The sequence below is a fragment of the Rosa chinensis genome, chromosome 7 (genome assembly GCF_002994745.2).
Source record: "Rosa chinensis cultivar Old Blush chromosome 7, RchiOBHm-V2, whole genome shotgun sequence".
NCBI lineage: Eukaryota > Viridiplantae > Streptophyta > Magnoliopsida > Rosales > Rosaceae > Rosa > Rosa chinensis.
In genome coordinates, this window is record NC_037094.1 from 67,766,150 (window position 1) to 67,907,871 (window position 141,722).

Sequence of the window (141,722 nt, forward strand, 5' to 3'; positions counted from 1 at the left end):
GGTTCAATTTGGTGTTTCGATTTTGAATCAAGTATTCATTTCCTTTTGATTTAATTGCAGGAGGAAAGCTGCCTATGACATGGTACCCAGACGAGTATCTTAGAAATTTGGAAATGACAGACATGGGGATGAGGTCAAGGCCATCAAAAGGGTACCCTGGAAGAACTTACAGATTCTACAAAGGGCCAATAGTATACCCATTTGGACATGGATTGGGTTACACTAAATTTGTACAAACCGTAGCGAGCGCCCCCACTGTAGTTGCAATTGTTCTTGATGGTCACCATACTGAGACTAGCACTAGTGCCGGTAACGGTACTTCATTCGCAACTGCCGGGAAGGCAATTCGCGTGACACATGCGAAATGCAGCAAGCTTTCGCTCGTTGTCGATGTGGATGTGAGAAATGTGGGCAACAGAGACGGGTCTCACACTTTGCTAGTGTACTCGAGCCCTCCAGCCGCTGCCGGACACTGGGTCCCACACAAACAATTGGTTGCCTTTGAGAAAGTACATGTCCTGGCAAGGACTCAACAGCGAGTCCGATTCAACATTCATGTGTGCAAGCACCTTAGTGTGGTGGACAGGTCTGGGATTCGAAGAATTCCAATGGGACGGCACGACCTCCACATTGGTGATCATGTCGTCCACTCTTTCTCCGTCCAAGCCTCTTCACTGGGGTTGGGAATCATCAAATCCTGATTTAGTTTAAATTCTTCAAGGACTAATTCACAGTAATATTAGAGTGAATCAATCGTCAACTTGAATAAAGGGAATCAAAAGTCAAGATATATAGGAAGAAATTACTTGCAAGATCCGTCCAAGTCTCGGATTGCAAATTAAGGAAGGACATGTCTCCGGATGTCATTGTAGAAGCTATTTCAGGTCTTAATTCTTTTGCTTTTGTTGATGAACATCATCAAGTTGCATTGCAATAAATTGGTTACGTACTGATGCAAATGTACGTACATACTTTGAAAATTAATTCATACCAAGAGGCAGTTTCTGATAAAAAAAAATTGATACCAAGAGATGTTTGAAAACAGCCCCCATGTTCACTAACAACAATCATAAGAAAGAAAGAGCGTTTGTAAATAAAAACAGGATAGCATCTTGGGGATTGTAGCCTTTGTTAATCACCAATATCAATTGTCATTGCCCCGTCAAAGCGCATGCGAAACATAAAAAATTTAAAAAGAGGCATTTCGATGGTTCAAGATCGAGCGTAGTCATTGAGTCTTGTTCGTCTGTCAAAACTTTCAAAGAGAGATATGAGGTTGAGTGAAAGCCAGTGTACGTCGTACTTACAGTAAAAGCTAGCTAGCTAGCTAAGAAGTAAGAATGTCCTACGTACGAGTGTGAGAACGAGTGTACTATTACTGAACAATGACAAACCTCATACGCTCATAGTACGTGTATGATGGTTTTCTAAAAATTTTGCCTAAATTTCTCGAGTAATTGGTGGCTCCAAACCTATATCACGAGTTATTTTATGTCTATATAGAAAGGTATTGACTGTGTCTTTTGAGTTCCAGACGAGACAGGAGCCCATGCATGGACAAACATGAATATGCGACATTGGGTCCTTCTATCTTGTAGGTAACTGGAAACTGAATCTACTCGAAAGCTCAATTAGACAAGTCATGCATCAAGTGTTTCAATCCTCACCTTTGTCACTACATCTTCAAGGTTTTTCTCTATCACTACAAACTCACAGTTCAACGTACAACTTGCTCACAAACGACATCACCTTCTCCTTTATCGTCCGGATAGGACAATGCAACAACCCTAGCATTAGCATTAGACAGGCAGCCATATAAGGAAGTTTTGATCGATGATATGGGGTAATTCATCATCGATCTAATGTTACAGATCGAGATAAACTTAGAACATTAACATGCATAGATGGGTTAATTAGCTAGCTCCGGATACCTTGCTATACCTAAACGTTTGTCCCTTGCTTGTCAGTTATCACGTTTTGTCCTTGATCCTTACATGGTCGATATATATCAAGGGTTGACGCAGGAGAAACACTGATCGATAAAGAGATAGATTCAATGATTAAGGCATGTTTTGTTCTCTATATTTTGGTGATATTTGTGTATCCGAACTGGGCAATTGTGACCCAAATAAGAAATGCCAAAGCTACATCATGATCGATGTGCCCACTGATCCATTTTCATGATGTGCATCACAAATACAGACATAGAAACACAGAGAAATGATGGCTGCATGCAGTAATGGCTGTAATGCAGCATGGTATTGGGTATGGCTCTCACTTTCACATTTCTATATCCTCAACAAATTTATCAAGTGGCCTTTATAGCATCATTAATTTCAAGAACCGTACCAGATCGAGCATCTATGTTATCCACAAAGCTAGCTAAGTATGACAATTGACAACAGCACCGGAACATGGATACAAATACATACAACTTCATTTGTCATGAGCTATTATACATCAGTGTACTATTGTCCCTATCTGCCTCGCTCGTTTTGTTGTACAGGTTATTTGGGGCTTCCCAATCATTTTTGTTTTCTTTAGTCTTTCTTCAATGCTTATAAATTGGGGAGTAAAATAATTTTGGTCGCTATGTTTTTTTATTTTCTATCTATAAGAGTTGGATTTTATGTATCTGACCACACGATCTTTAGTTTATTAAAAAAAAAAACACTTTAATGTAGTAATGAGAGAAAAATTAATAAGTTTCAAAATAAACAAGAAATTAGGTGTGATTAGTTTCTCCATATATACAAATTTATTGTGGCGTACGTAGATAGACAAAATATTAAAATTTCTATACAAAATACTCAACAAACAAATTTACATCGTATTTCTTAAATGCAATTATGTTCTTTGCATATTTTTCGAGAAGGTAACCAGTTAGTGGATGCTTTGGCAAATTATAGTTCAACTTCTACTTAGTGTGGTGGGACATGCCTCCCTCCTTTATTCATGCTCAATGTAATAGGGACTGTTTAGGTCTGCCGCAATTTCGTTTGCGGTAGCTAGATTTGGTTTTGGTTTCAGGAGGTTTGGTTTCTATCCCCTCCTCTTGTATTATTTTCTTTTCTTTCAATAAATTCTAGTGGTTAAGGGGCTTCCTGCCTCTCTTAGCTCCTAGTTTCAGCCAAAAAAAAAAAACCATAGTGCAAAAAAATAAATGACAAACCGCTAAACTTAAGCAATAATTGATCATGGAGAAACAGAGCTGAAATACAACTCATCGGAAACTAATATTACGAGTAAATCATCCATGTCCGCACAGTGGGAGAATTTTTTGAAACGAGACTAGTAGGTGACCACTTACAAGAATGACACTTTGTGTGTTTAGAGCGCCCACTACCTAGAATCCAGGTCCTGGGTTCAAGTCACTATGAGGGTAGGAGTGAAATCATTTGATCATTTAAAAAAAAAAAATTTAAAAAAAATAATAATAAATGTGTGCATCAACGTTTCTTACAAGAATGTCATATTAATTTGTATAATTGATCACCCTGCATCACGTGCCAGTTTAGAGGACAAGAAGGATCGAGTTTATCGATCTGGAAAGCATTTCTGCTCTTTTTTTAATTTTATCAATGTTTAGAGAACTGACTTTTGTAAAGGCAGCGGGGTGCATATATATATGGGTTCAACAAAAGAAATTCCAAAGAGAACGTAGTGATCGATCTCATGGATGACGCAGTCGGATTGATAACTAGGTTTACCAGCAATAAACCTAACAAAAGGGTTCTGGAGTCCATCAGAGATAAAAGAGAAATTTCTCTATTTTATTGATTAAAAGTTGAAAGATAGGTTCTGCAGCCGCTTGGGTAAAAGTTTAAATAAGAGAAAAGTAACCCTAGAGCGACTAACAATGAAATCCTAAAGCCGATGGGTAAAAACGAAAATAACCCAAAAATAACTAGGAAAACCAAAACGGGGAAAATAGAAAAATGCAGTTTGAGGCCCTAAACGACCTCGAAAGCCCAAAAAAGGCCACAGCTCATGGCTAGGCAATGAGTCTTGTTTTTGGCGCAATTCCCTTTCCGGAAAGGTAAGGCACGTCCCAATCAGACACCGAGCTGTTTCGTGTCTACTAGTCACTTTTCGTTTTCCTCCTTTAGCACGATCCCACTGTTCTTCGAATTGGGCTGCCATCCGTTCTGCATCAATGGAGCTAGCTAGCTAGCTAGCTAAGTTTTATTGCAATTCATATATATATATATATATATATATATATATATATATATATATATATATATACATACTGGACATATATGATATATGAGAAGTGACTCAAGAAATAAAGCTGCCTATATTCCACTTCGATCATATATACCCAGCAACTAGTGTTCTGCTTTTACACATGCATGTTTATTCCCGGCCCGCCAATTATTGGAGTAAGCTTAGCTAGACAGCTTTAAGCTTTCATCTTTATTTTGGATCAGATTCAAATAAAGATGTAACTTGAACTTAAATTTTGTTGGTCTTTTGCTTGCTCCGCGATCGACCCCGAAGAAGATATAAATTAACAAAAACATGCTCATTACTTTGCCACTTGGTACGTTATCACGAGTTGACTTTTCTTCCAAGTCATTCCATGGTGTTAAACTAGGATGGATGAAATGTCAGTTAGACATGGATTAATTGTCAAAGTGTATGACTTTGGCTACCTGACTATACACTTGAGTTGGATCGTTAGGTATCATTTTGCCGTCACTTAATTGAAAATGAAAAGGTAACCTCTCACATCTCAATTTCTCATGCTTTATTAAAATAACAAGCTAATTAACTTAATCAAGATTAATAAAAACGTTTATGGCTCTCAAAATGTTGAGCATGATTATGCAATAATATAAAAACAAGCACCTAAATTTAAATTTGAATATGTGAATGTGTTGATATTTAAAGTTAACAAACAAAATTCAAAGAAAATAGCACGCGCAGTTATGCGTGAAACTAAATAATGAATTTGGTTGAAATTATATTTTCCTTTTCTTAATTATCAGATTTACTACATGGCATGGTTAAGGCCTCGTTAGCAAAATAGCAAACTACAAATAAGTATGAATGTATATATGTATATGTTATTCCAAAGGAACAAGTACAATTAACCATATGTTTCTATTGGAAATATGGAATTAATAGTTTAGTTGACTGGCATTGTCTTTGGGTTACGGCCTAAGTGCAAGTTTGACAAATTAAGCAGTGTTTTCACATTCTAAACAAACTAAATCTGGTTTAATTGTAAAACAAAAATCAACTAACAAGTGTGCAAACAATCAGTGCTTATAGTCATTTGAAAGCAGGTATATTATTTGTGCTTATAGTCGTTTGAAGGAAAATATATTATTAGTATTATAAAGTATTGTCCTACTTGCAAGCTAAATTTGAATTTGAGTAATTAAGTATTTATATTTTTGGCAGGCATGCATCACATTGTTGAGGGATCTATCCAGACAGTTGAATACCGGTTTAATTCATGAATGAAGTTTTGAAAATAAACTTGTCTATTCTTGTGCCTGATATTTTACAATACGAGACTTGTCAACTACTAGCTGTTGTTTCAAGTGTGTATAAGCTTGCGACAATTCAAATGTGGGTTGTTATTTTGGGGTTTAATTTGGGTTTTGAACGTGGGTTTACACTTTACAGGATTAAGATGACAATTATTTTCCCACTTTTTCTTTCATCAAAATGTATAAAGCAACGTCAAGATTCAAAACCACCCCAAATAGGCTGGCGTTGTTGGCCATTTCATCGATTAAAAAGAACCATGCCATATTAAGTAATTGAATTCCACCAGATGGATCAATTCAATTGAATTGGATGCACGTCTTTGCACATGGCCGGAGCACATGGAATTTGATCGACACGTGCGCCCCTCTGAGCTGAGCTAGCTTTCTGCAGACTCTGCACAAAGCCACAGACACTTGCAGCTTGGGGAAGAAGACTCGCATCGCATTGGCCTATGAATAAGAATGAATCAAACCCAGATTATAAATTAATAGCAGCTAGCCATTACTTAATTCTTAATGCCGTCAAATTGAGCAAAGTGCAAACATCAAAATGCATATATTATGAATAAGAGAGATCAGAGCCAAACCCAATACCTTATCTAATTAAAGACCAAAGTGGAGGAGTGGAGAAGGAGATGGAGAGCTAGCTAGCTTTTTTATAAGAATAATTAAGATAGATAATTCAGAGAATATTTAGGACTTCACGTCACATATTGCCCCCTTGGACACAAACATGTCTTTGAAAATGGGGAGGAGGATCGAGCTAGCTAATGTTTAATTAACTACATTTTTTTAATTAACATTCACCTTTTCAATTCTAAGATTAATCAAAAGAGATCGAGATGATGATCAACCCCTCTCCCTTGCATGATGCATGTATAGTTAGTTTCATGACATAGGCTGATTCTCTTCTCCCTTTTTTTTATATTTTTAAATAAAGTTCCAGCTTGTTAATTATATTCTAGACACACCTCACACTTATGCCCACTAAAAAAATGAATGAGAATCCTTCATATGATCAATTTCACCCTGTTATTTGGATTTGGAGTTCGATTTTTTTATTTCTTTTCTGTTGAGTTAAATAACATGAAAATGGAATTTGATCTTAGTCTAATACCCAACAAATAAATAATGGCTAGTCCTCAACTTTTAATCTGATTAATGAATATGCACATTCTGATAAGAAAAAAAAGAAAAGAAAACGATAATTGACTGCATTATTTTGTGAAAATATTTATATTTCTCAAATAATGGTGTTCTCAAAATTGTTCACTAAATTAAAACAGGGGGAAAAAACATGTTGTTTATGTGTGACAGTAGTATAACCTATTGTTTTCACCATTTGAAATCTTACATAGTGATGTTCAAATTATTCGCATGCATACATATATACATAGGGCTCTTCTAGTGAGGGTTCTCTTTTTTTTTTTTGCTATTTTGAGGGATTGATTATTTGACCAAATTTTCAATCACTTATCAATATCTCTACCGTTCAGTTGTTAGGTCTATATAAATATACCAATTCTACAAATTTTCAGTTAAATTACTAATCGTTAAGACATTCAAAACTGTGATTTATAATTATAAATATGAACGGTTCAAGTTTGAAAAAATTTGGTTCGTCTATTTATTTAATCTAGTTCGATATCTTAACGGTTTGCTTGAGTAATCTATTTATGAAGTTCAAAGAAGTAAATGGACGAGATGCCGATATATAATCGAAGAGTGGATCCTACATAGAATTTCTTAAATTGACAAAAAAAAATGAATCCCTTAGTGGAAGGGTCATATATATGTGTGCGCGCTCGCGCGTGTGTGTATATATATATATATTACTAGGGAACAATGATATCTCCAACATAATAGCTAAATTTGATTTTTAGCTATATATAACTATTTTTTATTTTTGAAGCAAAATTCAACTCCAATAGGCTAGCTAAGTTAAATTTAACTTTAGCTATATTTACCTAGTGAATCATACATAGCTAAAGCAAAAGTTATATTTTTATCTTCTCTTTTGTCCACATATCAGTTTACGATTTGATAAAACATAATATATCATTTACAAATAGCTACAATTACTAGAGCAACATTGTAAAACAAGTAGCTATATTTCACAATTTTAACTAAATTTAATTAAAAAATAACTTCTACCGTTTACCTATTAGAGATGCTGTTGGTGAGCTGTGACTTGTTGGTAAATTATAATTCCAACATTGTAAAGGTCATGGGTTCGATTCTCATTGACATATATGTAAGGGTAGGGTGGGCTAAGGGTTTAAAAAAATAAAAATAAAAAAAAATAAAAACCTATTGGAGATGCTTACTAGCTAATTACTCTAGCTCTTGTGGTTCATAATGCGTCTATCCCCCTAATTATACGTGCGTGCAAATAGTGACCTACATACGTATATACAGACATGCGATACAACAAAGGGATATATATCAGGCTATGCCAACAAATCATTAGCACCTAGCTAGGGTTATGTAAATTGTACGTACTTCTTATCATGAGCAGTACGTTATTGTCTTTACATGCAACGCAGGCTAGCTTGCTTCCGTAAACATGCAAGATGACTCCCCTGTCCGGTCCTAGCTGTTTATATAGAGAGACAGCTCCATCAATTGCATGCGTTTAGAAATGGCCGGATTAGGGCCCATAATCTACATGCCCTGTTTTTTTCTTCCATTGGATAAATGAATGTGCTCGGTTAATTTGCTCAACAACCTTCTTACCTTCATGCAAAGAAGAAGCATGTATTCGACGCTTCAGAGTACACCCTGCCTTATCACATGGAGCCACACATCCTTTAATCCTTATATATATATATATAGAAGCTAGCTAGCTAGCTATCTATAGGTTGCTACTACTTATGTATCTCTCTCTTCTGTTTCCTCCCAAGGCTGTAGAGCGAGAGAGATACAAGTACTAATAATTGAATTGAAATCTATTGTGAGCCAAAGATGTGGGCATGTATGTAGCACAAAAGGTTCGTTCATGAATCCGACATGGAGGAGCCACCTAAGAAATACATAAATAAACATGTTTTTAATTTAGAGCTTTCTATTAATCTTTAATCTAGGGATATCTTCTAATAACTGAAATTGAAATATATGGCGAGAGTGAAAGAGGCCGGAGTCGAATGATCCCACAAGGTGGAGCGCCAATTATTCTCTTTCAGGTTTTACTTGACTCTATACTATAACGGTATAACCTAGAAATTAAAACTTTATTTGTTTGTTTGACAAATCAAAATTGCTGCCTTCTTTCAGTGTATATGTTAACCATTCGAAATAACTAACCTTACAATTAATACAAAAATTATGTACACAACGTTGTCAGCTCATAACATATCATTGCTGCCATTGCCATCTAGCTAGCTAGCTCGATTGAATATTAATTATTGGTCGCGATTATAATTATATCTACCTAGAAATTGGGACGTCGGGGATGGATGCTCGATCAAAAATTCAAATAATAAGGGTCCCTCCCAAAAGTCTTGCTCATTACAACCTGGAACTCTTAGCTGGAGTATGTTGTTGCAGGCTGCAGCTACTATTATTTGTATATGTGGAAGAGATGGATATATAGAAAAACATGCAGAGACTAATTGCATGCATGATATATAGCTACATGAGTCCAAGCGGTCCCAAACCCATGGGAAGTTGGGAACAAGAACAAGAACAAGAACAACAATAACAAACTTATATGAGGCTAATATTATTGTACGTAGGGCCTTCCTCGATCAATTCCACATTTCCACCCTCTCCTCTATCCGCATATCCATCGATCACGTACAACAAATGAACAAATATATTAGTTGGTATTTCACCCCATACTGTTCCATTCTTCCATCCACCTCCGATATTTCTCTCACTATAATATAAAATTTTGCTAATTAGATGGAACCCTAATTTTAGGGCACTGTAGATTATACTTATGTTCTAACGTAATAACGGGGTAGTTATATGCATTGATGATTGCATCAATTTAAGAGACTTTATGGCTGCAGAAAGCTGGGAGCAGCAGGATGAATTATTATATGAAATCTAATTAGCTTTCATAAATTCAAAACAGCTTGGTTGTTTATATATGATGCAAGTTTGGGAGGGGGAACGAAACATGTGCAACAATTAAATCATTGATCCTGCAAAGCACGACACAACACAACATATAGTACAATGACTAGACACAGTCGCATAAATACAATTACATTAATGTTTCCAAATATATACTCAAGGCTTAAGCAAGCCAACCATTCCTGGCTAGGGTATCCTATATAATTGGGGATCCAGGAGTACTCCAAGGCATTGTTCACCATGCATCCAGCTCAGCAGGACTCGCTGATCTTGGATATTGGAGATTAGTCCTTGTTAAGTAGACTCTCCAGGTAATACGTGGGGATAGGTCTGTGGTTTAAAATAGTTTTAAGTATAACAATCATGTCACGTGACAAGCCCGTCACACAAATTAGAATTCAGAGTTATGAAATTTATAACACTCTATATTTTTTGTGTATGAAAATATGAAAAATACTTCTACTATCGTTGAATTGCACACGTGGCGAGATACTATTGTGCAATTTAATCAACGTATTAGTTAGTAGTCGGCCTTACTGAATTCCTTCTCGAATCAGAACGTCTTCAGTTGGGCAGCCTCGGCATATGGCAATAACGTGGCAGCCAAAGGAATCAAAAAAAATGAAAACAAAAAAAATGAATGAGTGAGAGAGAGAAAGAGGGGGGCAGCGGAAAGGGAAAGATGAAGAGACTTTTAAGACAAACCCATCTGGCAATCTATCCATATTCATGTGCGTTCATTCATTGCCTCACTTCAATACTTTCAATTGTCAATATACGACTCAATGTATAATGCAGTGGAATATTGATTTGTCAAATACTCAAATGGGTTTTGGGGTGAACCAACAGTATAATTAAAAAGCGAAGCAGAGCAAAGGCTTCCCATCCAAATTCCAAACCCAAAAAAAGAAAAGAAAAGAGGAAAAGAAAAGAGAGGAAAGCCGGCATGCTGCATGATTCTTGTGGCTTACAAGGGAAGAGTCACTTTCTTCCTCCCTGTCTATACAAATTCTCTCAGCTAGATGCTTATCACCATCCCAAATCCAATATTACTAATTTCTCCTTCCTCATTCTCTTTATTTACTACCTAATATCTTTTCCTGGACTCTGCCTCAATCATTTCCCATCCAAATCAGGGAAAAAGGAATTTATTCTTCAACACATATCAAATGCTATTGGTGCCCATTTTTTTGATAAATTTATTATAATTAATAAAGTTAAGTAAATTGTTGCATGTCTGCACTAGATGGTGATGCAAACAGTCTCTTTTGCAGTTGCACGGTGTGCCAACACCGTAAGATGCGAGTTGTTGGGGTGTCCCTTACTTGACTTTTGTAACCAACCAAGCTTGTGGACGAGGAAAGCACCGACCTTATCACAAGGTTTTTTTTATTGGTTTTACGGAGTAAGGCCTTTCGGCGTGATCTCTGGCGTCGCGAGTATCGATATCTAACGTTGTAGGTTAGGTAGAGCAATCACCGAGAAGTAGAGAAACATTGGGTTTGCTAAAGCGGTCATTAACTTCTCTAAGTTCAATCGTAGTTGACATTTGTTCCAGATAGACTTTGATATCTAAATAGATGCTAAATTTGTGTGTTGATTTGCCACATAACCTCCTATTTATACAGGCTCTTGCTGTTCCTTGTGAGTGAAGGATTATTAAACATATTCCTCTTCGATCTTGTTCGTAGTTGAATAAGGACTCGTTTTTCTTACCAACTTAGGCTTATGAGAAGCCCAACCTAATAATAATAATAATAAAATTATTTTAGACCGTAGATATTGGCTAAGTGAACTGAATACTCTTAAGTCTCCAGCTAAAATTAATTTTGGACTCAAATAGATGCTACTGAATAAAAGAACATCTCGTAATGGTAATAAATGAAAAAAAAAATGGCCTAAGCTATAACTCATTGTTGTTTAGCTTTCTACTTATAGCAACTTGCAAAGCAAAATCCGTATCATTATTTTTTGAGGGATTATAATTGCCCATCTCCCCCAACTCTTAAAATTTGCCTTTAACCTCAAAATCTCATTAATGAGTTAATTGCTTAGCCGATTTTAGGCAATGCCATAACACTTTTTGTTCGCTAAAGAGAATCTCACACATACTACACCTCTAGTATAGTTTTTATCATTTGTTGAATAATTTAAGCAGTTATTAAGCATGAGGAATAAACGTATTATATGTTAATATAAACTTACTTAACATCTCTATCCTTATATAACCAATGGCCATTAGGGTAGCTATTAGGAAATAAAGAAAAGAAATTTGGGTTACATGTCATATTTTTTTTCTATAGGATGGAGCAGATAATATATTAGATTAACAGCTCATGTAGCACTAGACAGCTAGCATTACGTTACATTTAATCCAAGTCTATTATCCTTCTATAGAATTGGTTATAAAACCATAGTATCAGCAATGAAACAGACAATCATTAATTTATGTGACATTCAAGAAAGAATATCAATAGGGAATTAGAAAATGACATTTAACAAACCTGATTCATACACAGAGTAAAATTAGTTGAATAGGCCGTATTTTGAGCCACTAAATCTGAATGCCAAAGTCAATCATATATATATATATATATATATATTATCAATGAAACATCTATAATCATATTTTAATAATTGAATTAAAATTCAAGATCATAATAAATACATAGGTAAATTTACTGAAAACTTGTTAGAGAAATGTTAAGATGCGGTGAATGATCGATCAAATCAGATATTTTGATAATTGGATAGAAATTCAGAACACTGAAATACACTTGTACTAACACAAATAAAATGCTGGATAACATTACAAACACTTTTGAGTCATTAATAAAAAAATTGACGATAGATATCAAGAGATAAAATAAGTGCACTTTTGTGTAGAAGAATTTTCGTGAATAAAAAGAGAATTATTATTATTATTTACTGGAGTTGTGGTGTTAAATTTTGTTGGTGAAAGTAGATTTAGTATGGAGAGTGCCGGTAGTTGAACCCAAGGACCCGTGAAGGTTGACCGGGTATATGCAGTGAGAATGATAAGGTGACCGGGTAGAGGCGGTGGAGTGCCTTGGTGATGGAGCCCTAGAGTGATAGGGCAGCATGGCCTAGGTGCCTATCAGACAGAGGGAGTGCCTGAATGACTTGAGAGAGAATCTATCCGCTACCCTCCTCCTCGAAAAATCTAGTTCTACTTCTAGTGAGAGAGAGAGAGAGTGTGTGTGATGAGTGTGTGTGGTGGTGGTGCCAGCTATTTTGTTCAAGGATCAAAGCTTACCTTCTTTTCTAATTAATCCAAGGTCAAAGCTGGCAATTTCGGCCCTTTTGTTTTTGTTTTTGTTTTTGGAGAGCTTTGTTCTCTCCACCACCAGACCACCTTATTATTATTCACTCTTCAAATCAAAACCCCATTTTAAATACAATTCTCCATTAATATCTATTCCCTCCCCCCATATCCCTCTTTTTTCTTCCTCCCATATATATACATTTCTTCTCATTCCTTATTATCCCATTGTTTCAGAGTGAGGAGGGAAAGAGAGGAAGAGCATAGGAATTATGTGTATGCTTTGAAAGGGAGGAAAGGATCCATCCACGGACAGAAAGAGGAGGCTCTTGATTGTGAATGGTTAACTCCTCCTCCTCCTCCTTTTCAACTAGAATACCACAAGAACAAGAACAACAACAACAACAACAAGAGCAATGGCTGCTGCTACTTCTCCTTGTCTCTCTTCTAATGACAAGAAGCACTGGTGGCTTAGCACTAGAAAGGTAACTTATTGATTGCCATCTTACAATATATATTCCCAAACAATCAATCTCTTTCTACATTATCCATTAATCTCTTCCTACGTTCATTCTAACATTCAAATCTATTGCGCAGATTGTGGACAAGTATATCAGAGACGCGAGAAGCCTGATTGCCAGTCACGAACACAGCGAGATCGCCTCCGCCGTGGGACTACTAGACGCGGCCCTCGCAATCTCACCCCGGCTCGAACAAGCCCTCGAACTCAAAGCCAGGTCTCTGCTCTTTCTCGGCCGATTCAAAGACGTGGCCGATATGCTCCAGGACTACATTCCCAGCCTCAAAATCGGAATCGAAGACTCCTCCGGCTCATCCGACTCTTCGTCGTCTCAGAATCTATCGAGGGAGCGAGTCAAGCTTCTCTCGGCCAACAGCACCAACTCCTCCTCCGACTCGCCATGTCAGGATCCCTCCTTCAAGTGCTTCTCTATCTCCGACTTGAAGAAGAAAGTCATGGCAGGCCTCTCCAAAAATTGCGACAAGGAAGGGCAATGGAGGTAAAATTCCTCTGTTCCATTGGTATTGGTTTTTGCAAATTTGCTTTGCGTGTTTCTTTTTTAAACATAATAATTTTCTGGGTTCAACTTTTTATGACTATTATTAATGTCTGAGATCAGACGCCACAGGTGTAAGTTAATGGGGGGGAGAGGTTGGTGTTCTTCACCTTTGAGTAAATGCAGTGCCACCTATATTCTTTCCAAACTTAATTTTTACTTTTCTCACAGCCAAACAAAAAGATTGCTTGTTTTCTGTAATTACATCACTTTTCTTTCGACAATTATGGTAGATGCTTTTTACTGCTGAAATTGCTTCACTGTTTTTTTTTGCCCTTTTTCTTTCGGAGAGAAATTATTAATTCGACTTGGAAAACATTGGATCCCATTTGTTTTTATACCAACTCTGACTAACAAATTGTCATAGCCAGCTAAAAAATTTGAATATGATGTATATAATATTGGCGTTCAAATGTTATACAATCACTATGTATTTCCAGAAGGTCTTCACCCTGATTTGCTTGCACTGTACACTAGCTTGCCCTATTTTCGATTACTAGTTTTCCAACAAAACAGAAGTATTAATGGTGATATTGCAAATTGACACAGGTACTTGGTTCTGGGGCAGGCGTGCTGCCATTTGGGACTAATGGAGGATGCCATGGCCCTCCTTCAAACCGGCAAACGCCTCGCTGCTGCCGCATTCCGCCGCGAGAGCACGTCCTTATCCGACGACAGTTTCTCCTTCCCCAATTTTTTCAACAGCACATCCTCGTCCTCCACCAACAATGCACCCTCAACGCCCCCGCAGACCTTGACCGAGACTGAAACCGTGACCCACCTCCTCAGCCACATCAAGCAGCTCCTCCGCCGCAGAACTGCAGCCCTCGCTGCCCTTGAAGTTGGTGCATACTCCGAGTCCATCCGCCACTTCAGCAAAATCCTCGACGGCCGGCGAGGTGCACCCCAGGGATTCCTGGCCGAGTGCTACATGCAGCGCGCCTCAGCGTACCGGGCTACTGGTCGGATAGCGGAGGCCATTGCGGACTGCAATCGGACTTTGGCTCTTGACCCCAGTTGTATACAAGCATTAGACACAAGAGCTGCTCTTCTCGAAAAAATCAGGTGTTTGCCGGATTGCTTGCATGATCTAGAGCACTTGAAGCTTTTGTACAATTCAATTTTGAGGGACCGCAAGCTTCCCGGTCCGGCATGGAAAAGACACAACAATGTCAGGTACAGAGAAATTCCGGGGAAATTATGTGTTCTGACGACGAAGATACAAGAACTGAAACAGAGGGTGGCTTCTGGAGAGACAGGAAATGTGGATTACTATGCTTTGATCGGTTTAAGAAGAGGGTGTTCAAGGTCCGAGTTAGACAAAGCTTATTTGTTGCTGTGTTTGAGGCACAAGCCTGATAAGGCCACTGTTTTCATTGATCGGTGTGAGTTAGCTGATGATCGCGATATTGATTCTGTTAGAGATAGAGCAAAGCTATCTGCATTGTTGCTGTACAGATTGCTCCAGAAAGGTTATTCTAGTTTGAGCACCACCATTATGGACGAAGAGGCTTCTGAGAAACAGAGAAAGAAGGCTGCAGCTGCACTTCAAGCAGCTCAAGCTCAAGCACAGGCTCATGCTCAGGCCGCACAGGCTGCTGCAGCGGCGGCAATTCAAATCCAACAGACCCAAGAAGCCATGATTGAATTCGAATCTGCTTCCTCAAATTCGAATTCGAATAGTAATAGGATGGTTCATTCATCGGAAGCGAAAGCGTTCCAAGGGGTGTTTTGCAGAGACATTGCGGTGGTTGGGAATTTGCTGTCCCAAGTAGGGTTTAACCGCCCAATTACAGTCAAGTATGAGGCATTGAGCTGCTGATCATCAGCTGATGCTGCCAAAATTAGAAACGTTGGAGCTTCACCGGCGGGGCAATGAGTCTTATCTATGCTTCATTTTGTACAAAGAAAAAAGAAAATTTGAAGACGTTGCCGGGAAATTTTGTCACTCTCTCCCATTTGCTTATCTACTATTACTACTACTAGTGTTAAATCTACTATTTTACTACCGTACATAATTTTCTACTTTCGGGATTATGGCTCTAGCTTAAAATTCATTCGATGCCTTGTGTTTTCCTTTATATCTTCATTCCTACTGAATTAATTTGAAGTAATAATAATGGAAAGAGAAAATCTTATGAATGGTACCCTAAATAAGACTCGCTCTAAATTCAAGTTCTAAAACATGAACTTTGGTACATGAGGTTTTAAAACCGACTTAGTAAACATATGGCGTCATCTCAGTTGTTGTATTTTAAGGGATAATTTGGTTTCCTCAAATTTTTTACTGTGAGCACTCAGCTCTCTCTCTCTCTCTCTCTCTCTCTCTCTCTCTCTCTCTCTCTCTCTCTCTCTCTCTCTCTCTCTCTCTCTCTCTCTCTCACCTCTTTGCACAACTACCTTACAACTGACCGCCGGCCAATCAGTCTGCAATCATCACCCATCACCTACACTTCGAATCCAAATACTACAATTCCAATCAAAACAACGCAAACAATTCCGATCAAAACAACTACCGATAAAAAAAAAACCCAAAAGCACTGCAAAATGGACTTGCGATTCTTCATAATTGGGTTCGGATTTCAATTGTGTTTCTTTGGATTTCGAGAGTTTGATTTCAGAATTGGATTTCTGGAGTTGGATTTCATAATTGCCTGGGATGAGGACAATGCTTCTGTGGGAGGAGGATGATGACGGTGATGGTTCCGCGTGGTCTATGGCCTCTTGAACCCGTACTTCCTGTCATTAGCAGCGGCAGACACAGTGGAGAGGTCATCAGAGGTCATTGCTAGGGTTTTGGGTAGCAGAGTCGGTGAGCGACGTTGAGAGAGAGAGAGAAGAAACCTGTTGATAAATGAAAAACTCATTATGCCCTTCATTATGTGCGTAATGGTATGCGGATTAACAAAGTCATTAAAGTCGTGTAAGAATATTGGGTTGGACTTCATATTTGATATACTAAAATTTAAATTTTAAAACATGATGTACTGAAATTTAGAGTGGGTCTTACTTTGGATACCATTCTTGAAATTTTCTCTAATGAAAATGGTGCTGGGTGGGCACTAAGCCACAAATGAAATGTCACTGTTATAGGCTTATAGCAACTGCAGTGGCATGTTTAATTATAACAGTGACGTTGTAGAGAGTGATGGGAAGAAGTGAGATAAATACAAGATGATGCCATGTCTTATTATGTGGTGCCTGGGCAGTGGCATTTATAGTTTTTCGCTGCTTTGCTCTTGGCTTGTTGCTGATATTTCCATGGATGGAGCTGTGTGGACTGGTCCCTGACATTCCCACTAATTAAGACTGAAGAATTTGTTTACTAGTTCACCTTCAAATAATAATACAGAAGAGAAGTAGTGTATTGAATGGTGAGCCAGGCAGAAAGAAAACGTGGCCGGAAGTGGAAACGAGGACAAAGCTCATCTCATCTCATCTCATCTCATCTCATCTCATCGGAAAAAGGTTTTGTCAGTCTTCCACTTTTTTGTGTATTATTTATCTTGGCCGATAATTAAAAAGGGTGAGGCAGTCAGGCCAGTAAGGAGAGGGTAAAGTCTAATCTAATCAAGGAGGTGCAACATTTCAACACACAAAACAATAAAAACAAAGGGCTTATCATTCAGACACTTTGAGATGTCAATTCACTTTGGCACCCATCATTACTTCTCCTCCTCCAACTCAACAGTATTCTGGGTCTCTGTGTCTCGTAATAAGATTCCGTACGGGTACTCTGACCCTGACCCTCTTTTGTTTCTTGCTTCACCTTCTTTCTTTTGTTGCACCCAAACCCAAACCTCGCTCCTCCCATGTGACTCATATTTTGTGCACATTACAATCCCGCAAAATTTCTGATAAATCAATGAGCGGGAAAAAATGAAGCTTCAAAAATAAAATAAAACTAAAATTTCCATTCAATTGAAGTATTGAACTCATTCCTTATGTCGACGATCATGTCTTGTGTACATCAAGAACCGTTAAGAGGGTGGTTGGAAATGAATGAGCTGAACAACAACCCAAGCCAAAATCCAACTGCCTCGCCATTGATCGATTAATTACAACAACAAAACCCTAGTTGGAGTTGGAGGCTTGAATTGAATTCCATTTCCCTGTAAGGACCCGCCTGTCTCTAACGACTTGCCGGCATTCTCTGCCACAATTAAAAGGTTACATTATTATGGCTCCTTCGATCTATCTATTCCCAGTCGTTTTTTTCTTTGCCAGAACAAGTAATATTAACAACATACATAAATATAAGCTAGGCATCCTAGGCTCATCATAAAAATTATTTTATGCACCGACAGTGTAAATGATCAAATACTTTGATTTCAACCCTTGATATTTATAATTAAATTTTTATTAATAACCTAAGAGTGTATTTAATATAATCTAACCATCCATTTATATCGGTACAAGTGCACGTTGATTCACTGAATCTTCCCCCGGTTCATCATCCTTCTACTGAATTGCCTTGGCTCATCATCCTTCTACTTAATTACTACTCCTTGCCGCTTGGTATTTAATGATTATTAATTCATGTAATCTACCAAGTATCCGCCAACTCTCTCAATTCAATTCTTATTGTGCATGGCAGCGTAAGACGTACAAGACATATGAATACTAATTAAGGCAGGGCTTTTAACGATGACCATTAAAATAAGGACTTTATGAGTACTTTCTAATCAACAGTTGTGAGACTCACTTTTCGATTATAGCAAATCAACCATTATATTAAACTAATTTGGTTCGTTCATTGATCTAGATTGATATTTTTTTTAAAGAAGAAATGATGCGGTTGCTATCAAGCCTTGATTAATGAAAAATACAAGGGGGAACATTGAGCCTAAAACCCTGATTACAATAAGCATCTAAAGAACATTCTAAAATGATATCAGAAGTTTTTACAAAATACATGTATTCTAACAAGCACCAATTAGCAAAGAGTGCTTTATGGGCTACTCTATTTGCTTTAACATAGCGGTGGTATAACAGAAAGATAACTCAATTACCACAAAGCATATATAATTACCAGTATTACAGCTTTCTTACTATGTTACCAACAGAGAACAAATCCGATGACACTTAGTTTTAGCTTGCCAATAAGAGGTTGCAACCATTTAACCATGGATCATCTCCTTACTAGCCCAGACAACGCACTTAGAGTGCACACACATGCATTTATCCTAACTAACCCTACAAGGCATGTCGGGACTTAATTATTACACTAAATCAAATAAAAGTGATATCAAACATAAAAAGAACAGCCCAGGCTTGGCTCAAAAAGAGGGCACTAACCTAAGAAACAATCCAAGAAGCAAGAAGATTGCAGATCGCCAGCCAAGCTTGGCCTAACCCCACCACCCGCGACGCCTCACAACTACCTTTGCAGGACCGCGGTCATCATCGACCGCCATGCCCGTTGGGCCTTGGAGTAGCACTACCCTTTCCATCCAATCCCTTCCTCAGATCAGACTCATGGGATCCAACCCAGACCAAATCAATCCGATCAAATCCAAGCCACGCTGCCATGAGCTTGTTACCACCAGGCAGTCTCCGTTCATGTGACAGCCAACCAGTCTGCCAATCAAGCTAGTGAGGAAAGAACCGAGGCCAGACGACAGCCGCAATCTCATTCTCCCTCAAATCAAACACTATTACCGCAATCCCTCGATCAGACTTATCGCCTGCATATCAGGGACTCTAGTGTCACAACAGATCCAGACTAAGTTGAAAGAGACCCATCTAGCAATAGCGCAGTAAGGAATCGTCGTTGGACCGGAAGAGAAGTTTTTATTTTTTTTTCCTCAGACGCGTGCAAGCGCGTTCCCTGAAACGCTTTGGATATGTGGATTCTAGTTTGATATCATAACGAGTAGTAATTTAGAAGAAAATGTTCCTAAGTGATCTACTTATACATACCTAACGGTTGATTACTGAAATGTAATCAACAAATAAATCTCACAAATGTTGATTAAAAAGTTTCTATGTAGTCCTCATTTTAAAGGTCCTCATTAGAATCCCTCCCTACTAATAAATATATACATACCAGATAATCGATTATTATTTATATATAATGAGCTAATTAATAAATCCTTTTTACATGGAGAAAACATTATTCAACATTACAATATTAACTAGAGTGAGTTATATACTTGTACTTGTATGTAAATTAATGAGAAAAATTTAGTCACCGTCCAAGCTTGCTTCGGAGGTTGCGGCGGTTTGGCTAGAACAAAATTAGCCGAACAAAATTCCAGAAGAAGAAGAAGAAGAAGAAGAAGTAATGAAAAGAAAAAAAAATGAATTAATAAAAACAAAAGGGTAAATTAGTCATTTAACTTTCTTTTTGTCTCCAGGGCTTGTCACTTCATCAAGTTGACGGCACCATCAAAGATTTTGGACGGAAGTATTACGTTGATGTCAAAATTGGTCTTTAGGTATCACATTGATACTTTTGAGAGTTCGGGTATCAAATTGGCCTTAACAGCATAGTTTGGGGACGGTGACTGAATTTTTCTCTAAATTAATTGATCTGATTGCTTTAACACTTTGATCAAATCATTAATTTGATTCACTTCTATAATTAAAGGGGCGCTGTCCAATACCATTTTAAGTAGGAGTTAAATTGTTCCTTTACTTTCCTTGCAAGTCATGAATTAATGTTGATATGATATTGAGATGAACCCTTTATCCCAATGAATCGGTATTGTCTTTTTTGGTCAACTCTTTGTGTCTATTCTTCCAAACTACTTATATATGCCGAATTAAGCCGCATATTTTATAGCATGTATCTATATATATTGATCGTATTTATTCAGGATTAGTTCTAGCTGAAAAAAAAAAATGGCAACAATTTAAAGGTTTAGCCAATTGGTTGCTATAATTACTGTTTCAGTTTTATCGATGTAACAGAGTGTGTTAATTTTACAAATTAATTGAGCAAATAGTATTGCGGTCTTAGCTAATTTTTGCGAGTTGGCCTGAAAGAAACAGATCCATAAAATTCAGTTTCATAAGAGCCTGTTATTCTTTGAATTTTTTTTTTAATCGATCGTTTTATATATAACAAGAGCCTTAAGTTGGTCGCTTGAAGAAACATCAAACTGACTTGATGATGATCGATCCTAAATAGCTATTATATCATATTCACATTCATGTGAGTTATCCAATTATACATCGATAATGCAAACTGCATCCATCATGAATAATCATATTTCACTCGGATAAAACAAGTTTATCTTATGACATTTCGATAATTGCCACTGGTTGTTGGTTTTACAAAAGTAGTAGCTAGGACATCATCTCCGGCCAGATCGAGGAGGACCACTTGGAGTTGCTAATGAATTGATTATCTATTATGAGAATTCTTTGGCGCTGTAATTGCGGTCTTAATTACTTTGATCGATCTTAATCTTGCATGCTTTTTGTCTCCCATATTCCCTAACAAAGTATAGTCAAGGTAAATTGGAGGTTAACTTTTTGCACATAAAAGTGGTTGGTAATACTTGCCATATATAGGAAAGGTGAAGGGTTGTTCATCAAATGTTGTAATTATGACAACGCACTTGCACAGTTAATGCAGTGCTGCTTAATGCTTTGCTCTGTGGCTGTCTCAAAGTCCACTTATTTTGGTTGATATGTATGCAGGGATGTATATATACAAATCATTATTTGTTCTGTTTGAGTTTGATCTGAAATTTAGTAGGTGCTTGGCCAGAGCTGGAATTGTATTGTATTGTAAGTTGTAACATATATATTAGGGTATTAGTGCGTGACTATTGACGTACAACTACTCATTGTTTACTACTTTACTTCTATATTCTATAAGGGAAAATGACAATGAAAAACAGTATGATATAACTAAGCAGAGACTAATTAGAGAGATAAATGTGTATACATCGGCTATTGCTATTGGTGTGGGGGAAGTGGGATTAAAACATGCTTCGAGCTCGATCGCATATCTATGATCTATGTCTATCTATCGCTGATATGATCGAGGTCAGATTATAATTTACTTGTCAAGTCTGACCTTGCAAATTAATTAGTTCATGTTAGCGACTAGCTAGCTACCTAGCCTGAGAAGAAACAATGCATTATTATTGTTTTCAGTTCCAATTTAATTAACATTAGGTGGAACCTCGTTCCCTAATTTTAATGTTTATATGTAGTTACTTGCGGCGAAAGAAAAGGTGGCTGGGCTTGCATTGCTTCTCAGGAAGGCATATGCACTAAAAAAGGTTGTGGCTGGGCTGCTCTCTCCGCCTTTTTATCACTTTTATTCTATTTCCTATTTTCCCTTCCCCGGTATCCTTTCCCTGCCAGAGACTTTAAGCAAGCATTTCCTCCAATTCCATAATCCATTATTATTCATATATACTTTTCATCAATTATAATCGTTCCACCAATCAGTGCACCACAGCAGGAAGGAACTTGATCCTTAGGCCCCAATAGAACAAGACTTGCGCCTGAACTGATATGAAAAAGATAAACAAGTAAGAGCATCTCCAACCATTTAGTCAAAAGCCAAAGTCATATACAAAATATGACTCCCCTAATGTAATCATTATTCATTCAATTTTTGCATCTCTAACCATTTTTAGTCAAAAGTCAAAGTCATTTAATAAATTAATCATTTTCGAGAATTAATTAACTACAATTGCAGCACATGCAGCAGGGCACACTATTTTTTCTGCCAAAAAAATTTGGTTTTCGTTCTACAAACTTGAGTCAAAATGACTCCGCTCAAGAGTCAAAATAGCTAAAACAAGAGCATAGTTGGAGATCCCTCTATCAAAAAACCAAAGTCCAAATAACTTATAACTAAATGGTTGGAGATGCTCTAAATAGAAGAAATGGAATTACAAGAATTAGTGTATAAAGACGAGGGTGGGGGTGTGAGAATAAAGACGTGATATATGTTTGAATGTTGGGGACATACATATGTTGAAAAGAGGGTGGGTGGACGATGATCAGATTACTCCGTCGTGGCCAGATATAATGAGATGGTGTCATGTCAGTGGCTGGCGCGCTACCATGTGCTTCTTAATTATCATCCTCCATTCATCCATCATATTTGTGCCTCCTAAGTCCTACCTCTCTTTCTTTTTTTTCCATCTCTACTTCACTACATGCTAATTTCAGCTTCATCTCAACCATTCATGCCTTGTTGTGGTGCTGCTTGCTCTGCTTGTTCACATCACCCCGTCCGATTATTATTCCGGTGTGAAAGCACAAAACAAGAGTACAAACGTTTCAGATGAAATAGACCAGTACTAAGTAGGCTCAAAGGCAAGTCTTGACCCTTATTATTATTATTATTATTATTATCTTTTTTTTTGCGGAAAAACTATTAATTGAGTTGGAAGCTTTTAGGGCAACCACAATTTATTTGTCAAACAACAAGGCATTTAAGGCCTCTCTTGGAACCAGATTGGTCTAAAAAGCACTAGCACTAAGATCATGTCTTAAATTAGCTATGGCGTCAGCTACAAAATTTGCCTCCCTAAAAATATGTCTAAAAGTCCCTAAAAAAAAGAAAAAAAAAGTCTAAAAGTAATGGCTGAGAAAGATGCAGCAAGAGTTTTGATATCCTGAATAATCTTGAGTAGTCTCCATGGTGGTTTCATGGTTCCATTGACAACATCGATTACTAATTTTGAGTCGCTTTTGACCTCAATCATGTTGTAGCCTCTTTCTCAAGCAATAGTAGGACTGTCTCTGAGTGCAATAGCTTCTGCCACTGGAATTGTTGTGTTTCCAGAATTTCTTGCAACATCATAGATAGGTTTTCCATCACAGTCTGGAATAGCGAAGCCAACTGAGTTCCTGTTTACCGAACCATCAAAGTTAATTATAACAAGTTGGCCTAATTTTGTATAGTTGTGCTAATAATAAGCAGCGATAACTTTTAGTTTATAGATTAAGCTGCTGTTGAGTAACTAAAATTTTTAAGATAAAACATCTATCCATGTTTAACTTATTTGTTAAGCAATTTTTGACATAATTAAAGTTCTCCCAAATAAGAGCTTAGTGATAACTTTTTAGAGTATTAAAGTAACCCCAATGCCTCTTGATGTGCATGATCAAAACCAAAGGGTTCCATCCGTCATATACTCATATTTGACAAAGGCCGAATGCTTTTCACTCCAAGTGAGGCCTAATGTAGAACCCAAACAAAAACAGCCCAAGATAAAGCTATATATAAAAGACCAAACATAACCAGATGTGTTTGAAGTTAGAATTTGGTAAATATGTCAATCTTTAAGCCAGCACATTTTATGATTTTATGTGACAGTAGCATTTCTTAAGCTATACTTTAAGACAGGCCTAAAATCACGTGAAAGTATAGCCAAATCAACGGGACTACCCCCGCTAGCTAGTGGCAACTATAGAAAGAAAGAAATCGATTCCCGAATATGTGCAGAAGTGGTGGCATGATGATGACTGGGAGGGAAAACCGTGCCATCTTCTTTTTAGTGGAAATTATTCTATGCACCGTTGGCGTAAATGACCCAACACTTATAAGATGATCTCAACTTTGATATTTATAATTAATATTTTTATTAACAACCTAAGAGTGTATTTAATATAATCTAACTATCCATTTATATTGGTGCAAGTACACATCGGTGCACTGAATCCTCCCCATTCTTTTCAGAGTGAAAAAGCTCTTGTTGATTGCCATCTTGGCAAGCGCAGTATGTAAACCTTATGCTGCATAAAATGACTAAACAAAGCTACAAGTGAGCGATCTAGACGGCTTTAGCAAAACACATACACTACTACTAGTTATGGCCACTGGCCCTCTGGAATGAAACCTGAACCAAGAGCTGCCCCGTCCAATATACTAGTCAAGTCGTTTCATCAATCTCCGAAAAAATAAAAATACACTCTAGGTGAGTTGCTATATTTACGCTATAGCATGCAAAATTAACAATTCCAAAAGTCCTATTGTATTGAAATCCATCTCATCAAAACACTCCTACAATAAATAACGAGAATTTAACCTAGCTAAAGGAACTATTTTGAGTTCTAATTTGGTGAAAATGATAGCCAACCTGAAGAAAAAAGTAGGAGCAGTATTTGAAGTTCATGTACTAAGAGCTCATTAATGCACAAAAAAGACCAAAACTCTGGGCAAATATGTGAGTAATGACATAAATACAATTCCTATCAATAGAACTGCAATGACGCTAATACAATATTAATGAAGGAAAAAGATGGAAAACAAGCCACTTATAGTGAATGCAGTACAAAGGAGTCAAGGATACTGCCCTTCCCATGTTCCTACATGACGCATAATGCAATTCTGTACAAACATATAAACTCAACATACAATAAATTACACCTTGGGGACAATCACTTGCTCTTACCCTTTTTCCTTTTCTTAGAGGGATTACTGGCGTTTTTGCTTTGGCTACTACACTTTGGACAGAACCAGTCACCCTCTGGAACATCTTCAAGTGGCGGACTGCAGCAGTCAATATGAGTGCCAATCCCACAGCCAACAGAGCCACTTTCGTTGCCACATATCAGCATCACCTCTCCTCTGTCACAAGACCTGCAAACCACGCAGGGTATATCACTGTTACCAGAATCATCCATAGGTGTATATGTACGGTTCTCCTCCTCTTCCTCCACCACAACCAAAACCTCTTCTGCCTTGTTTTGCAGACGGCTAAATGACTTTTCTGCCCAAGCATGAGTATTGTATAGCACATGTCTCTCAAGGGGGTATCCAGGTTTGCACACGTACTCGACCAAGTAATCAGCTACAACACAGGGTATCTCATGTTTTAAAAACTCCTGTACCCACATATCCACACGCGGCATGCCTGGGCTAACAATGGCAAAGTCGACTCCCGAGTTAAGGAAGCGGGTGTAAGGAGGACAAGTTGCTAATATTGTCCCATCACCAGCCTTCACCACGCGCTTCAGAGTATCCTGTTTGTGTTCCAAGAAGATGATCTCAGATGACAAATGCATGCTCCAGTTAACAATGGCTTATCATGAATAACCAGAAGAAAACCTAATTTACAGTAGCTTTGATAAACTGCAAACAACAATGCTCCCGACCAAATGAAAAAGAAATTTTGATGATAATATCTATTCTGTTTATAAATTTGATGCAGAAAAATGCAGACATGAAGTTTGAGAACCCACCAGACGTGGTGCAATGCAGTCACCATATATAATAATGCGCATTCCATGAAAGGCACCATGACCTGTTCTCTCTCTCAAGAGCCGCCACTTTCTTGGAGCCTCTAAATTGATTGTGCCATCTTCACTTAGGCCACTCTTGTACCATTCATAAGGTTCCTCAGCCACAAATTTTCCTGCCTGATTACTAGCTGCCAAATAATCACTTTTAAGAATCCACCTGCACCAAAGGTATAATATATGAAGCATCTATTTGATGAAGCAGTTTAAATAAAGCTATAGAAATTCAATTAAGTGACACCACACTTCTCAAAATAAGCCTTCAGTATTGCGGTCACAAACCTTCCAGATGCTGCAGCAGCAAAAAACTTTTCTATCCTGCGAATTGGTCCTGGAATGATGAAATGTGTTGCCTGGTAAGACCAGTTATGTGAATCACGGCAGCACCTTCCCTTCAAGCGCTTGATAATTTGCTGAAACTCCTTTCTTTCGAACTGATGTCCACTCAAAATAAACCATTCAGGTTGAGTTTTAACTCTGTCTGAAGCCTTCACCTCTTGCATTGAAGAATTCCGACTGATCTTCGCCAACTTTTGATTGATCTCCATTGGAGTATAATTACATTTAACATGTGACTTTTCTGCCTGCTCTTTTGCCTTGCTTATATTTTGATCTCCACAAGCAATTGGCCTGTTTTCCTTCAGTTCAGACGAGTCCACTGGCTTACTTTTGGGTTCACTGCAGCACTTAGATTTGCCTACTGGACATGCAAGTCCTTCCTCTTCCATCTCTGTCTCCTCAGTGTTCTCAGTCTCAGTGGCGGCAGGAGAAGTCTTCAACTTGGTTCTGCCCAAAGGACACTTTTTCCCATAGTTCTTCTTTCCTTTAGCACCATCTCCTTTCGAGGTTGTTTCAACCAGCATAGAAACTGACTCTCCTTGTTCATTTCCTTTTATCTTTTCCACTGAGGCCATTAAATCACCATGGACACAGGGCTTGGAGTGATTTAATATATCCTCAGAGACACCTTTCTCTGAGTTCATTTTATCAGTGACGGCAGGAACAGTCTTCAACTTAGTTTTACCCAAAGGACCCTTTTTCCCACTGTTCTTCTTTCCTATAACACCAACTCCTTTTGAGGTTGATTCAACCAGCACAGAAATTGATTCTCCTTGTTCATTTTCTTGCATATTTCCCATCGAGGCCATTCCATCACCATGGACACAGGGATCGGAGTGATTTAATAAATCCTCAGAGACACCTTTCCGTGAGTTCATTTTATCAGTGACGGCAGGAACAGTCTTCAACTTAGTTTTACCCAAACGACGCTTTCTCCCACTGTTCTTCTTCCCTTTATCACCAACTCCATTTGAGGTTGATTCAACCAGCACAGAAACTGTCTCTGCTTGTTCATTTTCTTGCATATTTTCCCCTGAGGCCATTGCATCACCTTGAACACGGGGATTGGAGTAATTTGACATATGCTGCACCCCTTCTGATTTCTCTGTCATTTTTGCTTCAAGTATACTCTCTAATTCATGTTGATCTTCTTCTGCAGGAGCCTCAGTTTCATCATCCAGAGAGTCGATTTTACTCTCAGAAACATTTCCAGATGTAGTAACATCTTTAACCTCTGCCATCTTCAGTGCTTTTACACTAACATCTGGAGAAAGCAGATCAGGCTTTAAGGCAGTGGGGGGTTTCTCCTGATCTGCTGCATTGGTATCAACAGTGGCAACATTTAAGGAGGCATCTTCATCCAAGTAAACAGAAAACTTGAGGTTTGCTGAAGTTAACTTCGGCCTAGAACCTAGAGTCTTCTTGGAGAGCATCTTCTTCCTATCTGATTTTGTCGAGTCATCAGTTCCACCTTTATGCAGGTCCAAGTTAGCAAGGTCGTTGGAATTATTAATCACCGACAGTTCGTTTCTTGGAGATGAACCCTGAACATCTTGTTGCTGATTTTGTGGTTCCAATGTTTCGCTCACTGTAGTTGTAGATTCTTCCATTGCCAAATCTCCAATGCCAGGCTTGCTGGATAAGGGGGACTTTCTTAACCTCTGAAATGTGGATAGAGGTGTTTTCTTGTTGACATTGCCATCATGGCCGATCTCTGAGATCAGAGTCGTGGAGGAAGGCACGTCACATGTCAATGACTTCTTGGTTAAAGTAGATGATTTTGTTGGTGACACAACAGCACCTGAGGTTTCTGCAGCATTCAAACACGTCGTAGTCTTATGCAGAGATTTTTCATCACATCTGTTAATACAATGACTAGTAGTCTTATATGAACGATCAATCAAAGATGCTGGTATTTCTTTGGGGGATGTATCACATGTTGGACTTCTCACAATGCTTGACTTTGCATCATAACTTGTCTTCTGTAATTTGGGGCTTGCATAAGAATGATCTGGTGTCCATTTTTGTGGCAATATACCAGTTGACTCTTCTTCATTGTGTACATGATTTCCTTTCACGAGAGCTTCCACACAATTAGAGTCAATTTTTTCATTTTCTTCCGCCCTGAAGGGAGAAGAGGCAAAATCATCATTGACACTTAACTTGCGAATAGGCGCTTTAGACGACCTACTTCCATAGCTTGATTTATCTCCCAAGTATAATGGAAGTGTGGATTTCCATGGTGATTGCCTGGAGTAGCTTAGTTTCCTATCAGAATGAGGGGGTGACCTTTCAGCAGATCCAAATGTAGATGCCATGTCATCTTTCTTCTTAGAATCTGGAGTTGTGTGATGGAGGTCATTATGCTCACCAAGTGGAGCATCTTTAAATTTACATGCATCCTGAGGGCTAGGTACCTTGGAAACGTGAACGTCAAAAAATCTTGAAGCTTGATCAAATTCATCTTCATTCCGAGAAATAGATTTCTCAACAGAATTTTGGGGAACCATAGTCACCTCTCCTTCTGACTTCGGAATTCGAAAAGGAACTGGAGAACCAGCCTGTATATTGTGGCAACTCTTATTCATGCTTCTCCCAACAGATTGCTTTATAAAGGTGTCTTCAGCCTCATCTTCAGAATCCCTAGCCTCAGCCTCCATTATCTCCAACTCATAGCCACTGTTGATAGAGAATAAAAGCTCAGGACAACTCATAGCCATAGTTACAGATAACAATTTTACTTACTAAGATTCCATGCACAGCCATCTCACCTCTGGTTATATTTATCTTCCTGAAGAAGAACCCAATCCCTTAAGCTGCAAAAATGCAACAAGGAGATTATATGGCAATTTTTCTTCTTATTGAAACATTCTTAGAATTCAAAACATTAGAGAATTACCAAGACATGAACTTACCAATCTTCCAACCAGCGATGATTGACAATCTTAATCTGAGGGAGTTGTTTGGCAAGTTTATACTTGTCCCCTAAAGATGTAAACAAGTTTCAGTTTTTTACATTTGAAGAAACTGTAATTAAAAGAATAATATGAAGCATAGAGTCGGAAAAGAAAAAGAGAAACAAACAGCTACAGAATGCCATCTACTTGATCACTACAGACCATACTTATCCTTATATTATCAGTGCTCAATTCCATGTAATTATGAATAAGAACCACAGGGAAGAAACCATACCTTCAAATTTGTAGCAAATGAGATGAGTGACTTTGCTTGCCACCAATGGTTTAGAAAACTGAGCACCCATTAAACCAACCATTGTCTGACAAAGAAAACAGAATCAAAACGTAAACCGGCTGCATTTATGTTGCAACTATCCAAAAGGGCTAAAACCAGAAGCATACCATAATGTCATCTCTATCTTGTCCATGATATCCAGTCAAGCACATCAGTAAATTCTTGGCACCAGGAATACCATTCAAATGCTTGAGAGGCCTGTATATAATCTGCACAAATCAAAAGAGTACACAAATCCTCAATGTAGGCTCCGAGGTTTAAAATTTTTTTTGGACATTGCTTAGTTTCTAACCACAAAAATTATAGGGAAACAACGATGAGAAAAGATGGGATGGGAAACTCACAGCAGCGGCATCAAGGGGCATTCCAACATCAAAACTATGGTGAACCCACAAAGCCGTGACAACCGTTTTGCCGTCGTTTCGAGCAGCAACACATACAGGATGATCCTATACACAATGGTGTAGAGTTGAGTGATTGCAATTTTAAGCTTGAGACGCAATTTCATAATGGGAAAGTGGAAGAAGTCTCACATAGGTAATCCTATCCACAATGAGGTGAGTGCAGTTTGGGGAATAGAGACCGACATCAGATCCACCGCAATCTAGCAGCTTAGATCGAACCTACGCCATTCAATTAACACTAAAAGTAAATACACAGAAAATTTGATGCTTCTCATAGATAGAAATCAGGAAGAGGATTGATTACCTGGCGTTCGTTCATGGGGTCGAAACCCAAGAGAACGAAACGGACGCCCAGAAACGTTTTGGGCGGCGGAGCACGGCTCTCCATCATCGGAGGAGGACGAGGGTTTTGAGTCTGAGAGCGCGCGTGTGTGTATCGCCTTAAAGACTCAAACTTGCTGTGGAAGACTGATTCAGAAAAATTGAGAATTTCTTTCTTTTTTAATTGATTAGGGTTTTACTGAAAGAGGGAGGGAAATTAATTTTTTTCGTTTTTTGATTTTGGTGCAGTGGCGGGAGATCAGGATTGCAACACGTGGATCATGTTAGTGGACAGGTGTGTCGCTTACCCGGCCCATAAACCCGAGCAATCACCTACCGTTGGATTAGTTGGTAAATCCAATGGGCGAGAACGGGCCCACCATCGGAGACTAACGTGAAGAGTGAGTAGGTGAAGTTGATCCCACTGCTTAAAATCTCTAAAATTTTTGGGAATTGGAATCTGCAGAGAGACAAATTTGAGGTTGAGGTATGGGTTGGCTGACTCGATTTCTAGCGGCCGTGGCTTTCTTAGCCATCGGAGTGATTTTCTCGCCGGAGACCTTCGGATCCAAATCGGACGGTCCGAAGTCGCCGGCACTCTCCACCTACCTGAAGCTGGCTCATCTGCTCAGCTTCTCCACCGCGTTCGGCGCCGCTCTCTGGGTCACTTTCATCGGCGGCATCATCATGTTCAAGTATGTTTTGTTTTCTTCCAATTTCTTTCTTCAATTTTTGATGAAATTCAGAATCGGATTTGAAAATTGTGATAAACTGTATTGAAAATCAGGAATCTTCCGAGGCATCAGTTCGGTAATCTGCAGAGCAAGATGTTTCCAGCTTATTTCAGCCTGGTGGGGATTTGCTGTGCCATATCGGTTGCTTCGTTTGGGTATTTGCATCCGTGGAACTCTTCCACTGCAGCAGACAAGTACCAGCTCGGCTTTTTGCTTTCTTCCTTGGCCTTCAATCTCACCAATTTGTTCGTCTTCACGCCCATGACTATTGAGGTGACTAACTCACTTGTGCTTTGTTCTAAACTTCATTTACTCTTAGTCTTTATGAAATTACAGTTTTATAGTAGCTACCGAGTTCTTTATTCTTACTTTCTGAGCAACACAATCTGTGACCATGTGGATGACTCAATTTATGGCTGCTTTAGACAATTGAATTGTTTGATTTATACTGATGCCATTGTTTTGGTTCAATTCTGAAACTAGACCACTGCTCTCGTTTGAATAGTTTCGGCTCTTGTTTTGTGCATATCTTTCTTTGCATTCACTTATTTTCTGTCTGTGTTAATGTATGCCATGGTGGTCTGTTGATTGTTATTGTCTTGCAGATGATGAAGCAGAGGCATAAGGTAGAGAGGGAAGAGAACATTGGGGAAGAAGTTGGATGGTCCAAAAATGTGCAAGTTGCAAAGGTGAACCCGAAACTAGCAGCCATGAATAAGAAGTTCGGGATGATTCACGGGTTATCATCCCTTGCCAATATTATGGCCTTTGGCAGCCTTGCCATGCACTCATGGTACTTGGCAGGTAAACTTAATCTGTAGTTCGTGAATAAACCCAAGTTCCCCTTTATTTGGGGATTGGAGGAAGGGAAATGTTCTGTGCTCTAGTTGAGCTATGGATTTGATCCATGACCTAATGTCTTATTCTCTGCTTGAATGTTACATGTACACGAATACAATTATCTCATGCTTGTCTAGGAATCATAATTTCATAAGACTTGATCATCGGAAGTATGAGTTCTAATGAAGATGATTTACTTCCGTTTTTCTTCTCTTGCATATTTCATTCTAAAATTTCTCTTGTTCTAGTAGGCATTGGTTGTTTGTGCAATGTGAATGTATACTGTTAAGATTTCAAGTGTTGTTCTATTTGACTAATGGCTGCAAAAGACTCGATTTCAGTAATGGATTGAAGGCTGGGAGAAGTGTTGTTCTTTCCGTTGCTTGCTAGTTTAGTCTAGTACTGGATGTTGCCGAAGGTTTGATTGCACTTGCTTACTCGGTCACTTTTGTCCTCTTAAATTTTAATGTGGTATCTGGCCTGAAAACAAACCCCCGCCCCCCTTAGTAATGTTGTATTGAGTCTGACTGTACTGTTACAAAATATCATTGCACCTCAGGAGACCAGCAATACAACCGAGAGATGGGTTGTTATGCATTGTCATAACTGGGCTGGGCATTTGAACGAAAGAAAGGGCCTCTTCCAGGTCGGAGCATCGCCAACTTTTAATAATATTAAAGCTTCTAATGGGTTTATGCAGATAATCTATCTATATTTTGATATAACTATCATTATAGCCGCCAGCAACGGTGAAAATACATCAGGTTCACGTAGGGCTGGATTCGGTTGAAAGCCGACCAACAAATCCTTCAACTGGCTACCGACCGACATTGGTCGGTTTTCCAAAATCTGAAACCGCAGCCGTACTGTCGCCATCGGTTACCGAGAAATCGGTATACTGAGATTTCGGCTTGCTTCGGCTGGAGTTTCAGTTTAACGATGTCAGCGAGAATTTGGAGAAAATAGCCTGATTTGAGTCGAATGCAAATGTGATGAAGGAGGATGTAGATCTGATGATGTGGATTTGATGATACAGATGAATGAGATGATGGATAACTGGAGAAAATGGAAGAAGATGAATGAAAGACAAGAAAGATGAGGGCGATGAAAGCACTTGATGGAAGAGGAGGAGGAAGAAAGGCCTAGTTGATGAAAGAGGAGGAAGAGAAAAGAACTGAAGAAATTAAAAAATGGTTCTCCGATGAGGATGAACTGATGAGTCGAAGAAGACGGCTAGAAAAGGAAGAGAGAGAGAGAGATAAAAAGTAGAAGAGGGTTCAGTGGTGTTTTGTTTTAATTCTACCGCCTAACATATAAATATAAAACTTTGCATATAATATATTGAGAGCTGCTCGCGATCCAGTGGTTGGGAGCAAGGCTCTTGTGTAAGGGGTAAGGGGTTCGAACCCTACCTCTTACCAAGTTCGGTATGTTTTTGCATATTATGCGGTAAAATCCGGCTGGTTCGGTCCGCTCGGCCCAAAATGCTAGCCCTAGGGTTCACGGCTTGAATCATGTCTCTAGACCAAGCAAAACAAAAAGCCTAACACGGCTTATTCATACTACTGAACTTGTTTATTCAAAACGAGCCTACAATTAGAAAAGCAACCTAATATTTAGAAAGTTGAAACTCAATTTTTCAGGCTGCACATTAAACGAAAAGCTACACACACTAGGGTGTTTAGTGCATGGAACGGGACAAAGCCCACTAGACCTATAGAAATAAATTAGAAAACTAAAAGAGGAAGTTGCCCAAGGCCTAAAGGAAAGCTAGCCCAAAAGTTGGCTTGGCCCTTGCCTTAATGTGCAGCTTCATTGAAGACACCTCAACAGCCACCATCGCTATCGCTGCCACAGAATGAGGAACAACACCACCCACCGCCACTCCACCTCCAGCGACCTTGATAAACTTGTGGACCAAAACCCCAGTGCCCCAATCTGCCACTGTTCTCCATGATACTGTTGTCAGCCGCCGCCATCTGGCAACACAACCCACGTCACATGACTATGGTTCTTGAACCAATGCTCACAACGTCAATCGCCTCAGCGCTGTAGCAAGACCAAACCTGACACTGACCACCACCACTATCTTGCCTCCAAGAAAAGCCGCCTTAAGAACCGAAAGCAAGCCCTAGAACCACCACCTTTCTGACAACAGCACCACTACATCAGCGCCACCAAGATCGGCGTTGGCGCGGGCCACCAAGATTTCCTAAATTTTCTTCATTTCACTAGCTTGCAACAGCTGCATACATCTAACTTTTTACCTAAGTTAATTAGGGTTTTTGAAGTATAGCTTGCAGTATTTCATTTCGGGGAAGAACATGCGCATATATAAAAGGACGACAGACCAGTATGCATGCATTTATTATATATATAGTAGACATCATGTAGCTAATTATGTGCAGTTAATTATGGTGCTTTCCGAACAATTTTCCAGAAACACGCATCCAATTCATTTAATAATTATAGTGCTTTTGAGAATCATAGCATGCATGTATTGCAGTTTCATTTTTGATTTTCCAAACCTCCATATTGAAATTGTTCTCAATCATAACATGCATGTGTGTGTGTGTGTGAAATTAAATACACATAGAGTATAGTATATAATTTGCGGGCTTACGGGCCGGGCTTCAAACCCCTAAATCAAGTCCGGCCCTCAACACCAATGGGTTGGGCTTTGCTAGCCTAGATGCAAGCTGGGTGGGTATTTCCATCGGCTCATTGATCTGCAGGCCAAATGATGACCCCTACCTGACACCGTGCCACTAGTGTCATTTGAACTGCCTTCTTTCCCTCTTGAGATCTGTAGTTGAGGTTTATGTCGATTAGCTTTGAGGAAGGACTAATTTGGGCATTTTATGCTCCCGTTTCCGTCGTAGACAACCCAGTTAGATCTCCATTTTCAAGCTTTTCAGGCGAAGCTAACATATGTATTTTGAAGCTCTCATTGTCTTCTTTCCAACCCTACAACTCTTACTCATTGAATCAACTTGAGGCGGGAAAAATCGATCGATTGAAGCTTCGGGCTGCCCAAGCTTTCGAGGTAAATCGTGCCTCTTTTGTTCATATTTGAACTTTGCTATAGTTATAGATGTTGTTGTGTTTGTGATAACGAACATTTTGGCATAGATATTGACCCCCGATTTGGGTTCGTGAAGGGGTGGCGCATGGGGCCTCCTCTGGTCTTCTATGTTACCTTGTTAGGTAGAGCTTTACGTTACGAACATGTGGATATGATCTTTGTTGCCTTTGGTGAAAATTTCGTGAGCTGTGGCTAGGGCTCCTTTCTGTCTTATCGGCCAGGGCTTGATAATTTTGGGCCTGGGCTCATTGGTGTGGGATTGGGGTACAATTTTAGTAAAATATAGTTTTGTTAAAATTCCTTCTCTTTTGGGAAGGAATTGGTAGGCTCCCAGAGTTGAGGAATGTCGCCAGGGATACCCACAGTGCCTTTGCTATTTTATTCTCTCTTAGGTAGTGTAGGGTATTTTCTGGATGTGCTTTATTTCCTAGTTTAAAAAGGTTAAATTTCTTAGGTAGCATCTCTATATGATAGTTTTTACGACCAAATCGTTATGTGTAATTTCACTGAACTTTAATTTAGTTGACAATTCCTCATAAAAAGAAACATATGATATAAACTGTTATTAAACAGGAATTAAGGGGTAAATATAACCCAATAAAAATTATGTGGTTTGCAGTTGCCAGTGGTCTAATCTTAATTAGGTATCAAAAATTAAATAAAAATGGCACACTAACATCAAAGAATGATTTATTGTAGAATAGAAAATATTTGTCCCGACAGCCAAAACCTCATAAATAAAGAAAGTACTTGGGTCCATACTTTCATATCAGTATGGACTTGTGTGTTCATTTGTAATCATTTAGCAATCTAAATTTATAATTTAACCGTTAACAACTTCGATTAATCATTAAAGATCATCTCTATAAAAAATCGACATAAACACAAAGTATTTATCCATTTGATTGCATCAAATAAATGAACAGTTTTAGTTAAAGTTAACGATCCATGAAACTATTCTTTCGTATCTTTCATGAGTCATGAGATAATTAGCTTTGAGTTTTTATCATCACTGAGGTCAAAACTTTCTTGCACCAGACAAAATGATACCCAACTTTCAAAAGTGATCAAAATGATACCTAAAGTTTTAAAAACAAATCAACTTGATACCTCGGTTTATTTTTTGTAACTTCTTTGTTACATGACTTAAATCAAATGCAAAATCAAGCCCAAAAATTAAAGTGATTTGTAGTCAAAGGGCCATCAACCATCTATAACCCAATCTTCTTCTTCTATAGAATAAAAAAATCTTTCATTCAATTTCAATTCTACCATCGATCGTAGAAACAAATAAAGCTCGGATGTTTCCCAACTTCTAAAGAAACAAAGAAAAATGGGAAGAGCGAGAGAGGTAGAGATAGAAGAAGAAGAGAATTAACAAAGTAAAATAAAAAATAATTGAAAAACAGTTTTTTGTGTAAAATATTATTATAACCCCACAAATCACCGCACTACACGTGATCAATTTTAACAAAAAGTTACAAAAAATTAAACCGAGGTATCAAGTTGATTTGTTTTTAAAAATTTAGGTATCATTTTGATCACTTTTGAAAGTTGGGTATCATTTTTGTCTGGTGTAAGAAAGTTTTGACCCTAGTGTTGATAAAAACTCATTAGCTTTTTGATTGCCTAATCTTTTGTTCATCGTCATGCCACAGATTTAAACTTGTAACGTAAGAGTATCAAATACAACTTGTCCCAAGCCAGACATGAAATGACAGTGATATTTTGTTTGTCCATGCTCTCTATACGAAGCTCAGCTAAGCTGAACTTTAGGAGGATCGAGTCTGCCCGGTTCCGTGTTGGATGGATAGGCATTAGGCTTTTGGCCTTTTCCGGCATTACAAGTAGAACAAACCAACAAGCTCCGCCCAGCCATTTTGGACCGGCGACACCTATTTTGTCTCCTTTCCCTTCTTTCTGGAATCTGCCTCGATTTGTTTTTCTGGAATCTGCCTCGATTTGTTTTCTCGCCCTCAATTTGGACATCTGAAACACCACGTGCTCGATTCATCAACCCTGGTTATGATTTATGCTTCAGTAAATGTTTAGAAAGAAGATTAAAACATGTCATTGAAATTTAGCTTATACATGATAACACGAGTAACTCATTTGCTAGAATGATGTTTTTGTCTGTGGCTGGATGCATTTTATGCACGACTAGCATTTTATGCATGACTTGATTATTGAAACACCGATTGATGCGGGCGATATTGATGTTAATGGTGGGCACGCAACGCTTCACTTTCAAATCTTTTTCCATCTTGACGATTCTTCCACATTTTGATAACCCAACACGGGGACCAAATTCACTACAACTAGGTACTCATATTTCATGCCAAAACAAGGAAAAATAGGTGATTAAAACAAGTTCGCTGAACTCACGTGATCTTGAGTGCAAGTAATATTTTCCTTTGATACTTGTATTGTGGCCCTTTACATATCATTTCTACATTTACCAAATCTTAGGAATGAAACCCTGAATCCTTTTGATACTAACCTTTTCTTTTCCTTCTTTAGGAAAAAAAGAAGAAAAAGGAATGAATAAAGAATGGTCTAATTGTCCTGCCAGCAATGTGCCACCACCGGTCCAACCATGTACCAAAAACAAACAGAAACACGGTTCATTTATGCACCAACCTTGTACTGATCAGCGGAAACCAATCACACTATATGCCCCCAAGAGTATGAGTCGTGCTGGTACCAAAAGCACCACAAACAGATGCATGTGCTGTGATGCAACCAGTCTACTGAACCGTTTCAAGGACTCTTTCCCACTTTGTAACACGCCAGAAAAATTTACCTGGTACTGGCCCTGCTTCATTGTTGCAAAAGGCCTTCCCACAATCATTCCTACATCCACACCCCGGGATGACACGAGGGGCCACCAAACCTTGCGCCTCTGCTGTCTTCTGGCCTTCCTAATATGGTTAAGCTCTTGTCGAATCACCCCACGAACACATTTTAAGTAAGAGTTCATGTCATGATCTCTTTGAATGCATCCTTCTGAACCATATGCAGACCGTTCACTTAAGATTTCAAGTGGATGTGGAGAGTTTAAGAATACCAACTTTGCTGCACGCAGCTGCTTCTCTGCATCATTGACATCTGGTAGAGCACCGCGTAGAACATATAAACCGCTGCCTGAAGGCAGAAGATGATGGTTTGGGGAGAATTTCTCATCTGGTTGAAGAATCAACAGCTCCCCCATTGGACAATACAGTAGCTTCTGTTACAGAAAGATAAAATTTGGTTAAGATAAACCAAAACTAAGGGAACAAATGATATAGAATATAATTCAGTGTTTCATAATCTCAGACTGATGCTTTTTCTCAAAAGCTAAAAGGTTTACCTGGTTATTAAGGCAGGGATGATTCCGGAAGTTCCCACTTAAAGCTTTGAGAAGCTCTGCCACATGATTAGGATAGTTGCAAGAGAATGCCCGGGGTACAATGTCTCTGTGCAATGTAATTGCCTGGATATGACTCTGTGGTAATCCAAGTTTGCGAAGCAGTTGATCACCTCCACACATGATGGTTGGTGAACCAAAAGTTATAACAGGAAGTAATGAAGAAACTGGCACTTCACCCCGTATAAGCAGCATGAGGTTTATTAGTAGTGCTAAGCTTCCCCCTAATGAGTGCCCAGTAAAACGGAAGGTTGCTTTATCACCATGAGATTTGAGGTGTGCATGAACTTCAGGCAACACCTGTCCATAAATCCCTTTTGCAGCCTCATATATGCCTCTATGCACAAGCACATCCAGTCCCTAGAAAATAACAAATGCATAACATTTAGTACTCGCTAAATAGCATTCATCCATCTATTAACTACTAAGTGCCAACACCTATCAATCATGTCTAACAATCTGAATCAATACAAGTATACAACACTAGAAAAAATGGAAGAAATTATGAACAGAGAATTGCGAGAGATATTGTATAATGTACCTCGAATTGAATGGGCTCGAAAAGTAGATTTGCTTGCCAGGATGCCAGAGATTCAGACCCCTGAAAATGAAAATGCGTAGGTTGAATATATAAAAGCTACCAAATGTTAAGAAATAATATGCACAGATAGTTTTTTCACTGATCATTGGCTAAATGCAAAGACAAGCTATCTGAAATTAAACCACTCTGTTTCCACATTATTTTGAGTGTGAATAGAAAGAAAGCGCTCGACCTTTGAGGGATTAATTATAAATATTTGTATAAAGAGAACAAGTCTTATTACCTGAATGACCAAGAATCTGGTGGCACTTTGATCATCATCACATATGAACCAGTCGCACGGGGATGAATGTGTTGAGTTTAAATCATCTGCAACAGCCTGCTTTACTTCTTCCTTTGCAGCAACCACAGAAGTTACTGAGTCCGTGGTTGCCATCAAAGAAGCCATGTCTGAGTTCATCATATTAACAGCGCTGCCTCTTCCTCTGCTTTCTTCTGTTGAATCTTGATCAGTCTCATCCTTTGAGGATTTGAATGGAAGTATGCTCCTTGTATGGGAATGCAAATAGGAAGCTGCAGAGGCAGCAATATGATAAGCAGCAGAGGGACTTATTCTGTATCCATTGTTCTTCTGCTCCTTCCCTTCCTCGTCTTCTTCCATGTCTTCCTTTAGGGTGCTTTCAGTTTCTTCAACTGCAGCCGACTCTTGATGTTTCTCAATTTTAGCAGCAAGTTCCTTCTTTTCTATTGAAGAAGTAACAAACCGCAGAGCATGACCTCTCAAGAGATTTTGTGGCTGAATGTAAAGTAAATCCAGTTTAGTTTTTGTATATGTAACTTGAAAATCAAATGATAAACTGGATATAGGAGATAGTTTACAACATAAAGCCGGATGATATACAAAAAATAATATTATATCATAGGATGACACCAATGCAATACAGAATAACTAATACCATCAAGTCAGGAAGGAATGAAACCATACCAAACTGAAAATCAACAGAAGACTAAACAATCCCTAACAGCTATATACAACTCATGTCTATTAAACTATATATATTCATGATCAAATTCATAATTTACCACCCATTCCAGAGATCAGACTAGAAACTTTATGAATACCGAATATGATTTCCCAAAAAGAAGAGCAAGATTGAAAAGTTGTTAGAGATACTGAATCCAAGAACAGAACTTTACAAAGATGAAAACTCCAAGCTGGAAACAAAGAAAGAAAGAAAGAGGTATTTGACCAATTGGTCGGGAAATCAAATCCCAAACGGCGGCTTTGATCACAGAAAAGCAAAACACTTTCGATATTCCTACGGGTTTCCTCACCAAAGAACATCCACATTATAACAAATGAAATGAAAGCAGTAAAGTAATTATGCAAATTGGGGATCGAAATGAAATGAGTTGTGCGTACCTGGATTTTGGGAATGGAGTAAGCCAAGCTCCCCAAATACGACATCTGAGCATATAACCTGGCTTCCGCCAAGGAAACCTTCCGAAGCAATCTGGAAAACGAATCTCTATCAAACTCTTCCTGCTGCTGCTGTTGTTGTTGATCGTCTTGTTGTTCAATTCTACAACCATCACAATCGTCGTCATTTTCGTCATCATCACCATTTCTGTTATCGTTGGGCGCGGCTTCATTTTCCTCACGCAGCTCTGCCTTGCCCTGTTGATCTGCTCCTCCTCCTCCTCCCCAGAGAGACCTGACGTGCAAAATCTTTAAAACCCAGTTGCCGCTTTGGGTTTGGGTTGGGGTAAGGCAGTCGTCCTCCTCCTCCTCCTGGGCCAAGGGAACGGCGTCGTCGAGAGGCAACCCATTGTGCGCAGGAGCGGCTCCTCTTCCGGCGCCGGGCCAGAGAGATTTCAAAGGGTACTTGAAGGAGAACCTCTTGTGATTGTTGTCCACGGTGGACCTCCCCAGCGCGCTCACCTGAGACGGGTTCGTACGCACGTCGATCGGCAGGGCAGCTGTAATTGTCGGAGCTATTCCGGGTATCCCCGTTGTGGTTTTCAAACAAAAATTATCCATCTTCGTTCGAATTGCGTTGGATTCTGTGCTTCTTCTTAATATAGGAGGAGTAGGAAGGCGGAGGGGGGATTTTGGTTTAGGGAGTACAAAATAAGTAAACAGCCTAGCAGACCATAAAAATATGTGAAGGCGTTGTTAACCTACAAATACAAGAATGCCAGTCTCTGTTTCTAACTTTCTATTCTGGTGGTCCGGTTACTCTGGTACAGGTACAAGAAGCAGACGAAGAAGAAGAAGTTACTGGGAAAGAGAGACCGTGTTGTGTTTTAAACTTATATAGAGAGGAGAACTGAAGAAGAAGAAGAAGGCGGAGGAAGAAAGTGGGTTGGGGACTTGGGGTGGCCTAGCGGCACATGCTCTCCACGCCTTTTTCTAGTTTGCGACTTTGTCCCCCAAAACTGCTCACCAACTTCAAGAAATCACGCTCTTTTAAACCTTCTCATTTTTTTTTTTTTTATAGAAACAAAAATGAAAATATCTCATTACCCCTTTAATTCACCAAAGAAAAAACACACGTCTTCTCCAGAGCCTCAAAACGGCGTCGTTTGCATCGCGTACGTGCCTATGTATCAAGTGTGTGTGATCTGTGTATTTTTTGCACGATGATGAAGTGCGTCGCAAATCACATGGGTGTCGGGTACCCAATTTGAAAGGCGTCTCTACCCAAAATCATACGGAAGCGCGTGGTGGGGCCCAGAACTCTCTCTCTCTCTCTCGCTGTCTCTCAAAGTTTTGCTACACGCGCCACGTCATAGGATGGGCATCGGGAGTCAGCTGATGATCCATCGACCTGGCCAAATCCAAATAGTAATATCCAATCTGGAAGGTGGTGACGTGTCCCTAAAGCTCTTCTTAATGTACGTGTCTTGTACGTAGTCTAATTAGAATATATACATGCCTACCGTACTCGCCCTCTATTTTACATACTCGCTTCTCTAATTTAACACGTCTCATGATCTGTCCTTTTATTTCCTTGATGCTCAACTTGAGATTCCATGCAATAATAATAATAAAAAAAAGGGTTTAAGGAGTAGATTTTAAAATTAAAATCTTTCGTTTTGAATGACAATATTAATTGTACCAAAATTTGCTACAACATTGGCCGTGAATTGTACTTTTCTGAATATCGTCTTCGATCAATATTATTTTACCGTGGATATGTAATTATTTAGCTTCTCGGACGTCGGCCCTCGATCGACATGAGGCAGGACCGGTTGAGGTTGGGAATAATTGGGAGGCCTAGATAGGTTTGGTTGTAAACTTGAAGACTAGCAGTTGGTTGGGAGGGGAGGGTTAGCCAAACTATATCGGGTGATTTGTCTATGGCAATTAAACTGCTGTCTTTATAGCTGGTACATAAAACTGCCGTCTTTATAGCCTTATATATAGGTAGGAAATTCCTCGATCAATCTAATGTGGAGGAGGGGGTCCCTAGCTAAAGGCAGGTGGAAGTTGGACCAAAGCGTTGAATAGAATCTAGAAATTATTTACTTAAATTTGTTGTTCTTGATAAATCGAGTTGGGTGGGGTGGGGGTGGGGTGATGGCTTGCAATTATTAGGCGGGTAATGGTTTCTGGGTGCTCGATCTCAACGGTGATGCTGCTGCAAATCTAATTGAGTAATCAACATGCATGCAAGTTAATTGACGTGAAATTGACAGAAACCAACAATTAATGAAGCCTCTTAACAGGGAACTCCAGCGCTCGGTCTCGTTCTGTGATCTACAGTCGACTGCATGTATTATGTATATGGATAAATGGATTCTTAACTTTGAAAGTCGGCTCTATCGCTCAGGTTCTTTTGTCATTGATTAACTGCTAAATGAACCCATGACATCAATGCTCTATTTTTTTTAAATCAGAACTAGTTAAAACTTTCGAAATTTGGCATTTCAGTGTTACTTCAGTTCAATCTCAATTTTGATTAGATTCAACTGCATTGATTTTAACCAAGTGACTCCCTGTATCCTAACAAAAATGTTTAATTACTTCCTCAATAGTATTTTACATGTGTGGAACTTATCCAAATAAAGTTAATTTCCAGCTATTAGAATATGAATGTAAAAATATTAAGCCAATCGATCGAGAGTGAATTCTCTTAAAAACCCTAGCGTCGCCTTCTTTGGTTGTTTTTAGGAAGGATCCCGTCGCCTCCACATCCATGTTCGTCTCAACGATTGTGTCATGCGGCAAATTGGTTCAATCCTCATTGTGAGGAATGGTGGGTTGCACGTTGCTTGACAGCGATGGTAGGTTGGCTCAGCTTCGTGGCCAATTCTATTTTTTGGGGTGGAAATTCATATCAGAATGGGTCGGGATTAGCTGACATTCGATAGCTGTGTTGAGATTGCTCTATTCTTGACTGTTGGCGGGGATGTCGAGCGGTGGCGACTTTGCGCGCGGTCGACGCGCTATCGATCGTTGGTGTACATCGGCGATATGTTGTCAGGCTGGCTCCAGTCTTACCCAGGCTTGCTACGTACGGTTGCCGAATTTGCAGAGGACGTTGGAGATGATGGTGGTTCGACACTGCATCTGGGTGCCCTGGTCTTTGGCCTCCAGATCAGTGTGGTTGAGCCGTCTACAATTGCCAGATTTGCAAAGATGTTGAAGATGATGGTGACGGGACTCTCTGTCTGGGTGTCCAGATTGATCAGTGTGGTGGGACGTCTTTGGGCCCAAATCCGACCCCAGTTGTTGCGCTGGATTTCTTCAGGAATCTGGATTTGGGACCTGGGAGATCTGTTGCCTAATTTTTGTTTAAACTTTGCTACTTTTACTATTTTAGGTGTGCTGCTATTATTTTTGGGTAAATTGATCTTTTCTACACTCTATGAAGAGTCTTAATACCCAATCACGCTGTACTACAATTGCGACACTTGGTGGGCGGTATGTTATAGGCTGGGACAAATTTAGTCTTAGTGGTCTGCCAATCTCTTGCATACCCGTATTACAAATAGGGCTGTCAATGGGTCGTGTCGGGTTGGGTTCGTGTCGGGTCAAGGTATATGTCGTGTCACAAGAGACAAACCCAAACCCAACCCATTTATTAATCGTGTCGAAAATTTAAACCCAAACCCAACCTATTTATTAAACGGGTTACCCGTTTCCAACCCGCTTAACCCATTTAATAAATAGGTCGTGTCGTGTTGGACAAAATGACCCATTTAAGGGTTAACACTGCTACCCATTTAACTAAAAACATGCATAAATTGATTAAATTCACTAAAAATTTCATAAGACGAAGAATATAAATAATTATATATAATTCATAACTAATTAAATCTAATAATGATGAAACAAAATATTTCAAATTGTCCAATCCTAAGATCAAATATTCCCAACGTCCAAAATTTCAAGAAGAAGTATAGCATAATCGGGTTATACGGGTTCACTTCGTGTTGGCGGGTTGACCCGTGGCCGACCCGTTTATTAAATGGGTCATGATGGGTTGACCCGCCGCCGACCCGCTTTTTAATCGTGCGGGTTCAACCCGCTTTATTTCGTGCGGGTTTCGAGTCGTGTTATCGGGTCGTGTCGAAATTGACAGCCCTAATTACAAAGTTTGATAATTTGATTTACAAATCTCAAAGTCGTGACAATGATACTATTATTAGTAATTATTTTGAGGAGGCTAAGATTTTACATTAAGTTATTGCTAGGTTTTCTATATGTGTTTCCGAGCAGTATTCTATTGTATAAAGACAAATTGTAAGTGTGGTACACCTTTTGATTTGTTCTCATTTAGCTTTAGGCTTGACCCTAATTTGGCCCTAGTATGCTCCTAATTTTACCTGGTCTGTTATCTTGAGCGATTTCTATCACTAGTCTCAATCAATTTTTCCTTTCAAAAAAATAAAGTTAATATTCAAAATTTTAGTTTGAGCCGGAAAATATTCCCAAAAGGAAAAGAGATTTTTTAAGGAAGCAGTTAACACATTAAATTAAATTTTGATTACAATCCAAAAAGAATTAAAAATAACAACTGAAAAGTAAACACCAATAGAGAAGTAAAGTTGAGTTGGACTAAAGGATGATGGTACCAGCTTATGATAGGTGATTCTGATATATTACAATTAGTAAATTTTTGGTTCCAGATCGGAAGGTCACTTGATAATTCTTGATAGTTCAAATCATATTTGCTTAAGATCTAATTGAGAATTTTTTTTTTCTGAAAGGGGTTAGGAACACAGCCTAGCTGGAAAGTGAAGCCCCGCGCCCGGTTTCATTTATTATATTAATATTAAAATTTTGCATCGGGGGGGGGGGGGGGGACATAAAGCCTAAACTCTGAGCTACAGTAGAACTATTACAAATAATTCTCGTAGAGTACATCCATATTTTTATTTTATTTTATTTTTTCTGAAAGGGGTTAGGAACCCAGCCTAGCTGGGAGGACGCCCGGTTTCATTTATTATATTAATATTAAAATTTTGCATCCCGGGGGGGGGGGGGCATAAAACCTTAACTTTGAGCTACAGTAGAACTATTACAAGTAATTCTCGTAGAGTACATCCTGAATAATAGCATGAGTCTCATCTAACCAAACATCATCAATAAAAGATAAACTAACAAGGTGTGCAACACCATTTGCTTCACGGTAAATATGTCGAATTTCCACAGTAATTAAGTACTCCTTACAATCATCAAAAACCCGACTTACCTCCGAGAAATTAATAATAGAAAGACCATAGTCACTTTCAAGTGAATAATATAAATTAGTTATATTTATACAACATCTATATATGTTTTGATTGAGTTTTAGAAACACATTGAAAATAATCGAAAGAGTTAATTAGTTTTTAAGTCCAAAAACCATGATCTATTTTGAATGTAATACGAACGAAATTTTTTGTTAATGGCGGTCCAGTGACTAGGCATTCACATCAGCTTACTTTTCTATATTAGCATGATGAGTCAACTTCTACTTTTCTACATACCGAATTTATCCATAACAATATTACTCAAAACAATCAATAATTTATGAGTTGTTTTAGGGAAACGATATTTGAGAGAGAATTGCTGTGTGTTCTCATTGATAATAGGAGCCTCTTTATATAGAGGATTACAATGCATAGAATATGAATTGTACAAGGAAATGTAATCATACAATGAATGAATATCTCTAAGATATTCTCCGAGATTCTCTCTAATTAAAACCCTATTACCACTGGGTCAAGTAACCTAGAGTTTGGGCCAGACACACAAATAGGGATTTACTTGAACATGAGTCAATTAATTGAGAGTTAATGTTGTTTTTCAATTAATTTGGTATTCATAAAAAGCATACCAATTATAATATGTCATCAGCACAACAAAACCCTTAATTGATGCATAGTCATTAAAAAAATTATAACTTAATTAAAATGATCATACCTTACCATCATTTTTGTACACCCTATAGCTTGTCTCTTTTCTTCTCCTTTATTCTCATCACTTTCTTCTTGTTTTTACACCTTCATTATAGAATTGTCATGTTGTTCAACTTCATTGTACAGTCAAATAGATATTTCAGATGGGTATTCATAAGAAGGTTTTGATCCATCTAAAGAGGTAATATTCTACATTTAGCATATATATTTTCCACATTAAGATAAATCGTACAAATGAGAGAAATTTTGGAAAAGGAGCACTATGCGGTTGGTATCCAACAGCAAAAAACCCTAGATTCTATGAAAAATATACTGAAGGACAAGAAAATGCCTACAGTAAAACCAAAGAAAGCTAATGGATTTAAAAAAAGACTCATCAAGACGGTAAAGACTTATCAAGATCGTTGACGGCTGTTGCTTTGCCAAAAAGCAAACCTACTCCAACTGGAGTAATAAATGTCTTCAACTATGAACTTCAAATGTTTGATACTCCTGTGTTCAAAACTGGCAGGAGACTTGCTTACCACCAGAAGGCAATCTTAGATAACATCTTATTTGCCTTTCAAGAAAGAAACAATGGTATAATGTTCCCAGCTCTGTTTGCTTTAGCAGAAGAGCTCCATGAAAATGGCAGGCCACAGTTTGAATAAATTCATACATAGCAAAGTGCTAATAGAAATAAAAAAAATTCATTTCCTTGAAGATCCAGAAAGTGCTAGAGTTCCTATCATAGCATTAATAGAATCAGACTAGTTCGAGTTCCATAATATGATAGGAAGTCATAATTCTGAGGCACGTATTCCTCCAACTCTCTTCATTTTTGTAGGACCTTATGTTGGAAGATATCTAGTCAATGTTCAGAGTGAACATCCTCAAGAACACAAGCTCTGGCTTGTTGAAAATAGTTTTGTCCATAATCTATTGACTAAAACAAATGATGATCTCAAGGGACTACCCCCTATCATTGTCAACACAGTCAAAAATGTCAGAAAAAATGACTGTATGCTGAGACTGAAGTTCAGATCTACTCCACCATAATGGATAAAGAAGACAAATGGTGAAGTCGAATACATTTCTCCATATCATTATGTGAGAATTATTCAAATGAGATATCTTCAGCCCGCCTGTGTTGGATACAATGGCTAGCCTAATTCAAGCATTCCATGGATGAAGGCCATGTCTCTGGAATATATCAAGAAAACCATCTCTGAAGATACAAAGAATACCTTCCTGGCAGCAAGAGAAAAGACAATTATCACTGCTTACGATCATCTTGAAGTCGTCAGTAATGACCTTTTCTTATCTCTCACAAAAAAGGAGATAGATTCAACACTGACATGCTTACAGTGGGTTGAAAAGCTTGAAACAGACAACCACTACAAGATGTATGTTGATACAAATGTCGAAGATAATGCAACAACTACTTGCATGGCCTAGGCAGATAACAACTCGTTTGTGCTTGGCCATAACTCAGAAACATATGAGAACATGTGAAGCAGCAGGTGTAGAAAGCATCGAAAGTACTTTTGGACTTTTCCCAAAAGTTACTTTTGCTTTTCAAAAAGACAGGTGAAAAACATTTCACCTAAAGAAATCTGCTTTTCCCCGTCCGACCTCCACCAGCAGGAGCACTGAAGAAAGCAGGAAATCACAGAGTTATTCTGTTCAATTTTATGTTTTGAATTTCAGTTTGAGTTCCGTTCCCTATAAAAGGAGCTTTAGGTTTCAGTGTAAGGCATTCGAAAAAGAAGACATGATCAAAAAAATTTCATATTAGTTCTAGATTAGAAAATTGAGAAGAACCATATTCTCTCAAGAAGTAAGAAAGCCATAAGTAGCAGTGTGCTCTTTCCTTCCTGTCTAGTGTGAAGTAGTGTGCTTTCATTACAAGTAAGTATATGTAATCATTCTTATGGATAGCTAAAAAGCTGTTTACCTGAGAATGAGGCTCTGAATTTTAGTATGTAAATTATGTTTGAATAAATACTTTCAGATTGCTCATCCACCTTGTCAATTATGTTTTAAATTTTAATTTGATATTTTAAAATGTTTATAAAAGTTTCTGCCTTATTCTTGTACTATTTTTAGGTTTAGACTTTCTTTTTCCTAAGAAAAAATGGACTCAGCTTAAGATCAAAGCAAGCAGCAGTGATTCCCCCTGTTAAAGTAACCATTAGGCAGGGAGCCATTAGGTGAAAATTGGGCATGTTGAAGGCTAGTTTTGTTTTTCTCAAAAGTATGAACACTTTTTCTAAGGAAAAGCAAAGTTTAGACCTAAAAGTCAGCATAAGACATATTAGGCACTAGTTTAAGAAAATACTACCCCTATAGGTCTTTTCCCCTAAGATTTGTGTAAATGGGCACAATACAAACTTGTTGGTGCAAGTGGGCACAATACATGTGATTTCTGGGTAAACAGGAATTAACCCTAATAATAATTCTTTCTCTAACGTTTAATTGACAAAAGCACCCTCATTCCCCGGATAGAACGATCCCTACATATTATATACTAACTATTGTCAACATTGTTAATTTTGTGCACTCAATCCTAGCGTGTCATGTACTGATGAACTTTGTAAGTAGTGGCATAGGTTTCTTTTCTTACTTAGTGGTGATTCAGTTTCTGAAATGGGTAAATGTCAAGTGAACCTTTACATATGATTTCTTTTCTATATTTGGAATGTGAGAGCTAAGCTGTTTGATATTCTGTTTTTTAGTTTTGATAAGCCAGTATTGTGAAAGTTGTGCTTTGCATTTTCTAGTTATGTTTGGCAAACCTAGATTGGAAATTGTCTCGGTGAAAGGAAAAGAATGAGGATCTACCAATCAACTAGGACTTTTGCTAATAAGGATTTATTGTTTGAATCAGACTCATTATGTTCTTATATATGCCAAACACATCATGAAGACTGATTTAGTAGATGGATCAAATAATTCCTAAAGAAGTGAATTCTCAATAAGAAACAAAGAGCAAGTATATGAAAGAAGGGTTTAATCACTAGAGGCATGCATCATAGAATACTAGGACTACAACAAAAAAATCTTTATAAAATGTACTACTAGCTATCTAAAAAGAAGAAGCTGCTGAGGGCTTCGTAATTGTCAAATATCAACAGATAACCAGATCAAAAGAAATTGTGAGGCTCTAATGAGGACCTTATTTTCATGAGTACTTTTAAATCAACGGTTGGATGACATGTGAGTTGTATAATAAATATTTCAACTTAAAATGAGACAATTTATTTAACCGTTGAGACGTTGATTTGAAAATCTTCATTTTAAAATTCTCTATTCTAAATCCCTGGCGGGGGATGAGTAGTAACACCCCAAGTGGTTTGACCATTTTGGCCCTTGGGCTGGGCTTTGACTGTTTTGCCCCTGGATGCTTATAATTTGGCAGTGTGCAAGTTTCTCGTAGTTCGGGTTCATCTGTTTTGTTTTGCTTTCCTGCTTTGGTGCAGAATCGACAATCGATTGAAGGCCAGTTTTCCTTCGACCTCTCCAATCTCTGACTGTTTGGTCTCTTCAAGGGAGGAAGAAGCCGTGAAGAAATCAAGTAATTGATTGTTGGTAAATACTTCCAATACTCAGGTAAGCTATTTCAATTTCCTGGTATTGATACAAAATTGAATCTTTAATTTCCCAACTGGCCTATAAAAATCTGATGGTTTCTGAAGTAGTTTGGTGGTGGTTTTTGAAATTCAATGTTGAATTGATGTGTGTATACATATATGGATTTAGTCATGATTATATAGAATTGCATTTTCTCTCTGCTTTCTGTTTTGTCATGAAGAGATTTATATTGTCAATTGTAAATCTAGGATGGTCTGGGTCGTTTGGGTTTTCTAGATAGCTAAATTAAGTCTGTTGTCTTTATAATTACAAAATTTGACAAACTAAATGGAATAGGTAGATAATTCGGTTGTTTACTTGATCTGTGCACAAAGGGTAGATAATTTTGGAGCTTCTGGGAATTGAAAGAGGAAGAACACAGTATTAAAACAAATTGATAGAGGTATGGAGCTGTGTTTTTGTTTGCGTTTTACAACTGGGTAATTGGTGCATGATAGGCATTGTGTTTCTTATTCTTCTGTCTGGTTTTGTTAAATGTTGGGGGTAGAGAGCTAGGTTGCTTCTGATCGGTGGTGTACTTATCATTTGACATACCTCTACAGAAGCTACATAGGTTGGTTAGTATCATTTGCCATCCTAGATTTTCTCTCTTTTTTTTTTTTTCAAGTTTTTGGTACTGTTTCTGTAAGATCCAATATATTCTGTCAAATGTACATTGTAGGTTTCAATTCCCATACATTTCTTCTGCAACAGATCTTTAATTTGTGTAATGGTGTAGTATGTAAGGTGCCCTTTTGTTTCTTTGGATAATTTCCATTGATAACAGGGGTCATGGATAGATTATTTGGTTTGTGTACTGGTCTTTTCTAATACTGGATAAGTTTTCTGATGATTACTGGGGACTTGAAAGTGAGAAGTGACCCAAAAGTATCTTATGTTTTTCAGAGACCTCTATTAATTTCTATGTGCTGGGTTGAAATTGACGCAAAAATCAACCACCCCTAATAAACAAGTGCAAAGTTTACATATATAATGAAACAGAGAGATGTCTTCTTTCAATTGGTTGATGAGGCAGAAAAGAAAAAAGAAGAAAGAAATAGGAAAAATTAAAGGAAAGACATATAATATTCTTCCAGAATATGTTTTTTTTTCTTTCTCTAGGAACTGTTTGCCATAAACCATTAGCACCCTGGCTGCTGTAATTAATTCAGTAGCCTAACTCCCAAAAGTCATAGGTAAAACCTGCACTTTCTCTATTACCTTTTTTTTTTAATAGAGATCTTGTCCTCACTAAAACCTCTCCCAAAAAAAAAATATTTGTGTATATATAAGCCGCCCAAGGGTAAAGGTTCTGGACTATAGGAAAGGAATGGGATTTAAAAATTGGATGAAATGTATCATTTTATAGGCTCGTGTAGCGAAGAGGGTGATGAATAGCATAAAAGCAGAGAAGAGCAAAGACGGCATCGCATAAAATGGGTATAAAAATCAGTGTATTTGAAATCAAATCGCACATCAAAACTTTCCTTTCATCGTCGCTGCTTGCTTGCTGTCGTCATCGTCGATGCAAGTCTCCTTATTCTCCTGCATTGCATCTGTCAAACCAAACCCTAATTAAGCCTGTAAGCGCTCCCAATCTCCTTTTTATGAATATAGCTCACTACTTCAGCTCTCGGTAAGGAGCAATCTGTGTTTCTCTTGAGGTTGAATATGTCTACTCATTTTCTGCCTTTAATTTGTATTTTCTTTGATAATTTAATTGAACTCTTCCCAAAAAATAAAAGAAACTTTGGTTGTTATTGAATAATTAGATAATGTGAGGCACATATTCTATTATTGTTCAGAGGTGAAAGAAGATGAGCAAGTCTTCTGCAGGGGAAGGTTCATCCTCAAAAGCGAAAGCTGGACCCTCACAGACGGCAGAAACTTCATTTAAGCGCAAGCGTGGAGTCTTCCAAAAAGAATGTTAGTTTTCCCCTTTATGCTGCCCTCATGTTACAACCATTTCAGCCTTTTTCATTCGGTTGAATTACATATTTGCCTGTAATTTTCTTATGGATTTTGGTTAAATCTTTTGTGCATCTTACAGTGCAGCACATGATGTATGGTTTTGGAGATGATCCCAATGTATGTAGCTTTTATGTAAAACACAGAAATTTTAGTCTGTTCTCAGCTTGCCATTTTACTTTTTTAATAAACTGATCGAGTACTTCTCTGTTGCTGGCAGCCTCTTCCAGAGAGTGTGGCTCTCATGGAGGACATTGTGGTTGAATATATTACAGATCTGGTAACTATACTTGAGCTAGTTGATATATATTACATTATTACTATATTAGGCTAAATATGGTAAGGTCGGTTTTGTTGTTTTAAACCCAACTATGAAACTTTCTGCAGTTACATAAAGCCCAAGATACTGGATCAAATAGGGGAAAGCTATCAGTGGAGGATTTTCTCTACCTAATCCGCAAGGTATCTTCAGTGCTGTATATATCCTAAATCATGAGAAGTTTTTATCCAACTTGTATTTTACAATCTGGATTTAGAAATGATTTTTTTTTTATGTCAACTAGTTCAGTAGGATATATACAATCGTCGGCTTGGAACTCCTTATAAGAAAAAAGTACTCTAATTGGAATATACCATGCTCTGAATGTCTAAGATGTAAATAAGGGATTTATTATCCCCTAAATGTAATGGTTAAAATAGTACAGGCTAATAGTATGTCTCTAATATCAAATGTTGGATTGTCCGAAGACTTTAGAGTTTAGAGCCAGTTTCTTCCTGATCTCTTGATACAAGTGCTTGAATTCTCTCCTATGTTAATGATCATTGACCTAAACATAGTATTTGGTTTAGGATACTCTTAAGCAGTTACACTTCTATAACATGTTACCTGTTTTAAGTCTGGTATCAATCTTGCTAGTTATCTTCTTCCCAGATAGAAGAAAAAGACTAACACAACTACTTCTTCAGGATTCTCCAAAACTTAACCGCTGTAAAGAATTGCTGTCTATGAATGAAGAGCTAAAGCAAGCAAGGAAGGCTTTTGAGACAGATGAAGAGAACCTGCGGAAAGCTTTTGAGGCGGATGATGATAAACTGGGATCAACAGAATAATATTTTTTGGGGCATCTGTTTAACTTTCCTACAGATTAGTATCTTCTTTACGCCTATGATTTTGCTGTACATCGTATGTTTGGTTAAACAAATCTGACTATGATGCCTAAAATTAATTCCATACTTACACACAGTTGGTTTGATCCCTACCGCACTATGTTGCTGAAACTTGGTCCTTTACTTTATATGTCGGGCATTTTAACGTCCCAAGGAAAATGGCCAAAGTTCCCCCTATTGAATTAGACTGAATATGATGATGCTTCAAGAGTGTTGGCCTCTTTTATGAGGAGACACAAAAATGCATGCGAACACTGAACATATAAATCATTATGTTATTATAAGTGCCAAACAGAGAAGACGGATTTGTTGGTGGATCAAATAATTTCACTTCTTTAGGATTCTCAATAAGAAACAAAGAGTAAGTATACGAAAGATGGGTTTAATCACCAAAGGCATACATCATAGAATACTAGGACTACAACAAAAAGATCTTTATAAAATGTACTACTTGCTATCTAAAAAAAAGAAGCTGCTGAGGGCTTCTTAATTTCTTTTGAACTTTTCTGTACTGGCCTCATCATGTTACAAATTTGAACCAACAAAAATGTATCCCTTATCTAACCAAGAACAGCTTTGATCTTTCTCTTCTGCTCTTCCGTTAGTGAAGTGGGGAATAGAACCTCAAATGTGACGTATAAGTCTCCTTTCTTTGAGTGGAAGTGCAAAGGCATCCCTTCCCCTTTGAATTTTCTGACTTCCTTGGGCTTTGTAATTTTCTGCGTTGTTACGAATGTAATGTTAATTATAGCCTTCCGTTGTATATAACCAAAAAAAAAAAAAAATTGCCATGATATATTGAACATATAGCAAGTATAAAACCTTTGAGCTGATGTCCACCAAATGATCATCAAGGTGTTTAATGGTCTTCTCAAAGCCAACCAGAGCTTGAACCTATATACAAAGATCAAGGTCCTTGTGTTAATGGAACTTATTTGATTGACGATAACAATAACAAAACAGAAATGAGAACATTAACTTAACAACCAAAATTTAGTGGCATCTATGTCATACCAGTGTGATAGTGATGGTTGTATGCAAGTCATTGCCTTCCCTTCTGAACTGGTCATGAGGTGCCGTGCGGATACGAAACTGTACAAACAATGTAGTACTTATTGTCAAAATGTGGTTCATGGATATCACAACTTACTAAACCAAGGTGGTAAAGTCAAAGCACTGACTTTTAAATCTCCAGGTTCTCCATCAATTATGGGTTCACCATCCTCATAGAAGACCACCTCCTGCAACAAAGATTAAGCAAATAAAGTTACTACCTAAAAAAAAGAAGCATATATTTCAGTAATTATGGAATGATACTTTTAAGTCTTAAATTAAGCATCAGCAGAATCAAATCACCAACATGTACATGAAACCGAACTGAATAAATGGAAACATAGGATTTGATTTTCACTGTAAATGCACAAGGAAGAAGTATTCGTTGTTAACTGATATAACCAAGTTCCAAATCTTGGAAGAAAATATGAAGAATGAAAGCTTACTTGTCCATCTTGCATCCCTTTCTCAATATCAACAGTGATGAAATATCCCTCCCTTTCATATTTAACATTGTTACATTGTTCGCAGACCTGAAAGAGCATAATAGAGTATTCATTAAGTTTAATATAGTAGCATAATCGGTAAAAGTAAGTCACAGACAAAATAAACAAACTGTTCCATGCAGAAGAGGGGGCATGCTTGTGAAAACTCTTTACCAAGAATGGAAGAACGACTTCTTTATTCAGCTAAATATATGGTCATTCTCTCCAAAATTTTTATTTTTATGTTTTTTTATTTTAATTTTAAAAATCATATAGTGAAGGAAGAAATGTTTGTTTGAGCATATACCTGTTCTGTCATCTGTTGGAACATTCCCGGACCGATTTGCCTGTGATAGACTTCGTTTCTACAGTTACAACGTCTCTTTCCTGGTGCTGGCTTTATAACGCTCTTCTCCCTCCAAACCTGACAAAGCCCACATAAGAAGTCATGCATAAATTAAAAGATCAGACCATCAGCAAACTTAGTTTCTCCTTTTATGTTATAAGAATAGACGACAGAGATAAACAGTAACCAGATCCCCCACCCTACACACACACACACACACACACACAGATTCCATGTTGAAAGAAGCAACCAATACTGTGTACAGCTTCAGTAATTCCAAGCATGACGTGTTCAGACAAGGCTTTTACACAGGCTTACAAGCTTGGCTCTTTTTTAGCTAGAATTAGCTTATGGGCCATGATTTGGACACTTCAAATGTAGCAAGTAAACATATTTCCAAATTGCAGGTGAATGATTTCATGTCAAATTGTATTACAATGCTTAGTATGGAATTCAGAAAGCCATACGGTACATAGCCAGAGAAGACAGTTACCTGCAATGAACCTCCCATATAGAGGTCTTCCAATGATGCATCCAATTCAACGACTACATCATCGCCCTTGACGATTTTATCTTCCTCTTCAGCAGAGCGTCCACCACCAAAGAAACTAGAATAAACCTTGAAGTTTTAGATATCGCCCTCAAAACCACATAATTTGTAAGCTAGATTACAGCGAGCAGCAACCTCACTTTTTGAAGTGTTTAATTAAAGACACAAATAGTCAATAAACAATATAAAAATGTACTATTTTCAGTTCCGGTTGCTGCTAACCCTTACATATGAGCAATTAATAAACAGAACAGAAAAGCAAAGTAATAGTAAGCAAAAAAAGTGGTTATTAAATTGCATTAGAGAAGAGGAAACATACTCGGCGAAGATGTCATTGATGTTCATTCCCATGCCTCCACCACCTCTTCCTCCACCGGCGGCGTGCTGTTTGAGACCGTCTTCTCCATACCTATCGTAAATGCTCCTCTTCTCGCTGTCGGAAAGCACCTCGTAGGCTATGAATGAGAAGAGGAAAGAAGACGATGAATTAATAATGATACAGAATCAACATGGTAACACAATATATTCGATGAAGGCAGATGAGCATATACCATTGTTAATGTCTGCGAATCGTTGATTGGCCTCCTCATTGCCCTGGTTCTTATCGGGATGGTACTTCAGGGCGAGCTTTCTGTAGGCCCTCTTGATCTGCTCGTCGGAGGCTCCCTTGGGCACCTGCAGTATCTCGTAATAGCTCTTCCCTGCAATGGCCGTGAGAGCGTGGCACAGAGCGCACAACAGAAGCAGCAGCAACGCCTTCCGTATTTGCTTCGCCATTGCAGGACCAGGATTTGATTGATCCAAATCCAAATCCAAATGCAAATCAAGCTTCCTTCGATCTCCCCCACTCAAAACTCCAACTTGGATCCTCGCTCCAATTTAACACTTTGGTTGGAAACTCTCTCTCTCTGGCTGGCTCAACTGGGCGTGGAGGAGGAGTTGAGTTCGTTATGGAATTCAGGACTGACTCTCTCACTTTGTCAAGGGGAAGGGAATTCCCCCATCTGCACTTCGAAACGTGTTTTCCTCCAAATTGGCCAATCACCGTAAGCCTGTGGCTGTTCCCTCCAATGGTTCTCTGCCACGTCTTTCTCGCTTTTCCTTTATGCGTTTACCTCCAACCGGAGACTTGACTGCAGGTCAATATTGGGCCGGGTTGACCGACTGTGGGCTAAGCCCCACTAGCCCATAAACTCAATATCACGCAGGCCTGTGAATCTTGACACTCTTTTTAAAAAGTACTGAACCCTAGCCACCCGACGCCGGGAACGACAACAACGGCAGGTATGTATGTCTAGAATCTCCGATAAACCAATTGTTAGGATCATAGTGTTTGTTAGTTCATTCCTCGAATTTGCGTAAATTTCCTACTTTCTGAAAACTATACAGATCAAATACAAGAAAGGTTCGTGAGTGAATTGCTGTCGTGGTCAATAGATGGAAGCTCAATTTTTTCGGTTTCTAAAGATCGTGGGAGTGGGGTACAAAGCAAGAGCAGAAGCTCAGGGGAGGCTGCTGTATCTGAAATTAGGCTACAGTCATGAGGTTGAACTCACAGTCCCTCCTGCGGTTCGTGTATTCTGCTTCAAGAACAATGTGGTTTGCTGCACCGGAATTGATAAGAACAGGGTGCACCAGTTTGCTGCCGCCGTTCGCAGCTGTAAGCCACCTGAAGTTTACAAAGGCAAGGGCATTATGTACATTGATGAAGTCATCAAGAAGAAACAAGGAAAGAAGTCCAAGTGATCATTCAGTCTATCTCAAACCCAATCCCAACTATCTCTGCTTCTGAGTTCAATCAGACATTCCTCCGGTGCTTGGGATTTGGTTGGTTTTTTTCTTTCTTACTTGCTTGCTACTAAATAAACATCGAGCAAGCATCACTCTCCCCCTTCTGCTTCAGCTGCGTTTCATATGGATGACCTGGGAGGAGGTTGTTCTAGGGGATTTAGCTTCTTGTGTTTGTTTATGTAATCGAAAAAACAAGCATTGAGAAAGTTTTTGCTTGTCTTGAGTCTTGAACTTTATCATGTTGCCATTGAATAGGCCAAAGTCAATAATAACGAGATTGTTCTGTATTATATCCCTTACCATCTCAGCCACAATCTATGAATCCATTCCATTACATGTGTCACAGGTTTAATGCAATTCTAATTCTGACACTATAGTTGAAAGGATGTTCAAATTAGAGATCGAGGCCTGAAAAATTTAACACTTGTGATTGTGCTTACTGCTTAGTGGATGCCCAATTTTTTCTTCCTTTGCTGGTGTGATGTGTCTCTTCAATCCTTGGTGCTTGTAATGCTGCAGTTCACAAAATCACAAGTTGTGTCGGATACAAATGACATGTATAAGTTGAACAGTTGAACTTATCAAGTTACTGAAGCGATCTAGTTTTGCTGACAGATCCATTTTGATAGAGGAAAGAAGAAGAAAATATCTTTCTTTTGGGCATGCCTGCCACTTCAAACAATGAGTGTTCTAATCCCATCAGTTCTCCATGGCATGTTTGATACTTCACCAGCTTCTTTTTTGCCCAATACTACACCAGTTCAAAACAAAACAAAAAATTGGCACTATTTCTCCACTTTAGATTAACAAGCCAAGGAGATTGTTTGCAAAGTAATTGAGCATCAAGGATCCGGTAATAATCATCCAACATCAAAGTTCGCAATATGAGCTTATCAGAAAAAGAAGGTTCACAAAATAAGAAAGATCAGCCACAAGTCCATTCATCAATAAGCTACCACAATCAAAATGAGACTGAATGGATTTTAGACATCTACAAATCGATTAAACACAAGATGAAAATGAGAGAACTGTCATAACAAACTACTCATTTTCTTAGCGAAAGATGCCCCAAGGCCTCAGTGGTCCAGAACAGAAAGTTTCATTTTCTTAGGTTCTTTAGCAATACGAGATCCATTGTCATTACCTTTCACTATGACATCAGTTACCGATTGCATTTTTTTTTCTTTTTTGAATTCTGCATATAGTTTTCCAATGCAAGAACCTTCTTATCTTCATTCCTTTTTTCCTCTTTTTGCGACTACTCTCAGATCGTTGTTTTTGCCTATTGACATGGGGGTTGCATGATTCTAAAGTCTTATACTCCAGTAACTTTGATTATCTCTTTGCTCAACCGCCATATCAGTACGGACCTCCGGCTGCTTTTCCATAAGCTCTATCCTTTCCAAAGATGTTCGAAAGCTTAATAAAGAATGGATATCATTTATTTCTTCAACCCTTTGCAGATTACCAGCAATAATAAAGATGAATTCATTGACCTGTACATACGAATAAAAACTTATTCAATTTACCTGCACATTCATCCATGCCAGTAGGGGTGAGTCTGTGTGTCTATGAATGTGGAATCATTAGCAAACCATACAAAGATTGGTGCCTACTTCAAATGCATATTAGAACCGCACTGAAAGCATTAAGATATAGAAAACCACAAACATTTATATGAGATCAAAATTAAGGCAGCAGGAAGTTTATGTTGAGGGTTCCATTGCCAATTAAGAGAATCCAGAAATGTTTCCATTTTGGCTGAAACAAATGGCACGGAAGATCCCACTTGAATCTAAATTTTGTTCTACACATCATAATACATCAGTCCCAGGTTTTCTTCTGTATTTTGAGGGGTAAGAAAATTCAGTAGCATAAATTTTGAGGAGTTTCCGACTGAATTGAAACAGATAGAGCAAATTATAAAACCTTCCAGCACACAATAATAGCCTTCTAAGCCATAAAATCAATATTCTTGGCAAATAAATCCAATAAAACTACTAAAACAACATAAGACCCAATCCATAAGCACAGAAATAAACGAGCCTCAAGTTTTGTGGAGTGCTATGCTGGAAGTTGTTACCATGATTTCAAGCATCCTTACAGTAGAAGGTTCAAACCGAAACTTTTCTATTTTCAAGACTGCATAGTGTTCATTTAGGACAAGTTCTCCAGTTGCCAAAAATAGCACACACAATTTTATTTAACACAATGTTACCCCAGCCCATCTAATGCTATGCAAATGAGGTAGAACTCTGAGAAAACAATACATGTTGATTAGTTTTCAGATTTTGAACTTCAAAATGATACGAGTCTCACATTTGAGCCATTCCTGAAACGATGACTCATTATGTGTAAAGACAGACACACATACATAAACACCCAATTACTTCAACACAAACTGGAAACTCCAGTTTACTGCATATATACTTGGATGATTGTCTAGTGTTCACTGAGAAAATGACTCAAGTCACTCAACACACTAACAAATGTAGAATTACTGAAAACAGGCATTAGTCAAGCACATAGATCCGAGAGGCAATGTCTTGGACCAACCAATCAAATCCCTTAAGCAGCCCCTCACCCGTGTATGCACTGCAGCCAACAATATTCCAGTGTCGAGTTTTATCCATAGCCTCCAAGTTCAAAACCTAGACAAGTAAAATATAAACTATATTAGATACTCATGATTGGAAGAATAAACATTCACATTGATATCTGCGTATAAATTGGTTTCAACCAGATGCATATAAATTGGTTTCAGATGGAAAATAATCTCGAAAGGTTTCAAACAATAGTGCTGCATATAAACTCCATAGAAATGATGAGTGACCCTATTGCATGTTATTTTCATTAACAGTGAATACAACAATCTAAAGAACAGAGGCAGAAAAGAATGAAGCTGTTTCTGGGTGACTGATAATCAAGGCATACAAAAGCCGAGAAACATTCTAACAAACAACTACATTCACCAATCAATACAAGCTGGCCTAGAGCCTTACCTTGGCAATTTCTTGTGGAGTAAGGGCACCTTTTATGTCCTGCTTATTTGCTAGTATCAGTAAGGACGATCCTGATAGCCTCTGTCATATGAGCAAAACAAGTCAGCATCGTAGAACAATTCACGATGAATAAACAATTTCATAGAGACCCCTTCACAACATGCACAAATATGAGGCATTGATGAACTCATAAGAAACATTAGTAGAAGGATAAGAAAGAAAAAAAGGATCGAAATGTGAGACTAGGTAAAGCAGCTGAGAAACATTATGGTGTTTAGTTAAGTAGTGAGCGAAAAACCAGATTGCATTTACCTCTTCCTTCAAAAGATTATCAAGCTCCATTTTGCAGTCATCTAATCTTCTAAGATCAGAACTGTCAACTACCCATACGAGACCATCAGTTTGTTCAAAATAGTTTCTCCAATAAGATCGTATTGTTTTTTGACCCCCCACATCCCATATGTTAAGTGTATACCTGTCAAAATCAAACAAAAAGCATTTCAATCGACCATACCATGGTAACGGAATACTGCATTTGAACAACAGATAGAAAGAAGAAGAAGAAGAAGGAGGAAAGGTTACTTCTGGTAAGTGAGGGTCTTGATGTTGAAGCCCAGGGTGGGACTGACGACGCTGGTGTCCTCCCCATTAATCCTCAGCACAATCGTAGTTTTTCCCGAATTGTCAAGCCCGCTGCATCATCAACAAAAATCAAATAAATCTGGCAGCCCAGCCATTTGAATTCTCTATAAACAAGGTAAGGTAACACTTACACCATGAGTATACGTATTTCTTTCTCCTTCCTTTTAATTTTTCGAATAATGCTGAGAAGACCCATTTCAGATCGATCGAGCTTCTGGATATATGCCAATTCCGACTCTACACTGTCAGCCTTTCGTTTCAGTAGGGCGCAGATGTTGGCCTTAGTCACTCCTTGGCGTTAACGTTTGTTTTGACTTTTTGAAAACAAAAGTTCTAAGGGAACAAAAAAACCCTGAGCTGTCCCCGACTCCCCGATGCTTGAACGAATATGGTTCCGATTTCAACAACCTGAGCTCTCCCCGATACGACCGATCGCTTCATACAAACTCAAGCTTCTCTTCGAACTCAATATCATCTCACGTGCACGCCATGTGATTCGGTAACTCGGTTTTTACTGACTGTTCCTGCAGATATTTCGGGTTTTGGGCCAGAACATCCAAACAGACAGTTGGCCCGCTGTAAGCCCGCCACTGCTTACAGCTTACCCAATAAAATTGGTTGGGGTCTCGCCGTCTCGAAAGGGATTTATGTCTCCTACCAATCTAATATTCACAAATCTTCTTTTCTTAACCTCAGACATGACACTTTTTGGTAGTTTGTCTGTTTGTGCATATTTGAATTCATGCAGAGACTTATATTATTATTCGGGATATTTTTTTTTTTTTTTTGAGATGAATTTATTTGGGATATCATCTTGAGGTTTATTGTAAATTGGAGTTTAGATATTATGTTCTCTCCATTGTATTCAACAGTTTTATCAATCAAGACTTAAGGGCAACCGCACCAGCACCAACCCTTATTGAAATATTAAATGAAACAAATACGCATGTAGCTAAAGCAAGAGAATATATTGTCTAATTTCAACTTATGTAGCATAACACAATCTCCTGGCGTTCTTCGAAAACTAAATCCTCCTAATTAACCATTCAATATAAATAAAGTACTCAACAACAGTTGATTCCATACTGAAAAATTCATCTAAAAAGTATTAGGACTCTAAATTGACACGACAACTTGAGTTCATATTGAGTTTGAGTTGTTTTTAGCAAGTTTGAACTATTAAATGAAACAAACCAAATTTAGGCTCTAATATATTCGGTTTATAAAGCTTATGAGTTATTTCTCGTATTAATTCACGAGATAGCTCGAATTAAGCTCGAGTTCGGCTAAGCTCGTCGAAAATTGGCTTGTTTGCTCAAGCTTTTATGAAATAGCCAAATCTTAATCTTCTCTTTTTAAATTTTTTTTTATCAGATAAACAATTCAAATGCTATAACTAGTATTTCGTGAGTAGAACTCACAACCTCTCACTTACGAAGGAGAGAGTATGTCATTAGACCAAATGGTACTGGGCTAGGGGTCAACATGGGCCGGGCTAGGGCCGGCCCTACCCTAAATTTTAGGGCTTAGGGTCGGGCCGGGCCGGGCCTAGTCAAAGTCAACAAAATTTAGGGCCGGGTAGGGTAGGACCGGGGCTTAAATATGCTAACCCTTACCCGCCCTAAAGGCCCGAGCCACTAGGGCAGAAAGGGCCGGGTCGGGCCGGCCTTCCGAATAGGGCCAAATAGGGCCGAAATTTGTTTAACAAAAAGAAATATATTACTTTTATTTTTTATCTCAAAATGTGGCTCAATGATTATATAGGTAGTACAAGATTCATTATTTTTTGTTGATCATATTTAATATAAATATATATATTGGAATTAACTTATAAGTTATAACATTTATAAATATTGGTTAAGATGGTTATATTCAATCAACTATCTCTCTAAATCTCCCAAAATTAATTGTTGTTTAACAAAAGAAACAAAAATTAAAGAAAATAAAGCTTAGGAAATCAATTACAAAAAATAGATAAGTTGTATGTTATAGACTAAAAAGAAACATATTTAAAAAATAGAAAAAATAGAAAATTATTAGGGCTTAATTGGGCGGGCTTAAAGGGCTCAAACGGGCCGGGCCGTAGGGTAGGGCCGACCCACCCTAATGCAAGGGCCGGATAGGGCTTCGGCCCTAAGGGCCGGGCGGGCTTAGGGCCAAAGGGCTAAATGATGAGGCCTATACTGGGCTTAATCTTCTCTTTTTATAATTATCATTAATCAAATATTTATTTATTTTACTGCTGCAAAATTAATGAGTAAGGTATTGTAAAATTTATTCGAGTAGAAATCTTGTAAAACAAAAGTTGTTGCATGAATTATTAAGACAGACTAGTAGGGCCCACCCACTATGTGTGTGGAGAGAAGTTAAAGATAGTGAAAAAACTTCTCGTATAATTACAACATTTTTTTTTATTCTTTTGTTTTTTATTTTGCAATTTACCATATTATCCTTATTGATTAATTATATTTCATAGTTTTTGTAATTTATAAAGGTTAAATCGGTAAAAAAATTCAATTTTGGAGAGCAAGCTCTCTTCTCTTAATAATAACTAGTCATTCTCCACACATGCTCTGCATGTACAAGTATATTATTATTATTATTATTTTTTTTTTGTAAAAAAAAAAAGAAAACGGTCATTGTAGAAAAAAGATAATGGGAGGGAAAAGTGGGTTGTGGTTTTTTTTTTTTTGTGAATAAAAATATATTTTATAAATGTCATAATAGTCCTTGTGATTTAATTAATTATCAAAGTTTATTAATCTTCTAAGGTCATTTCTGTTAATTTTTTTTTATTTTAGCTAACAAACTCTTTTATCTTAATAATAGTATAGATATAGATACGATAAATAAAAATATTAGAACTTAGGCAAAGTTTAAAAACCTAGAAATTACAAAGAAACGTCGGAAACTCTAAGATAATAAGATTGCAGGTGGTTATAAGTAAATCCAACCAAGGTTAAGCTTAAACTCGTCAAGAAGACAAACCAAGCTCAAGTTTTGATAAAAGTTTGCAAACCGAGCTCAAACACGTGCCACTCATTATCTCGACAAAAGTCAAGCCAACTCCAGACACCTGATACCTAGTTTAGCTCGACTCGTTTTTATCCAAAAAAAGAAAAAAGATTAGCTCCACTCGTTTATAGCCTACTGATAAGGAGCTGCGTATACACATGTCGATTCCTTAATCTCCCAACTGAAGATTTTGCGATATTTGTTAGAGCATATGTGACAGATTATAGTAAATGAGGATATTAGATTCGATTAGTTCATAATTTCTCTTATTCAATTTTATTATGAACTAGAAAGAAACACGACATCCTAGTATTAATTATTGAGCTGCATCGGGTCCTCTTGTTTCTGCTTACATGACAATCTAAGAATCTAAGAATCTAAGATGCGCGTACGCTCGGTCATGTCATTGGCGATGGATATTGACAACACGTATGTGTTGTTGCATGCATGCTGAGTTGCTGAGCCTGCAGGGTCGGATGAAAGCAACAAACCAACTAATTAATTAACTACAAGTCCATTGTTAGATCGAACTAATTACTTTAATTATTCTTAAGCATGTTCACCTTTTTGTTTTATATAAGAAAATTAACAAAGGCCGGCCGTTAGAAAATGTGTTGCGTCGCTGTCAAATCTCGAACCGCTAAAACCCCAAATCCTACATAGTTAACTAAGTTCGTTACTTGCTAAGTACATGTGTGTGAATGCATACATACTACGTACGTACAGATTAGCAGCTAGCTGGGCAGCTTACTTTATAATCTTAGGAATTATTAGGACTAGGCCTAACTGTGTTGTACTTTTGTAAATGCGCAATGAAACTGGTCAAAAATCATGGTATCCAACAAATATGCATCTATTGGAGTATTGTACGTAGCTAGAGACTCTATTTAGTTTCTAGAGGCTAGACAGTAGAGTCTTCCTCAATCACTGCTCGGAAAAATTGAAAAACCTTTGTCTATATATATGTGTGTGTGTGTATATATATATATATCAATTTGATCGAGAATTCAGACTTAAAGCAATTTTTCCTTTTGTACCTTTAATCTAAATTTAAGTTTGCTGATCAAAGTTTTCTAGATCAATCTCTGTTACTAATGACTTGGAGATCGAATGCACCACTGTTACTTTCCATATCATTTTTCCTCAAAAAAAAAAAAAAAAATATGAAGAGCATGGCCGGATTGTATTCATAGTACGTTCACACGAGACATGCATGCAGTTTCTCCCGCTTTTGTTCATGTAAAGTTTAAACCATTGAATGAAGTGATATTTTATCGATTTTTCGGATTATTTCCGATGACCTAATTATAAATTCAAACATATTAAAACACAGATTTGTATGAAAGAAAAATCCATATGTCGTATTAGGAAGCTTGTACATGACCTTCGTTTCGGTGCTCAATGTAATCCACTTCATGCTCTTACAATAATTGAGGTAATTAAATTAGCTTACTCCTATTTTTGGTTGGGTTAAGATTAATTCATATGGTGCTTGAAAAAGTGACTCCAACCTTGGTGGTTATGGGGCTGTTTTTGGTGACTATAGAGAGAATTTTCTTAATTGGTGTTTTTTCTTCAAATCTAAACATCTAATGAAATCCTCCGTTGTGATAAAGTAATCTGGGGTTCACATCCAAAACCAATTGGCAATGGATGGAGTAGCCCAAACCCTTATAAACTCATAGGCAAGGTCCCATTTTTCCCATGTGGGATGTATATATTCTCAACACGGCCCCGCATGTGTGGCGAATTTTCAAGCCATACACGTGGACAACTTTTGGGTGACGTGGAGCCCGGGTGGCCGTTAGGCATGCACACGTGGGTAACCCGCTTTGATACCATGATAAAGTAATCTGGGGTTCACATCCAAAACCAATTGGCAATGGATGGAGTAGCCCAAACCCTTATAAACTCATAGGCAAGGTCCCATTTTTCCCATGTGGGATGTATATATTCTCAACACGTTGTTCTTAATTTTCTTCGCTCTCTTAATTTAGTGTCATGGCAGCTTAGAATAGAGTGGATGGATTGTTTGCACTGCATTTCTCAGATGCATTTACGATCCTCACATATCTTTAGGAAGGTAACAAAGTTGCTGACATCTTAGCAAATCATGGTACCACGTTAATAAGCATAGTTTGGTGGGATTTGACTCATCTGTTCATTGTTTCGGCTTGCAATAGCGACCGTTTATATTTTCCTCAATTTTATTTTCATTAGATAGTTTTCTTTAATGTATGATGTATTCTATTATGAAGGATCTAGCTTTGTCCCCCTCTTATTACATGCAATTTTTTTTTTTTTTTAATAAAATGAGACTGTAAGAAGGTTTTTTTGCCTCTCTTATCCCTCTTTTTGAGCAAAGAAAAAAAAATGGAGCTTCCTAGCTAAGGCGCAGAGTTTGCGTTACATTTGGCAACTGCATGGGCATCAGCGGTCACAAATAGGTGATATAGCTAGATCACTCGTAGATTTGAAAAGAAGGACTTTCTACACAGTTTATTAATTCGTGTTCTAGCTAGCTAATTATTAATTGTTTAGCACATAAAAGTAATTAAGTTCGTAGTACTACAGTATAGGCCGCTAGGGTACTTACGGGTACTTACTTGTCTAGCGGTAGATGAGATAATAAAGTCAAAAATAGATTGATGAACTAATTAATGAGATTTTGGCGGGAACCGAGCTAATGCATTGACCTGGAGGGTGGAGGTGGAGGTGGAGGTGGAGGTGGTGATCGAGCTAAGAAGAGCGAGAAGGAAGGGAGGCGCATTACGTAGATTTATGGATGGATCATGGGTCAACGTGGGAGATGCAAAGCCCCATCACGAGCCTCTCGACAACGGAGAGGCCACGACTCTGGTATTCACTGCGTAGAAGTCGTGGCACAATCTCACACCACACCTCAACACTATCTCTATCAAAAGCCCCACTCGTATTTATGTCATCTGTGTCCTTCTCGATAGATCGTGTCTTTCTTTCTTTCTTTGTAAATCACGTACTTTTATGCACCTATTTAGGTAGCCTGTCCTCACTCTAAAGTATACATATACATACTGCTCATCTTAGTGAGTATATCTATAGCTGCTCTAGCTCAGTCGTCATGTACCAGCTAGCTGGCCTAGCCTAGCCTAACCTGCCTAGCTCTTCTAACTTAATTGCTGCCGCAGCGTGCGCTTCTATGTTATAAATTATATCATAAAATTTGATCAAGCAGCTGCTTCCCGGCCTAGCTCTCCTGGATTCCTTGCTTAGCATTTACTGGCATTGCTGGGCTCTATATATAATCAGTCTTGCATTATATAGAAGGTGACTAGTTTGATCTGCTGTAATATATAACAGTAGTGATCCGTAGAGACAGAAATGGGGAGGGCTCCGTGCTGCGAGAAAGTTGGGCTGAAGAAGGGGAGATGGACGGCAGAGGAGGATCAAACCTTAATCAACTACATCCATGCTAATGGGGAAGGCTCCTGGAGATCATTGCCCAAGAATGCAGGTAGGTACCTTAATCACCTACATATATATACTCACAGTATATATTTGTAACTAAGCTCATTATTTAGTGTTAAATGTCTGATCAATCAGCTGTTCAGTTTAAATTAAGGCTCGCTTACATTGGCTTAAATATTAATAATTTTTAAAATTACTATAGATCGAGGTAGTTTTTCAGCAGCAGCTACCTGATCATCATATAAATATCTCCTGTTAATTAACAGCTAATAACGTGAATGTGTTGTATATATACTGAAGGGTTACTGCGGTGTGGGAAGAGTTGCAGACTGAGATGGATAAACTATCTGAGAACTGACTTAAAGAGGGGAAATATTACTCCTCAAGAGGAAGATATTATCATCAAATTGCATGCTTCTCTGGGAAATAGGTATGTTCATATACATGTGTGGGTGTGTGCATTTCTTGTACTACTAGCTGCTAGCACGTACATACTGTTCTCACTGGCTCGCTATTACCTTCTTAGCCGGGCCTGCTGTGTTTTTAACCTTTCCCTTGCCTTGCTTGCAAGATTTTTTATTTATATGCATCAATATTTGTCCATCAATAGTAATTTAGAAAAAAATTTATGATACATACTCGTATCTCATACATACATTTATAAATATGACAATAAATTTGTTGTCAAAGTAGTAATGTTGAGTCATATTTTGTGTAATCTTAGTTCTAATAATGGTAATTATACCACCTACGACCTTGTTATAAGTTCTTGAACAAATATGTTGTCAATGTTATAATTTTTGTTTAATTATATGTAAATAGTGTAAATAAATATGGTAACTTTGTTCTCAATATTGTAATTTTAATTCAAATAATTATAATTTTTATTTAAATATATATAAAATGAGTGTATGATAAACATCACAGTACTATAATTTGTCTCGTCATCTAGTATACCAGAAACAGCACTAATAATCAATTATTATAGAAGATGGTGCGGGTCTGTACGTTTTTATGTCAATATCGGCAATATTTGTAATTTGCTTTTGTTTGTTAGTTGTTACATATTCTTGGGAATGGACCTACTTCAATCAATTTAAGGTCGGTCATCTATTCGGTGAAAAGCTATGTATGATGGATTCTTTTACTTACCTTACCTACTGAATCATCCTTGCTTTGTCGTACTCCTACTGATTAGTTATTGCTATGACAAAGACGTTAAGACTAAACGTACATACATGCGAGTAACATCCTAGTTCGCCCCCTAGTTCACCAGAAATACTTTTTGCGTCGATCAGACTATTAGTGTATAGCTTATGTAATTATATGCATCATTAACCTTTTACTGTCAATTACGTACTTGCAGGTGGTCTTTGATAGCTAGTCAATTACCAGGAAGAACAGACAATGAGATAAAGAACTACTGGAACTCGCACTTGAGTCGAAAAATCGACACTTTCAGGAGACCTCTTAATATGATGCATATGGCTACAGCAGCGGCAGCTAGTAGCAGTAGTGGCAGCAGCACCGCAGCAGATGTTCAAATGAATATGGCGATGAAATTAGGGTCTCCAACATCCAAACGAAGAGGAAGAGGGGGTAGAACCAGTCGCTGGGCCATGAAGAAGAACAAAATTTCGTACGCTTCTACTGCCATCAACCACCATTTAGATTGTACTCATAAAGATGATGGATCGGCAACGGTGACAAGCTCGTCATCAATTAATATGTGTCCCCCTCCACCTCCTTCAGCAGCAGCAGTTGCAGCTGGCATTGGACAAAAAGAAACACAAAATTTAGGCGGAGGAGGACCATCTGATTGCTCAGAAGGCAAAATTGATGGCGGTGGGGAGGTCGCTTTCAATGACTTGATGATGGACGCCGTCAACGAAACAATATTGGATCCAGCTGGGGCTCTGACTTTAAGTGGTGAAAGACAAAGCGATGATGATGATATCATGGGCGTCATTAGGGATGAGGATACCGGCAAACTTTTATGTGGTCCAAATAAAGTGATGACTACTTGTACTGCAGCGGCAAGTCCTGAGGAGGAGCATCAGCTCGATCAGATTAGTGCTACTAATTTGAGTTCATCATCACACTCAAATTCAAAATCAAGTTATTATGGAGAAACAGAAGCAGCTGCATTTGATGGGGAGGACTGGTATAATTCATGCTCTAATTACTCAGCAGGCTCAGCAGCTGCTACTTGTAATTTTAATCAGCAGAAGCAGCAGCTTGATGGAATGAATGGAACATTGGATGATGAAATGAGATGGAATTGGGAGAGTGATATCCATATGCACGACTACTTATGGAATATTGATCAGAAAGACGATGAGAATATACTCTCTTGGTTATGGGAGCATCAGGCTGCAGAGGATCATCATGATGACCAGAACAATAAATCGAGATCAGACGCCACGGTCGACGATGAACATGTCCCAGCTGACAAGCATAATGCTATTCTTGCTTGGCTTCTATCATGAGTTACGTTCAGTTAATTTTCTACCTACCCTTTGGATCCATCGATCTTTGTTTCTTTAGTTTTCTTGCTTCCTAGTTTTTTTAATAAGTTCTTGCTTCCTAGTTATCATATAAAACAGCATAAGCTTATAAGGTAGCTAGCTAGCTAGTTTTCTTTTTTCTTTCTTGAGGTTGCGGAAATCATCAGAAAGATCAAGCAAGACAGTTCGTAAACTAGGCTCATAAAAAGTTGTACCATAAATCAATTGATTAGTTTTGCTGCTTCAAACTTTCAGTATTATTCTGTATTAGCTCTAGCTTTATGTAAACTAAGGGACGGCTAGCTTTTCCCTTCCGGGGCCCAACTGTGTAAGGACATCACCAGTCATGAATGTTTAATTTATATGCATGCTATGTGTACCTTTCAGCTTTAATGGATTGAAAAAAAGTCCACATCTTTTTGTTTTCTAGAAGAGAGAAACGTAAGCTATAAAAAGGAAATTACCACACACAAAAGATATTTTGATCACATTTGTGAAGATATAAAACCTTCTCATAAACCTTTCAAAAAAAAAAAATCTCATAAATGGCAGAATGAAAGAAATCAAATTTGTAATCTCTAGTACCAACATTATTTTGTTATTGGTACAATATCAAAACAAAAAAGTCATATCAAATGCAAAAGTATGAAGATTGTAATTGTGATTGCTGATTACGATGTTAGAAAGAAAAAAAAACGTGAATTATTACAATCCTATATTGCATACACCATACAGTCATATTATATACATAAATATTGAGATTGTCTTTATGATCACAGAACGAAAAAGACGTGAACTGTTACAATCCTATGTTACAAGTCATATCACATACAGAAGTCTAAAAATTGTTATTATGATTGTTGATTACGAAATTAAAATGCAAAAGCGTGAACTATTACAATCATATGTTACACGTACACGCCGTACTGTCATATCACATATAGAAATTTGAAAATTATTATTATGATTGTTGATTACGAAATTAGAAAGAAGTATATATACGTGAATTATTAGTGTCTTATGGTACTTATATACACACGACCGTCGACCGGTATGATTCGACCCAAATTAACAAAGAGTGAACCGTGAAATAGAAGACATCTATTTGAGCGTCGAGGTACGTACGTAGAACATGCACATGTAGGTTCATTAAAAGTACTTCAAAGTCGACTAAAAGACGTTCCACCTCCGCGACGGTTAATTCCAGAGAAACCTAATTGACTGCGACTGCAGACTTTGCAGATATGCCGTCAATGTCATGTCTAAAGCTCGTGGCGGGACGCATCTATCAATCAGGACCATTCAAGAATGGCCGGCCGAGGCAGCGGTGGACCAATAACTCTTCACTACGTACCCACTTTTGAAGAACTTGGACACTTCCTCTGGTGCTGTCCTCAGGAGCCAAATTTACCGGACGGTTTACATTGATCGTTCGGTCAACAACGATCCATCCATGCAGCGCAATTAGAAGCCAGTAATTAATTATTTTGAGCTCATATATGTATATACGTTCCCAGATCTTCTACCATTCATTACCTCCATGTACGTACATGTGAAGTCAATATAAATTGTGTTTTAATGCAATTCATTTATTTCTTCTCAAAAAAAAAAAAGTATATGTGAAGTCAATGGTGTGCAGTGTAGAATGTATTATCTTCTTTTGTTGAACTTACACTACCCAGAAGTATAAGCAAGAAGAAGCACACAGCTGTGCACATTGTCGTTGTCCAAGTTAAAAATGAAAAGTAATTGTGATTCTTTGTGTTCAATATGGGAGGAAGAAAAGTTATCTAGTGTTCATGTTCAAGGTTGATGCCGTAAAGAAGTTGCAAAACATGAATGGAGATCGTGATGATTGATTAGTAGTTAATGCATGGTGAGATAATATTGTTGATAATGTCGGGTGCTTAATACGTTCCATTGTACCAATAACAAGATAACCAAGCATCAATACAAATGAGATAGAGCTACTGGTTATGTAACAATGGCCTCAGGTACGTGCTAAGCAAAAATTTAAAGATAATCAATCAAGTTATAAACGAAGGGAGAGACAAGAATCAGAAGATCGTGGAGGAGAGCCGTCAACAGGCTCATAGTTTTATCACTACTACAAAAAGTTAATCAGACAACGGTGGATTTCTGTTGTCTGATGAAGAAGTCCACCGTTGTCTAAGTCAGTATTGTGTGATTGAAACATCACACAACGGTGATTCCACTATTGTCTGATAATAGTTAGCTCAACAGAATAGTTATTTTCTGTTGTGTGAATTCTGCGCAGGCATGTGCTGCTATGGCATGCGCGGGGATGCGTCGAGCCATTCAGACAACATAAGATAATTTCTGCTGTCGTCTGAGATTCATAACACACAACAGCCATAACTCTTTCTTTGTTGTTTGAGATTCATAACACACAACAGCTATGATTGATTATTTGTTGTTTGAGATCAATAACACACAACAGCTATAATTCTCTCTTTGTTGTCTGAGACACATAACACACAACAGCTATAACTCATTAATTGTTGTCTGAGATTCATAACACACAACAGCTATAACTCATTCTTTGTTGTCTGAGATAAGTAACAGACAACCAAAATGAAATTATCTCCCTTGTCTGTTATTGCACTCAGACAACAGAGACAATTTTATTTCTGTTGTGTGTTCTCAATCTCACACAACATAATTTTGTTTCTTTTGTTGTTGGTTGTTAGTTTACACAACAACTACATTTGGTTAGCTGTGGTGTGAATATTGTAATCAAATTAGCTAACAGCCAATGATTGTTGTAGGAGAAGCCTTAATTTTGAACTCTTTTGTAGTCATACAACACATTGTTTTGTATTGTGTTGTATGACTGAATATTGGATAGTAATTACCACAAAAACAGTGCTCTAATCCATATCATTCAATTACCATTTTTCAAACATCCATACATTCAAGTAACTAGATAATGTACCAAATAAGAAATCATTCCTAGCTAGCTACACTTGAATCAAAAGCTGATATAAAATCATTCCTAGATATCATTCCAACTGCTGTTCCATTGACAATTACTTTGACACCTGATTTGCAACTGCTAGCTCCTCAATATCAGCCTCTTCATTTTTTGCATCATTTTCTGCTATAAGATGCCAAAATAACATGGAATAAGCCACTTTGATACATCAAACAAACTTCAATTGATTCACCATATACAATTTTATAAGCATTGAAACAAACTTCAATTGATTCACTGTATTCTTGTTACAAAATCGAAATCACAAATCAAGACATAAAAAAAAGTGAGGAAACCAGCAAGCAGTTTTAGGTACCTTCCATCCATGCCGATGATCCTGATGGTATTCTTCCGCTTGCCAAAGGCAACAATATGCTGTAAACCTTCCTGCAAGTGAAATTTGGCCACTGACCATTTTGAGCTGAAATACCTTGGGAGCACATCTGCAAAAGATCATATCATTATAAACAAGAACCGAACATGTAAACTCTTAACAAGTTTGCAAATTTCATGTCAATTTTCATGATAGTTTCTAGATTAAGACGATATACTAATTGGATCTTTCTATGCATATTATTATGCATAAGAAGCAGCTGAAACAAGAAGCAGGTGAACCAAATTGTGTTCATCCATTGATACTTAAATAGATTAGTGACAAAAGAGAAGAAGAGCAGGAACTTCGAATTCCATGTTCTTCTTATGAACCCACAACACAAGTACTCAATTACATTGAAGCAAAACTTTATAATCCATAAGCTAGAGACCTAAACTTCCAGGGCCCTTATTTGTTATCATTCTGTTTCAATGAAAGCATGAAACTTTTGAAATTTTCAAAGAGCACCAAGACGAAAGCATATACCTTGACATTTTCAGGGAACTCCGCAACCTTATACGAATCAGCTGAGACTCCGTCAACCACATACTGGAAAACAACACTTGTAAATTCAAACCACCATGAATAAACTTACAGATGCAATTTTTTAAACTTACAGATGCAATTTTTTAATTAAATGTTGAAAAATAAAAGGCATTGCATCAAATCACATAAACATCAATTCCTTTGACACAATGAGGGAAACAAAATACGAGAACTTAGCTGTTCTTAATTTTATAGTCACAAGCGTCGCTCTTGTTAGCTCAAAACCCTTTTCTGTGACGCACTGAGAAAACAAAATGGATCAACCAAGATAACATTGGAATGCATTGTTGTAATTAAAGCAGAGTGTGCATTGAAAAATAAACTTTAAGAATGTAAAAAGATAGAGCTTTAGATTTGGAACTTAGAGCCCAAATAAGTATGTGACCTCTCATGAATCATTACCTACTAGCACCAGGTCCTTCCTCTACTAGCGTCATACAAAACTTAAGTCTCTAATTCTTATTGCTTTTCCCGTAATATCCTTCCCCTTTTAAGACAACAGGTGATGCCATCTCTCCTACAAGCCTCTACTATCCCTCCCATAATGCAACTGCAAAAAGTAAAAAACCCCTTAAAAGAAAAGTACACCAACCTAGCCCAATTAAGTTACCCTAAAAGATCACTAATAGTGCTTGAATTCTAAATTTTATAGACAACATAATGGAAGAAAAGGACAAACAGAAAAACCCAAATACAAGAAGTTATCGGCATTATCAAATGCTAGAATTAAATAACAAAGTACTTAAGGGTGAAAGAGCATTATTTTTCCATCTACTTTTTTTTTCCGATATCGTTTATATTTTTAAATTCATGCAACCAAATCGAACTCAGCACTTATGAACTACATGATACCTAATACTTAATTACCCAAAAGACCACTCAACAATACAAAAGCTACCATGCACAGATCATATGGGATACATCATACATGGATATAGTAAATCTCAATAAAATCAGGATATTGTACGTCAAGAATATGTCAACAAGAAGTATAAACTATGAAAATTATACCCCAACACCACTGACCAATTTACAATTAGCTCACCTGCACAGAATTATTCACCCGCACCAGTTCACTGCATGAAAGGAAACACACAAGAAAATGTCTCAGCCTTAAGAGTCTGTCAGATATGTGCTGTGTCTGGATTTCATAGATTTTAAGCACAAAACAATAAAATAAAGGCTCACAATCATCAGATCACTTCACTGCATGGTCTCTTTACTGTCACTTTAGACCACATACAATCTGACCGTAATGAAATGAAGGAAACTAAATGATTCCATTGGAGAGGTAATGCTCAAAGTTGGTTTTCGTGCCAATTGCCTTTGAGTCAAACATCATCTCTTATCCCCATAACTAGAATGGGATGGAGTGTGTCTGAGTGTATTCATGAATAAATTTTCCCAGCCAAGATAGGAAGGTTACTTCAAATTTAAAATAATGCCTATAAGCCTTGATGGATTATCTTAATGTCCACTTTACCAAATGTCATATGAAATTCATATACTGAGTCCTAACATGAATATATGAGATATCATGCAACCAATGTTGTACCACAACACTGAACAGAGAAATCCTACCAATCAAAGAGGAAACTAGCTTTAGAAATCTTAAACGTTCCGTCGTCAACAAATAGACACAGTAAATGGGAACATGGAACTCACCATCCTTTTGCTGACGTAAGGCTATATCTTGATTGGCATCTCAGATTGATTTTCAACCTTAACTAAATTATGTTTCTCCAACTCAAATTCTTTTCTAGTACATTTCCCACTCATTTTGGGTTTAATTTGTTGGACTTCCTTGACTTATTTGATAGAGGAAGGGTACTAGAAACTGGTTGTAGTGGAATACTAAGCTGACTTTCTTCATCTGCTGCAAACCAAGAAGGAAGTGCTCCAGTATGCACATTTCCACTAGTCTCTTTCAGACCCTTGGAAGGGATTTGAGTGAGATTCTGAACACCTGGAAAGGAAAAAAAAAATTCTTAAATGAGCATGCTTTACCTATATCAGATTAAATACAACTCTACCTATATCAGACAATTGGAGTTGGTTCATTGTTCAAAGATGTACACGTACAATTGGCATCAACTTAATTGGAGTTGAGATAAACACATAGAACAAACTCAAGATTCCTACCTTGAGAACTGCTTTGTCCCATTGTCATTCTTCTGTGTTGATACACATTGTTTATCTGCATCAAACATATTGTTGTTAGCCAAATTTATGGCCATTATAAATACAAACATATGAATAGAAAGCTTTGCGTTATGTCCTAAGAAGTGCATAACCAAACTTACCCTTTCATTATTGAAATTTTCGTCAGCTGAGCCTTTTCTACCATTAGAAATAAGAGAACCCTGGCTAGTAAATGAAATCACAAATGTAAGCACACAGCAGATAACAAAACATAAGCATAGTTCATTGCACGGGAGGAACCTCTAAGACAATTGATTCAATTCAGATCACACAGAAACATAACAAATGGAAGAAATTAAGGGAAAACATCAAAACAGCACCCAATCTTTGCACTCATTTCATCAAAATCATGGTATAAACCCAAACCCAAATTTCTCATCATCATTTCAAAATAAAATCAGAAACAACCAACCCAAAACCCTAATTCATACCAATTACCCTAATTTCCCAAAAATCCAAGTCAACAACCAAACCAAAATCATCAGAAAGAAAAGCAACTCATCACAGAAGGGAAGTGGAGGACAAAATGGGAAACCGATGAGATGTTCATTTGGCGGAAGAGAAGGCCAAGAATGGCGAGAGAGTAGAGGAGGACGATGAGGACTTCGGAAACGAGAGAAGAGGTCGTAGAGAGCTTGGTCATCGCTTATCTCGATTCAGACGGAACTCTCCTAAAGTCGATACCGTCTCCATGGCCGTCCTTCCTCCGTCGAACAAATCGGAGAATTATACGGTTTGGACATTAGGAGAGTTCGGGGATTTCTTGCTTGATGGCTGAAACGACGAAGGCCATGGTTTTATGCGATGGATTGAGACGAAGGCCATGGTTGCAGATTGAGAGACTGGGAGAGCTTTACGAGAGAGAGAGAGAGAGGGGTTTCGGGTAGAAAGAGAGAGAGAGAGGATGGTGAGAGAGATCCAAATCGGCCGTTAGCTTTAGGGTTTGTGAGAGAGGACTGATTGGGATTTTCATTTCGTTTTGTCGAGAGAGAGTGTCGAAGCCTCGAAGGTAAACCAAAGGCTTTATTTTCTTTCTTCTTTTTTCCTTTTGGACACAATGCAGAAATTCAACCTAGCAAAAAAATTCTTAAAGTTACTCCCACAACAGAAACTTAACCAACTGTCGTATGAGTGCACTATATAAAATCAAAATGCCAAAACATGTAGGGAAATATGCTGCCTACAACATTTTGGCTCAAAATATTGCAGCCTATGTTCCTACATCACACAACAGAATAGCTTAAATCTGTTGTCCAATTTCTACAGCTTGCACTAGGCGTACCTAGTGGAAGACATTCAAGCAAGCTTCCTCAAAATTTGGCACCCATTTTTCAATCACACAACGGAAATCTCAATGCACTGTTGTACCTAGTAGCCCAAATTTCATATTTCAAGAGGCAACCAAGACTTCAGAGTGGAGGGAAATCTGCCGCTAAATGTTTTAAGACTCAGACAACGGACAATACTTAATTGTGTTGTGCAATGTAGTTCTGAGAAAAAAATTATCACTTTGTTGACATTCACACAACAGAACATCACAAATACCGTTGTACAATAGAGTTCACTTAAACACACAACAAACGATTTCTGTTCCATTGTGTGATTAGTGTTGTGTGATTAACTTTTTGTAGTAGTGTATAATGAAAAAGTGTATAATGTCTAGAGTTTGGTCACCATGGTTTAACTTTAGAATGTTGGACCAACAAGAACGTAAGTCAGGAACATTAATGTACTGAATTCTGGGTTATTTAGAAATCATTTTTGATTTTGATGTGGAATCTATTGTTTTTTTTTTATATGCAAAAATACTATTATTAAATAAAAAAAGCCTTTGGGGCAACCAGAGTTTACAACGTCAAATAGAAGCGCATGGGAGGCATTTCTTGGTAGACCATTTGTCCACGCGATTACATTTTGAGAGCCATGACCTAGATGAGCTATAGCATCTGCTATAAAATTTGCTTCCCTAAAAACATGGTTGAAGTTGATATTTGAAAAGCCAGTGGTAATATGTCTTATGTCTTGAATTAGTTTAGCAATTCTCCAGGGTGGTTTCAGAGCATCAATAATTAACTTTGAGTCTCCTTCAGCTTGTACTTGTGTGAATCCATGCTGCTTTGCTGCAACCAAGCCATCCCTTAAGGCCATAGCCTCAGCTACCGGAATTGTGGTGCAACCAAAGCCCTTAGTAGCAGCAACCAACGGCCTTCCAGTTGAATCTCTAATAACAAAACCACCAGCTGTGGAGTTTTGTATTTCAGATTCATCAAAATTTAATTTAACAAAATTTGAGGGAGGGGGATTCCACACAATGGTATTTTGTGGTTTGGGAATACCCATCACCCCAGAATTTTGCAAGCTGATGTTCATGTCCATTAGAGTGGCAGCAGAAGCTACCACAACAGCATTAGGGAAAGAAACTTTTCCTCTAAAGATAGTTTCATTCCTTGCTATCCAATTCTGCCAGCAAGTTACAATAACTTTTGCAAAAACTGAATTGTCATATGGTTGGATAAGGAACATTTTCTGGAATACCTTTAGGTAACCTTCAGTCCAATCAAGTGGAGGGGAAACCTGAGCAAGTCTCCACACTACAGAAGAGAATTCACAATAGCCAAATAAATGGTCAGCAGTTTCATTGTCACTATCACAAAGTGGGCAAGAATTATCATCAATATAGCCAAGTTGTGATAATCAATCTCTAATTTTCAGTCTTCCCCTTAGCATCAACCAACCAAAGATTTTGGCCTTTGGTGGTATGTTTAACTTCCAAAGTTTATTCAGTAAGGCTGTGGTCCTATGTTTTTCCAAATTTTCAAGTTGCGGCCAAGTGGCAGATTTGATAGTGAAGCTACCATTGTAGGAAGGCCCCCAAACAAATTCATCTTCCTGTTCTTTGATGGGAATTGGTATTCCCATAATTTGGTTAACCAAACTTACATCCACAGAAGTAAGGGAAGTGAGTAATTTACCTCTATTCCAAGTGCCATCAAAGAAATGTAATTTGCAACTGTTTCATTTGTGTTGATAGTATGATGCATATTAGGAGGAATAAGCTCAATCAAAGGGTGATCCAAAGCCCAATTAAAAAGCCAGAAATTAATAGCAAAAGAACTTGATTGTTTCTTCTTGACCTGGAGAAAAGAAATATTTTTAAGGTACTTTTTCCTAACGAGCTGTACCCACCAATTCTGTTCGTGTGTTAAAATCTTCCAAGCAAGCTTAGCTATTGCTGCATTGTTAAAGAAGGCACTTGGTCTTACACCAAGTCCACCCAAGTTCTTGAGAGTGCAAACTTTATTCCAAGCAACAAGGGGAGACTTAGTGTTGGAGCCCCAGAAAAAATCCCTAGCCTTATCGTCAAGGGTATTTTGGAGCATTTGAAGCAAGAAATTACATGGTTTGGCATGCCAGCCAGATTGGACTTGATCAAGGTTAATCTTCCAGCCCTTGAAAGTGTGCCTTTTTTCCAGCCAGCAAGTTTATTTGAAACTTTAAGTAAAAGCTCATTTTCATTAAGAAGGTCTTTCCAAAAGATGACATTGTGTATGTCTAGGTATTTGCCAATAGACCTTTTGTTGTATACCAAGGATATTGACAATGTCATGTTTCAGGGAAGTAGAAACATTGGGAGAAAAGTAGAGAGAAGATTTGTGAAAGTTTATTTTCTGTCCAGAAGCTTGGGAGAAATTATTCAAGACTGTCAATATAGATCTAGCAGCTTTAGTAGTTGCTTTGCCAAAAATAAGAGTCGTCTGCAAACATGAGGTTAGAGACTCTAAATCCCATAGGGGAGGACAAAATACCAACCTGGAACTTATTGTTGCTAGCTCATCTGTTGAGATGCTTGATAAGTGGTTCCATAGCAAGGATAAAGATGTAAGGGGATAAGGGATCACCTTGCCTAATCCCCCTAGTTGGTGTGAAATTAGCTTCAGGATGGCTATTAATAATAACAGAAAAGGAAACAGTGGTGATACAGTTAATAATTTGGTTAATCCAAATATCATTAAAACCAAAACATTTAAGACAACATACAATATAATTCCAATTGATAAAATCATAAGCTTTTTCCAAATCCAGTTTAATAGCCATTATTGTACCTATCTTACCTTTTCGTTTTTGAAAGTCAGAAAAAAAGTTCATGTGCAATCAGGATGTTATCCTGAATGGCTCGGCCTAGAGCAAAAGCTCCTTGATTTTGAGAAATACACTTGTTTAAAAGAGGTCTTAACCTCCTGACTATTATTTTAGTAATGATTTTATAACAAACATTACACAAGCTAATAGGTCTAAGACCAGAGACCATATCCGGTTTGTCAACCTTAGGAATTAGGGGAATATTAGATTGATTAGATTCAAGGGCCTGTTGTTTTGAAAGAAATCAGTGATCATGGGAATGACTGTACTTTTTACCTCTTCCCAGCAATTTTGGTAGAAGCTGGCATGCAAGCCATTAGGGCCAGGTGCCTTATAGGGTCCAATTGTTTTGACTGCCTCCCAGATTTCCTCTTCTGTGACGGACTGCAAAAGAGTGTCACTGTCAGTTTGGCTAATACAAGGTTCAATAATATTAGTAAAATCATTCATGGAGTTGGAGCTAGGGTCTAAGGGTAGTATCCCGGTGAAATCTGTTCTTAAAATCACGTCTTATTAATTGAGATATTTCCTGTTCTGAAGTGATCCAAAGTTCACAAGGGTCCTTTAGTTGAGAGATGGTATTACACCGCTTCCTAACATTGGCCTGAGCTTGGAAAATTTTTGTATTTCTGTCTCCAAGGTTTAGCCAATTTGTTCTACCCAAAAAAGTTCCTCATGTTTAAAGCATTGAAGTAGTTCCTCCTTAACCTGGATGTGTTGTTCCTGCAAAGGTAAGGAAAAAGGAGACATCATTAATTGAAGTTGGAGATCATTGCTTTGTTCATTAAGGATTTCCATTTTCCTAAAGATGTTTCCAAAAACATTTTTGTTCCAAGATTTAACTTGGTAACAGAACTGATTGCATATAGTGAGAAAATTCAATAGAGGATTAGTCTCCTTTTGTTGATTCCAAACTTTGTGTACTAAGGGCTTAAAGTCCTTATGGGATAACCACATAGCCTCAAATTTAAAGGATTTGCGCTTTCTCATTGTCCTGTCCTTAAGAGTTAAACAAATTGGACCATGATCTGATCCTATTATCGGAAGATTTTCAAAGTATAAATCAGGATATTGATTTAGGAAGGCAACATTGACACAAGCTCTGTCCAATCTTTCATAGATTATAGTGTCATCCTTATGGCAGATAGTCCAAGTATAAGGAACTCCAGAAGCATTAACTGAGGTTATTCTTGAGGTGTTAAGAAAATTAATAAAGTTCATCATATAAGTAGTTATGGACTGGTTTCCACCAAGTTTTTCCTCAAGAGATTCAATATTATTAAAATCACCCATTAATAACCAAGGGTCATTTGTATCTGGTTTCAGATTACTAAGCTCAATCCAAAAATTTGCTTGTTTATCTTTTTGTGGATAAGCATAAGTTATATCGCAATGTATAAATCGATCATGCAGAGTTAACAAATCCATTTTAACAGTTTTAGTTTTCCAAAGTAGCAAAATACCACCACATTGGCCTTGAGCAGGGATCAAGATATAATCATCAAAAGATAACTTCCTTAATTTATTTAGAATAGTACTTGAAGCCCTAGTATCTAAAAGACACAGAACATCAAGATCATAAAAGGAAGTATAAAAAAGGCACTACGCCACAAAACCAGCCCAAGCGCTGCCTCTATAGTTCCAACACATTAACTTCATGGTTTAGGGGCCTTAGGAGAAGAGGCACTGTCCTCCTCAGCAATAGCATCAACCATGCTATGGTCCTCAGTCATGTCCCTAGTGCTCTTCTTGGATCCTGAACTCATTACCTAGTCACTATCAGCCAGCATAATAGCCCTTTCCATTAACAACCTTGACCAACTCATTCATATCCTCGCTATCATCGTTGACAAAATCAGAAGCCTTAGCATCACTAAAGTTTTCAAATTGCATGGTGGGAAAATCAAAATTAGATAAAAAGAAGTTCACAGCGTCATTAGGGGAGTAAATCTCCAAACCAGGGTTAGTGGGAAGTTTTGCAATCTCAGGAAAAGAAGAAAAAGATAAAACAGAGGTAGAGTCATGAGAGGAAATTCTCACCACTTCCTCCTCATTGGAAGAAGCACTCTTAGCAGGTTGTCCTGAACCTTGACCAACAGGTTTACCAATGATAACTCCTTGACCAGCAGCCATGTCCTTAAAAGATATACCAGATTTGACCAGGGCTTGTTTAGTGACTTGAACAGCTTTCCCTTTCCTATTATAAGTCTCAGTTGAATTCCCCATGGTAGCTTGTAGGGTGGTCTGCCTTCTCCTCTGAACCCTAGTCCAGCCCGGAGAGGGAGGGTTTGGGTCAATCTTGGAGGTGTCTTGAATATCTATGACAAAATTTGACTTTGCCGGTTGGGGAAAGTAAATCATCACTTTCTCCAAAGCGAGTTGCCTAATGTCTGGGTCAACCTCCATATCCTCTGGAACTATATCCTCATCACCATCCTCCTTATCCACCAGGACAAAGTGCTTATCCTTCTTCCTAAATGGGCAGCTCATAATCTTGAGCATATAGCTACCACACTCAAAACACACCTCAAAAATGGCTTCATAAGACAAGTAGAGTTTAGCAAGTTCACTTCCAAGGTCAAAGGGAAGATCTCCCTCATCCTCCTCTCGCACCACCAACACTCTCTTTAGCGGGGTACGGAGATCAATCTCTATGCACACACGAGCAAAGATGAAGTTTTCACTCTGTTCAGTCTTCTCATCCATCTTGATGAAGCGTCCTAGAACCTTCATAATTGGCTGAATAGCCTGCTTATTCCAGTACTGAAAAGGCAGATTTGGAAGTCTGACCCACAAGATAAGGGTTTCGATGGTAGTGGTGCGGGCATTGAAACCCGAAAACCAGCCCCGAATATGGAAAATGCGTCCCTTCACAAACACGGACAGTTGTCCAAGACAAACTCAACATCTCTAAGATGTTGGAACTCGAGAGAATACCAACCATTGATTAGTTGGCACATTTTGACAGTCCCCTGAAGGTTGGCCCAGTGTTAGTTACACTTCCTAACTATCTTCCTAGGGGAAACCCTTTTACCAAATATCTTGGCAATGAGGACATAGTTGCTAAGGTACTCTTTGCCAGCTATAACATGTCGGGGAATAAAGACAGTGGTTTCATTGCTATCAAAAACAATCCTTATGCCACCAATATGAGTGATAAAAGGAGGTTCATTTTGGTTAGGCCTGGGGAAAGGGTTGAAAACAACAGGGCTCCTGGGGCGGGAGGAACTTGCTTAAGCTAAGGCGTTTGGACTAAAAGCCATTGCATGGTGAAGAACAGATTGAGAAAGGAGGGATTGTTTAGGGTGGATAGGTGACATGAGAAGGATGTGAAGGTCAATATTTATACTTCCCTATGCATGGGTAATCGAAAAGAGGCTCTTAGGAAATTGGTAAGTTCCAAAGAGGAACCAAGCGTGCCATCGGAGAAACAAACATTTCCCATCAAAACGAGGCGTAGTAATCATTGTCCATCTAAGGCAATTAATGCTAACAGGTAATAAGAATAGCAATCAATTTGTAGTTATACTTGATAATCAGAAATAAGATAGGCCAAGCCACCCAAGACATTAAAGCAAGTGAAATTGCATTGGAAATGATAGGAGCGTACCTAGTTCGTGAGGGTCATGTTGGGTATAGCACGCAGCTAGAAATCATCAAACAGCTTCTCAGAGCAAAGCTTCCATTTGTGTTGATCCATATCACGACATATCAGGATGCAGAGATTGCTCATAGAGTAGCTAGCTATCAAAAGGTTCAGAGTAGGTTCGTCGATAGCAGGGCAAGTTAGTTTTGGTTGATTGTAAATCTTTTGGGTCAGAAGCATTGGAACTAGGTATGGTTTTAGGAAGAAGAGGCCATGTGTTTAAAGATGGGTTTGAGAGGTGATCTGTGTGGTGGTGTAGGGGCCTGGCCATGGTGGCCACCACTAACGCTCTCCGGCAGCAAGAAATCTAGAGTGAACGTACCCTAGAAGGGCTCTAGGGTTTGGAAGAGAAGCACATGTAGGGCGTGTCATGGCCCTCTAGGTTTTCAAAACAGAGATTGTTATGCCTCTAATCTATTATTTATGTCTATATCCGTTTGTGCTAATAAACGCAAGGAAAGTCATTACTCTAAGTAGTAAACATTTTAGAATTATTGGCAAGTCCCAAAGCCTTTCTTTTCGTGTAATTCAAGAAAATCCCTGAACTTTGACCCATCTCCATTTGAGATTATTCTATGCTAGAGAATTAAACTTGGTAAATACTACTGCATGAGTCCTTTTCTTTTACGCCTCAATACTCCCTTTCTAGTTGAAGAGTGGATATTGGAAACTCCCAACTTGTTAACAAGAAATTCAAAGGATGTCTTTCCTAATGGTTTTGTAAAAATGTCTGCAATCTGTTGTGTAGGCTGTTTCAATCTTTCCTGACTTTATGTATTGTCGCACCATATGACAATCCAAGTCAATATGTTTAGTTCTCTCATGGAATACTGGATTTGCTGCAATGTAGAAGGCTGATTAATTATCACAATGCAACTTTGATGGTTTTGAGTTGTCACTCCCCGAACCCGGCGTCGGTGGATTTTAAGCACCTGACCCCGAATCTGAGGTGTGAGTGTTACAAAGCAGAATGTAAATAAGCTCTTCCTTCTAAGCTCTTCATTCTAGGCTCGTCCAACCTATTCTCTGCAAAAAGTATTAGAGATGGGTGGGTGAGCAAAACCACGCGCTCAGTGAGTAGATCATGTAATATGCCAATAAAGCCATGTCATTTTACACACGCTACAAAGTAGTATATCTTATACATATCAATTCACAGCAATTTATCACATCGCATCATCCCTTCTTATTGATTATCCTTCAATTTAGTGACCACCACGGGCACCGTAATGGCCTTCTCTAGCCCTATACCACCGTGTGACACATCCTTACTTCGGCATATACCACCGTGTGACACATCCTTACTTCGGCATAGTCAATCAAGAAGTTCTCATGTTCCATGACTAGTCAAACAATGGATCCAGCACATAATATATATAAACTCCGCATATTTCGCAAACATACATGCTTCAGTTGAAAATAGAGAGATATTTCGTAAATAGCTAAAATCATGCTTTTCCACCATTTTTGTAAAAAATAAGAATATTTGAAACATATTACACAAATCCACTCACCTCGATAATACAAATCGCCTCCTAGAATACTGATTGTAAACCGAGCCTCCTAAAACGATCTTTCTAGAAATCACCATTGGATCTAACTCAAACCTCTATGCATAGAAAGAGGACATCAAGACGAATCCGTAGCCTTACGCGGATCCTGAATCGGAGTTACAGATAAAATGTTTTGATCCGCCGAAGTTTTAGAGAGAGAAAGGAGAGAGAGAAATCTCTTTGAAATTGGTACGGAAGAATGGGGTAGTTGAATTCCTATTTGTAGGGAGAGAACTGCCACATGTCAAGACATGAATGGTTGGTTTGGTGCCACTTGTCAACTTCTAAATCAAACACCAACAAGCTTATGCCACTTGTCAAGCACACAAAGACATGATGCCACCACTTGACACATGTCAATCTGATCTTGCACATGCAAGACATGTTTGGCTGCTGCTACTTGGTCTCCAAGTCAGCCTATCGACCAATAGCAATGCGCCACATCACCAATTATTGTAATTTCTATCCAAACTTCAAAAATTCCTTAAAAATAGCTTGGAAACCCGAAAAATTCATCGAAAAATGCTGCAAACTCGTGGGGACCTCTACTTTCCACTTCTAAGCTAAAAAAATAAAATTTGACCAACTTCAAAATTCAGGATCTCACAATTGGTAATACCAAGATCTTTAAAAAAAAATTGTAGTCAAACTAAGTCATAACTGGCCTCTGCCATGGATCGATACGCAACTTCTGTAGTTGATAGTGTAACTATGTCTTGCTTTTTGGTTTTTCAAGAGATTAAAGAATTTCTAAGGAATGTACAATAACCAATGACTGACCTTCTTGTACCAGCCAATTTGAATCACAATATGCTTTTAGCTCAAGAGCACCTTTTACCGGAAATAAAAGTTTTTGTCCAGCAATTCCTTTCCAATAGCGTAGGACACGAAATGCAGCTTCCATGTGTGGTTTCAGTGGTTGATGCATGCAATGACTCAGTACATGAACTGGAAACACAATATCAGGCCATGTCACTGTAAAATAAATAAGGCGCATACTAACCTTCTGTAATGTGAAGATAGCAATTCCCCATTAGTGGGAGATAATTTCAAGTATAGCTCCATAGGAACCGTAGCTGGATGTGTTGCAAGAATTCATGCGTCATCAATTATCTCTAAGGCATACTTTCTTTGAATTTCTTGGAACTTGCCACTTCTATGCCAAAAAAAAAACTTGAGATTGTGAAGATCTTTGATGTAGGAAATCTTTAAGAGATTGGACGGTTGTGGGATCATTTCCTGTAATATCAAAATGTCATCCATATAAATTAAGATAACAGTAAAGGAAGAATTAGTGGACCTGGTGAATAACCTGCCATAGATTGCATGAAATTGGTATCTTGAAGAGCAGTGGTGAACCCCTAGAACCAATTCCTAGAAGCTTGGTTTAAGCCATATAATGATTTGTTTAGGCATCACACCAAATTCTCCCCTTATCAACTAAATCCAAGATGTGGGAGCATGTTTCTTCATCCAAATCACCATATGAAAAGGCATCCTGAACATCAAGTTGGTGGAGAGGCCAATGACGCATACCTGCTGTACCTACATGTGCCAGAACGAGCATAATTAGCTATAATGAGCCATGCTCATTGTACCGCCAGAGGTACCGACTCCCACCAAGGGGATGACCTGCGAAGGCAAGGCCAGGCAGGCTACCGCTTAAGCCCTGGACCGCCCCCAGATCACCGCTGACGTGCCGCCACGCGCCGCGTCAAGATAGCATCAGAAGCTCCAGACGCTGGGAATCGAAGCACATTAGTCCCACATTGGAAACAAGAAGAAGATAAACCTCTTCCTCAACTATAAAAGGTTCTATCCTCTCTCCTCATTAATTACGCAATTACTACTCATTTATTGTTATGCTGCGCATATACAGTGACTGACTTAGGCATCGGAGAAGTGAAGACCGCCCAACGCGGTCTCCCTCTGACGCCCTGTCTATCGTGTTGCAGCAAACAAGAGTCACCTAATCCTAGGAGTAGCGGTCCACCCACCAGACCCGCGTTAAGCAAGGAATCGGCTACCGCCGGACTTGAGCATTAACATTGGCGCCTTCTGTGGGAATCCTTGAACAAAAGGTCATCCCGCCACAATCACCATGACTAACGACAACGGGGAGAATGCTGAAGAGCAGGCAGATCAATCCGCCATTCCCCAACCCACCAACCCAGCGGTAGGCATCAACCGCGCGTTATTCACCACCCCGGTCAACCCCGGCAGTGAGACAAACCCAAGTAGCAGCTGCCCGCCAAGCCAAGACCTCGCCTCCCTGTATGAGCTGGCACTGGAGGATCTTCACAAGGTGAACAGAGAACGCAAACAGGAGCGCAAGGAAAAGGCCGAGGCCCAGAGGCAGGTGGCCACGCTTGTGTCCCGCTTCGATGAGCTAAAGAAAACGCTGGAGGCAACCGCCAACCCGGCACGAAGTGAGCAGTCACGAAGCACCAGGCATAGCCGACCCGACACTGGAGCATTGGTACAAGCACCGGTCGTACACATGCAGGTCCCGCTGCACCCACCAGAGCTAGCGGGAATGGGACCACCCCCTGCACCCCAGCTAATGTTGGAACAGAAGGCGGAGTCATCACTGCACACCCACCGCTCGAGACCTCGGGCAAGAACAGAGGGAAACCCACCCGCTCCCAGGCGAGGATCAGTTCAGCGGAGTACCCGGCGACCCCGCCGGCGATGCAACCGCTCAAATATTGGAAAGCATGCAGCAGTTGGAACAACGGTTAATCCGGGCGGAATCAAGCACCCCGGCCCCAGCTTCAAACCCACTTTTCGCGTCCAGGCCAGGACCATTTACCGTTGAAATTTTGCTGGCCGTTAGACCGGCGTATGCAAAGACCCCTAAAATGTCACATTACAGCGGTAAGACTGATCCCTTCGTCCATATGGACACCTTCAAGAAAATCACCAACAACAAGGGATTCGATGACGCCACCCTGTGCCACTTGTTCAGTGAAACGCTAGACAATGAGGCAATGAATTGGTTCTTCGAATGCCCGCCGGGATCCATTGACTCATTTCAGGTATTATCGCATGCTTTCCTTTCTCGGTTCATCCTACTGTCCGCCGGGCACCACAACACAAGCCAACTGGTCAACGTCAAGCAGGGTACGGAGGAGACACTGAAGGCGTTCGTCATAAGGTGGCGAGCGGCAACATCTCAGTGCCGTGATCTTGATAAAACAATGGCTTTGGCGGCTTTTAAGCAGGGACTCCTCAAAGGGCCATTTCTCTATCACCTCAACTACAATCATCCAAATGCGGTATACGACCACCACATGAGTGAGGCGGTCATTCATGCCCAAGCAGAATTCATCACATATGGAGAGACCCCACTGCCACCAGTGGCGCTAGCAAAGTCGACACAACCCTCCTCCAGTCAGCAGGGAACCACTAGCAAAATCTCCACACCGCCAACTGACAAGAAGAGGGAGTGGCAGCAGGGTCAGTACCAAAACAAGCGGCAAAAGGATCAGCACTACAAGGGAAACCGCCCATCCCATGGGGACAACTGCAACAAACATACGGAGTCTTCCCAGCGGTATGCAGTATTTACAGTCCTCACGGCTACGCATGAAGAAATATACAATCAGTGCAAGGATCAGATCCCACCGCCGCCCCCGGGAAAATACCCAAAAACAGGAAAGCCAAGAAACACCGGCAGGTGGTGCAAATACCACGAGGACAGCTGTCACAATACCAACAGCTGCAACGCCCTCAAAACAGCCATTGAGACCTTGTACCGTGACGGCAAGCTTGAGCAGTTCAAGGTGCGCCAACCGCCACCTGTGATCGCCGATATTGAGCCCATGGGCCGCATCAACACAATCGACGGAGGTGCTCCAATCACCAGCATGTCTCACAGAGCTAGAAAGCGTTACGCGCGAGCTAATCACCCAAAGGAAGTCTGCAACATCCGCTACGAAAGATCCGCCAAACTCCCAAGGTCTGGTTGGGAACCCATTACCTTCTCAGAGGAGGAGGAACGCGGAGTACATCTGCCTCATGACGATCCCTTCTTGATCGACGCTATTCTAGGCAAAATGTCAGTGGGAAGAATCCTGGTTGATAGCGGGTCCACTGTCAACGTTATATTCAGTGGTTGTTACAACAACCTTAAGAGGAACAGAAAATGCTCCAAGATCATGAACCACTGCTCAGCTTCTCCAGTGACGTCACGCAACTGCTGGGCTCTGACTATATGCGGCTCGTTATGGGTACTAGTCCATGTATGGCTGAAATACATACGGAGTTCATAGTTGTCGATTGTTTCAGTTCATACAACGCCATCATTGGTCGGCCAGCGCTCAACAAACTCAAGTGCATCATCGCCGGATACATGCTGCTCATGAAGTTCCCCACACCCAACGACACAGGATGTGTCAGGGGAAGTCAACAATTGGCACGCGAGTGTTATTCTACTACCATAGCACAATCAGCCCGCCGCCACGAGATCCTAGCGGTAGGCAGTTAGGCACAGCCACCAAACATTTTTGAGGACCCCAGGGAGGACGAAAAGAAGTATGTAAGGAAGGAGCTGGTCAACCCAGAAACATCACTGAGGGTTGTCAGCATCTCGGACGAGCACCCTGAGCGGACGGTCCGCATAGGCGCTCAATTGGACCCAGAGCTGGCGGCGGAGCTCACTCAGTTCCTACGTGACAACGTTACAGTCTTTGTCTGGTCATATGCAGACATGCCAGGTATCTCCCCTGAAATCGTCTCACACAAGTTGAGCATCAAACCATCCTTCTACCCTATCAAACAGAAACGCAGAGCCTTCGACGAAGAGAGGTACCGCTCTATAAGAGAAGAGGTTGCCAAGCTCCACGGCATTAGGTTCATCCACCAGGTCATCTATCCCCAGTGGATTTCTAACCTGGTTATGGTCAAAAAGGCTAGCGGTAGGTGGAGGATGTGCGTCGACTTCAAAAACCTTAACAAGGCATGCCTGAAAGACAGCTTCCCACTACCCCGCATCGATCAACTCGTCGACGCAACCGCTGGACACGAGCTTCTCAGCATGATGGATGCTTTTTCCGGTTATAACCAGATCATGATGCATCCCGACGACCAGGAATGCACCACCTTCACCACCGACAAAGGCCTGTATTGTTACAATGTGATGCCTTTCAGTTTGAAGAACGCGGGGGCAACTTATCAGCGGCTGATGAACGCCATGTTCGCGGAACATCTGGGCAAGATAATCGAGGTCTACGTAGACGACATGTTGGTCAAGAGTATAAAGGCCAGCGGACATGTGGCAAATCTGAAAATCATAATAACCATCCTCTTAGCCTATGGCATGCGCCTCAACCCGGAGAAATGTTTCTTTGGCGTCACCGCCAGCAAATTTCTGGGATATATTGTCAGTGAACGGGGCATCGAGGCCAACCCTGACAAGGTACAGGCTATCCTCAACCTGAAGGACCTAGAATGGAAGGTGCACGTCCAATGCCTCCAGGGCAAGCTAACCGCCCTGTCTCGATTCATCTCCAGACTGACCGACAGGTGTGCCCCATTTTTCAAAGTCCTCAAAACAACCCACAAGAAGGTCATCGATTGGAACCCAGAGTGCCAGGCGGCGTTCCAAGGCCTGAAGGAATACTTGGCGGCAGTTCCACTCCTCTCCATTCCTGTCCAAGGAGAAACATTGTACATTTATCTAGCGGTGTCTCAGTCAGTGGTGAGTTGCGCTATCGTCCGGCGGGAGGACCAGGATGAGCTCCCAGTTTTCTATGCCGGTAGGGGCATGAACGGAGCAGAAACACGGTATCCTCCGTTGGAGCAGCTTGCTCTCGCACTCATCGTTGCCGCCAGACGCCTCCGCCAGTACTTCCAAGCCCATACAATCCATGTGTTAACTAATCAACCACTGAGACAAGTAATGCAGAACCCTGAACATTCGGGGCGCCTCAGCCAGTGGGCCATTGAACTCAGCGAGTTTGACATAGATTACAAACCACGAACCGCCATGAAAGGCTAGGCGGTTGCAGACTTCATCGCTGAGCTCACCGAGCATCAGCCTGAAACCAAGATCGATGTACCGCCCGGAACGGAAATAGTTACAGCTAAGGAGCAGGCTCCCCAAAAATCAGACTGGAACCTACACGTAGACGGTTCAGCTTGCTCCAAGGCCAGTGGCGCTGGAATCATCTTAACAGGACCAGCAGGGCTTAGCGTCGAATATGCGTTGAAATTCAACTTCAAAGCTTCGAACAACATGGCGGAATATGAGGCACTCATTGCCAGCCTTCTCCTCGCCATTGATTCAGGGGCCGACAGTGTCAACATCTTCAGCGACTCTCAGCTGGTCGTCAACCAAGTCAACGACAGCTTTCAGGCCAAGGATCAGCAGTTAGCGGCATACTTAGGGTACTCCAAGACGCTGCTCAAGAAATTCAAGTTCCACACCAACACACAAATCCCCAAGGAAAAGAACGCCAGGGCTGATTCACTGGCAAGACTGGCAACCGCCCAACCACACCAGAGCCCAGCAGACACAAGGGTAGAGTCTCTGGATAGGCCAAGCATCACAAAAACCCGGGCGGAGATCTTTAACATCGAGGCCAACCCTAGTTGGATGGACGAGATTATCCAATACAAGTGCAACGGGACATTGCCAAAGGACAAGATCAAGGCGCGACAGCTCCAACGGAGAGCAACCCGTTACAACATGCAGAGCGGCAAACTTTACCGTCAGGGATTCACTCACCCCAACCTCCGCTGCCTAACCCCAGAGGAGGGAAAGGTCGTTCTGGCAACAATACATGGTGGGGAATGCGGAAATCATTTAGGCGCCAGATCCTTGGCTAATCGCACAATGCGACAAGGCTACTTTTGGCCTACGCTTGGTGATAACGCCCGGCGGATATCAAGATCTTGTCACAAATGCCAACAATATGCTAATCTTCCAAATGCTCCGGCGGGACCTCTGTCGGTTATCGTCAGCCCCTGGATTCACTCAACGTGGGTCCTGGACTTGATGGGAAAATTCCAAACCTCCAACGGTCAATTCAAATACATCATTGTCGCCATTGACTACTGCAACAAATGGATAGAAGCAGAGCCCCTGACCGCAATAACTACCGCCAACGTAATCCACTTCCTCTGGAAGAACATCTACTGCCGCTACGGTGTCCCATATGCAATCATCATAGACAACGGCACACAGTTCAACAATAAGGAACTCATCTCTTTCACCGCCAATCTGGGCACCAAGATGCGTTTTGCATCGGTCGCCCATCCCCAAACCAACGGCCAGGTCGAAGCGGCAAACAAGATAATCAAGAAACTGTTACAGAAGCGGCTCGATGAGGCAAAGGGTTTGTGGTCGGAGAAGCTCCCAGAGGTTCTATGGGCCATCAGAACAACCCCAACCTCCGCCACAGGTGAAACCCCCTTTTGTATGATGTTCGGGACTGAGGCTGTCCTGCCTATCGAGGTAACCCAACCAACTGCTAGGGTCGAAGGCTACTGCCCCGAGACCAACAACGATGGCGTTAACCTCGACAGAGATTTACTAGAGGAAAAGCGAGACGCAGCCCATTTGCGCAATCTCCAGAATAAGCAAAGGGTATCGCGTTTCTACAATGCCAGGGTCAAAGCCCGCAACCTCCAACTGGGGGACTGGGTAATGAAGGAAGTCATACCACCGCCAACAAAACTCCGCCCAACTTGGGAAGGTCCATACAAAATTGTAGAGGTCGTTGGCCCAGGCACCTTCTACTTAATGGACAAGGATGGCGTCACAACGACCCACCCTTGGAATACCGAACACCTTCGGTATTACTACAAATAGTCATACCGCTACCCAAGAGCATCTTGACTTTGCTAAATTTTTGTTCAATATTTAGCTAAGGGAAGCTACCCAACGGGTACGACCCCGCTTTTGTAAATGCTGTTCAGACAGCTATCAATGAAACGAGGAATTATTCAAACCATTGTTACCAAGTCTAGCACTGAGGGCAACTGGCAACGCCAGACAGCGGACTACGTCGGCTACATTGTGCACTTAGACCAATTTTAATTCCTTTAATGTTTCATTCATGACAAAAAGCAAGTATCAAGACCTCTAGCGGCACGCACATTATCACAAACAAAAAGAAACACAGTAGGAATTTGGGTGCCAAAAAATTTCATTTATATCCCAAACTGAATTACTTCATTCATGCCTCAGCGGCTACAAAAACTTTCATACTCCTATTCAGGGGTTGGCAGGGTTGGCAAGGTCGGCTCCGCTACCTTCGGCATTTCCACTGGCGGCCTGCGGCGGATGGGAGCTGCTCGTCTGGTCTGACCCTCGGGTTGTGGGGCTGGGGGTCTCTATTGTGCCATCCGCCCGGGTGTGGGCCGCCAAGAACCCAGCGTGGGACACCTCCGACTGGATGAGAGTGGTGCGGCATTGGCAGCACCACTGGAACCTCTGATGGGCTCAGCGCCAGCGTATCGGGGTCCACCGCCGTTTTCTGCGCTGCCAGCCCGGAAGCATACATGGCCTCCAGGAAGTTATCTATTTCAGCGTGGTCCATCGCTTTCTTGAAGGCGTCTCGGCTGGCCTTGTTTCCCGGAGGAGTCTCTACAAAAGTACATAATGGCAAGCCGGTCAATATGAGGCAACGTCACAAAATATGCAGTTCAGCGGAGAGTACTTACCAACAGCACGCGTCAGTTGTTGCGCTACCAGCAGCTCCCACCCGGTGAGGAGACGGAAGTCCAGTAAGTTGCGATTCCTCCAACAACCCCTGATGCGTGCTATGCGACACTCTTCCTCACGAGTCAGGTTGTACCGCAACCCCGCTGCACAAAAAAAAAAAGGTCATTATCAGTAGGAAAAAAAAAAAAAAACAGAAACCCCGCCAGTCATGTTCAGCGGAAACGACAAACAACCTCGGACGGGTTGAAACTATGACTTAATTCTAAACGACGGCTCCCCCTCGTTAGACCCCGCTTGGTACTCCCACCCCGCTGTGGCGATGCAAAACGAACCCCGCCAGTACGACATTGAGTCCCGCAGGTTCTCGATCAGCTTAGGTGCTCCTTGGCGATGACTGAGGTTTACCTGCCCTCTACAACCCTGGCGCTTCACGTACACCAGTTCGTAGAAGTGTAATACCTCCGCCATGGTCGGTCCTTCACAACCAGACAACTGCCATAGCGAGTTCAACGCTAGCAACAACCGCCACATGTTAGGGCACACTTGCCCAACGGCGATGCCGAACTCACACATCAGGATCTGTAGGTTAGGCACCAGCGGCAAGGTCACTCCCTCGTGGAATATAGCCTCGTGCACCGCGGCATGGCCCACTGGCAGAATCGAAGCCTTCTCTTCTACCGTCGGCGGACGCAGCTTCACCACGCCGGGCAACCGGAACACCTGCTTCAGCCGGTTGACGGCAACCACTGTCATCCTACCTCCCGCCTCGTCAACGGGGGTGCCGTCCTCGAACACCCACGCCGACTCGGTATCCTCTCCTGCTACACCTCCTCCGCCAGCGGAACCACTGGCCGCACTATTACTTTCTAGCCGCTCTTCATGCAGAGTATGTGCAGCGGCAGCCTCCCCCGCCCTAGAACTCTCCGAACGCGATGAAGGATCCATTCCTACGTCCCATAGAATGGTCTGTAGCGGCTCGACCTCTAGCGGTTCTGGCAGTGAGGTTCCTGCACGAGCAGACGGACACAACGAGTCAATAAAATTTCTATCCGCCGCGCTGAACGACACTTCAGATCCGGAATCCTCACTGCTCGAAATCTCTATGACGTCGACCATCCCAAAACCCTAAAACCCAAATCAGTTAGCTCACACAAAGATCTAACCTAACCCTATATCAGTCAGTGCCCAAGAACATCAAGAACACTCAAACCCAGAAAATGCCAAAACAAGAACAAACGCACTCAAACCCAGATTCGACCATCTAGAAAAGCCCTAACAACCCCAATTTTGTCAATCACAACCACCTTTTCCCCAAACACACCCTCACAGTACGTCGACAAATAACATATCACAGAAACACCCAAAACCCAGAAATTCACCGACGCAGACACCCAATGAAACAGGAATAGGCCAGAATACCAACCTTAACAGTGGAGCCTCTGACAGCAGTGTGTACACTAGTCTTCGAAGCCGGAGATCGTCGATTTTTCCATGCACGAAAACTCTCCAATATCACCTCACCTTTCTTCTCCGATCTCAGACACAGAACACTTGAAGACGACGAAGGCATAGTTCAAAGTTTAGAGCAGTGCCAAATATGCTACCTTCCCCCCTTTTATGTCAACGTCAAACAATCCCACGCCGTCCTTTTAAAAATGACATCAAATGTCAGCCGTACACGTGTCCCACAACTGCAGTTACTCTCCGGATTAACCGAGGCATCGCCTCGGTTACGAAATCCATCATTACTCGACATTAATGGCGAGGAGACGGCTCGGCGGAGGAGGCACGCCTCCGCACGCTAACCCTTTAGGGGTTCACCACGTGTCCACCACCATCAGGCGAAGCGTCTAGTAGAAGCCACAACTTTTGGGAGGAAGGTGCCAAGTGTCGAAGTCCACTGAGCGACACCTCGCTAGCGGAACTTCTCACTTGTAGTCCTCCTAGTGTCGAAGTCCGTTGAGCGTAACCCCGCTAGCGGAACTTCTCACTTGTCATCCTCCTAGTGTCAAAGTCCGCTGAGCGTAACCCCGCTAGCGGAACTTCTCACTTGTCATCTTCCAAGTATCGAAGTCCGCTGAACGAAACCCCGCTAGCGGAACTTGTCACTTGTCACTTTCCAAGTACTGAAGTCCGCTGAGCGAAACCCCGCTAGCGGAACTTCTCACTTGTCACTTTCCAAGTATCGAAGTCCGCTGAGTGAATTCCCGCTAGAGACTTCCACTTGACAATTTGCAAGGGGCAGCCTCGGCTATACGTGGCACTGCCGGCATAACCCCCTCCATCTTGCAAACCCCGTGCGTTGCTGAGCGCAGTTCCGCTCAGTAACCACCGCCGAACACGTCTACTCGACGCTGTTTCCTGCTACATCCAGCAGGGGGTATCCACCAGCGGCGAATCCCGAGGCTACGCTTCATTCTGACAACGACCGCCATGCGGCGTTACGGTCAGATCGTCCCTACGGGACACGGGGACTTGTCAACAGTCTACGACGACCCTGATCAGGTACGTTGACCCCCGTCACTTTGGTACTAAGATTGGGCTCGCTACCCAACACCTTCTGCTCCGCGCAGCTTCCCCTCAACAAACAATTTGCCGACCATCCGGAGGTCCGTCTTGGTTAGGGAGTGGGGGACTCCCTGGCGGGCCTGGAAGGGGCCCACCCGAAAGGGTATAAAGCATTTGCTAAGTAAATCTATGGTTGACAACGCACTGACGCTAATTATGCTGTTGCAAGTCTAGCGGAAGTAACGCTTCAGACCGCCGATCAACTCCTCAACCAAGATTGCTCTCCTTGATTGGGGACTTGGTGGACTTGTACCTACATGTGCCAGAATGAGCATAATTAGCTATAATGAGCCACGCTCATTGTACCGCCAGAGGTACCGTCTCCCACCAAGGGGATGACCTGCGAAGGCACGGCCAGGCAGGCTACCGCTTAAGCCCTGGACAGCCCCCAGATCACCGCTGACGCGCCGCCATGCGTCGCGTCAAGATAGCATCAGAAGCTCCAGACGTTGGGAATGGAAGCATATCAGTCCCACATAGGAAACAAGAAGAAGATCAACCTCTTCCTCAACTATAAAAGGTTCTCTCCTCCCTCCTCATTAATTACGCAATTACTACTCATTTATTGTTATGTTGCGCGTATACAGTGACTGACTTAGGCATTGGAGAAGTGAAGACCGCCCAACGCGGTCTCCCTCTGACGCCCTGTCTATCGTGTTGCAGCAAACAGGAGTCACCTAATCCTAGGAGTAGCGGTCCGCCCATCGGACCCGCGTTAAGCAAGGAATTGGCTACCGCCGGACTTGAGCATTAACACCTGCAATGGCAAGCAATCACTGAAAGGTGACTAACTTGGTTGTAGGAGAAAAGGTTTCATGATAATCCAAGCCCTCTTGTTGTGTATATCCTTTAGTGACAAATCGTGTCTTGTAGCGCTTAATGGAACCATCTGAACTATATTTGATTTTGTAGACCCATTTGCAGCCAATATTCTTCTTTCTTGCAGGCAAAGGGGTTAGTGTCCAAGTATTATTTTGGTCAAGAGTTTGTATTTTCGTGTTCATTGCCTCTTGCCATCTAGGATCTGTCTCAACTCAAGAAAAGGAAGTAGGTTCTTTATTTTGAGATTTACGGGCTACAAAATAGTGGTGAGCAGAAGACAATTTATGATAAGTAAGAAAATTAGGGAGGGAATAACGTGTGCCTTTACCTTGTGTGGAAGAGGTGTTTAAAGAAGGTGATGGATCAGAGGTGGCATGATAGCAATGAAAATCCTTAAGAAGACATATATATATATATATATATATATATATATATATATATATATATATGTCTACGGTGCTTTATGTCAGAACGATGAGTGGGTGCATGGTGGCGGAAAGGTGGTGATGGGGAATTTAGAGATGAAGTAGAGCCCGTCGGTGGGTTGAATGGGCAGTTTCAATCCCAGTGGATTGTTGAGGGCTAGAGACAACAGCAGGAGGGGTGGCGGGTATGATTGCAGGGGTATTCTCAACCCTCTCTGGTGATGACAGTGATGGCTGAAGATTGAGTGGGGAAAGTTATGGTGTATCTTGTACTGGTAGTGCAGAACCTTTTCTTTTAAAGGAATAAAATTTTGTTGCTGAAAGGAAAATGTGTCTTCATGAAATACTGCATCTTGACTAGAAAATGTTTGTTGAGTGGTTAAATTATACGGACGATAAGTTTCTGCCCAAAAGATTAACCAACAAAAATGCATTTATGTGCTCTTTGACCAAATTTATGTGAAGGAGTGAGATTATTAGCAAAATATAGGTAGGCAAAAACTGTCACGCCCTGGACCCGGTGTCGGTGGGTTTTAAGCACCTAACGTTGAATTCAATGTATGCGTGTGTACATACATCCTATATCACATACCACCAAGCATAAGCAACAACCTCATAGGTAGGCCTTGTGACATGATAGGTCCCGCCTACGACATGCATCCCGGAGACCGACACCCGAGCTACCTCGCCATGGTGAAGGTCGACCGGTATCTTGCCAGAAGGCCACTCTCCCATACTCTCCAAGAGGCTTCAAGGGAAGAAAATATGTGTATTATTATCCCACATCGGAAATATAGAATAGGATGTGACTTCTTTTAGCTATAAAGGGAAGTCCTCCCCTTCTTAGAGAGGAGGGATCCTGATCCCTATACTTGTATCACCACAAAGGTTACTTGGAATCACTACTAGCGGAATCTCTAAATGGACGTAGCCTTGCCTCAAGGGCAAGGTGAACCACTACACATGCTTGTGTCTCTCTCTCTCTCTCTCTCCCCTTCATGATCCATACTTAGTTCCCGTTCCGTATTCTCACACAGAAACATTGGCGCTAGAAGGAGGGTCCCTAAGTTTAGGTACAAGCCTCCGACCTTGAGCAAGGGTCATGTATGGGAACCACTTGTCGGGGACCCTCTGGATTCTCCCTTCTCAGGGATCAAAGCCACTGATCATGTACGCGGAGGACACCCCACACCTTCAGCAAGTCATGTACGGGTACCATCAATCAGCCTATCAAGGTACATGTACACTACTCTACATCACTACCCACTTAGGAGTACGCCCGAGACTTCCATAAGTCGCATCCCGCTCGGATCAAACCCAAAGGCCACGCATCCCTGCACTCCCTCCTCGCATGGCACTTGTCTATTATTGATTACTGGGTTCATCTCTTTACCGACATCCCCCAATCATGTAGACCAAAGTTCTTCGGCAACACACAAAACCTCCTACGGGCACCCTAGATATTTATCTCCGCACCCTTAATTCCACTCCCGAGCTCAACTCTTCTTTGGGCCTGAGATGAATAGCAGTGTGGCCCTGCTTGCACATGCAGCTCTCACTCATGCATGCAACCATGCAGCAACTTGATCAACCCCAGGTACTTGTCTATAAATGATCTACACGGTCACTCTAACAGCCTACCTGGTACCCGCTCATCAAAACTTCTGCTTCCGAAACCTTTACTCACGTTGGATTCACCAGACCCGGCTACCTGGACGTCTGAATGATGCGGGAAGCGTGAACACGATAATAAGAGGCTCTGTCAAGCGTCGAAAGCCATATGAGATGAGCTAGAATCCACTAGCAATTACTGGCACAACCGTAAGAAACACAGAGAAACTTCTCTAATATTTGGTTTTTTATTGATAACTTGAATAAAAATTACAGTCGAAGAGGTGCCTTATATAGGGCGCATAGAATAAACTTAATACAACTAGAAAACAAAAAGAACACTTTATTATAGACTAAAACTAGGAAACCTAATTAAATAAAAATCGGAAATAAAATCCTAGATATTAAAGAATATTACGCAAACATATATTTGGAATCCCAACCAAAATTTCGCTCGAGAATCCCGATATATCCAAAAGAGTAATTTATGATTAATTCCATCATTAAGAAGCCTATTTGAATACCAATTTTAAATATTCAAATCATTCTTCTTAATGTGCAGACGCTTCTTTATTTTTGAGATTCTTTGTTGAAGTTGGCTAAAATCTCATCCTACATCAATCTCTTCCACCTGAAAAGAACTCGACCTCGAGTTCTTCTTGTATGCAGCTCGATCGTTAGTAGGAATAAAACATGATAAGCCATCAACTTCAATATTTTCGAAATTAAAAGCTATCACCATGAATCCAATACTGTAGACAAGTTTAGAATAAGCATCTTGAAACTTGAACTCCTCCACTTGAAAAGGAATGGGCATTGACTTCTCCTTGGGTTGATCTTGAACACAATTAGGCATGCATGACATGGATATCGGTGTGATGAATGAATCAGCTTCCGTGTCCTTAATGAGTTTCTCTTCAATCTTCAAAGTGGCTTCTTCATGTTCATTTTCACACACTTCAGGATGGTCATTCTCGATGTTCATCCTTTCAGGCTTGATTTTAATTTTGTGTGACTACACCGAAATAAATATGTACTGTCTTTGCAATAACCACCTTTGACACTTTCATGCCATGGTATTCCAAAAAGCACTTCAGTGTCATCCATGTCGATCACATGACAAATAATCTATTATTTATAAAATTGTCCCATAGAGACATGAACTTTACAAACCTCTGTTACTTGTGCATATTCATCATCTCCAAATGGAATCCAGTATGGATCACTCAACTTCACTGTCGGTAATTGAAAATAATCCACAACTTTGTTTGCTACAAAGTTCTCTCGTAAACCACTGTCAATTATTACAGAGCATACCTTGTCTTTGATGACACATGTAGTTCGGAAGTCGTCGTAATCCGGTGTTGTGAATATCCAACGTTCCTTTTTTTTTTTTTTTTTTTTTTTTTTTTTCTGGATTGATGAGGTTGTCCTAGGGCCAATCCCTTGGCATGTTCCTCTTCAACGAAACTTTCTTTGATAGATACTCTACGACCAGCGTCGTTAAGGTTGGTGGTAGTGAACTTCTCCCTTGGATCGTAGTCTGCTAAGAAGCGGGCGATACCCACCTTGATACCAAATGATGCGGGAAGCGTGAACACGATAGTAAGAGGCTCTGTCAAGCGTCGAAAGCCATATGAGATGAGTTAGAATCCACTAGCAATTACGGGCACAACCGTAAGAAACACAAAGAAACTTCTCTAATATTTGGCTTTTTATTGATAACTTGAATGAAAATTACAATCGAAGAGGTGCCTTATATATGACACATAGAATAAACCTAATATAACTAGAAAACAAAAAGAACAATTTATTATAGACTAAAACTAGGAAACCTAATTAAATAAAAATCGAAAATAAAATCTTAGATATTAAAGAATATTACGCAAACATATATTTAGAATCTCAATCAAGATTTCGCTCGAGAATCCCGATATATTCAAAAGAGTAATTTATGATTAATTTCATCATTAATAAACCTATTTGAGTACCAATTTTCAATATTCAAATCATTATTCTTAATGTGCAGACACTTCTTTATTTTCGAGATTTTTTGTTGAAGTTAGCTAAAATCTCGTCTTACATCCCTGAACGACATCGACAGCTCCAGGATCCGGCCTGCAGACCCACCGAGTCAGCAACTTGTCTGGCCCGAGGCTCCAAGCTATTTTGAACACGATTTCGCTAAGTCATATATCACCTCGGGTACTCACACACCTGTCCGGGACTCTCTGGATTCTCCTCTTCCCGGAGATCATCGCCACCGCGATGGACCTGCCAGTAGGGCATCCTCTTTGCGGACTCGAGTAACCCCGCTTGTCCAGGTATCCTCGAGATCCTTGATACCGGCACCTAAATATGATCTACATAAGCCAGATGCAAAACCTAGTACCACCTTCTCCATCACGGAGACTCAGCTCTCCCACACCTCTCAGCCCAACATCGGAATCCCGGCCGGTAGCTTTGATTTATCCTCCCACACTGGAGGTAGAACCACTCCGGGAACCAAAAAAAAAAACTCTGTTGGTACCCAGACAATTGTTCCGGGCACCCGAGAATAATTATTAAGCCAAAACCACCACGTGGTGCACGAGACACAAAAAAACACTGCTCACCACGTATGTCGGTATTCAAATATAGCGACTGCATCTACCTATCCCATCAAATGTTCCCTTCCATAAGCTAAACCACCACGTGGTGCACATACACGTAGCCCCTACAACATGGCTGCCACGTCCAAACATATATGATGTGATGCTTTTCACCGGGAACGAGTTCATGTCAAGCATGATATTATTGTATCAAGTTCAAACACTACATGCCTGCATAACTTATGATTCATGACTTTATAATCAAAGCATGACTATCATCTAGAGGTATACATGACAAGCATGGCCCTCCTAGAGTTACACACAATGACACAACTATAAACACGCAATAACTCTGTACTTCACATATGGATGACTCTTATCAATTATCATAACCACATTGATTACAGCTTTAGCAAATTATTACTCCTCACAATTATATATTTTATCTTATTAGTCACAATGCATACTAACATGCACAATTATACGTAGACATGTATTCTTTATTGGTGGTCATCACTATGATCAATTTCCTCATTTTCAAAGCTACAACATATTTCATAAACTATGAACTATATATTCCTATGCCTATACGTGTTGCAAGAACATACCTTGGCTCCTAATTGCCATTGTGTTCAACAGGCACACATGTCCAACTTAGACTATAGCACAATTCATAGACTTACCATTAATATAGCACACTTGCTACACCTATATATAGCTCATTTGCATTACTGTCGGTGCATACCCATGCATATATGTTCATATATGACACAATCTTGGGACTTGTTAAGCATATACCACTAATGTCAATTTTACCTAGTGCATATATACACAATTATATGTATTGTGCACTCACAATTCCTTACCATCTCAATAGTTGGACTCACGCCACCGTGCATATGGTCTTAACAATTAAGCATGTATATCTCCTTTTATTTTCGAGGAAATATATATTTACCCAACAGGGTACTCTCTTCTGCGGACAATGCCTAGTAAACTATTGATGGTCATTATCCATTCACATGGAGCGTCATGCTTGGACAACTCCAATAAGATTTGGTACTTATATGTTGACTCCAATTTCAATCTACTCCAAATCGGCATAAGATACGTCACAATGTCTCCTTTTTACGCTCTTTCAATTTGAGCTAATACAAATGCTTTACATGCTTCAATAAACGATTTCTATAATCTAAGCATGGCTACGATACTTGATAATTTCGATATCATATCTATTATGCCTATGTATTAATGTCATACGTTAATTTAATTACAAATCAATTAACTTGCTACATATATACATATGACAGTAAATAAGTGTAACATGCGGCACTTAAAACCTCGCTCCATGTGAGGTACCTCTAAAGGGTAAGCCTAGGTCAAATCCTTGCATAAAACCCCTCCAATCATGTGAGGTACTCCAACGGGGTTAAGAGGCACAATTCCTCATTCTACCAGGGGCCACGCCACCGGGTACCCCAACGGAGTTACGAGGCACAATTCCTCATTCTACCCAGGGCCACGCCACGAGGTACAGGAGGCCAAAGCCACCGGGTACCTCAACGGGGTTACGAGGCACAATTCCTCATTCTACCCGGGGCCACACCACAGGGAAAATGAGGCCTGCAGGCCCTCATTCAACCCCATTGGGTTAAGGAGGCTCGTGCCCTCATGTGATCCCATCGGGTCCTAAGGCTCAAGTCCTCATTCTACCCAGGGCCACACCAACGGGTTTAGGAGGCCTACAGTTCCTCATTAGACCCCACCGGGTCAAAGAGGCTCAAGCCCTCATAAATCCTCTACCCGAGCGAGGTATCCCAACAGGATCACTAAAGGGTAGCACCCTTACTTAAGCCAAGGTCCAGTCTTTTGCATCAAAATCCTCGCCCGGTGAGAGGTACCCCCAACGAGTAAGCCAAGGTCCAGTCCCTTGCTTTTGAGTCATCTCACCTCCTGAGCGTTTTCTACACTTGGGGGACTTATTCATACCACTTATCACAAGTGGAGGTAGTACCCGACTGGGACTATCATTGAGCTTCACGCTCATACTTTTGTGCTATGGTCTATTAATGGAAATATTGAAATTTTTCGTCTATTGTTGATCACAACAATTAAATTTCTTTTACATCCCATTAATAAGACCATAAGACAAAACTCATACAACCTACCACCCGCTCGACACGAGCGAACTGAAGTCCAAACTTCGATTTTACTAACTACATAACTTGGGGGACTCGGCGAGTAACAACACTCCCGATCCTAACACATGTGCATCATATGCATACAACATATACATATCATTATGTACGCGTCATCGCGTTCATCACACATCTATGCATCATATGCACTTCGTTATACTTTCACAACTACATACATTTCAGACTCATACGTCATACTTCAACATTACATAATACGGGCATACACAAAATGTGTAACATGTATCTCATATAAACATTCATGCACCTCGATGCATTTGACTCCAATTACACTTAGATTGCCCTAGCACAATCAATATGTTTTTTGTACACTCTTATCTTATTTGCAGGTACTAGCGTGATGAGGGCCCCGTGGCACCAACCTACCAGTAGAGTCCCTTCTTGCTTACGAAGTTGGGGGACTAGTATGGGTATGACGTTCATCAGGTTCGTCACTCATACTTGGCGGCATCATATTTAAACTCCCCAACCAAGAAGCGTCTCTAACTTGGGGACTTGTACATACATCATATATCACATATCGCCAAGCATAAGCAACAACCTCGTAGGTGGGTCCCCGCGACATGATAGGTCCCGCCTACGACATGCATCCCGGAGACCGACACCTGAGCTACCTCGCCATGGTGAAGGTTGACCGGTATCTTGCCAGGATGCCACTCTCCCATGCTCTCCAAGAGGCTTCAAGGGAAGCAAATATGTGTATTATTGTCCCACATCGGAAATATAGAATAGGATGAGACTTCTTTTAATTATAAAGGGAAATCCTCCCCTTCTTAGAGAGGAGGGATCCTGATCCCTTTACTTGTATCACTACAAAGGCTACTTGGCCTCACTACTAGTAGAATCTCTAAGTGGACATAACCTTGCCTCAAGGGCAAGGTGAACCACTATACATGCTTGTCTCTCTCTCTCTCTCTCCCCTTTATGATCCATACTTAGTTCCCGTTCCGTATTCTCACACAGAAACAGAGTGTTATAAAGCAGAATGTAAATAAGTTCTTCCTCCTAGGCTCTTCATTCTAGGCTCGTCCAACCCATTTCCGGCTCGATAAACTCTTAGTACTTCTCTGCAAAAGATATTAGAGATGGGTGGGTGAGCAAAACCAAGCACTCAGTGAGTAGATCATGTAATGTGCTAGTAAAGCCATGTCATTTTACACATGCTAGAAAGTAGTATATCTTATAGTCATTAATTCATAACGAATGATCACATCGCATCATCCCTTCTTATTGATTATCCTTCAATTTAGTGTACCCCACGAGAACCCTAATGGCTTTTCCTAGCCCTATACCACCGTGTGACACATCCTTACCTCGGTATAATCAATCAAGAAGCTCTCATCTTCCATGACCAGTCAAACCATGGACCCAACACATTATATATAAACACCACATATTTCGCAAATAGACATGCTTCACTTGAAAAATCGAGAGATATTTTGCAAATAGATAAAATCATGCTTTTCCACCATTTTTGTAGCAAATAAGAATATTTAAAACTTATTACACAACCCACTCACCTCGACAATACGAATCGCCTCACAGAACACCAATCGTAAACCGAGCCTTCTAGAAAATACCATTAGATCTAACTCAAACCTCCATGGATAGAAAGAGGGAATCAAGATGAATCCGTGGCCTTTCACGGATCCTAAATCAAAATTACGGTCAAAAATTATGATCCATCGAAGTTTTAGAGAGAGAAAATGAGGAGGGAGAGAGAGATGGTCTCTGAATCTCGGGGATGAAAAATGGTACGGAATGAAAGAAGAAGCAACTGGTTCCATCTATTTATAGCCAAATATATATTGACATGTGTCGACCAACGATTAGTCCACTTGGTGCCACGTGTCAACAAGCACCAAACCATGTGCAACTTGTCACTCAAAGACAAAACCTCCTTCACCTCTTGACATGTGTCAGGTGACTAGCCAAAATGGCTGACATCATCATCAGCTGATCTCTCCCCTTACGCCACTTATCAGCTCCACCAATCGGAACACGCCAGGTCAGCATGCTATTTTCTTCCAATTAAACTTCAAAAATTCCTCAAAAATAGCTTAGGAACCCGAAAAATGCTGCGAGCTCGTGGCAACCTCTAATTTCCATTTCCAAGCTCAAAAATAAAATTTGACCAACTTCAAAATTCAGGACCTCACAAAAACACACAAGTGATTATAAGTGGGAGGACGGTGGAAAAGTAACTCATCAGGGGATTTATCAGACAAAACTTATGTGGGCAGACGAATTTTTAAGTAATCTGTAGTGAAGACATACTTCCCCAAAAATCAAGACGTAGATGAGCATGAAATCAGAGTGCACGTGTGATTTCAAGAGGATGTCTTTGATTACGTTCCACTACCCAATTTTTTTGGCAGGTGTAGACATAAGTGTGCTGATAAATGTTACCTTATAAATGATACCTTATTATGTCAAATAACTTTTCATAAAGGCAAACTTGCTACCATTATCAACACGAATAGTTTTGAAGTGTGGTTTAAATTGATTAGCAACAAAGGAAAATAATGATTTGAGAAGCTTCTGTGACACATCAAAAGAACCCAAGTGCAATGAGGATAATCATCCACAACTGTCAAAAATTAATGTGCTCCAGAGTGAGGCAATTCTATAAGGTCCCCAAATATCATAATGAATTAATTCGAAAAGTTCGGTACTAAAGGTACGACTCAAATGAAATGGCAACCTTGTTTATTTAGTCAAAGGGAAAAATTTACATTGCTTATTAGAACCAAAACAAATATTTGGAACTAATTCAAATAATACTTGAAGACGAGCAACTGAGGGATGGCCAACCTGTTTGTGCCAGAGATCATATTGGGTAGAGAAGACATTGAGAGACAATGGGAGAGGAGATTTGATCATGTTTAGGGAAAGATAATAGAGGTCATCATTCCGTGCACCCAATCCAATCATCCTCTCGGAATCCAACTTTTGTAAAAGGCAAAAATCAGGGAAAAACAGGATACAACAATTTAAGGATCTGGTTAGTTTAGCAACATATGCCAAATTTATATTAAAAAAGGGTACACAAAGTATGTCTTTAAGTGTAATATTCTTGTCAGAGGAAATGAAACCAATAGAATCAATGTGGACTCTTGTACCATTTGGCAATTGCACAGATGGTGTGGGATAAGAAGGATTGTGAACTGATTATATGATCCGTGGTGCCGCTATCGATTACCCAAGCTTTTGACAAATCAGATGTATATTGAGAATAATAATAAAACAGAAAAGACAGACTTGCAAAATTTGCCTCGGGATTGATATTGAGCGGTACCACCATTCTGAATTGTCTCCATGATCTTTGTGTATTGGTCCAATGTTAAACTTGGGGCAACAGTTTGAATTTGTTCGTTGGATAAGCCATGGTGACTTTGCACGTTGTGGGCAACATGTTTGGCTCTGTTTGATGGTTGTTGATGCTTCCAGGATTGATATTGGGGTTTCAATCCTCCCCCTAAGAATTGTGGTTTGGATACTGTTGAGGATTGCACTGATTGCTTCAATTCTGCTCTGTCAAGTTTCGGCTTGGAATATAAACTCTAGTTGTATGACTTGGAGGAAAACCGTTGAGAAAGTAGCATTTATCAATTGTATAATTTCATAATTATAGTAGTTGCAACCCCTTTGATTATTTCCTTAAGAGAATTTGTTGAGTGGTCTTTGTGAGGCTTGGCCTGAAGTAGAACTAGGCCTAGCATTTAAACCCGTAACCCGCAAACCTGCACTATACCTGCAAGCTAAAACCCGCACAAACCCACCCGTTAATTAATCCGGGCTAAAAAAAGTCCGCACGCAAAAAACCCACAAATTAACCGGTTTTGCGGGCTAAACCCATTGGAACCCATTAACTCAAAATCCTTCCCAAAAACCCATTTCCCATTACCCATATGGGTTCAATTCTTTTTTTTTTTTTTTTTTTTTTTTTAACCAGGGCATTTTTATAATTTTTCTTATTCCCCATGAGGATCCGACAGTTAGATCTTCGTATAATTGTGAAAAGACGATTCAAAAGGAGATCCGTGAGGATTCGACCGTTGGATCGTCGTATAATTTTGTGAGGGTGATTCTAAAGGTGATATGGGACAATCCAATCGTTGGATCTTCGTATAATTGTGCAATGATGATTCAAAAGGCGATCCGTGTGGATCCGACCGTTGGATCGTCATATAATTTTGAGAGGATGAAACTAAGGGCGATCCATGAGGATCTGACCGTTGGATCATCGTATAAATAGGTAAAGATGATCCTCTAGGTGATCCAACCGTTGGATCTTTGTATAATTTTGAGAGGATGAACCTAAGGTCAATCCGTGAGGATCCGACCGTTGGATCATCGTATAAATCGGTAAAGATGATCCTCTAGGTGATCTGTGAGAGTTTGACCGTTAGATCGTCATATAATTGTGATTTGTTAATTATTTTTTGTCAGAAAAGGAAAGGAAAAAAAATCTAAAAAGATAAAAAATAAAAAATTTCAAAATAGAAAACCAAAAAAGTTCATATAGAGAAAATGGCAAATGAGGGGTTATATATATAAGTCTTAATTGGTTTTAATTGCTTTGATAAAAAGTTTATAAAAAAATTTAAAAAAATGTTTACGGGTTTTAACTGGTTCTAACGGAAAACCCGCAAAACCCATTAAGCTAACGGGTTGGCCCGTTAAGAACCCGACCTGTTAAGAACCCGCACCGTACTCGCACTATACCCGCACGTTGCCAGGCCTAAGTAGAACTATCTCTGTAGTTAGCTAATATGGGGCATGTTCTCTGTAGTACCCTGAGTGATGGTGAGTTCTCGATGTTTTTCTTCTTATAAAACAAGGGACTATGCCTTCTTAACAGTTGGGAGAGGATTCATGAGGAGGATTTGTTCTCTTGTGGCTGCATATGAGTCGTTTAGGTCCATTAAAAATTGCATCAAGTTTTCTCGTTCTTCTTTCTCACCCAAGGACTTCTTTGCTAATTAGCAGATGCATGCTTCCTTAATGGTGTGGTAGGAGGCTAATTCAGCTCATAATCCTTTCAATTTTGTGTAGTAAGCGATAAAGGCAACTGATCTTGTGTGTGTAAGGCTACATCACTCTTGATCTGAAAAATTCGAGGGGCATTACTTTGAGAAAAATGTTCGTTAAGATCAGTTCATACCTCATGTGCGGTTTTAGCATAGATGACACTGTTGGCAACGTCAGGCTCGAGTAAGTTTAGGATCCATGATAGGATCATATCATTTTTTTTTTTTTTTGACTTTGTCAAGGGGAACCCAAAGGCTTTCTAGGCCCAAGATAAACCCTTTCGACGCATGTGAAATGCTCAAACTGTGCATTGCAGCACAGTGCCTGACCACTATTGATAGGATCATATCATTGCACCTCTTCCACTGTTGATACTCATTAGGATGTGTAATTGGTGATGGCTTCTTAATTGTGCCATCAATGAATCCTGTTTTGTTTTTTGCGCGTAAGGCTATGCTCATGGAGTGGCGCTATGTGTCATAATTATCTCCAAATAATGGTTTTGGTATCAAAACCATGTCTAGGAGATCTAAATGATGAATGAAATAGGTATTGGTGGTATCACTGCTGTCCTAAGCATCATTTCCTTTGGTATGTTTCTAATCGTTGTTTGGGGGCAGGCTTCCTTCTCCCATGGTGAGGTAAGTATTTGTTGTTAGGATTTATTTTGGCGGCTAGTGTTGATGAGAGTTGTATGTTAAGAGTCGTGATACGTTATCAATGTCTTAGATTTCGTATCAATGAATAGATGTGTATATTGATTGAATGAGATATTACAAATAAATAGGAGAACGGATTGCTATCCAAGTAAGTAAGGATACTATGCAGATTATTCAATGCTAGAGAATTAAACTTGGTAAATAGTAGTACTGTTACGCCTCTGAGATAATAATATTTTCATGGGCTAATAACATTTTCTGGCCCGCCTTTGCACTAGGCAGACCCGTTGGTTTACAAATGACATGGCCCGTTACTATTTTGCTATAATCGATCGACGGCGTCCCATTTCCTCGTTGACACTTTGGCGCGGTTTGGGGATGTTGAACCCTAATAGGCTCCGGCTCCGAGCCTTCACCGGTAACAACCTTTCTTACTTACTTTGCCTTAAAAATTCAACAGACTCTGAGCATAACGCTTTTGATTCTTTTCAGGTAAACATGGCTTCATTTCACTGGCAGCGGCAAAGCTTCGGTACTTACTTTCTTACACCCTCACTCTCCCATCAGAGTTTTATGTGTTTTCCGTGCTTTCCAGTTTCTAGTAGGCGATATTCAACTTTGTCTCAGGATTTTGCTTTGTACACTAGTCCTCGCTTTTAGTTAAAATTCCGTTTTTAATTATTTAGAAGGAAACCTTGCAGTAATCATTTCTGAAGCTTCTGTTTAGTTTATGTGTGCTGTCAACAATGAAGCTAGCTAGTGTGTTGTCTACAATTGCTTAATTCAAATCCCACCACATTTTTTTTCTCACTATGGCAATTTCTTAAATAAAGCTTTAGAAACAAATCAATTTGCTCTTTGGATGGCAGATGTAGTGCTTGGATAGATAATTCTATCAACACATTCATTACAAGGGCATTGTCTTCGTCTTCTGGAGATGATGACTTCTCAGAATTGGGATCCCCTTTGCCTAAAGCTGCAACTAGTCTTCCGAAGTTGATGACGGAGAAACCTGAGCCTTATAATAAGGTATCCTCAACATGTCCCAACGGGGATACTCTGTGATGTTTGTTTATTTGGCTTGAGCTTTGTTAAAATTTCACACATCCAATGAAGTTACTGTGTATGCTTGAATTTCCATGATTATTAACATGTCATGCATACTTACAAATTTCAATTTCAATCAGAAAGCTAACCGTAGGAGAAAACCTTCTGGAGTGCCGTTAGAAAGCAGCACCAGCTTGAAAAATGATTCCTCAAAACTGGGTAACTCTAATCTAACCGCCATTGCAGGCTTGAAAACTGCAGCAATGTTTCACCGCTTTACATAGTCCAGCTCTGTTAATGATAAACATATGCATTATGCAATCAACCTTCCCCGGTTAAAGAATCTCTTTCTGTTCTTACTGAAATCTCTCATGCTTCTTTGGGGTCAAACCAAAGAAGCTAGATTCATGTGATATTGATACTTGAGTGGAGGTTTATTTCAATCTACTTTTAACTTCCCCATCCTCCTTTTCCATTGTTGTCTAATATGTATTCAATGTGCATGTTTAGAGAGTGTAGAAGCAAGCAAGAGACCTTTTTTGGCTGATGAGGTTTCTGTAAATTGCTTTGATCCTAGTCCACTAGTTGACAAAGAGGCAGTTAGCATTAGGATTGCCAACATCAACTCAGAGACCACTGATTCTGCGATACATTCTATGTGTACGTCCTATGGTTGCTTGGAGGGGCTTGTGCGAACAAAAGAGGATGCAGTGGATGCCTTCTTTAGCGTTGAGGACAATGCTGACATAGACAGCATAGTTGCAAAGTATGAAACTACTTATATTCTTTTGATTCCATGGTTGCTTTTGCATTGTCTCTCACTGCATAACTATTAAATACGGTACTTTAATCTAAAAGTAGGACAATCACTGTGGGTGGCCAAACTCATTTCACCCTGATTATATTCACTTTAGATGGAAGAGGGTTTGTACAATTTTTTCAAGTACTACTTCTGTTTGACATTCTAGATTGGATACCTAGAGCAGCAAGAACTTTACCTAAGAATTTGTTTGATCTGACACTGAATCAAGTCCTGGTAAAGTGTGAGGTGGAGATGATATTGGTGTTGATCATATTCTACTGTTTCTCATTTTATTTATTTATTTTTTTTTTATCAAGTACTGCATGAATAAGTTTCTAAGTTTTGTTCTCATTTCTGTTATGCGTATGGCTGCCAGGTTGAATGATACAGTCATGAATGACCATGAGTGGTCAGCTAAATTACATCATAGAGACTCCACTCCTGCTGTGATGAGCAAGGAAAGTAATGGTAACTTTAATGTGGGATTACATTTAAGCCGTCAGTTGGCTGAAGTGAAAAGGCAAGTCATCATGAAGACCGTGTGCATAGAAGATTTGGAGTATCTGCATAATGCCTTGGTGCACCTTGAAGCTCATTCTTGCAGCAGGACTAGTATTTCCAAGGATGACTGAGCTTGGGAACCATGCGATTGCTAATGTTTCACATAGTGATACTATGAGAATTGTGAAAGTTAACCAAAAAATTTTGGATGCCCATTTTTGATTTCTGATTTGTTCAAATTGACATGCAGGGTCTTGAGGTTTTGTAGTAGTAAGAGGTTCAATGGAGTTTAGATTTTGTAGATATCTGAGCTATAATGTCTCAACAGTTTTTCGTTTTTTGTTTTGCTTTAAAGAGGTCTACAGAGGCGGCACTCAGGGCAAACCACATTGTTGAAACACTTTTCCAAATCCTGACACTCTTCTACCGTTAATTTTGCTGAATGTCCCAGCAAATTATTTAGCTAGCTCAAAAAGATGAGATTCTTTCCCGAGGGAGACATACACTAAAATTGATTTAAATTCAAGAGCATGGTAGAAGAGAGATAAGCAGTTAACAATATCAAATAATTTACATGAGAGGGAATCAAATTTGGAACCTCTAGGTCTTGGTAAACAACAATTTACATGACTGATTTACAATAATAGTATAAAAGTTAGATGAGTTATCCCCACTTCCCAGAATAAAGGGTGCATATTTACTGAAATATGGTACCTTTTCCACCCCCACAGTTAGCAGCACCATCAGCAAATAAAGAGAAAACCTAAAGCTTGTATGGCACTCCAGAATCTGCAAGTTGCGCAAGACCTCACCTAACAATAACTGAAGCATTTAATCTGCAGCAGAATGAGTCCCCTTGACATCCATATTCATCATCCTGCATGATTTTTCTGCCTTGAAGTCAGGCTCTGAGATACCCATAGAAGAACACTCACCAATCTGGTAATCCCTTTCATCAACTAAAGATTTCATATAGGAGCATGGCCTCTCCTCGCCTTCAATACTATGCCCTGAACCAAATGTCAACTCAAAAGATGGGGGACCAACAGGTTGTGTTCTCATCTGCACTGACCGTAAAAGTGCAGCCCTCCTTAAGTCAGCTGAGTGGCAAATGTCACTAGGTGATGATGGGAATCGCCCCTCTGAATCAGAGCCTCGTTGACGGGACTGTGAGCAGTTGAAATTAGTGAGAGCGCAGCTATGTGAAGGATGCGAACTAGTCGAACAAGTTGAAGGAAACCCAGTAAGTGGTCTTTGGTACCTATACGGAGAGACTGGACTAGAAGGGGTGCTCTCATGTTGTGAGGAGAACGTGTTTATGGGGTTCTCACAGAAGCGAGAGTCATCTGAGTCCTCTGACATTGGTGAGTATTCTAAGGGCATATCATCCCTGGAAACATAAAGTTAAGCAAAATAAAAATAAAGTGAGTATAATAAAGGAAAGGAAATGCAGTTTTCTCTTTACTAGAAAATATCAAAACGGAGAAAGCAGTGCCATCACCTATTAGCAGATCTAATATTTAAGGAAGAAAACAAGCTGTAGGGATGCTCAGATCATTGATGCTAATGTCTTCTATCTGACTATGATTCACGCTGTCTACTTATCTAGAGAAATTCAACAACAACAAATCCATACTAGTAAGCAAATAGAGTAATTTTGAGAAGAGAAAAAGAAACTAAACGTGCATGCTACTAGCCTACTACCATGTCATCTGCATTTTCAGAAAACTTCAAAGTAGGCAGATTTAATTTAAAGCAACATCAGGGACAGCTATAAATTGAACTCAACGTCTCTCAAGAGTTGTGTAGCACTACCTATCTATGAGACTATGACCCAAACTGAAATTATCCAGCTGGTTGACCACATGATGACATGAACAAAGGGCCAAGATTGAGTTCATTATACTAAGAAATATTATCACATTCTTGCAAACTTAAAAGCTAATACAGTCAAAGGGGGACTAGTAATTAAGCTGAGCGGCATCATTAGGACACGGAGTGAGGAGGAAAAATGCAGAAGGTTGCCTTGCATAAAACATGGTTTCAGACCTTGCAGGAGATTCCATGAGATTGTCAGGGAGTGGATCTCCAACAGTAAGTCCATTCAAACTAGATGCCATGATCTGCACAGGAAACAATGAGTGAGGCTATAGAGTGACTGAAGTGGAGACTATAATGTCATTGATTGTTTGCAATGCCTCAGCTAAAGATGATATGTTTAATTGAGAATAAGGCAAGAGTTAGTTATAAAAGAAAATTGACATAGGATTCAGTCAAATTCCAGAAGACGGAGGGGAGAGAGAGAAGAAGAAAGGAAGATTGTTTGAAGGAATCTCAAAGTAAGAATGAAAAAACCCTAAAATTAAAATAAGGAGAATGATTAGAAGAGAAGACCTCGCTGAGATAACGCTTGTGAGAGTGGAAATTGTCGAGGTAAACCTCATCTTCAGGATCTCTGCTTCTCTTTCCAGATGCAGATGCAGATGCAGATGCGGGGGTCGATGGTGATGGTGATGGTGATGATGATGACGGAGATGAACATTCTGAAATGTTCGAGCTCGGTTCTGGACGCATTACTACTCTTTCCTCTGCTCTACCAGATTTTCATTCATCAAACGCACTCTCTTTTATCAGAAATCGAACGACATCGTTTCCCTCGCCCAATTACTTTTTTTTTTTATATATTATTTTTTCATTCTATACGGCCAAATCAAAAGAAGAGAAAGTCTCTTTGCTTTACACATGTGTAAATCCCAACTTTGTCCTCATGGAAAGTAGTATACTTTGCAAAAGCAGCATATATATGGAATGGAAGCAGCACAAAAAACAAAACATTAACACTGAAAAAGTGTGTAGCATATGCTAAGTGCTGGGAATGAATCATCCATCCACAAGGGACTGAGGGAGGAAATTAGGATCATAATCATAATCATCCAAGGCAACCAGCAATGCATTCTTTGGTAGAGTTTAGGTGATTAATCTTATTTATTTGGACCGTCGTTATCCTTATCCACTTAAGTAATCACCTCCCTCTTCCCCGGCAAATATAACAGATGGCAACACATGACTCTGATTGGTTTAAAAAATGATTAATGAAATTGTAGAGCAAACGCCAAGGAGTTTGCGAGAGAGAAAAGCCGAGGAAAGCGACCCAACTGTGACTCTGACCGTGACGGCGACTGTCCGTCATATAAAAGCTGAGAGCCCAGTCCTTGTGGTTGTTCCCGCTCTCACACCTTAACACAAAAACACGAACGAGAAGAGCTCCAGAGAATGAAGTACGTTCTGGTGACCGGAGGTGTGGTCAGTGGCCTCGGCAAAGGCGTCACTGCCAGCAGCATAGGCGTCGTTCTCAGAGCCTGTGGCCTTCGCGTCACCTGCATCAAAATTGGTTCTCTCCCCTTTCTCTTTCCATCTCTCATAAAAATCTCCATTTTTCTTCAATTAAAAGTTTGTATGACATCCAACAACAACACTCTTGCTTTGCACTTGCATATTCGTAATGGGGGGGGGGGGGTTTCAAGATTGATGCTTTCAGTACCTTTATTTGCCAACAAAACAATTAATCTGCAGATCCCTACTTGAATACGGATGCCGGTACCATGTCTCCCTTTGAACACGGCGAGGTTTTTGTTCTTGATGATGGTGGAGAGGTATTTTACCCTATTCCTCTTGGCACTACTCTTATTATTTGTCCACACATTACTAATTGACCTTAAACTCTATTCTTCATAGGTTGATTTAGACCTGGGTAACTACGAACGCTTCGTAGATGTGACTCTTACTAGGGACAACAACATTACGACCGGCAAGATATATCAGGTGCCTCCTATATCTTTTGAATCCCCACATGTCTACTTTTGTTGTTGCTTTTATTAAATGTCATCAAAAACTAAACCCTGCAATTTCCTCTTTTTTTTTCTTTTTTTTTTTTGTCTTATCAGTCGGTCCTTGACAAGGAGCGGAGAGGAGATTATCTTGGAAAGACTGTGCAGGTGATGAAGGACAATCGTATTTTTTGTTATCCTCAATGCTTAAAAGTACTGATGACTGGCTTCCCGTGGTCTTTGAGTGGATGTAGGTAGTTCCACACATCACCGATGCCATCAAAAATTGGATTGAATCTGTTTCTCTCATTCCTGTGGATGGAAAAGAGGGCCCTGCAGATGTTTGTGTTATAGAGTTGGGCGGAACTGTGGGTAAGCAATAGCTAAAACATAAATACATTTGGTGACTCATTATTCTTACTCTTTATCTGCAGCAGATAAAGTTTCTTTCTTTCTTCTTAGGGGACATTGAATCAATGCCATTCATTGAGGCTCTTCGGCAGTTGTCTTTTTCGGTCGGTAAGGTTTTATACGCTGTTCTTTGAGGGTTTTGTTGATTCTGTTTATGAGATCATCTCTACATCCACGTACATGCTTGCCTCCCTTGGCTTACTATGTTTGTGTGCTGTGTGATTAAATATTGATCATCCAATTGTTGCTCTACTTAAAATGCAGTAAGATCTGATTAGGAATTTTTTTGATTATGGCCTGATATGTAATGAGCATTATGTATAGTTACAGTTTTCTGGTCCCGGGATGTTATTCTGTGATGAAAATGTCCTATTTGAAAGTAACTTATTATTCTCCGTATAGAGTTGATATGAACTGTCAATTTCTGAAACGACAGTCATTTGCGACCATTTACTCTTTCTTCAGGGCAAGAAAACTTCTGTCTTATCCATGTGAGCCTGATACCGGTACTGGGTGTTGTAGGAGAGCAAGTAAGATTTTTCCCTTTGATTATTGGATCTTATGTGTCATTCATTAGCTCCCCCATATTAGATTGTAGTTCTAGAGATCAAATTTAAGTATATTTAAAGAAGAATTTGCTTCATCCTGTTTTTAGTTGAATATGACTCTTTCTCCGGGTGTGTGTTTGTGTATGCATGCAGAAAACAAAGCCTACACAACATAGTGTGCGGGAGCTAAGAGCATTAGGCTTGACTCCTCATCTATTAGCATGTCGCTCCGCGCAGGTACCTATTCCCCCATTCTCATTTCTACATTCACACCAAGTGAGATCAGTATTAGGCCTGAGAATGTTTTCGTTAGTTCCCATTTGAGGTTTTCTTGGAAACCTCATAATGATGTACCTGACTCTCTCTTTGTAAAATATAATGTGGCAACCTCTTTTTATAATCCAACCCCCCTCCCCTGACTACAAAAAAAAAAAAAAAAAAAAAAAATTATTGTGGAGATGAATCATTGTTTTCCTGGTGACTGTATTGCAGCCTTTATTGGAAAATACGAAGCAGAAACTTTCACAATTTTGTCATGTTGCAGTAAGTTGTTGCTGAAGTTATTATATTGTGATTTTCTATTTCTGAAATTTTGAACCAAACTCAGTCTTAGTTTCTTTTTTGGTCTCTTACAGGCTGGTAATATTCTTAATATTCATGATGTTCCAAACATCTGGCATGTCCCTCTCTTACTTAGGGTGAGTTTAATAATAACTCTTTGCCTCCTTCGAGGACTAAATACTTCTTTTATGCTTTTACCTAAAATTATTTATTCTAAAGATTCTGTGACACACTGCTGTCAGAACCAAAATGCTCATCGGTCGATTCTTCAACAACTTAATTTACTAAGGTAAGCATTTATTGTTTAATTCATTTACATCTAAGTCTTAAAATTTTGATAATGGAGGGCTAGCCAGCATCAGCTTGTGGAAAATGGTCCACTGTCATGAGACCATGGCAATTTTTATATGTAGAATTCTGCTTGACTTGGATTCTTGAGGTTGATACATATGTTCACTGCTCTCTCTCTCGCTCTCTCTCTGATGATGATGATGGATTCTGTTTATGATGTTGGAACTTTATTGTCATATAGACCACAGGAAGCTTGATTGATTTAACTTACTGTGTTCAATTTGCTGTTTCAGCATTGCTACACCTCCTGATTTGAGAGATTGGACCAAGATGGCAGAGACTTATGATAATCTCACCAATTCTGTTAGTATTAGATTAGCGATGCTCGCTGGATCATTTTATCATTTTCCCCCCCTGATTCATGAGGATCTTCTGATATTCGTAGGTCAGGATTGCCATGGTGGGAAAGTATGTTGGCCTCACAGATTCATATCTGTCTGTAGTGAAGGTGTAATTTCTTTTCTTTTCCATTGGAGATGGGTTTTAACTCTGGGATTTATTATTAATTATCAATATATCAATTTACTTTATGAATTAGGTGATGTTGTGATTTACTGTGGCTCAGCTCTTTAGATGCTTGTTACATTACATTTTCTTTTATGAATCATCATGTACATGCTAGTTGCTTTTTGGATGGCTAGCTGGACCAGTGATTGGATTGATTCTTGTATGTCAAAATGTGGGGTTGTTTAGGTATCCTATCTGAGAGCAATTTGCTGTTTTAGAAAATGATCAATTTAGCTAGATTGTAAGAGACCCCTTTATCTCAAAACACAAAAAATGTTTTCAGATTGGTTACGGAACGACTCATAGCTGCCTATCCTTTTGAAAGCTTATTTCTTGCTTGCTGATTTGAAATTTGTAAAAAATATGACCCTCTATCGCTGAAATACAATTAGTCAATTATTACTCTAATTTTCTTCTCAGGCCCTTTTGCATGCTTGCATTGCATGTTCTCTAAAGCCAGAAATTGACTGGATTGCTGCTTCGGACCTTGAAGATGATAGTGCTAAACTGGTACTGATCTGCCTTCAGCTTTTATGCAGAATTTGGTTCACTTTCTTAAACTGGTCTTTTCTTAAGATTTTCCCTTCTCATACAGACACCAGAAGCACATGCTGCTGCGTGGGAGACTTTAAGGGTATGCTTCATGCTAAATTATGATCCTCTAGCCTGTCCCGTTCAGGGTCTGGGTTATTATGTCATGATACATAAGGTTGACCAATAAGGAATTGTTATGAGATTCCTCCCCACCCCACCCACCCTTCTTTTTGATGCTGGGACTCAAAAACTGCCAAATTTGTTGTAGTTTACCAAAGAAGATTTTGGTTTTTGGTTTTTATGGGATGTTTTAGCATTGAATCTCTACTCTTCATTTGCAGAATGCAGCTTGTGTCTTGGTTCCTGGCGGATTTGGTGATCGTGGTGTACGAGGTATGATCTTGGCTGCAAAATATGCCAGAGAAAACAATGTTCCTTATCTTGGGATATGTTTGGGGATGCAGATATCTGTGATTGAGTTTGCTAGAGCTGTAAGTAACATTCTTTCTCTAACATGTTTTCTTCTAATCGTAAGATCATATATCAGCTCTACTTAAACTATTTCTTTTAGGTTTTGGGTCTGGAAAGGGCAGACAGCACCGAGTTTGATGCACAAACACCCAATCCTGTTGTAATTTTCATGCCTGAGGTACAAACTTAGGGTGATATTGTCCTCTTCATTTATGAAATACATACGGCTACTACTGTAACGGTTGTCTTATATCTGTCCGTAGGGTTCAAGAACACATATGGGAAGCACAATGAGATTAGGATCGAGAAGAACACTTTTTCAAACTCCTGATTGCATTACTTCAAAACTGTATGTTCATGGTCCTTTAAGTTCAATTTTATTAAAAACATAAACGAACAGTTATTGCAAATTTGATTACCTGTTGCATTTATACAAAACAATGCATGTGCCATGTGTTCCCAACTCTTGCAGTCCAGAAGCACACATGGCACATGCTATTGAAGTCCGATACTTTCTTGCTTGGTTTTTGTGGAAGTCTTTAATGACATTCAGCCTTTACTAGATCACCTCTTAAGAATTCTGTATTTTGAAGAGTATTCTGCTTAGGATCCACTCTTTTACATGCTTAATATTTTTTATTGCTCTCAATTGCTAGGTACCATAACTCAAAGTATGTTGATGAACGGCATCGGCATAGATATGAGGTTAGTTGTAAGTTCAGTTCGAGTGGAAACATGATGTTACACAAGGTCACAAGCATATTGTATGTAGTTGACATGGTCTGATACTCTAATGCAGGTAAACCCAGATGTCATTGGAATTCTTGAAGAAGCTGGCCTAAAATTTGTAGGGAAGGATGACAGCGGAAGAAGAATGGAGGTGGGTTCTAATCTGGTCTGATGTTTGGCTGCATCGCTTACTTTAACTTGAGCATTTGTCAGAATTTAGTTCTTTATAGTTGCACAAATTCCTATTCTTTTATACACTGGAAAGTGTTTTCTTTGAAGACTGGCAATTTACGTGGTTGACGTTAGTGCACCGGTTCTTATATATTAAAAAAAAAAAAAAAAGTATGTGCACCGGTAAGTTTACTGATTTTCTTTGAAATGGTTTTAAATATTGAAGTTCTGGACTTTTCTCCTCTGCAGATTTTAGAGCTTCCAAGTCATCCATTCTATATAGGAGTGCAATTTCATCCAGAATTTAAATCAAGGCCTAGGAGGCCCTCAGCTCTTTTTCTAGGTATCATTCTTAGATGTCATATACTCAGTTACTCACATTTACCACTATTAACAAAAATAATTCATCAGGGAATTACAATGTACATTAGCTGTATCTCTAATATTTGAACTATAATCAAGATATAGAGGAGTTTGCATCATGGGCAATACACAATGCTGTTATATCTTAGAAATTTCCTTGTAATAGAAAATTTCTCTTAATTCATTGGATCTCTGCACTTGAGTTGACATCTTTGGCATTGCAATTATAGGTCTTATCTTGGCAGCAACAGGGCAGTTGGAAGCGTATCTTAGTGGGAATCAAAGCAATAGTTGACAGAATTGAGTCTCAGTGCATCTGTTCAAGGTATATTGAATGTGACAAGCCCCACATGGAACAAGAAGATCAATTGGCCTTCCGGTTGAGCTGTTTCTGTGTTGTGCCTCTTTCAGAATAGTTAGGAATGTTCACAAGAACTGTTGGCATAAAATACATAATTTGCTGAAAAGTGCCATTTTGAGGGTTAGCTATTAAGTTCTGCTATCGTATTGAACGGTCTGTCTCACTTGAGATAGTGTTGGTATATCGAAGTATAATATTACCAAGGATTAATATAATTATTTTCAATCGCATGGTCTTAACCGTTGTTTCTCTCGCTTTACACTGTAATCTCCTCTGCTTGAGTTTCTGGATTATGTGTTGTCAGGTTTCTTTTCGAGGCTTTTGACAACTCAAATGAATATACTAGGATACTAGTTGTCAAATGAAGCCAAGCGGATTTCTTCTTTAACAACAGCTAACAGTCAAGCCATCATGAGCCCTACATAATTTAGTCTCTCATGGATGGGATCAAAGTATTGGCATTCATTTTGGCCCCATGTTCCTAATCCTATTAGACAGAAAATTGCTCCAAAATTGCATAATGTGTCATTAACAAATACATTGTGAAAGCTTAGTCATAGAAGGGGGACCAATGAATCTGTTTATTGGAAGGGTAATAGTTTTCTGAACTCCGGTATCTACAAAGTGCCAGTGTCTCTTGCAACATACAATGAAACGTAAAAGCGCTTATATAGTACTAAAGAAATAAAACTAGAAGGGCGATAGAGATGAAAATGGAGTGAAAATATTGCACGAAAAGTTGTTTAGTTTGCGCCTCTATTTAACATGTCATTGTACCGTGTGTATGAACTTTGTCTTTGCAGCTTCATTTGCCGATAGAATTTGGCGATGAACTCATCTGCCTTTCTGTCAACTGCTTCGTCCTCATAATAATTAGCACATGAATAAGCAGCTGTACCATAGTCTTCTGATGATGTTATCCCCTGGTCAAGATCATCACCATCATCATCACGATCTTGATCAGAATTTGTAAGGATGCTCTTCCTTCCTTCATCATAATGATCAGAATGAGAGAGATGGTCGTCATCGTCGTGCAGTACTAGTGGGGGGTTAAGGCAAGGAATGTTGAAGCGCATGGAGGGTGGACGGTGCATTTTGAGATTGAAAAGGGGGGTCTTGTCGAAGGAGAACTCGCGTTCAAAGTAATGGATTTGTGGTCTTGATTTTGTTGATGCATTTGTGCCAAGGTGATTCTTAAGGAACTTGGGGACGACCCTCAGTTCCATCATGAGGCGGTGTTTGAAGACGCCGCCCTTTCTTGCCCATATAAATGCCATACGCAGCAGCTTCCATGCTCTCTGACCAACACGATCAGCATCACAAATTTTCTTTGCCAGCATTTTCACCAAATCGATCGATCTTCAACTCAGTTTGAATTTGTGTTAATAAATAAGACGAATGCTAGCTCACTGATCGAGAGGAACACAAATGCGCTTCAGTATGATCGAGCTTGGAGAGATAGATTTTCAGGTGGCTAGTGGTGATGGAGAGAGGAGGCAGCAGAAGTGCCTGTTTATATATGGACATTAATTGGAGAGAGAGTATGTCGATCATCTAACTTGTACGCGTTAAAGTGATGTTGCTTTTCTCAAAAAAAAAAAAAAAAGTGATGTTGCTTATCATTGAAATTAAAGAAAGAAAGAGAGCGAGAGAGAGAGAGGGTTTGGTGCGATGATGATGTGACTGATGGTGTGACTTGTGAGTACTACTCGTTGGGAACACGGCTGTACGCGGCTGGAAAGATATTACTAAACATTTGCTAATTTCCAACCAATTACCCAACTGAAATTAAATCCAAATATATATCTACACCCCTTGTTTTTGTTTTGTTTAGGATTCTTAGTGTATCTCTCTGTATGAAAACATGCTGCTGCAACATGAATAATGTCTTTTTGCCTGCAGCCTTTGAAATCGAGTCTCAGAAACAAACAAATTAAGCATTAGTTTTGATTTAAAATAATTGAGATTGATTGAAACTGATGGAGATAGTGTGGTAAGTACCATGTGATGTCGTTGCAGTTGTAGCCTGCTAGCTGCTTGCACAAGCCATAAGGAAGCAGGCTAGCTGTAAATCTCTAAGTTGTATAATGAATAGCTTGCTAGCTTGGCCGCAACTTACTTTATTGGTGGAACAGGAAAAGTTAAGAGCTATTGCTATAAGAGCTATTGCTATAAGAGCAAGTTCACCTGTAGTCAAGAAAAGTCGAGGTTGAAAAGTCGAGGCGTCGACCAGTCAAGTTACTGTTTGCTTCCACTGGACATAGGTTTCCACCCGTTTTTTTTTCTTGACCAGTCAAGACTGTTCATATATATATTGGTTATTAATTGTTTGCCGTTGGATCTTCTGCTTAATTGAAATGGACTGCTGGGATTTCATGACCGTTACCCACCTCTTTCATGCTTGTAGGGTGGAGTGATGATGTCAGCCATGTTATGGCTTGGGCTGAGCTGGCAGCCCCTCAAACCCAGTTAAAAATTAGTCATGCTGTTGCCTTTTTTTTCGGCCTCAGTCAATAAAAGCCAACAATTGGCTGGGCAAGCTTCAACCGGTGAAAGACCCTTTTTCCTTGTGGCCGGACCACATCAGTTTTCCTTGCTGGAGCCCGGGCAAACCAACACCGGTGGACTTGCTCTAAGCCTATAACTCCATAAACTTTATTTGATAACTTATAGTATAAGCTATATACTTTGTAATTAATAACGTATAAATCCAAATGTCCGATCCAACTCTAGGATGATTTCCTGGTGGTGGGCATGGAGACTAATTTCCAAAATTGGCGCACCATTCGACTGATGAAGCGCTGCCGTTCGAACTGTCCATATACAACATCTTCGTGGTTTGCAATCCGCATAATCGTCGAAACTTACCTAGATCTAGGTGTACATTCGCATATGAATAGCACTCAAACGTAGGTCCGAATAATTTACTAACGAAAACTATTTATTCTTAAAAGCGAGACCAGCTAGCTGGCTAGGTTGGAAATTAATTTATTGTATTATTTGAATATCTTTAGGTATGAAATGAAGGGAAATGAAGGCCAGCTAAGCTAGCTAGTTTGAAAAGAACAAGTCAATGTTCACCAACATAAACTATGTACAATCAATCCACGCGGGCACACAATATATGAAATATTACAAATGCAGAGCACTTGCTAAATCTACTTCCAGGAAGGTTCCCTGAAATTGATCTCATGGCATGGAAGCCCCGTTGCCCCACTCACTGTACCAGAAATTCATACAATTATTTCCCAGAAAAGTGATAAAGCTACCTGCAGCCTTTCCCAAAGACTTTGTAGAATCTTATCAAGTAAACGTCTACCGAGAAGCATTTCAACATCAAAAGGAAGATAATCCGAAGCTCGCTCGATGACCCTCGACCGATCAGTACTGTTGTTCATATACGTGTCGTGTGAGCCAGACTGGTTAATTAATCAAGAGGTCGGTATGCGATCCAGATCACCTGGTCAGCAACTAATCAGGGATCATTTGCACACTTACCGTCCGATTGAAATCAGACGGTCAAATCGGAACTGGGTCAGTATGTTGTTTCATGGAAAGTCCTACTAATTATAAGTTTATAAACGTTTGGCGGGGACCTTTACAGCTCTACTAATCATTAGGTCCAACATCGATCAATTTCTAATTGTTATGTGAATCTATATTACTAACACGCCATGCATTAATTCTTCACTCAAAACTTGTTTAATTGCCCGTCTCCTTGGGCGCCTCACGGTTAATTCCTTGTGGCCTAAAGTCATCTAATTAGGCCGTGAATGTGTCAAAGCTTGGTGCTTCGTTTTGTTCATAGTTTGTTAATGGTTTCTTAATTTTAGCGTATGCTTTATGGTTTTCAATGGCCCATTCCAAAAAGTTAGGCCGATGATTAATCTCTCTGATGCAAAAACTAATATTTGTTGTAGAATGAGAGTATTTGAGAGAGGACTTGTGTGTTTCTTCATTGATAATAGAGATTTTTATATAGAGGGGTAAGGTGGTGTTTGTTACATGGGATTGGACATCCTTATCTGGTCTAATCCCAGTTATCCCATATTTGGCAGCAAGGAGGACAATTTGTAATGAGACTCCACAGTCCCAACAGCAGACTCAACACCTTCTACCATAAACCCACCAAAAACCATGGGATTGTGCAAGCCTCCTTCTACTCCACTATTCATCATTCTCTCTCTCTCTCTCTCTCTCTCTCTCTCTCTCTCTCTCTCCCCCCCCCCCAATTTCATTTCGGATCAGTCACTGGGCAAATCGCAGTCTCCATCTGCCAGTCCAACCCCCAATTTTCTAGGTTCGAAATCATCTGCGGGTTGGTGATTTACAGACTCTACAAGTTGATCTTCTCCAACGGTGACGACGTCTTGGGTGTCGAGACCTCTGATTCTACTGCTCTATTCGCCATCGCTGACAGGCTCGCTAAGCTCTATGATGGCGACAAGGTCTCCGTTGGCCTCCGGATCCCCGACACCGATACCGCTTCCCCTAAGCAAATCGATTTGGTTCTCAAAGGGTAATCCAAATTCTTCTTTTCTTTTTCAATTTGGGCCAATTCACTAATATCTATTATCTACTATAACAATTAAGGGAGGCAGTGGTGATAGCCGTCAAGAACTTGTCAGGATTCATCTCCGTTAAGCCCGGTGGCAGTTGGGGTTTTTGAGAGCATCACTAAGCACAAAGCAGACCAGCATCCTGATACTGTCAGTCACTCCAACTCTTCACTCTTCACTCTTCTCTCTGCTACCATGCTAATTATCAACTATCTTGACTAATTGTATTTCTACTTGCATATTCAGACCAAGACCAAGACAAAGATGAAGATGAAGCTCAGATTCAGACCAAATCTGAGATGATTGCTATCCTGGGGAAGGGTTTTGATGGAGTCGGAGAGTCTTTCTTCGCTTCCGGAGTGGAACTTCACCAAGATTTTGAGGAACTTCACAGGAACGCTTATCTGGAGATGATTAAACTCTCGAAGAAGTTTGCAGCATTGAAGAGGAAGTATCAATGATAGTCCTGTCATCACCAAACATGAGTCAAGTGCTAGAATAGCATAAGCCCTGCTAGAGGAGTCCTGGACTCTTATAGAAATTAAGGTGGGCAATGACAGTCCTGTGTAACAAACGCGTCCTAAGAGTATAAAGATTATATAATATTACAAGTAATTTTATTTTGAAAAACGATAAGAAATCTATGATTAAATCTACTCTCCCTATTACATAAGAAAACATATTTTTGTTTGGACTAGTCACACCCAAAACTAGGTTAACTGTAACATTTCCCCAGTGACATGTCATGTCACGTCAATGACGTTTTTTAAGTTGCCTCATTACAAACCATGTTAAGTAACAAAAATCATTTGCGACAAAAATAACCTTGGTCGAAGAGGAAAATTAAAGAGTACAAGATGCCTCACATTTCGAGAATACCCTGTAGGCATCAAATTTCCCCCTGATGCCAACGTCTCCCTTTGATTTTCGTTAGATCGTGGGGAGCTTGGATACTTTTCGTAGACTAATACTATGCACATTTTCCTCGAAATGTGGTCTAGATAATGATTTAGTAAATAAATCTACCACATTATCCTCAGATCGAACTTGATTCACTTCGATATTGAGGAGGACTTACTGTTGCTGATTATAGAAGAACTTTGGCGATATATGTTTGGTGTTGTTGCCTTTGATGAAACCTTGCTTCATTTTGTTCAATGCAAGCGACACTATTCTCATTTATGCATGTAGGTTCATCTGTGGTCGACTTCAAACCACATGTACTTTGAATATGAGTAATTATGAATTTAAGACATACGCATTCACGAACTGTTTAGTGAAGAGTAATAATCTATGCATGATTCAAAGAAATAGCGATGAGAGTTTGTTGATTACACGCATTTATATGCATGTAATTGTGTCTAAAACACTAGAATTAAGATAATCCTCAAGTCAATTATTATGTAATTAATCCATTTTAATTTATCTTGTAGTAAATAAGCAGAGTTGTGAATTTCAGAAGAAGTGGCGCGAAATTGGAGCAAATTGGAATTTTCTGACAAAACGATAAAATAGTTGATGTCGGTCAATTATGGTCAGCGCTAACAAGAGAGCGGAACTTCACTGGTCATGATGTTGTGTGCGGAAGTTTTAATTGAAGAAAATGAGGTTGGATTAATTAATCAGTGATTTAATTAATTAATCAAACCATTTGATTAATTAATCAAACTCACTTTCAGTCATCACGTGCAGCATGCCACTAGTAATTTAAACAACAGTTGTTTAATTAGCTTTAGGCAATTCAAGGCCAACACGTGGCAATTATCCATGTTTCTTTCATTCACAACCTGATCCCTTTATTTTCATTTTTCCACCGCACAAACCCATGGCCTTCAGATCCTTTTCCATTTCTTTTTGTTTTGTTTTGTTTTTTTTTTTTTTTTTTTGGGACCAAAACGACGGCGTCCATCCCCTTATCCTCTCTCTTCGAGCACACACTGCCGATATATATATTCGAGAGAATTTTAAGAACAGTACATGAACTTAAGGCCACTCCGAATTTTAGTGCCTAACGTTTATATAACTCAAAATAAGTACATGAACTTTTAATCCCGACCCAGTTTTCATACATGTCGTCACTAACACCGTTAACATCTATGCCACGTGGCATATTAATAAGGCATAGGTGTTAACGGTGTTAGTGACGGCATGTATGAAAACTGGGTCGGGATTAAAAGTTCATGTACTTATTTTGGGTTATATAAACGTTGGGCACCAAAATTCGGAGTGGTCTTAAGTTCATGTACTGTTCTTGATAATTTCCCTATATATTCTGCTCTTTATCTCATTATCACAGACATAACCTACCTCTTACAACAGCCGCACCTATCCCCTTTTCTCTCTAAACCAACCACCCATATTCATCTCTTCCTCTAACACCGAACCACCCACCTCCAACCCATTTTCTATATTTTTTTTCACTATTCCACCACAAAGCTTCATCAATTCCACAAGATTCAAAGAGGAGCCCAAGCATCAAATCTTCATCAAATCAAATTTGGGTAAAAGTGGGGGTCATAAATCAAGGCTAGCCATAATTGCTCTATAGCAATTTGTGGCTTGTTCTTGTTACTCTCTACTTCTCTTCACTTTTTTCTCTCTTTCAATTATGTATTTTGATGTTAGTTTGGTGATGGGTAGTGAGTAGTTTTGTTGTTGGGGGCTAGGGTTGTGTGCCCTAGTCCAAATCTTGTGTAAAAGATGCTTATTTTAATGTAATGATGCAATTTTCATATGATGGAGGCTTATATCTATTTTTGTTTGGTTAAAATGCATGTCTAGGAGTCTAGTCAACTCTAGGGTGTGTATTTTGAGCATGTCTAGGACGGAGTTAGAGGCTTGACCCCCTCTAATTCCTAAGCTAGAAACCTTCAATTTCGTATTCGAGGGGTTATAAGCATGGTGATTTACACCCGTTGTGTGAATGCGCGGGCGGGTCGCTTAGTAGTCTAATTCTTCAATCTTTAGGCCTCTTGATGTGAATTAGAGACCCTTGAACCGGCTCTAATTCATGCCAAGTGAGTTCCTACGACCCTTGAACCGGAGTAGGAATACCATGAAAGGGAATTTCGGTCCTTGAGAGTTGAATCGCCTTGGATACGACTACCGCCAAAGTAGGAAATTTGCATCTACATTAAATTAGTTTCCGACACATGAGATTTGGGTGAAGGAACCTCCCTAGCACCCGACATTCCCATTATATTGTTCACACTTTTCTAGTTTAATTTCCTTGCATTTTTATTAATCGCTTTACATTTTATTACTTTTTGTTAAGTTCAAATCCATTCTCAAATATTAAATCCATCGACTCATTTGTGTATACCCATCTTGAGGCTACAAGTTAGTGGCTTTGAATAGGCTTGGTGTGAGCTAAGCCGAGCATTGCCAAGGCTTGATGCCTTGATTGTTTATAGTCTTATTTTACTTTTTATTTTTCTTGTGTGCTTTTAGTATCCTACCGCCAATTATCTTGGTTAGGTCCAACACCTAATCTCCGAGGTACGATAAACTAAGGTCCAATTACTTCCCTTACTTGACAACGATTCGTACGCTTGCGAAGAGTTTATGAACCAAGTCATTTGTTTAATAGACCTCCAAGATATTGCGGTGTTTACCATGGTAAATACATAACCAATTTGGGAACGACCTTTGTGCAGGTCACAGAGATACCTGACATCAACAAAACCTATCAAAGCATCACTAGGATTTTGATGGAGGGAGGCAGTGGTGGCGACACATATGTTGGCAGTGGCGGGGCCATATTTGCTAGTATTGGCGCTGACGAATCTGCTAGCAGTAAGTGTCCTTCGCCTGGCGATCGCAATGATTCTATTTGTGAAGTCCAATTCCATAACATAACAATCAGAATCTATTTTCTTTCTATAGGGATAAAATAGGCCCATATCTATCGCACCTCTTACACATCGAAATATGTTCTTTATGCTAGTCCAATGGTGACGTGTTGGCACAAAGTTAGATCTAACTAACAAGTTCACATTGAATGAGATATCTGGTCTTGTGCATTGTGCTAAGTACAATAATGCACCTATTGCACTTAGGTAGGGCACTTCGGGCTCTGGCACATCTTCGTCATCTTCTTTTGGATGCAATGGATCATTTTCGAGATCAAGACTTCAAACTATCATAGGAGTGTTACTAGGCTTGGTTTTATGTTCATTAAAGTGCCTGGGCATCTTTTCTATGTAGGTCGATTATGAACTAAAATTTCATCGACACGGTGCTCGAGTTCTATTCGGAGGCAAAACTGTGTTTTCCCAATATCTTTGATCACGAATTCGGATTTCAAGTACTCTGCAATTTCCTTAACTTTGCTAGAGTTTCAATTAGGTTCATTTCATCGACATATACCGCAACAATAGCGAACCCAAAACTTGTCATCTTAATGAAAACGCAGAGAGAGAGGGAACCCAGAAAACTCCAAATCGGTGCCAAACCTTCTCGGCCTCGCCGGCGCCTATTCCAGCCACCTTTGGCAGTAAAATCAGTCTCATCTGAATCGCCTTATCTTCCTCTTCCTCTCTGTGGCGGAGGCACAAGACAATTTTGGTGGTCGAAGGTGCAACAAGTAAAAATTCCGGCTGACCTGTTTTGGAATTTCCAGTCAATTCTCGATTTTTCAGCCACCTCCGGCTGCGCCACAACCCACATCTTGAAGCTCTCTTCTTTGTGGTTCAAACCACCCAGCTACCAGCTCCAATTCCATCAGAGGAAGGAAAACCGAAGATCGGAAGAAAAACTAGGGATTTCAAGTTTTTTAGGTAAATTTTGGCTTGTATACTTGAAATTGATCAATGTTGTAGTTGAGAAAATTGTTGAAGATGTTGTAAGGAACATTTTGATGTAGGTCTGGTGACCCAATTTTGGGTTAGAGGTGGCGGCGCGTGGGGGCGTGTCCAGCCACTTCAGACTTTCTGTTTTGGTTCGTTAGGTAGAGCGTAACTTTACGGACATGTTGATATGAACTTTGTATCAATTGGTCCACGTTTTGAAAATGATCGGAATTTCTGAAGTTTTAAAAATTCAGGTTTCGATTTGGGAAGATCCGACCGATAAATCGACCCCAATTTTCGATAGGTTGTTATAGTTATCGAATCGACTTAACCTATGAAGTTTGAGCTCGTTCCGATATGATTTCGAGCTTTTGAAAAATTCTCATTTTAGGGTTTCGATTATTATTATCGTCAAGTTAGTTTCGATTCTTGAGAAATAGTTATTTATAATATCAATTTGTTCAAGATGACGTGTAGATCGAGTTCGAGGAAGAAATTGTTGGACGGCCATCGTAGCTGCAAATCAGTGAGTGGACATTTGATTTTAAAATAAATTATGCATGCAGTACTACTTTCGAGCATTTATTTATTATGAGATTTAATTTATGATTTGAATCATTGAGATTTCTGAGATTTGTAAAATGATTTTGAGATAATATTTACTGTATGATTTGAGATATTTCCTAATCGATTTATTTTGAGATATCATTAATTCATTATATTTTCAGTTTTCAATACCAGAGATTTGTTAAAAGTATTTCCACGAATCCTATTGCATGCGTAGTTTTAAGAGAATAAATTTGGGAAAGCATCAAATATTTGTTTTACTTTATTTACAATTACTTATTTTCCTTCACTCACTCTAACAATTTTTAAATACTTTTCCCTGGGCTTTTTGGTTTCTTGTGCCCAGTCTGCGGGCTAGTTGAGGTCGAGTGTTTGTAGGTGTCGAGACATAGTGTCCGCCAGCTTCATCATCGTTGTAGGTTATTGTTTAACCTACGCATGTATATATCGGTTTTATATTCGTCGAATTGATCTAATCATCAAACTGTTTAATTATGTTTTTAAGAGATGTACTTGAAATGTAAAAGTAGTCGGTGTGATGATGATTTAAGTTCGTTTTCCAGGTTTGTTTATTTGGATAGTCCATTTTTAGGAGAAGTTCTGCCAAATTTTTGGTAGAATTTTTTCTAAGATGTGCCCCGCAGGACCATTTTAGATTTCAAGGTGAAATCCAGAGCAGCACCTGTCACAAACGAACACTTTTTTTTTAAATAATTTTTTATTTTATTTTTTCTTGTCAAACAATGCATATGGAGTTGTGGACTTCATAAGAACATCCTTCCCGCTAATGACTACATATCTAGGAATCAAGTAACTAGTAAATATTTGGTAATAAGCCTAACAGTAAAGAACTCTGAGCTCAAAATCAAATTAACTATACTTAAATATAAGTATAAAAAAACTATAGGATTAAGTGGTGTTACTTCAGTGGTTAAAACAACCACTACCTAAGATCGAGGTCATGAGTTCGAGTCACCATGGGGGTAGGAGTGAAATCCTTAAATCCTCTTTTGATAAGAAAAAAAAAAGTATAAAAAAACTATAGTAAGGTGGACAATATCCTAATTAAATTAGGAATCTTTAGCATGACTTCAAGAATTATCTTAAAAACAAACCCTGAAACAAAAGAAATTTATTAGAAAAAACTTATTTCATGAAAATATATCAGCAAAAAGAGATTATAATCCCCTAATGCAAGTATAAAACGATGGCGGTGTTTGCAGGTTGGCAGCAGGGATGAGAACGATCTGCTAGCCATTTTGCCTGGGTCTGGGCCTAGGTCTGATGGGTTCAATCGCCAATGGGCCCATTTTAGTAGGCCGGTTCCCTTCTGAATTGGGCTAGGGTGGAGGGTGCTTTGACAGGACCCGCCCTGAATTTCACCTTGAAATCCAAAGTAGCCATGCGGGGCCCACCTTAGAAGAAATTCTACCAAAAATTTGGCGGAACTCCCTCTAAAAGTGGACTACCCAAAACCTGTAGAAAAACATTTACACTTCTAAAATAATCCACCCTTAATCTTCTGGAGCCACCATGCTCCCCAAAACACAACATCTCCCAAATCACAAAACAATTCTGAACTTAAAAATATTAATCTCATAGGTTACCAAATCAATCTAATGTACAGGCGTACAAGAGAATAAAATACAAGATAAAGGACCGAGACTTTTATAATGCGGAAGCTATGACAGCTATGCCTCAACCCCATCTACGCTCGACCTCAAGCTAAATTGGCCTGCAAACTGGGCATTTGAAACCGAAGGGCCCAGGGGAAATCATTTAAAAACCGTTAGAGTGAGTGGACGAAAATAAGTAATTTCGAATGTATAAGTAAAACTTAATGCTTTCCCAAGTTATTCTCTAAAAACTCGCATGCAGTAACAATCTTGGAAATACTCTTAATCATCATCTTTACTGCAATCTTAATCACGTAAAATAGAACATCTTGCAATCTCTTAAAATCTCAAATCCCTCATATAAGTAATCATATTTCAAATATCTTGTTAACAAAACCGACCTGCAACGAGATTTCACAACGTTTCCAACTCAATCCTTCTCTTTTTATTTTTTTGAAATATCCTTTTTAGAAAACCTCGTTTGATGACTAGAAAAGACTGCTGTCTAGTCATCTCATGCCATCTGAAGGGGACTGTCGCCCAGATGACGTATTGGAAGTGACTGCCAACCGGATTTAGCAGGCGGTGGTTAGAAGGAACTGCCGACTAACCACAGGTAGTTAGAAGGGACTGCCGACCAACTACCTCATGTCATCTGGAAGGGACTGCCAACCAGGTGACGCATCGGAAGGGACTGCTAACCGAGATGTAGTCTGGAAGGGACTGCCAACCAGATTATTACCTAGAAGGGACTGCCAACTAGGTAATATACGCATGCGCCAAAGATAGTCTCCTAGATAAACTGGAAACAACCTCCTCCAATTACTTGCTTTCGGAAAGAACTCGATATTACTTCAATAAATCATTAATAATTCACAAAAAGCATTGCTCAGGATTATCTCTCTAACTCAAACCTCAATATCTTAATAAATCCTCAAAAGCATTAATCAAATACTCGGTAAATCAATAAATGCTTCCGGAAAGAAATCTCAACCTAACTTCAAAGCTTATAGGTGTGGAGCTCAAAACTCAAGAAATCTCAATAATTCAATCATTCTCAAATATTCGATGAAACATTCGTACTCGTAAATCCTCATATAAACTGCTATTCGAAATCAATAATTCTCAGAATATTTTCTTAATTAGTCACTTCCCGAAAATCATTTCCTAACTCAATAACTCATAAATAAATAGCTTAAAAATCTACTGAAAGCCTTTGGGAAGGAAATCCACTAAAATCCCGTAACTCATAGAGCATAATAAATCTCAAGAAATTAAGCTAAGAAAATCATAACACTCAATAATTCAAATAATAAATTAAACCTCAGTTAGAAAATAATAATATACTGCATGCACATTTAATTTAAAATAAATGTCCACTCACTGTACTATTTAGGCGACCACGCTACCAATTTCCTACGTCGAGCAGTAGCTCGGCACGTCGCCCTGTATATAATTATAATTCGTGAATAACAATCCGGAAATTAAATACAATTCCCACATCAAATCCTCATAAATTAACATTTCTATTTCTTCTCTGATTAAACCAAGACTTATCATTTGCACCAATTCTTTAATTGAAGATTTCTAGGGCAAAACTGAGAGAAATTCGATAGTGGAATTATCATAAATCAATAGTCAAACTATTGAACTTCGGAAATTCTGATTAATATCCAAACCTCCTCCAATTTGCACCAAACACCTATCCATAAATTCGTAACAATATATACTACTAAATATACCAAAACAACTTACCAGGAACGGCTGGACACGCCCTCACGCGCCGCCACAAGCGGCTGGGCCTGGGCCCCACGCGCCACCGGTCAACAACAATATCTGGCTACCAAATTTTACTAGCATCATCAACTTAACATTTCTAACAACTTTCTCAACTGTGACAAAGTCAGAAAATGAGTAGAAGTACCTCAACAATTAAGGAGAAGTTTGAACCTGATTTGTGAATAGTGACCCCAAACTTCAAACCGTCGATTCTTCCTCCACGCTTCAAATCGCTGCAAAATACTTGGGGAGCATCATCTATGTCTCAAGGCGCTCCCAAGGACTAAGGTTTGTCGTCTGTGGTGGCCGGAATAGGGAGAAACCGGCGTTGACCTCAATCTGCTACAGTGATCGTCCTTTTCTTCTCGTTGCTACACCTTCCACAGTTTAAATTAAGCTACCAAACGGACCTAGAAATGAAGATAAGGAAGAGAGCTTTCCAATGACATCTTAAACGTCAAAATCCGTCGCCGGCTGAAGGAGTTATGGCCGGAAAATGGTGAAGAGGTCGGAGAAGAAGAGAGAATCGGGGAGAGAGAAAGGAGAGAGCTCGGTAAGTTTCCGAAAATGGAAACTTACCACAGTAACTCGACTATTTATAGATAAATTATCATGAACAATAATTTTCATTTTTCGCTTATAACTTTCGCATACGAATTCCGATTTTTACGTACCATATATGTACGCGCTCGGTTTAACGTCCTCTACAACTTTCAGGAAGGAAATTTTCTCAAATTTTGACCCGAACAAAAAGTCAACTTTTAGGGCCCTCTAAAAGATCGAAATGGAATCAAAAGTAAATGTGAATGTCGTTTACCGATCGAAAGACTAGTAAACTGATAAATTTTGGTTCGGGACGTTACACCCTTATCTATTACTTAGTGCTTGCTGTGGGCCTGGCGCAAGAGTTTGACCTCCTTGGGCGGTGTTGGACCTTTAAGGTCTCTAAAGTGCTAGTCTTAATTTGGATCATGGTTATATAGAATTGGTAATTATTTCGAGTTGGGCTGGAGAAAGCGGCTTATAGATGAGGAATTGACTCATATTTGTTTGCTGAGAAGTAACTTTCTTTTTGTACCATAATTGTGTGCCTGGCAGATGGAAGACTAGAAGATGGTTTTTCCTCAGAAGACACGGAGTTGTTCTTTGTTTATGGGTTCGCTTTACAAAGCGGGCTCAAATTGACTTGTAATGAGTTTACATTACTTAGACAGGAGTTTGGTCGTTACCTCTCCATTTTTCTGTCTTTAAGTGTATATTAGACTCTAGCTATTTGGATGGTCATCTAATGCAATGAACCTATATTTTCAAAAAATAAATAAAAAAGAAGTATAAAGCGAACATATATACAAACAGGCAACAAGCATACGTGTATTATATTTTGAGAATGTAGATCGAAGACTTCTCAAGAAGAAGTTTCAAACTTCCTCAGAACCAAATCCTAAGAACAGGGAGGATGGTGTTAGTGTGAGTCATCATTCCCTATTAGGAATAGACTACAAGGGAATATATTGTTGCAACTACTTACCTTGTATATGTTGTGTAGTACAGTAGTACACAATAGTTGTAGTACGATTGTAATTTGTTTATATACACCACAGAATGGGTGTAATTATATATTAGAAAAATTCATTCTCTCAATCGTGTCTTATTTGACTTGGTATTAGAGCAAAGATCCGAAAAGGACTTTGTCTCTTTCTTTCAGTTTTTTCTCAATCTGAGGAAAACAATTGGGTTAAAAGCCAATATTTTGGTCAGGCCCTGAAACGACGTCGTTCAGACGTCCTCTTCATCTTGTTCGCTCGCCCGGCTTCGTCTTCAGTCAAAGACAGATCGATCCGTCCTAGGTCGGTCCGTCTCAGATCGCTAGCGCTCTTCTCCCAGATCTTCAGTCCAAACCGGCCTCGTCTTGTGTTCCAGACCGCCTTCGTTTGCCTCCGACACCAGATCAATCTTCGTCCGCCTTCGTCTGCCTCCGACACCAGATCGATCTTCGTTCGCCTTCGTTTGCCTCAGATCTTCGAATCCCTTCAGTCGACGTCCACGATTGTGACCTCGACTCAGTCCGGCGTCGTCCGGTCGTCCCTCTCCCTCGGTCAGGCCAGCTAAACTCGATAACCGGTCAACTCAGTAACCCGGTCCACTCGGTAACCCAGTCAACTCGGTAACTCGGTCAACTCGACCAACTCTGTCAATCCCAACAGTTTTCAAAAAAAAAAACATATATATATCGCTGCAATTGTTGGAATATCCTTTTTTTTTTTCCGCTGCATACTCTGTGTTTTTGCTACTTTATTGTTGTGATGGGTGGTGATCAAAGTGAAGGTCAGGGTTCTAAGGCCAATGAGGTTCAGAAAGTTGAGGTCTCTGTTAAGAGCTCAGAAGGTGGTTCTTTTGGAGGTACCAAACTCACTGGTACCAATTTCCGAACATGGAAGAAGATTATGTCCGTTTATCTTCGTGGGATACACAAGATGGGACATGTGATAGGAACAATCAAGGTTCCTAGTGAAGATGACATTGAGGCCTATGCTAAGTGGGAAGATGATGATGGGTTTGTAATGTCCATTTTATTTAGAGCCATGACTGATGATGTGCTACAGATGGTAGAGGAATGTGAAACTGCTGAGGCAATATGGAAGACGTTGGGAGATCTCTATACGAATGAGTCTGATTTTATACAGGTTCATGAACTAATGTGCAAAGCTGCAAGAATGCAACAGAATGGGCAACCAGTGTCAGTGTTTTTCACCAAGCTGAAGAATGTATGGGCTGAAATTGATCAGAAGCGTCCTTGCAAGATCAAGAATCAGGAAGATCTTGTGTGGTACTAGAAGGAGAAGGAGCTAGAAAGGGTTCATGTCTTCCTGAGAGGGCTTGATGAGAAGTATAGCAGTGCCAAGGGGGAATTGCTCAGAATGACAAACCCTCCTAGTTTGAACACAGCTTTTACATACATCCGCAAGGATGAGTCTCAGCAGGAAAGTGTCAAACATGCACAGGTTGAAGTATCTAGCCTAGCCATTCAGGCCAAGTCACCTGCACCTTTCCTTCAGCAACAGAGTTCAGCCCCACTTCATCAGCAAGGTTTCCCACAAGGCTTCACCAACCTTCCTCGTCCTCAATGCTCTTATTGCAACGATCTTGGGCATGTTCGGGAGACTTGTTGGAAGTTGAACCCACACCTTGAACCTAAAAAGCAAGGTTATCGCCTTAAGGGAAAAGCAGTTGCGGTTCACTTGGTCCAAGAACCGGATTTCTATGGAGTGGCTGGCCAAGATCATCATACAGCAGGTGGAGCTACCCCTACAGCCTCTATAGCTGGTCGAGGTAAAATTGGTATGGCTTTACAGATTTCTAACTTTGTTGGTTCTGATACATGGATTATTGATTCTGGTGCCTCCGATCATATGACTTATGACAAATCATATTTTACTGAATTGTCTTCCCCATCAGTGTCCTATGTCACCAATGCCAATGGTGAGGCTTTTCTTGTGTTAGGGTCAGGGTCAGTGCGTATTACTCCCACTTTAGAACTTCATAATGTGTTATATGTGCCTGACTTATCTCATCACTTGATATCTGTCCCACAATTGAACACTGAGTCTAAATGCTCTGTAACCTTTTATCCTATGTATGTGCTTTTTTAGGATCTTCTCACCAGGGAGATAGTCGGTCGGGGGTATCTGAGGGGCAGGTTGTTCCATCTGGATCAAACATACGCAGGAGAGAAACCAAGAGCACAGTCCCGAGCCGCTTTGACTTCGACTTCTGATAAGCTAAGTGAGATTTGGTTGTGGCATCGCCGTTTAGGGCATCCATCTTTTAGTCTTATGAAGGAAACCATGCCTACTCTGTTTATTGGTGTGGATGAGTCAGTTTTACATTGTGAAACATGTGTTTTGGCCAAGAGTCATCGTGCTACTTATTCTCATAGTATTTCTAATAAAAGTGTTATTCCTTTTGAGTTGATTCATTCTGATGTTTGGGGACCTTCTAGAGAGCCTACTGTATCAGGTATGCGATATTTTGTGTTGTTTATTGATGATTGTACAAGATTGTCATGGGTTGCTCTTCTTAAAACCAAAGATGAAGTCTTAACCTTTCGTAATCTTGTTCAAACACAATATCATAGCACCATTAAAGTCCTTCGTTCTGACAATGAGGGGGGGGGGGGGGGGAGTATGTTAATTATGTGTTCCAAGAGTTTTCTAAAATCCATGGGATTGTTCACCAAACCACGTGTCCACAAACACCAGAACAGAATGGAGTGTCCGAACGGAAAAACCGTCATTTACTTGATATGGCTCGTGCCCTTCTTTTTAGTGCTCATATGCCTAAGTATCTTTGGGGCGATGCTATACATGCTTCCTCTCATCTTATCAATCGTCTTCCATCCAGTGTCCTTCAGGGTAAAATTCCATTTGAGGTTCTTGTCTCTCATGTCTCTTTACCATCCTTTCACAATCTTCCAGCTCGTGTTTTTGGTTGTGTTGCCTTTGTCCATGTACCAAAAAATCAGAGGTCTAAGTTGGATGCCCGGGCCCTTAAGTGTGTGTTTGTTGGCTACGGAGGTCATCAGAAGGGGTACAAGTGCTATCATCCACCCACCAGAATGTATTATGTCACTATGGATGTTACTTTCTTTGAAGACATGAGTTATTTCTCCTCTTCAGATATAGCTCTTCAGGGGGAGAATTCATATTTTGAAGAGCTATATCATGGAGAGGGGGAGGAATCAGAGGGAGAAGGAGCAGCAACACAGGCAGGAGGTATTTTGACGGATCCGGTTGAAACTATTAGCTCGCCGCTTCCAGCAGCAGAAGCACCAGTTCCCATCACTCAGAATGAGGTTGAAGACACAACTGCCCCTCCTGCCATCGCTTCTACCCCTGACACACATCTTCCTGGTACTGAAGATCACCCATTTGAGGTATGTCCATCCACTGATACTAGTAGTAGTGAGTCTAATGTTGAGCAATATGTGTTACCACATAGGACCACTCGAGGTCAATCAGCCAAAAGATATGAACCTACTCTTACTGCCAAATCAACATATCCAGTAGCCAACTATATGTCCACTAGGTTGTCTAAGTCATATGAATCATTTGTGAATCAAATATCTGCTGTATCAGTACCTAACAAAGTGCAGGATGCGTTGGGGGATCCAAAGTGGAGGAAGGCTATGGATGAAGAGATGGAGGCGTTGCAGAAGAACAGTACTTGGCAACTTGTGCCTCCACCACAAGGCAAGAAGGCTGTAGGCTGTCGTTGGGTGTTTACTGTGAAGCATAATGCAGATGGATCAGTGAATCGATACAAAGCACGTCTTGTAGCAAAGGGATTTACTCAGACGTATGGTATATACTATGATGAAACTTTTACTCATGTTGCCAAGATGAATACTATTCTGGTTCTGCTCTCGTTCGCTGCTAGTTTAAACTGGTCACTTCGACAGTTTGATGCCAAGAATGCATTTCTTCATGGAGAGTTACCCGAGGAAGTATGCATGAGCCTCCCACCAGGGTATGTAGTTGCTTATCCTGGTGAGTTTGTATGCAAATTGAGAAAGTCTCTGTATGGTCTCAAACAGTCACCTCGTGCTTAGTTTGGAAGATTTGCACAGTTCATGCGGAAGGTTGGTTACAGGCAGAGCAACTCAGACCATACATTGTTTCTCAAGCATCAACAGGGGAAGGTAACAGCTCTAATTATCTATGTGCATGATATGGTAATCACTGGTAATGACACTGTTGAGATGGATAGACTGCAGAGACAGCTAGCCTCTGAGTTTGAGATGAAGGACTTGGGAGAGCTTAAGTACTTCTTAGGAATTGAGGTAGCCAGGGGGAGAGAAAGAATCTATCTGTGCCAAAGGAAGTATGTTCTTGACTTGCTGACAGAGACAGGTTTGTTGGATTGCAGACCTATTGACACTCCTATTGAGCAGAACCATGGTTTAGCTGAGTATCCAGATCAGGTACCTACTGATCGAGCTAGCTATCAGAGGTTAGTTGGGCACTTGATTTATTTGGCTCATACCAGACCAGACGTTGCGTATGCAGTGAGTGTGGTGAGTCAGTTCATGCATAATCCGAGTGAGAGTCACATGGACGCTGTTATGCGAATTCTAAAGTACTTGAAGTCAGCTCCAGGTAGGGGAGTACTATTTTCTAAACACAACAACGTTCTTGAGGTTTGTGGCTTCACAGATGCAGATTAGGCTGGAAATATTACAGACAAGAGGTCGACATCAGGTTACTTTACCTTTGTGCGAGGTCATTTGGTTACATGGAAGAGTAAGAAACAGAAAGTTGTGGCACGTTCTAGTGCTGAGGCCGAGTATAGAGGTATGGCTCACGGAGTGTGTGAATTGTTGTGGCTGAGAAATCTGTTAAGTGATCTGGGTTTCATACTCAAAAATTCCATGCAGTTGTATTGTGACAACAAGGCAGCTATTGACATATCACAGAATCCAGTACAGCATGATCGTACTAAGCATGTGGAGGTTGATCGTCACTTTATAAAGGAGAAGCTAGATGCCAAAATCATTAGCTTTCCTTTTGTTCCAACTGAAGAGCAACTTGCAGATGTACTTACCAAAGGAGTTTCCAGGAAGGCGTTTTATGACTCACTAAGCAAGTTGGGCATGGTTGATGTATATGCGCCAACTTGAGGGGGAGTGTTAGTGTGAGTCATCATTCCCTATTAGGAATAGACTACAAGGGAATATATTGTTGTAACTACTTACCTTGTATATGTTATGTAGTACAGTAGTACACAATAGTTGTAGTACGATTTTAATCTGTTTATATACACCATAGAATGAGTGTAATTATATATCAGAAAAATTCATTCTCTCAATCGTGTCTTATTTGATTGCTGGGACATTGGGACCAAAGAAAAAAAAAGCTTGAAGGAGGCATCGTGAAAAATAAATTGTTTTGCCCCTTTTCAAACCAAGTTATGTGTGCTCCAGGGGAAAGAAAAGTACTCATTAATCACATCACAACAGTTTCTTCCATAATGCATAATAGGGTATGACAGCAAAAAAAATTGTTTTCATTGGCAATGAATACAATGTTTA

The 141,722-nt window shown here is 39.6% G+C and overlaps 14 protein-coding genes and 1 long non-coding RNA gene across 21 annotated transcripts in view; 8 read left to right on the forward strand and 7 right to left on the reverse strand.

Annotated features, from left to right (window-relative positions):
* The window catches only part of LOC112179881 (probable beta-D-xylosidase 2), a 5,104-nt gene extending 4,120 nt beyond the window's left edge, over positions 1-984 (forward strand). Inside the window, exon 6 of the mRNA XM_024318374.2 lies at positions 61-984. Within this exon, the coding sequence (XP_024174142.1) occupies positions 61-701 (641 nt within the window). The 3' untranslated portion in view covers positions 702-984. The remainder of the gene's footprint in view (positions 1-60) is intronic.
* Positions 985-12,905: 11,921 nt separating this feature from the next.
* Positions 12,906-16,017, forward strand: LOC112180766. Its single transcript, XM_024319334.2, has 3 exons — positions 12,906-13,352; positions 13,465-13,886; positions 14,493-16,017. The coding sequence occupies exons 1-3, from the start codon at positions 13,284-13,286 to the stop codon at positions 15,763-15,765; spliced, it is 1,764 nt and encodes a 587-aa protein (XP_024175102.1). The 5' UTR covers positions 12,906-13,283; the 3' UTR covers positions 15,766-16,017.
* A 9,031-nt stretch (positions 16,018-25,048) lies between these two features.
* Positions 25,049-30,657, reverse strand: LOC112180779 (BRCT domain-containing protein At4g02110). Its single transcript, XM_024319341.2, has 10 exons — positions 30,465-30,657; positions 30,290-30,379; positions 30,101-30,205; positions 29,864-29,965; positions 29,697-29,781; positions 29,420-29,489; positions 29,276-29,320; positions 26,448-29,183; positions 26,109-26,325; positions 25,049-25,889 (listed from the first exon to the last, which is right to left on the reverse strand). Exons 1-10 carry the CDS (start codon positions 30,549-30,551, stop codon positions 25,305-25,307), a joined length of 4,122 nt encoding a protein of 1,373 aa, XP_024175109.1. The 5' UTR covers positions 30,552-30,657; the 3' UTR covers positions 25,049-25,304.
* A 249-nt stretch (positions 30,658-30,906) lies between these two features.
* LOC112180390 (transmembrane protein 205) lies at positions 30,907-32,288 on the forward strand. Its single transcript, XM_024318929.2, has 3 exons — positions 30,907-31,176; positions 31,269-31,488; positions 31,821-32,288. Exons 1-3 carry the CDS (start codon positions 30,971-30,973, stop codon positions 32,034-32,036), a joined length of 642 nt encoding a protein of 213 aa, XP_024174697.1. The 5' UTR covers positions 30,907-30,970; the 3' UTR covers positions 32,037-32,288.
* Positions 32,289-37,498: 5,210 nt separating this feature from the next.
* Positions 37,499-41,539, reverse strand: LOC112176385 (phospholipase A1 PLIP2, chloroplastic). Its single transcript, XM_024314284.2, has 6 exons — positions 41,272-41,539; positions 40,514-41,234; positions 39,374-39,886; positions 39,091-39,150; positions 38,493-38,909; positions 37,499-38,369 (listed from the first exon to the last, which is right to left on the reverse strand). Exons 2-6 carry the CDS (start codon positions 41,129-41,131, stop codon positions 37,791-37,793), a joined length of 2,187 nt encoding a protein of 728 aa, XP_024170052.1. The 5' UTR covers positions 41,132-41,234; positions 41,272-41,539; the 3' UTR covers positions 37,499-37,790.
* Positions 41,540-49,922: 8,383 nt separating this feature from the next.
* On the forward strand, positions 49,923-53,350 carry LOC112175765 (transcription initiation factor TFIID subunit 13). 6 transcript variants are annotated; one of them, XM_040510919.1, is made up of 7 exons: positions 49,923-50,094; positions 50,451-50,518; positions 51,921-52,041; positions 52,166-52,203; positions 52,304-52,363; positions 52,471-52,545; positions 53,050-53,350. In XM_040510919.1, the coding sequence occupies exons 3-7, from the start codon at positions 51,933-51,935 to the stop codon at positions 53,191-53,193; spliced, it is 426 nt and encodes a 141-aa protein (XP_040366853.1). In that variant the 5' UTR covers positions 49,923-50,094; positions 50,451-50,518; positions 51,921-51,932; the 3' UTR covers positions 53,194-53,350. The 6 variants fall into 6 exon arrangements, with proteins under 6 accessions (XP_040366853.1, XP_040366852.1, XP_024169274.1 ...); XM_040510918.1 differs by having other exon boundaries at positions 50,456-50,518; XM_024313506.2 differs by lacking the exon at positions 50,451-50,518 and adding an exon at positions 51,485-51,698.
* A 205-nt stretch (positions 53,351-53,555) lies between these two features.
* LOC112179665 (dnaJ protein ERDJ3B) lies at positions 53,556-56,461 on the reverse strand. The gene is made up of 9 exons (XM_024318119.1): positions 56,236-56,461; positions 56,004-56,139; positions 55,628-55,742; positions 55,096-55,212; positions 54,750-54,836; positions 54,432-54,491; positions 54,265-54,342; positions 54,073-54,144; positions 53,556-53,969 (listed from the first exon to the last, which is right to left on the reverse strand). The coding sequence occupies exons 1-9, from the start codon at positions 56,459-56,461 to the stop codon at positions 53,811-53,813; spliced, it is 1,050 nt and encodes a 349-aa protein (XP_024173887.1). The 3' UTR covers positions 53,556-53,810.
* LOC112179666 (60S ribosomal protein L6, mitochondrial) lies at positions 56,437-57,818 on the forward strand. The gene is made up of 2 exons (XM_024318120.2): positions 56,437-56,968; positions 57,074-57,818. The coding sequence occupies exon 2, from the start codon at positions 57,122-57,124 to the stop codon at positions 57,428-57,430; it is 309 nt and encodes a 102-aa protein (XP_024173888.1). The 5' UTR covers positions 56,437-56,968; positions 57,074-57,121; the 3' UTR covers positions 57,431-57,818.
* Positions 57,819-59,575: 1,757 nt separating this feature from the next.
* Positions 59,576-61,565, reverse strand: LOC112175716 (ADP-ribosylation factor-like protein 2). The gene is made up of 5 exons (XM_024313436.2): positions 61,251-61,565; positions 61,060-61,170; positions 60,790-60,952; positions 60,478-60,558; positions 59,576-60,126 (listed from the first exon to the last, which is right to left on the reverse strand). Exons 1-5 carry the CDS (start codon positions 61,313-61,315, stop codon positions 59,989-59,991), a joined length of 558 nt encoding a protein of 185 aa, XP_024169204.1. The 5' UTR covers positions 61,316-61,565; the 3' UTR covers positions 59,576-59,988.
* A 5,585-nt stretch (positions 61,566-67,150) lies between these two features.
* On the forward strand, positions 67,151-70,348 carry LOC112175573 (transcription factor MYB30). Its single transcript, XM_024313258.2, has 3 exons — positions 67,151-67,627; positions 67,882-68,011; positions 68,948-70,348. The coding sequence occupies exons 1-3, from the start codon at positions 67,495-67,497 to the stop codon at positions 70,068-70,070; spliced, it is 1,386 nt and encodes a 461-aa protein (XP_024169026.1). The 5' UTR covers positions 67,151-67,494; the 3' UTR covers positions 70,071-70,348.
* Positions 70,349-72,984: 2,636 nt separating this feature from the next.
* On the reverse strand, positions 72,985-73,890 carry LOC121050468. Its single transcript, XR_005803083.1, has 3 exons — positions 73,812-73,890; positions 73,400-73,526; positions 72,985-73,209 (listed from the first exon to the last, which is right to left on the reverse strand). It is a non-coding gene; the product is annotated as an uncharacterized LOC121050468 (long non-coding RNA).
* A 36,532-nt stretch (positions 73,891-110,422) lies between these two features.
* LOC112179633 lies at positions 110,423-112,800 on the forward strand. Its single transcript, XM_024318086.2, has 6 exons — positions 110,423-110,558; positions 110,633-110,672; positions 111,010-111,169; positions 111,328-111,406; positions 111,698-111,953; positions 112,366-112,800. Exons 1-6 carry the CDS (start codon positions 110,444-110,446, stop codon positions 112,619-112,621), a joined length of 906 nt encoding a protein of 301 aa, XP_024173854.1. The 5' UTR covers positions 110,423-110,443; the 3' UTR covers positions 112,622-112,800.
* Positions 112,801-112,985: 185 nt separating this feature from the next.
* On the reverse strand, positions 112,986-115,176 carry LOC112179634 (inactive protein tyrosine kinase pTKL). 2 transcript variants are annotated; one of them, XM_024318088.2, is made up of 3 exons: positions 114,885-115,176; positions 114,540-114,613; positions 112,986-113,880 (listed from the first exon to the last, which is right to left on the reverse strand). In XM_024318088.2, the coding sequence occupies exons 1-3, from the start codon at positions 115,062-115,064 to the stop codon at positions 113,322-113,324; spliced, it is 813 nt and encodes a 270-aa protein (XP_024173856.1). In that variant the 5' UTR covers positions 115,065-115,176; the 3' UTR covers positions 112,986-113,321. The 2 variants fall into 2 exon arrangements, with proteins under 2 accessions (XP_024173856.1, XP_024173855.1); XM_024318087.2 differs by having other exon boundaries at positions 114,516-114,613.
* A 383-nt stretch (positions 115,177-115,559) lies between these two features.
* Positions 115,560-121,563, forward strand: LOC112179173 (CTP synthase). The gene is made up of 22 exons (XM_024317513.2): positions 115,560-115,881; positions 116,064-116,143; positions 116,226-116,312; positions 116,435-116,485; positions 116,572-116,689; positions 116,780-116,836; positions 117,194-117,258; positions 117,430-117,513; positions 117,769-117,819; positions 117,912-117,974; positions 118,080-118,126; positions 118,422-118,491; positions 118,574-118,636; positions 119,116-119,205; positions 119,291-119,329; positions 119,571-119,720; positions 119,801-119,878; positions 119,964-120,049; positions 120,357-120,405; positions 120,500-120,580; positions 120,850-120,943; positions 121,194-121,563. Exons 1-22 carry the CDS (start codon positions 115,764-115,766, stop codon positions 121,256-121,258), a joined length of 1,686 nt encoding a protein of 561 aa, XP_024173281.1. The 5' UTR covers positions 115,560-115,763; the 3' UTR covers positions 121,259-121,563.
* Positions 121,564-121,836: 273 nt separating this feature from the next.
* LOC112179174 lies at positions 121,837-122,822 on the reverse strand. The gene has a single exon (XM_024317515.2). The coding sequence runs from the start codon at positions 122,662-122,664 to the stop codon at positions 122,068-122,070; it is 597 nt and encodes a 198-aa protein (XP_024173283.1). The 5' UTR covers positions 122,665-122,822; the 3' UTR covers positions 121,837-122,067.
* Between the last annotated feature and the right edge of the window lie 18,900 nt (positions 122,823-141,722).

Coding starts and splice junctions, on each gene's coding strand:
- LOC112180766 (XM_024319334.2), top strand. CDS start 13,284: ATGGCTGCTGCTACTTCTCCTTGTCTCTCTTCTAATGACAAGAAGCAC. Junction 13,353..13,464: donor GGTGGCTTAGCACTAGAAAG/GTAACTTATTGA, acceptor TCTATTGCGCAG/ATTGTGGACAAGTATATCAG. Junction 13,887..14,492: donor GACAAGGAAGGGCAATGGAG/GTAAAATTCCTC, acceptor AAATTGACACAG/GTACTTGGTTCTGGGGCAGG.
- LOC112180779 (XM_024319341.2), bottom strand. CDS start 30,551: ATGATGGAGAGCCGTGCTCCGCCGCCCAAAACGTTTCTGGGCGTCCGT. Junction 29,782..29,863: donor AAGATAGAGATGACATTATG/GTATGCTTCTGG, acceptor TTTCTTTGTCAG/ACAATGGTTGGTTTAATGGG. Junction 29,490..29,696: donor CATTTGCTACAAATTTGAAG/GTATGGTTTCTT, acceptor TTACATCTTTAG/GGGACAAGTATAAACTTGCC.
- LOC112180390 (XM_024318929.2), top strand. CDS start 30,971: ATGGGTTGGCTGACTCGATTTCTAGCGGCCGTGGCTTTCTTAGCCATC. Junction 31,177..31,268: donor GGCGGCATCATCATGTTCAA/GTATGTTTTGTT, acceptor ATTGAAAATCAG/GAATCTTCCGAGGCATCAGT. Junction 31,489..31,820: donor TCACGCCCATGACTATTGAG/GTGACTAACTCA, acceptor ATTGTCTTGCAG/ATGATGAAGCAGAGGCATAA.
- LOC112176385 (XM_024314284.2), bottom strand. CDS start 41,131: ATGGATAATTTTTGTTTGAAAACCACAACGGGGATACCCGGAATAGCT. Junction 39,151..39,373: donor CCAGATTCTTGGTCATTCAG/GTAATAAGACTT, acceptor TTTCATTTTCAG/GGGTCTGAATCTCTGGCATC. Junction 38,370..38,492: donor ATCCCTGCCTTAATAACCAG/GTAAACCTTTTA, acceptor TTTCTGTAACAG/AAGCTACTGTATTGTCCAAT.
- LOC112175765 (XM_040510919.1), top strand. CDS start 51,933: ATGAGCAAGTCTTCTGCAGGGGAAGGTTCATCCTCAAAAGCGAAAGCT. Junction 52,364..52,470: donor TTGAATATATTACAGATCTG/GTAACTATACTT, acceptor AACTTTCTGCAG/TTACATAAAGCCCAAGATAC. Junction 52,546..53,049: donor TTCTCTACCTAATCCGCAAG/GTATCTTCAGTG, acceptor CTACTTCTTCAG/GATTCTCCAAAACTTAACCG.
- LOC112179665 (XM_024318119.1), bottom strand. CDS start 56,461: ATGGCGAAGCAAATACGGAAGGCGTTGCTGCTGCTTCTGTTGTGCGCT. Junction 56,140..56,235: donor ATTCGCAGACATTAACAATG/GTATATGCTCAT, acceptor TCTCATTCATAG/CCTACGAGGTGCTTTCCGAC. Junction 54,343..54,431: donor GAGAACCTGGAGATTTAAAA/GTCAGTGCTTTG, acceptor TTGTTTGTACAG/TTTCGTATCCGCACGGCACC.
- LOC112179666 (XM_024318120.2), top strand. CDS start 57,122: ATGGAAGCTCAATTTTTTCGGTTTCTAAAGATCGTGGGAGTGGGGTAC.
- LOC112175716 (XM_024313436.2), bottom strand. CDS start 61,315: ATGGGTCTTCTCAGCATTATTCGAAAAATTAAAAGGAAGGAGAAAGAA. Junction 61,171..61,250: donor GAAATACGTATACTCATGGT/GTAAGTGTTACC, acceptor TTGATGATGCAG/CGGGCTTGACAATTCGGGAA. Junction 60,953..61,059: donor AAGACCCTCACTTACCAGAA/GTAACCTTTCCT, acceptor TGATTTTGACAG/GTATACACTTAACATATGGG.
- LOC112175573 (XM_024313258.2), top strand. CDS start 67,495: ATGGGGAGGGCTCCGTGCTGCGAGAAAGTTGGGCTGAAGAAGGGGAGA. Junction 67,628..67,881: donor ATCATTGCCCAAGAATGCAG/GTAGGTACCTTA, acceptor TATATACTGAAG/GGTTACTGCGGTGTGGGAAG. Junction 68,012..68,947: donor CATGCTTCTCTGGGAAATAG/GTATGTTCATAT, acceptor ACGTACTTGCAG/GTGGTCTTTGATAGCTAGTC.
- LOC112179633 (XM_024318086.2), top strand. CDS start 110,444: ATGGCCCGTTACTATTTTGCTATAATCGATCGACGGCGTCCCATTTCC. Junction 110,673..111,009: donor CTGGCAGCGGCAAAGCTTCG/GTACTTACTTTC, acceptor TTTGGATGGCAG/ATGTAGTGCTTGGATAGATA. Junction 111,954..112,365: donor ATAGACAGCATAGTTGCAAA/GTATGAAACTAC, acceptor TATGGCTGCCAG/GTTGAATGATACAGTCATGA.
- LOC112179634 (XM_024318087.2), bottom strand. CDS start 115,064: ATGCGTCCAGAACCGAGCTCGAACATTTCAGAATGTTCATCTCCGTCA. Junction 114,614..114,884: donor ACAAGCGTTATCTCAGCGAG/GTCTTCTCTTCT, acceptor TTTCCTGTGCAG/ATCATGGCATCTAGTTTGAA. Junction 113,881..114,515: donor GAAACCATGTTTTATGCAAG/GCAACCTTCTGC, acceptor TTATGTTTCCAG/GGATGATATGCCCTTAGAAT.
- LOC112179173 (XM_024317513.2), top strand. CDS start 115,764: ATGAAGTACGTTCTGGTGACCGGAGGTGTGGTCAGTGGCCTCGGCAAA. Junction 116,486..116,571: donor ATCTTGGAAAGACTGTGCAG/GTGATGAAGGAC, acceptor GAGTGGATGTAG/GTAGTTCCACACATCACCGA. Junction 117,975..118,079: donor ATGTCCCTCTCTTACTTAGG/GTGAGTTTAATA, acceptor CACTGCTGTCAG/AACCAAAATGCTCATCGGTC.
- LOC112179174 (XM_024317515.2), bottom strand. CDS start 122,664: ATGCTGGCAAAGAAAATTTGTGATGCTGATCGTGTTGGTCAGAGAGCA.